The sequence below is a fragment of the Crassostrea angulata genome, chromosome 9, assembly GCF_025612915.1.
Source record: "Crassostrea angulata isolate pt1a10 chromosome 9, ASM2561291v2, whole genome shotgun sequence".
Classification (NCBI taxonomy): domain Eukaryota; kingdom Metazoa; phylum Mollusca; class Bivalvia; order Ostreida; family Ostreidae; genus Magallana; species Magallana angulata.
The window spans coordinates 12,661,036-12,766,548 of NC_069119.1; the positions used below are offsets into that span (position 1 = coordinate 12,661,036).

Genomic DNA, 105,513 nt, shown 5'->3' on the forward strand with positions numbered 1-105,513 from the left:
GTGCGACCGAAAATCTTGTGTCGCTTCTCAGAACATATGTAATTGAGTAACAGTTGGAAGGGTGCTTTTATAAACAATAAGACTATTGTTCGAAGTCAATCATCTTCACATTGAAGATGTGAAATCGTAACCTGAGAATGTGGCTAATAAATTAACCTGTTAAACACGCTAAACTTCTATAGTTATGAACAGAATAATTCATAATGTATTATAATTAAAAGTTTGAAGTCAAAGGAAATTTTGTTCTTAGGAAATACGACTACATTATGCAATGCAGTCGATCGCCATAGAATTCATCAAAGTACTGCAAGTGTCGACAGATTTCCTATTTCTTTGAAAGACCATGATAATTCACTTGACTTGCAGACTGTAGTATAGCGACATATCTGCCTCCCAAAAATATATGCGCTTCTCAAAGTTACACTTAAGTAAGGTAGATGTGCGTTATTGGGGATTTTATTTATTGCTAATTGTATGAAAATTGATAAAAAAAACTTTAAATTGAAGTTGTGTATCATGAGGTTGTAATGCAACTTAATTTACTTACAAGGTTAGCTACAGCCAGTGGAATACTAATTTTAGCTGAACAATGAATATCTGATGTACATACAATGTATGACTGCACATACGGATTACGGACCGTGGGCAGACGATACCCATGAAAGTCCTTTAATACATCAATGCGCAGTTTGATCTAAAAACCAACCAGTTTCATAACTTCTTCGAATTTCTCTAACACGGACTGTCTAATTCCTTCCCAGAATTCCAATTTACGCAAGCGCAATTGAAGTTTTTTTTCAATCTAATTAGTCAACCCACTGACATAAAAATAAGGATTTTTCATATGATTACATTGTCGAGAAAAGTAATATTCATTTCTGTAAATAAGGTTATTTAATTCACGTTACATAGCGGTGTCTCTATGAAACAGCACCATCTGGTGTAAAATTTAGATGCTCGCTTTTGCATAAATTCTCCCGCTTATCTTTTTTTCTTAGCTGATTATATAATATTTTGAATGTCCAAGTCTACTCGTATCATTAAATAATATCAGACGACACACATTTCCCTGTAGAAAAGTTCAGAAAAGCCATAAATTTTGACTTAATACTAAATTTTGTCAGCACGTAATAATTCTAAACTTGCACATAGTCTTCAGAAATTTAGAAAGATTTAAATAAAGAAGTTATCCCATAGAAAAGGTTACGTGTTTTGTAGGCGGGTTCGGTTTTTAAAAAAAATACAATTCCTGACATGAATCATGAGTACATACTGTTTATAACAATGCTTGCTACCCTTTGAAAATTTAACTCGCCATTAGACATCTCATTTTATGAAGAATTTTTGAAACGATTACACAAACTGTGTTCGACAAATAGTTTTTCTTAAACATTTTCTTCCTTTCTTTTTCAAAACACGTTTTATATAGAGGCTTTCAATCACAACACGTTTTTATAACAAAAGCAGAACTGAAAGTTTAGTCATTATAATCGTTTGACACCATATCACATATATTTTCAACCCGCAGCAACAACGGAAGACCTACTCGTGGCTTTGCCACGAGCTCTGCTCTAGTTACATTTTATTTCTGTGAGTAGTAGTGATTTCCATAAAATTTGGAATCAAAATGCAAAACTATAGCTTAATTTCGCATTTTCGGACTTACACAAAATGAGCACAAGACGTTGCCGATATATATGTTCATATGTAATATATACCTCACGTAGTTCTGCGTCTATTGGATGTTAAGCAAATACGATTCTATACATATAGGGCCCAAGACACCCCCTCCAAAAAATAATAAATAAATGAATTAATTGATAATTTAAAAAAAATGCCCAGATTGAATACGATACGGTACATCGGTGGCTCGAACCCCATTAACAATGTGTTGTAAAACTTCTTTGAACCACTAAGCCAAGCATTTTGTTGAATAAATGATATACACACTAAAAGACCTTTTTTTCTAATTAAAAAGGTCAATTTATGGTATGAATAAAATCGTAAAGGTGGCTCACTTCACCTTTATAAAAAGTTTCTCAAATCAGCAGAATATTACTTGATTGGGATAGAAAACATAACAATTTAGATAAAAACAAATCAGAAAGTCGTAAACAAATTGCAATTATATATTAGATTTAAAAAAAAAATTATCGTTTCAAAAATATAGTGAATGTGAAAAAGCGGATGCGAACACGCGATCTACTTTTCACAAGCACAAGTACATTATCCACTTAATTTACAGAATAAAAGAAATGAGCCTCGATGAAATGTTTTTAGATAAAACAACTCTTACATCAATTAATTTTGATATGTTATATTTCAAAATTATTTAAAATTAATTTCACTAAAAATACTTAAAATGTTCTGTTAGACTGAATATAACATACCACATTAATTAGTTTTACGTGAGAATATTCATCGCTTATTCACACGCATATGACCAAAATACATCGATATCTTTCGTTAATTAATGACTTTTTTACAAGTACAATGTTGTTTTAAATCATAGAGCAAATCATAGAGCAAATAGTGTTTGCACATTTGATTTTTTTTTATCAACTTTTGTTTCAGCTGATCATGAAGAGAATATCCTAATCATAGAATCTTGATTAGATTTATCAGTTCAACATCATTTTTATTGTAGTATGCTAATTTGAAAATCTCTATTTGATGAACCTAATCTGGTTTTAAAGTCACCTGAGATACACGATTGACCTATATTGTAATTGGTTTTTGTCCGTCGCCATGCGATGTGCGTGTGCTAACAATTTTACCTTTTTTTGTTAATCATCTTTATAAAAAGAGGAATCGTAATTGTTAAAATAATGTCTCTACCATCCCTTGGGCACCACAAGCGTGGTCATATATGCTAAAAGCGCTAAATTAAAAAAAATCGTCTTCTCTACTCTGAGGAAAAAAACTGAATGCATGGTTTAGATGTCCATGAAGTCCACTACCAGAATTGTGAAATTCATGGCCCCTGGGTCAGGGGTTCAAGCTTTAAGGTTGAGCCAATATGACCATATAAATGAAATGTATTGGATCTTAGAGAATCTTCTTCTTTACTACCATATAATTATATTTATTCAAACCTAAATGCATGGTTACGATGTCCATGAAGTCTTTTACCTAATTTATAAAATTCATGGCCACACAGACAGGTGTTTATGCCCTAGTGTGTGGCAAATATATCATTGCAGTGAGAATGTATGAATTCTTAGAATATCTTCTTCTTTTCCCTCACACATGTGGCAACCAAAACTGAATGCATGCTATGATGTTCACAAACTCTTCTACCTACATGTAAATTGTAATTCACGAGGCTCAAAATGAGGATATGTTAGAAGCATTTCTAATATGATCCGGTAATGGAGTCAGCGTTTGGCAATGAAAGGAAAAGAACGGTACATTTAAGATGTTTTCTAATTTGTGGAATTTTAAATTGTACTTGTACATCACCATCTTCCCAAGTCAAGAGGTTCTGATCCTTTCCGCTCTACATAGACTCTTGACCGAATAGGAAGAGTTTGGCGGGGTTGACATCTCGAACGGTGGTTGGTGTCATACAAGTTTGCATGATCCAACAAGAAACGTTTCAGTTATTAATTGTGAATTGATCAATGTTGAACCGTTGTCAAATGAATTTGAGACAGACTAGTAAGTATTTGCCTCTCTGTTATCGATTTTTAGTCCGAGTGAATCCATATTTTCTAAAAATTTGATTTTGTTCATGAGAGCAGCCATATTGTTCTCTTTATAACACAGTCTCTGATTAGTCAGAACAAGAGGTCACAAAAGTTTCAAAATGAGTACTCTCACTAGATGGCGTAATCGTGTTGTCTTTTCGGTCAAGGGTTTGTGTAGAGCGGAGCGGATCAAAAACCCTTAAGTTGGGAAGATGGTTCGTCACTGGTTCTTAGATTATAATGTGGACTTGTGGACGATATGGTTCTAATTATTCATACAGATACTGAGGTGAAAAAACCATTAATGATTAAAAAAATAAGATTAATTTGTGAATTTTCCATCTCGATAGTAAAAGATTCCCATCTAATTCATTATATAGCTTTTCGCGAGAGGAATAACATCTTTATCCTGTGATTATTATGGCTGTTTTATAGCCTTATTTTTGGCCTTTCGGGCTTTATGGGATTTGATCACGTGACTAACCCGTATTTATATCCCGTTAAACATCCAAATGTTATACCTTATTTCTTCCATATTGTCAACAGATAATGACATATGTTCTTTTCTTATTAACATATCAGGCTGTGTATTTGCGTTAGCTTTTTGCATACCAAGTTGACATCGGCGTGATTATGTAATATAACCGTTGATTAGATGCAAAGAGGGTCAAAGAACAAAGCGATATACTAGTATGTGTTACTTTTTTCATTTACAACATGCAACGTTTGATGACACGTGAATCGACTTTGCTGCCGCTGTCTTACATAAAATAACAATAAAAAATTTTTTTTAAATTTTTTATAAAAATCTTATTAATAGACTCTTGACTCTCGTAAACTCAATACAATATACACTTAGGTTTGTCTAGTATAAGGTTTCATATGATCGCTAATATCATCTAAATGTCAGCAGCATTACTAAAAAAAACACTTCTGTAGTTTCTTTTTTTCTGCCTTTTACTTAAAAAAATGTTCTAAAGTTTTGAGACTTAAACATAATGTACATTTCCTGCGATCAATTCTATACATCGAGCAACAACTTTGGGATGGAAAGCTTAACTAAGACCCAAATGAGTTACAATAATTTAAGCTTATGCTTAAGGGAGCATTAAGTAAGATGATAATAAGACAATTTAGTATTCATTATCATATGTCCTTCACACAGTTTAAAGACCACAAAATATCGTTGCAATGAATTTTAAAAATCACATTCACCGTCGTAAAATGATTACAAGGTAACAACATTATGACATATAACATAAAATAATCAGGTTGACATTTAAGAAATGAAAATCGGAGACTTCAATGAAGATAACTATTGAAAATTAAGTACAAAAATAGTTATTTGTCATTTGTGCGATTTTAAGTGTCTCATTTATTCATCCATTTAATATTCTTTTCCTATTTTCAGAAAGTACATGAAAAGTAATCTGTAACAATATCGTCACATAATTATTTCATACAACACACCTAGGTACAAACATTTGTATAATAAAGTGTGTATTTTTATAGCAACAAACGTAAATATATTTACACAGGATTACTATGTATGGATAATCTTTTGTTTATTGCAAAAACTTGAACAATAAATTTTCCACATAAAAGTACATGTAGAAGTTTTTTTTTATTTTGTTCAGATAATTGGATGTTTTAAAGTTTACCTTATAGATATTTGTGGGAAAAAAACCGCCTTGTCAGGGGTTTAAAGCTCGGCACAAATACAAAGATCCAAACTACTTATATCACTCCAGAACTGGTCCCTGTTTGTTGAAAAATACGGGCAAGTACAAGCAAAATGGTCAAATATGTCGGTGGTGTCAGTGTTGTGTAGTTGGCAGGTGCTGAGACGTTATGTTGGGGTAACAGTCCAGAGATTTCTTTGATCATTTCTGCTGACCACGAGTTTTCCAGATTCTTGGTAAACCCGTTTTTTTATGGAGTATAGGTAAGTCCGAATCATGAGGTGTGTTCGATTGGTCCATTAATGACTTTGAAATATTTCCAACTGAGTTATTAATGATGAGAATGAGTTATCCAAAGGAGTAATCTCGCTTCTCATTCCAATTTGTAGTCTGTAAAGCAAAATTTCTTTTGCTAAAATTTAATGGGAAAACTTAAAAGTTTTCAAAAAAATAATTATTTCCTCTGATCTATTTCTGATATGACGGGTCTAAGACCTACCAGACTTTCACACACATCTGATGGCGTTGATGTTTTCAAGCCTTAAATGTATATGACGAAAAAATGTTGAAATTTAATAAATAACTGATAATCCTGTGATTTAAAACCACACTCACATACATAAAGTGTAGAGGGTAATTGCACTTTTAAAATAAAAATAAAGATTCACAAGGGTTACTGGGTTACAGTTTTCACAAAATAATTTTTTTATTGCATAAGATAATTGACGGCTTCTTTCATCTAGTAATAGACTTTTATTTGCAGTCTTGGATTATACCAAAATTGTTATAATCATTATGTATGAGCATGATTTCGTCCCCAGTAACTAATAACTGATAGTGTTAAAAGTCAGGTTTGTGATTTTTTTCAAAAAACTATTATGCTTGATTTTTCAGCGTTGACAGCGAAACTCCTTTTGCAAGAAGAGTTGTATGCTGTATCAAGCATGTTTTGAAGTAAATTTGAGTTTCAAAATAAACAAGCGATATCCTCTGCAAGGTCTGGAGGTTGATGATATAATTCTATGAATCCCGATGGTCGCATTTACGCGTTTGAGCTTGTTAGGTAAGTTATCAATGAAAACTGTATAAAGAAATACAGATAACACGCACCCTGTTCCACGGTAAACCAGTTTGACTGTTGTTAGTTTACAATGACTGCACTCTTAGGATTGATATGAGAGTGGTCTATGAACACCCACAATTAACCATAAGTGTCCATATTCCTAGTGTGAATAATTTTGTCAAATACTTTAAATAAAGTCGATAGTTATGAAACAGATTGGCAGATATCCGGATTTGTTTTTTGGGTTTTATTTCCACATTTATAAATTGGGACAATAAAGCGCTGTTTCATACCAAAACGAAATTCGACCCAGGCCAGGTTTTAAAAAACTGTTGAACAAGACACGTATGTTTTCAAACACAACATCTTTTTCATGTATTAAAGGTTTTGTCTTGATTTTATCTGGTCTGAGAGCTTTTGTAAATGTTAATACTGAAATAGAATTGTGAACTTCTTTTTCCGTAATGCTCCCATTTGAACAAAAAATATAATAACGAGTCGCTCGTGACTTGTTGTCATTTTATTTAATAATGATACTAGAAGGCATTATTAGAGGTGTATCATTTTGTTCAGTTTGATATCTTGATGAAAAATATTCAGCAAAGACGGCCGCCACGCTTTCCGGTGTATTATCTATCGATCAGCAAACATGTTAAATAGAGAGAGCTATAAGAATAAGCGCTATTGCTCATATCAGATATCTTGTAGGTTGTTTTGTTATTTCACCTTCTTGCGAGAATATATGCAGACGGGCTAATTTACATGAAATTGTAGAATGGTACAATTGTTTGTAACAAGGCATTACAAAACTGAGAGAACACACACAGTTTCTCATCTGAACAAGATGAGAACAAGTAACAATACTTAAGGAATACTGTATGCAGGATTATTTTCGTCCAGTGTAAATTTCGCTCTTTGTACACTTAAAAACAGTTGGGTTTTTTTTTTCGTGAATTTGAGACATTCTCCCGCTGACAATGAGGACAAAAAGGCCAAAAATAAAACAGTGGCGAATATTTCTCTGTATACGGTAATTGATATATTCCAAAAAAAAAATTGGTATGCACACGAAGACAAATTCATTCTAAAACACCATCCTATAAGGCTAAAACACTGAAAACTACTGTTAAACCTAACTCAAAATAAGTGATGCATATACACAGAAGGAGACTACGTTGGTACAAATAGTGAATATCATCATACATCTGTCAAGTCTTTTTGCCTGACACATCTTTTTTTCTTGTTTTTTGTTCTGAATATCACTCTGAACTGAGCTTCTTTTCGCAAACATTTCATGCAAAGTACCACTTTGGCCAGAATTGTCTTCTACTAAATCTAATGTACGTGATGAAACGACATCCTTGTAATAAATGTGCAAGACAACCGTCACCATGATAACACTGAAACCATTAAGAATAATCTGAGTTGTAACGTACACGCTAAACCAGGAGATATGTACCGAGTTTTTTGGCATCGAGTCACTAATCATGCTTCCGAACACGGCGAAAGTTAAAAATATGGCCATAGACATTCCCATTTTTTCTCCAGATTCAATAGGCAATAGAGAGCAAAAAGTGTTCATGATTGACAAGGCAATGATCGGAAATATCAAAGACAAAGTTGGAAATAAAGGTATCCTTCTTAGGGTTATTGTCATTTCAAGAGTGTAATAACCGACCTCTTTCACGGTTGTTGAAACTAAATCCCATTCCTCATTTGGTATATAGTATCCTGATTGAAAGCTGGACTGGTTTTGGACCAAATGTATGTTTTGTAGAAAATAGTTGGGGGAGAAGAACTCAAAACTACAAGTCTGTGTATCAAAGGGAAAATTTTGAACGTTAAATGAACAAATAATAATACTTTCAATAGTTTCTGAGAGAAAAACACGACCAGTGTTTTCAACACCCACCTCACTACCAGAATTTGTAACTGAACCGTAGGTCACACATTTTTTGCCAGAGATTTCTTGCAGATTACAGACGACTGGAACCCAAACTTTGACCGCAGGTAATCGGAGATACTGGATGTTAGAGAATTCACTCGTATTCCATGTAAGATATTCGTCAGTCCACGTGACTTCTAACCAAGATGCAAGGTGTAATGTTTGCGATTTCACATCCACCTCGTTGAGGGACAGAATATATAAATTAATTCCAACTGGGATTGTTTTGGAATACAACTCAACAGGTTTCCTGTATCTGGTGTAGTTTGTAAACAGCGTGTCTAACAGGATAGTTTCTGTCTCCGCTTTATATTTCCCCTGGCACACGGCTATTTGAACAAGAACAAGACTAGAAAAGAAAATCACACCCGTCAAATTCAAATTTATTATTTGGTAACTCATTTTCGAATGTTGCATTTCCTCTTCGTGCTCTAGATATAAAAGTATTTATAAGCGCTTTTTTTATTCACGATATCCTGGTTGATAAATTTGGATGGATGCATAATTTTATTGAGAATTGGACCATTGATAGGAGATCAAAACTCATACATTCAAAACTTGTTTGCCACTCGGTTTAAAACGTACAATCCCATTATTTAACTATGAATTATTCAATGAGCGCCGAGATCATTCCAATTGTTTCATTATTGACCATTTCAATATGTCTAATGATTACACAAATATAGTGCCATTATCTGGTTCATCTTTTGCAACCCAAAACAAATAAAATTCAGGGATGCTTTTTACCATTAAATGTGCTTGAACTATTTTACATTAAGCTTTTAAATTAACGTATTGCAAAAAAAGTTATTTATGGAATGGGTTAGGAAATTATAAAATGCTGGTTAATTTTGATGACATAAATGCTTTTCCAATTCTCTATATTAAAATTAGCTTTATTTAAAAAACATTTCTTTATTTGATTTCTTAATAAAACGCTGGGTAGAATAATGAAGTTAAAGTGTAGCCTCCAACGACTGTCTTTAAAAAGATTTGACTCGACTTTGATTTGATTTGATTTGACTACAAGTCCTTACATTGTTGAATAAGACAGCAAAGTCCCTACATTGTTGATACACACAGCAAAGTAACTACATTGTTGATACATATAGTGAAAATATATTTCACAAAATCAAAAACATGTACACATGTTATATACAAGTATATATTAAGTAATATTTGCATATTGTGTTAAATTGCTCTAAGGTGCAACTCATTACGTCATTATCACAGCAAATTCTAAATATATTTTGGCTTAGTCACTGCATATGTAAACTTTTGTTTTACATTACGTTCATGTATTGCTGTTAAAGGGACCATTTGAGCTCAACATTTTCAAATTTTACTGTTTTCATTCTTAATGTGTAGAATGATTAATATGGGTTTTGTTAATGATTCCTTAAACTTTTAAAGTCAAATATCGAGTAACAAGCAAGATGCAGAGTTTGAAATTCTTTATTTTGTAAAACAAAGCCGACCAAAGTCTTGCTATTTTTACATTTGTGTTGCATTGGTATAAGTTTCAATTCAATTCAATTGGTTCTTTCTTTTGGTGATAATATTATCTATGAACACATTTAATCAGTTTATTTTGGTTGCCACGAGTCATTTTGTCGAAGAAATGGGAATTTCCTTACTTAACATTATTTGTAAACAAATATGAGACTCGAGCCCTGTTTACATAACAATGAATTCTTACCTTATCAAACTTGTAACTTGTCATCTAACATTTAAATTTTAGTCTATCATTCAAAATGCACAAATTTTGATATCAAATCGTGTTTGAGTCTCTTTAAAACATTTCTTAAAAAAATAGATCCAGATCCAAATTTCATTATATTTAATTAGTTTTTACGTCACTGATATTTTACACACAGACGAAATTTCAGTAATTACGGATAGAATCAAGGCCACACACAAAATGAAGACACATTTGCTAAGATAACTCGTCCATGTACACCACGTCATGATAGTTCAAGAAAACGGTATTTGTACCGGGAAATAAGTAAAAAATGTGTGATTTTAAAGTTTTATTTCACGAACATTAGCCGTGGTAGATTACTTTGTGGGATGTCCACAAAAACACAACTTTTGGGCAAACACACACAAAATCAACAAATTCATCAAAATTTATACAACACACAAATATGTTCAAATGGCCACCCCGGGTATAATCTTATGGTTTAACAACCCCCCCCCCTCCCACCCCTTCTTCACCTGTCAATGATGACAACTTCACAATAATACAAAGCTTACGTACGACTCAGTTGCTTTTGGTGTGCGCAAGTGCTTATGCCACATAATTTCAGGAAATGAATAGTCTATATAGATAGGTCTTCAACGTTATAATCTGCAAAAACAGAGAAAAAACCGGCAGCAAAAAAAACAAAAACAAACAACCCCCCCCCCCCCCCCAAAAAAAAAAAACAAAACAACAACAACAACACCAAAAAAAACCCAAAGTGTATATCTGTATTAGAAACTTAAATTTCTAAACAAATTGGGAATGAATGGGCGGGATATTCAAGACGAATGCAAAAACTTTTTTTTTACAGGAAATACTTATATTGCCCTTTCTAAACTATAATATCACTCTTGAGCTTATGTGCATATTGTGCATATGAATTACATCAGGTTTGAAAATCAAATAGCCGGTTACTAAGCAAACATAAACAGTTCTGCGAAAAACAAAATGTCAGGACAACATTTGCGAGTCGGTAAATACAGTGAGGGTAATCGACTCAAGTGTGAAACGCGCTAAAAACAACAAACGTCAAATTTGCATTTTACGGGGAAAAGAAAACAGGCTTTCGAAATGTCAGCCAACCAAAATTAATGATGAATAACAACAAGAGATTCGTTGATACACAGAAGTACGACTACAATATGATTTATCAATTTAAAACTATCAAACACCGTTCGCTTTTAAAAAAAATCTTATATTGAGTTTTAAAATATAAGCAATCTCTATACCAAATTACTTAAGTAATGAAGCTGAGCTCTTTTGATGTGATGAAGATGAACATTGTCATTGAAATTCATGCGCATTGTTTATGTGCACAATTTGTACATAGTCTTGTTTTTAAAACACATAAATAATAAGAAAAACCCTAAAACAAAAACTACATCTCATTAATTCGCAGAAAAAAAAGAAGAAGACAAAACATGGATCTTTGTTAATATGTGGCATAGCAAAAACCTTTATTTTGACGTTCTTCAGTTTTTTCCGTTTATTTATAAAATGGTTCTTTTATGGCAACATTGACAATTTGCCTGCTTTTAGAAAAGCCCGTCTAGAAATACAGTTGTTAATGAAAATATACGCCCCTACACCGCTTCCATATTTGTCAAATGTTAAATACAATGTAACACATATTCCATGTCCTCCCGGGCGACAATACCAATACAATTTTGTCGCTTGATGATAGGAAACATTGTATTTGGCATTGGGCGACATAACACTCCAGACTTTCCTTGTTCCATGGAAGCAAATATTCTGATATGTCGCCCTCAAAGCAATGTAATATTTGTATTATATATTGGAAAAAAGGATTTAAAATGTTTGCACAATATTTTAGATTTTTGCTTAAATTATATCATTACCTGCCATCAGCTTGTTTTGTACAATAATCGGAATGATTAAAAGCTCTAATGACAATAAAATTGGAAGGAATTATGCTTTGATAAAATCAAATAAAGGAAAATGAGAATGCCATATACTTGAATGGGCCATCATATATATACACCTATTATTATTTAACTTTGCGCAGAGCAATAAATGTCCTGGTTATAAATACCCTAAGATTCAGTATTAGATGAAACCCCTCTAAATACATTCTAGACATATACACATGTAGATGTGCTAAAAAGTAACAGAATTCCAATGCTGTTAAAAGCTATTTACCAACGGCAGTTTGGGATCGCATTATCAATGATTATGCTATGATAAGGAGTTTTAAAACGAATATTTGATTGTTATACCCGCACTTTCTAAAGAAAGTTCGGATATATTGTTGTTACCCTGTTCCGTCCGTCCGTCCGTCTGTCCGTCTGTCACGTTTTACTTTCTCAAACTGCTCTTACATCTTATAAACCAGCAAACTGAACTCTTGGAGTTTGATTTGGGTTATCATGTTGTTTTGTAAAAAGGTTTCAAAAATTCTCTGTTAGTCCTGGGGGTCGAATAATTCGTAAAAAATGACATTTTTTTCACAAATAAACCTTCTTTCTCGAACTCCTCCTACATTTTCAACAGTAGACAAATCATCTCTTGGAATATGTTTTAGGGTATCCTATAGATGCGCAATAAGGTTTCAGAATTTTCAGTTTTGTCCTGGGGGGTCATTTAATGCCTGAAAAATGACGTTTTTTTGAAAAAAAAAATGGTTTCAAAAAGGTCATTTTTTTGGCAGTAGCCAAATGATCTTCTAGAATATGATTGGGGGTGTCATATTGAAGTGTGATCAGGTTCCAGAATTTTTTTTTTATTTAGGGGATCAGTGGGCAATAAAAAAAAGGTTTTTTTGCAAAAAAAAGTATGGTTCCCAGAACTCCTCTTACAATTTTTTGAGTAGCTATGTCATCTCTTGGGATATAATTGGGGCTGTCATATAGATGTGCAATAAGGTTTTAAAAATTCAAATTTCATCGAGGAAGTCAAAAAGTAGCAGAAAATTGACGTTTATTACTAAAAAAAAAGCATAGATCCTAGAACTCCTCTTATGATTTAATGGATAGACACATCATATCTTGGGATATGATAGGATCTGTTCCATAGATGTGCATTACGGTTTTGAAAAATTAAATTTAACCCTGAGGCCTATTACCTACATACCTTTTGATGCCCTTTAAGGATCAAGAATATATATGGTTAAGGGGTGGGGATCTCAATCGTTTTCGAGATATTCGTGCACTTCCTGTTCGAGGGGGGTCACGACTACCCCCGGTGCCAATGACCTTTATACCGTTTGTTGCCCCTTGACACAAGGAACAAGAATATATATGGTTTAAGGGTGGGGATCTCAGCTGTTTTGATGATATTATGGGACTTGCTGTTCGAAGAGATCAGGACCACCCACAGGGCCCATGACCTACATAACATTTGATGCCCCTTGACATCAGAAACATGAATATATATGGTTTAGGGGTCATGATTATAACAGTTTCTGAGATATATGGTAATTTCAAATCCCTGGGGGATGGGGATGACCCCAGGGGTCAGATCTAATAAACCCTATATATTGCCAGTATTATTATCTTTGTCCGTTTCTAAGTTACCATTTACAATAGAGTCTACGATTCTTCCTACAAGGTTCAATGTTAGACCCCAAACCCTTTTGACCCCCTCCCCCCCCCCCACAAAAAAGTGGTTGTCTAACCTAAAATGAGAAAAATCAAACCAGGGTGCACAACTAGATATGCAGGCCTATCATATCCTAGAGGTTTGTAAAATTCTGTTCAGCCATCTCTGAGAAACAAGTTCAGAGCGGGAAAGAAGAAAAATAAGATGACGAAGAATAATAATACATGTATTAAGAACCGTACAAAAACAATAAGTCTCCAAATTTCATTCGGGAGACTTAATAATAAAGATTAAATAGAGATACCTCCTAGGATCATCAAACATCAATAATTTAAAGATAATTGACAATTTCTGATTCTAAGGGGGTCAGGATGACCCCTTAGGGTCATGACTTACATGCCTAATAATCGGATGTGCCATGACCTAAGGAGGAATAATATCTTTGGATGAAGGTGGGGATCTCAATGGTTTTTATGATATTTGATAATTTTAGGAAAAGCACTTGGGATCATAACCTACATACCATCTAAAATGCTTTGAACAAAGAAACAATCATATAATATTTACATGATAAATGATTCAATTTAATAACCCAGGTATAGATCAATCATTTATGTTTTGTAATACTTCCTATGTATATATAAAGTATTAGTTTGTGTTTTGTTCTATACTATTCATGTTTGTAGTATAGCTTAGTCTAATTTTAAATTACATTACAAAAATTGTCAAATATATGACTTGTAACCCCCACCCCCAAACAAACTCAAATATAAACTGTCCTCTCCCCTTAATTGTCGAATGATTTATTAAAATCAAAATATAATTTGGGTGTCTAAAAACTTTTATAAACTGGTAAAAAATGTTATTATTCTTAAAAAAAAAATTAAATTACACCTAGTATAATTGACAAATGATCTATTGAGGTATGACCAGAGGTCATATTTCTACACTGGGATCAATAACTAATATTCATTGACAAGTTAAAATTAATAACAATAAATGATTCAAATTATAAATGATTATTCTCCACATCCACCCCCCCCCCCCCAATCTAACCTGGTTCTAAAGATACAGTCTTCTTAATACATTCTTACATGTGTACAGTAGCATATTTTAAATCATTTCTTGATTGCTTTTTCTCTCCTGATGCACATTAACATTTTGGAAATTGCTTAATTCAATTTTTAGGATTTATAAACAAAATGTTATATGCATGTGTATACGCCTATTTGGAACAATTGTAAAGTCTCCTAAACAAAGCATTGCATCATGAGGCTAGGAATTACCCACATGGATCAACCACTGCATATGCATAAGATAAAATACTTTATTATTTCTAGTTCTAGAATGTCAGAGTGTCTCCAAGGGGGCATAACCTATATACAATTTGACGCGCAATGACACAAAGAGCAAGAATAAATTATATGGTTTAGGGACGAGGATCTCAGAAATAAACAAAATATACAGTGTATCATCATTTCCTATTTCATTAAGGGGGGGGGGGGGGTTAAAGACAACACCTGGGGGTCATTAATGTACTTAACACCATTTGATGCATCATAATGACATTAGAAGATATTCTGTATTTTCCTGTTTTGTAGGGTCAGAACAGTCCCATAAGGTCATGACCTACATTGTATTTGATGCATTATAATTCATTAAGAAAGAAATACTCCTTCTTTCCTATTATAACTCATATAAAAATGATAAGTGTCTACACTTACTTACATGTAATACACAAATTTAATACAAAATTGTTTTTACAGGGTCAATATGGGGTCAACTCAATAGTGTAAGTCTGACAAATGAAAAAAATAACTTTTGCAATTAAAATGACAGAAACTTTACAAATGCGATAGGATAGGTAACAATGATAAGCTTATTTAAATATTAAAAGATGATGATTTCGTATGCTGTCAATGGGAGATCACATTTAGAAAGTGAAAGTAAAACTTATGTATGCTGGAATCTCATTATATTGTGCTACTGCTACTACATGTATTATGCTTACCTATATTCGTCAACATCATAATGATACATCAATTAAAGCACAATAATGAATGAATTCATTTCGCTGATCTAAACTGACCGTTTTCTGCATATGGAAAACACATATATGTATGTATACACCTGAAACCATCTAATGGAAGAGCTGGGTAAAACTAGTACCCGCTAATGAGACCTGCAGACTTGTGTTGTGTACGTAACTTCAGACAAAGATCAGTTATTTGTAACATGCATGTATTTTTATGACCTATTCTTCAAAACCCCTTGCACTATTTTATTAGGTAAATAACAGCTTTAAGGTGGTGCAGGACACCTGCATATTGTGATGTATACTTCCTATTGAGATAAACAATTAAGTATAAATATTAATTAAATATTTACCCCAAAATAATGTTACCTAATATTGAAGCGCAATAGCTTAGAGCGTTTACATGTCTGTAAGAGCATTGTGGTCCAAGGTGTATTTTTGGTAATTTTACTATTGATATAAATGAATTTTCATGGGGGGGGGGGGGTCTGGACCCCTCACTCCCACCGCTTCTCTAAATCTGCATGTGCACACGATGATGTACATGTAGGAACACAGAAGCAAATCTAAAACCGGTAACCGCAACGGGGAGGGGACACGATTTAGTTTTTAATTTTGTTTGTAATAATTATATAAACCATTATACTTTCTATGACATGAAATGTTAAGATTATATATTAACTGAAAATTCACTGCAAACAGTTCAATCCCAAATTGCACATAAAGTGCTGCTCATGTGTATTATCATATGGGAAGGAATCACATCCTTCAGTTATGAAAACTATAATTTTTAAATGTATTACTTGCATGTGGCCTTCATTTTTAATTAAACTGGTACAAAACATGCAGTGTTACATGTATTTAGGGGCAAACACTTGGTGCGGGTATTACTGTCTAATGACGGCATCTAGTTATGACTGTATTATTCTTATCATCTTTAACATAAAATTTCGCAGGAAGTTCAAACAGTGATTTATTTCAAATACATTCAGTTTAGCGAAATTTTAGGCATTTCAAATACGTTTTCACACACTAAAATGCCCGAGGTTTTAAGATGTGTTAATCGTAAATCATCCCATTTCCTATTTATACTTAGTAAATAAGGCACAGAACGCAGTATGGTTTGGATATTGACCACAAAATGGTTAAAACAAAATGTGCAAAAGACTGAGATCATTTAAAAGATATTGATTACTCTCCATCAATCCATCGACAAGCTGACCAAATCATAATGCTTTTATCAATCAGCTTATAATAGGCAAATGATTATGTTACTAGTTTTAACCATCGTTCAAAATGGGTTGATGCATTGAATAAGCTTATGTTGACCTAAGCTTGTTAGACACCCATTTATCCATTAAAAAAGACACCGTAGCAAAGATCTCTACATTCGATCTGTACAGTGTGGATAACTGCATTCGATACTGCTGGATCTTACCGTCTTCCCTACATTGATTATTATTGAAAAATCAAAATGCGAAAGGTTTTGGTACCCCTAAAGTTAGTGGCTATATTCTTTTGTACTTATGAAGTTGTCGTCTGTGAAGAAAACGAAACTTTGAATACAGAAACGTCTTTGCGTCAAGTGGTGTTTAAAAGCTACGACAGATACAGAAAACCCACGAAGCTTTTTTCAAAACAGTTATCCGTGAGTATCAGTTTGTACATTTTCTCCCTACCAAAGCTGGATATTAAGTCTCAAACGTTACATGCTGCCAACTGGTTGACATATTCTTGGACGGACGAGTATCTTACATGGAATTCTAGTTATTTTTCTGATATCGATTTCTTAAGACTACCTGCTGATAGAATATGGATACCAAATGTTTGTAACATGCAAGAAATCTCTGGCAGAAGATGTCTGAGCTATGACTCGGTGAAAGACTCCAGAAGCGAGGCAATAGTTCATAGCTCGGGATTTGTATATCTGACTGAAACGTTTGATAGCATAATTCTTTGTAAATTCGATGTCACGAATTTCCCTTTTGACACTCAAACTTGTAGATTTTCTTTTTTTTCACCAAACGGAAAATTTCAAAATGTAGATCTAAAGTTAAAAGGATCTTGTTATAAATCAAATTATTTCATTGGTAGCGAAGAATGGGATTTGATTTCTACTAGTATTCAAGGAACTAACGGTATGCTCTATATGAACATTGTGTTAAAAAGGAGACCTTTATTTATTATTTTGACGGTACTTTTGCCTATCATCGCTCTGTCTATTATGAACGCATTTTGCTTTATACTGCCTATGGAGTCTGGAGAAAAAGTTGGAATGTCTGTAGCTTTATTTCTTACATTCGCCGTTTTCGGAAGTATTATCAGTGACACAATGCCCCAAAACGCAGCAAATATTTCGTGGTTCATGGTGTATGTGACAACTCAGATTCTTTTAAGTGGACTGACAGTTATCATGGAAACGGTTGTTTTACACATGTATCATATGGGAGTCGATATATCAGGTATATCGTACGTCAACAAAGCAGATGACGTTCACCATGGCACAACAAATAAAATGGACCACACATCCAAGAGAAACGTCAGTTTCAGTAATGTAAAATGGAAGATTCGTGCAAAGAAACTTGAGAGATCAATGCTTATTTTTAATGTTTGTGCAAACATCATCTCTTTTTGCGTTTGCATATCAAATATCTTAAGTTAAAATACAGTGCATAAACATAATTTATTTGAAATTGAAAAAAAAAACTATTTGGACAAGGATGAGTAAAATCGTTTCTCAACCAGATGGCAGACTGGGTGTACATATAGAAAACAAATCGTTTAAACTATAAAACATTTCTATTTTTTTTTATTTTATTTTTTTTCGGGGTTTTTTTGTATGTGTTTATATATATATATGTATATTTATATTCAGTGTACATTTCCCTTATGGTTGCATTGGAAATCTGCGACGTTCAATTTTCTATGAATAAACTTTGCTTATTCATGCGCAAAATTCTTTTTGTCAGAATAAATGAAACTTTCAATCTTGCATAACAATTTTGAAATGTACTTTTGAGAAACAATCATTAATATATGTATATCTATTCCTTAATAAAAAATATTTTTCTTCACAAAGTTTCTGGCACTATAATTTTTTATCGCGGAAGATAACTTAATAACATGTTAATATGGCTGTTCCATGTATGTTTCATATCCCTGACAGAGAGCGTCAATAATGGTTTTAGAGCGCTGGCAAAAACTAGTTCTTACAAATACACATCAGTATGAAAATATAAATATAAGCATTGAATGCTTATTTTTGAATGTCGTCGGTCCTATGACACACCAAGTGGTGCAGACAAATGTTTATACCGTGCTAACGCGCGGTATTTGATTTGTCTGCACCGCTTGGTGTGTCACAGGACCGACGGCATCCAAAAATGTCGGTTGAAAACTATTTTTTTTAAATGAAACTGCTAAAGTAAAACATGCGATGAAGATACTACATGTCGGAATGAATCTTTATTGTTTGCATTACTTTGGAAATCATGTCACCACAATTAAATGAATTTGATTTCAAGAATGCTTGATTATCTTGAATGTTGGATTTTCACAGATTAAGTTAAGGAAATGAACACTTTATATACTAACTTTAAGTTAAAAGGTTCTCTTTTTTTCTTCACGTGTACATAAAACAAAAATCAGTACGCTTGTTGACTAAAACAAAGAAGACGAATACATGTAGATACATTTGAGCAAAACCATCTTGAAATATAAGTGGACACATTTATATTTTCTCTTTATTACATGTATTCCTCTCAAGGTTTCACTTAATGATCATATGGAACACACGGTTTAATTTAGTTAACCCCCTCTAATGCAAATGATTTTCTAAATCACTACTAAATGATATTGACCAGCATACTCTCTTTTTTATCCCTTTATGTTATAACGTTTATATTCAGAACGCATTAAAAGCTAATGACAAAGATACTATGAACACATATTAACTCAGAGCCCGTAATAACATAGAAATGTATTTTAATTTGATACAAAGGGATTTAGACAGTATCGAAACAATGAAGAATTTATCAATGTTTACAGACCTAATTCAAAATGATTCGATTCTATTCTACAATGTACATTAGACGATGAGTGGCAAAGTAGTTTCCATTGTTTGTAATTGATGTTCTCTCAATGAAGCCATTACCAAATGAAATCAATCAACGTATACACAGTTCAATGGGTCATCCTAAATTAATGCTTTATAAATGGTTCTTATGAAATTATGAAAAGTTTCATGTTTTGAACACATATAAAGGAAACATTAAAAGATATTGAGGGTTACTAAATGAGTAAACAAATGATATCGTATACTTTGAGGCCCGTGTTTTTAAATTTACCACTAATAAAAAAACTGCGTGTCTAGAAAAAAAACTATACGGATTGATTAAACGTATTCTGGCCGCATCAGACACAGGAAATCTGTAAAGCTGTATTACGAAATGATCTGAGTTGTAGTAAATGTTCCATCACTTAATAAGCTGGATATTTAATCGCAATTTTTTTCATATTGAATCTTCGGTAGATGTTACGTAGACGGAGAAGTGTCTTACATGAAATTCGATTAAATTGAACGACATCCTGCATAATAATAACGTTCTAAATGGAATTAGCTACTGATAGATAAATTATACCATTCAGTCAACTGAAATGTGACTGATAATTAATTCTCAATATAGAACACAAATTCTAATTTCTTTTCCTTTTAGTAAGTTAGTGTGTTTGAAATGCAAAGTGCAATGGTGTTAAGTCTGAGTTGCATTTAAGTCTGTGAATAAACAAATCGTAACGATTAATTAAGTACTTATACGTGTATGTGTGAAAAACCAAAGAGACAGAACAAATGAATTAGATAAGAAAACAACATTTTTTCCCGATAAAATAATTTTTATTACGTAATTTTAGGCATTGATGACGCTATGGGGAAATTGGTGTTCGAAAAACAATGTTAACATATTCAAATTCAAACAATATAAGGATAAAATTGAGTACTTTTGATTGATTTGTTAAGAATACAACACAGGAATAAAGTATATAAATTTCCTGAAAATTATTAATAATACTTGTATTCGTTGGTTAGGTTTTTAAAAAAACTACATAAAACAACAACGTTAATTGAATTAAATGAAGTTTGAAGACAATCATATGAGCAATATTAGACAACATGCTTTTTTTTTTATCCCATTCCGTCATGATATTTTCAAAGGTAAGTTTTAAAGCTAACGACAAACACATTCCATCGAAATGATTGATTTTTAATTTAGAACACGTTAGCAGCTAATGCCAAAACTACTATGGATATAATTGATGTTAAAATGCTCTTATTGTTTTCTCCTGAAATATGTTCGTTTTCACTTTAAAAAACGTAATAACATAGAAAATGTGTAATCATTAGTTTAATGGAATACAGCAAGTTTTGAGACAACGAAGTCTCAATTTTTTACAGACTTATTCATAAAGGTACAATTTTCCTTTGTTTAACGTTGTGTGACAAAGTAGTTTAAACTATTGTAATACCGTTAATGAAACCACTTTGATGAAATAAATCAATACCCTCAGTCCAACAGCCTATCGTGAACAAGCGCTATTTAATTGGCTTCAGAATCGTTCATATTTAAAACACGCATTGCAGTCACTTCAAAATTAAATTAAGAAATATCAGATAAAACTCAAAATGACAGCTTTGATTTTAAAGACTGTGTTTTTCATTTCTACTACTTGTCTAGTGGCCATGTGTCGAGAGAACAATAATACAGACACCGAATTTCGCCTGTTAGATACATTGTTCACGAACTACACCAGATACAGGAAACCTGTGAAGGTGTTTTCGAAAACGGTGCCAGTCGGAGTTAATTTATTTATTTTATCTCTCAAAGATCTGGATATGAAATCGCAAATATTACACATCGCATCTTGGCTAGAAGTCAATTGGACTGACGAGCATCTTTCATGGAATTCTAGTGAATTCTCTAACATCAAGTATCTCCGGTTACCTGCGGACAAAGTCTGGGTCCCGGCCGTTTGTAACCTGCAAGAAATCTCTGGCAAAAAATGTTTGACCTACGGCTCAGTTAAAAACACTGGCAGTGAAGTTGGTGTTGAAAGCTCAGGTCTTGTGACCCTGGCAGAAACGATTGAAAGCATTGTTAGCTGTTCATTTAATGTTCAGAAGTTTCCCTTTGATACTCAGACATGTAAGTTAAACTTTTTCTCCCCAAATTCTTATTTACAGGATACAAATCTCCTTTATAACCAGTCCAGCTTTCAGTCAGGATTCTATCTTCCAAATGAGGAATGGGACTTGGTTTTAACAACTGTGGAACAGGAAGAAAACTATACACTTGAAATGACAATTACGTTTCGAAGGAGGCCTTTATTTCCAACTTTGTCTTTGCTTCTTCCAATGATTGCCTTGTCAATTATGAACAGCTTTTGTTTTCTGTTGCCAATTGAATCTGGAGAGAAAATGGGAATGTCTATGGCTATATTTTTAACATTCGCCGTGTTCGGAAGCTTGATTAGTGACTCAATGCCAAAGAACTCAGAACACATCTCCTGGTTTAGTGTGTACGTCACAACTCAGATTATTCTTAGTGGTTTCAGTGTTATTATGGAAACAGTTGTTTTACACATGCATTACAAGGATGTCATTTCATCACGTACAGAAGATTTAGTAGATGACGTTGCCTGTCAAATTGGCACTTTGCGTAAATTGTTTAAGAATCTTGAATTTGTAATTAAAGGAGACAGTCAGAACAAGAAACAAGAAAATAAGATGAGTCGAGCGGAAAGATTTGAAAAAAGTTTGTTGATCTTCAGTATTGGCACAAACATAGTTTCATTCTGTACATGTGCAATATTTATTCTAAGTTAGATTAAATTGTAGTTTTCATTGATTTCGGATAGGATTAAAAGAGTAAATTCGTATTGTTAAAAAAGCTCATGATTAGTATATATTTTGAAATATTATACTTTGTAAGTAATATGTTTTCCTGTTGCGTAAAACCTGTCTCATAGGACAAATGACTATATATGATATGAGCCTAAAATTGCCCCCTAAAATGAACATCACCATTTTATTGTAATTCTTTGTTTTCTTTGTACAGATATATATGTATTGTTTTTATATAATGTTAATTTTGATTCAACTGCCCACATTTTAGAAATATGACATCACAAAGACAACCTTTTCCGGCCATTTTTGCATTTTTAGCTTAAAACAGCTTTCAGAAAACGTTGAGTGCATTCTTGAACAAACAAAATATTTTAATCAGAGATGTATCTAGCCAAGGCTTATAAGTGACAAAAAAGTTTTCCTTGTTCAAGCATGCGCTCTATATTTCCCATTCATAAAAAGATAGAAAAAAGTAAATTTTTGACTGATTTTGATTGAATTTTAGAAATAGCGTCTCTTCTGAGTTCTGATGTCATAAATTGCCAGTGAGTGCAAATAAATCAAATAAATAAGTTGAACACTATATTTTACATCAACTCTTCTAAAACATAACATTTTATTGTACCAGAAACAATTTTTAAAAAAATGGCGAATTATGGGGGCCAAATTTAACTCTTATCATATGTACTTATTTATAGCGTTTTGTAACTAGGTGTTAATACGCGGCTATGTTAAGGCTGTCCGAAGCTAAATATATATCGAAAAATGATACTATTTTAATTATCGAAAAATGTTTTAACCGAGTGAGTTTCTTTAAACTTTTATTACATAAGATAACAGTGGCATCCAACACTATATTTGATGTATTTTTGTGACGTCATATATTTTTCTTAAGCACGTGACGGGTGTATTCTAACACGGTAAATAATCTATAAAAATCGCATCGGCACAAGTGAATAGTGACATTAAATCAAAAATATTTTTATGAAAAATCCTTCCATAAGTAATGTATTTTGCAGTTCTTGCTGGGGGTTCATATAAATATTTCGTTTATTTGAAATATTGTCAAAACATTTCGCACCGCCATCGAAATTAGGCACATATTTACCTTTTAGGCTCGATTTACACAAAATCGGGTCAATCGGTAGGTTTCCCCCAGCAAGATTCACAGTGGTACTTATTTTCTCTCCCGATTTCACGTAAAATATACTAAGATTGTTATTATCTTTCATTTGTGCAAAGCCGTTTTCTATATGCACATACATATCACCATTCATTAGATTACACGTAGCAGGGGAGTCTCAAAACCATTAGTTTATGAATAGTTATTAACCTATTAAGAAGCTTTAAAACTGTTGATTTTTTTATATTCCATATCGGTGATATTGAATTTAGTATCCCTAGTATTTACAACAGTGTCTATGTAAAGGAATGAAGCGGTTTTATTATGCACAATGAATATCACTTATTACGTTACGATACATTCCCTAAGAACGATAGAAAGGAATGCAGATCGTGACGTCAAAGTTAACTATGACGTCATATCTTATGAAGTACAGACAAGTGACTTTCTAAATATCGGTGTGAAATTAATCGGGCAGCCTTAACATAGCCGCGTATATCAAACTTTAACTGCATTTCAAAAATGAATATGAATTAAAATAAATGCTAAGTTAAAAATGATTTTTCCCTTGTTTGTGTCATGCAACTTTTCGAGTGTTTTCTATAAAATGCACTGACACTTTTTGGTTTTCATTTTGACTACAATATTTTAGTCAAAATATTTGCAAAAAAATTCTAAATGATCAAGATTCCAGATTTTTTTTTTCATTTAGCTGATAAAAATACCCTTAATATAAGCTTAGAATTTACGCGCATAAAATGACAGATAAAAGAGCTGAAAATAACAAGAGTCTCCCAACCCTGCTTTGTCACACATTTAAAAGGGTGAATATGCTTTTGATTTTTCAGCTACTCCATTTAAATAAATGTATCATCCGAGCTACGATTTACGAAATGTACTTTAAAAATAAATGTATCAAACAGGACACATCGTTAAATTGATATTACAATTGTTTAAGCATCCTAATTAGCATGCGCTCTAGATATGTCAATAAAAACAAGACTGTTTTCTAAAAGTCGTATGCATGATATTAAAGAAGTTTTATCAGTTTACCGATTCAGAGTAAGTTTAGACAGGAATATTTACAAAACAAAATATCGTTTTCTTTTTTTAACTCATTAATTTTTCATTATCTTATTTAAGGGGTAGAGATTGAGCTAGATGCAGACAAGAAAGCAGTTTCAGAAACATAATAGTGAAAAAGCCAAAAGAAATAAAATAATAAATAAAAAAACAATAACAACAACAAAAACCCACACATACACACACACACCACGAAATGATTGTGTCTTCACGTGTTTTATGATGTAATAAAAACCTAATAAAGATTTATCAACTTTCATCATACAAATATATTAAATATGCATGAAATCCACAAAGGTCGTAATATTTATTTGTATATAAGCATGGAAAATAAAGAAAAATAAATTTAAAAAGTTATGCAAAACTATGATTTCAACGCAACTATACGTTAAAAAAATCCTCAGCCAAAAAAACCCCGAAAGAATAAACTACGCTGATGTTGGATATTGTCGTCTAGATGTGGTGACGGGGCTTTTAGAAGTCACTTCCCGGCGGGTTCGTGGAAGTGAACGCCGAGACTGCCAGAAACATCTGTCGGTTCCACATTGAACTCGACAACCGGTACCCCGTTTGACGCCACTTCAGGGGCAAAAAGGCACGCCTGGACGATATCAGAGGATAACTTCCACAAAGCATAGATCACAGTCATCTAGTTTTTGTTGTGCTTTATAAAAAGCTATATCATCTAGGCTCTCTCCGAACCAAACTATATTGGGTCGAAGAAGTCCACCACAATTGTAAATGATGCACAGTGGAAGTTTTTTTTTCTGGAAAACGTGCATCCTCGGCTTATAGATCAGGGGCACATTTACCTGCCAGAGCTTCACTCATGGGACTTACGCAATTAACCAGTATGTCGAGATATCAAGTGCACCTCGTTTTGAAAAAAGTTCCATGGAGCTTCAGAACATTTGTAAAACCAGCAGGAAAATGAAACTCATCAATATTTCGTGTAATAACTTTGGGTTTGGATGTCTGGAAGTCATGACCTCGCCGAATTTCGAGGCGCTGGAGGACTTTTATTACTAATATAAAGTAATGTTATTAATGTACTTGGTATTATTTAATGACTAGTTATCGATGCAGTCACTACAAGTAATAGAAAAAATGTGAGACACAAGATTTGACAACTCTGGATGCATTTGAAAAAAACCATTGCTTAAAAGTGTTCAAAAGCAGCAGTGTCAAAACTAACTTTAATAAGGTTGCTTTTCTAATGGTCCACGGTATAGTGAAATTTGAAGAGAAAGAAAAAGAGTACATGAATCACTAAGAATCATGCTGGGAAAAACCTACCAGTTGACCCAATATTGTGTAAATCAAGCTTAAAAGATAAGAATGTGCCTAATTTTGATGACGATGCAAAATCGTTTGACAATATTTCAAATAAACTAAATAAGTGAATAAACTCCAAGCAAGAACTGCAAAATACACTACTTATCGAAAGATTTTTCATAAAAAATATTTTTGATTTGATGTCATTAATCACTTGCGCCGATATGATTTATAAAGATTATTTGCCATATAAGGATATGCATGTCTCGTGCTTAAAAAGAACATTTGACGCCACAAAAAATGTCTGGTTAAAGTTTTTTCGATAATTTAAATAGTATCGTTTTCCGATGTAAATTTAGCTTCGGACAGCCCCAACACAAATGCGTGTCGGCACACCACTCTTGGCGTTCATGCCAGCTTAAGTTAGTATACTTAGATGTATTTAGCCTACCAATCTTTTCCCGGAAAGCACTGAAGTTTGAACTGGTCATATGAAACTAGATTAATCGCAGAGTAAATAATCATATTATTTTTACTTTCTTTTCTAAATGTATAAATAAAAAACCTGTTGGCTAATTTTAAGTTCTTAAGTGAAAGTAAGAAACTCTGTTATTACCATTCTCTAAATAGGTGGCACATCACCAGTCATTGTTGTAATTACATTGCCGATAATACGAAATCTCACAAATGACAAGTTAGTTTTGAAACTTTCTGAATAGCGAATTTTAACTTTTATTTAGTTTATTGCTTTTAAATATTAATGTGTTTAAATTGCAAAGCGCAGTGTGCTAAGCATATTTAATCTGAGTTACATTTAATTCTGCTAATCAACATGTCGTAACTATCATGCACGTCTATGTATATATTTACACAACCAAACCTAGACACGGAACAAAATAATTAGATCAGAGACAGCAATTTAAGCTAGATTTCGTTAATCTACATATTGATGACGTCATGTTAAAAATGGTGTTCGAAAAGCATTGTAAAAAAATCAAAGCACAAGCATCTAAGAGTTGAAAAAAAAAGTGCGCTTCATTAAGAACAAAACCAGAGAATATTGAAAGAGATGTTACCCTAATTAAAAAGTTCGGTAAGAGTTATAAACAAAACCTATCATCCTTGGCCAGGTTTTCTTCTGTCGTTGTTCACGAAAAAAAAAACCTGACTAATACAACACTATCCATTAAAATACGAAATTTACATTAAACACACACGGATAGTTTGAAAGTCACTCAATTCTAAAAGAGCTGCTGGAATCCCTTGTTTTGTATAGTTTTGATTTCCATGCAAATGCAGAAGAGCTGGGAAGATTTTTAGAAATCTAGGTAAATTACTGTTTAGTTAGTAAAAATTTAGCAGTCTTCGAGATCTTTTTATAAAAAACTGATGTCCTGCCTCTATTTGATTTGTTTATTGTTTTGCTTAAGAAATATCGTTAGCTATTTATAGTTATCATGTGATGATCAATGTGACTAATGTGAAATTTACAAAATTGTTATTGCATTGATATCTTACAAAAAAGATATAAAAAAATACTTTCTATTTGTTTTGATTGTTCCCCGTTGTCATAAATGCACTGCAGATAAAATACCACTTATTAAAACTACAGCTTAAGGTTCCTCTGGAGTAGTATGTACTTATTGTTTATACTTTAAAATTTAATGTGTAAATCAAATCAATACTACGAACCCATATGTGCAAACTCTAATAAAATACTGCTGTGTTATGTTTGTTTTGATATTTTAAAGTTCAATAAAAAGGAAAATTAAATGTATTCTGTGGAATGGTAAAAATTATGATTATTTAGCGGGTGTTTGAGTATCATTTTTTTAATTTAAATTATCTATCTAATTCAGTTTGAATCTACAATAAAATAGCAATAAAAATTAATGTATTAGTACAATAACACATGGAAAACAATGGGCTATGTCAAAAAGAATAGGAAAAGAAATATTCAAGATAAATGGTTGAAAATATTAAGGCAAGACTTGTGCGTTCTATTTTCTCCTTAATTTTGTTGTTCTTCATGAAAACTCTACTTCAACTAGCGGTTTGAAATTTGGTAAAGAAAAAATGGTTTATTGCTAAGTGAAGTGATGTTAGAAATATGTTTTATACATCTGAAACTGGAAGTAACGATAACGTATTGCGTACTGTACATGGAGATAATATCTTACATAATGACATTTTTTTTTGCGATATCGTGATAACATTGAACGATTAGATTATAATCTCGCAAAGATCAAACTATATTAAAAACCAAAAACATGGATCTTGAAAAAATGTCTATTTTTAAATGTTTTATACCGATACATTACGAAACGTAGTTGACAAATACTACATGTATTTGATTCTTTTGAGTCAAACCATTTTAAAATGATCATGATTAGTGTAACTTCTCTTTCATTAAGTTGATTAATTTATCACCAAGCATTTAAATAAATAAATCATCTAAAAATGCAACGTCATTTGAATTTTTATAGCATTTAAATGAACAATATTGACTGGCGTTCTATAATATTTTTTTTCAAATCTCATTCCATTGTAATGTTTCCGTAAAGAACTGAAAAGCTAATGACAAAACTTATTTCATCATTTTGATTTTCAACACGTTAAGAGCTAATGACAAAAATTCTATAGATACAATTGATGTCAAAATGCGTTTTTGTGTTCTACTGAAATATGTTTGATTTGACTTAAAAGAACTTTATAATTCAGCAAATGTGTAATTGTTAGATTAATGGAATTCATCGAGTTTCGAAATAATAAAGAATTGTATACAGACTTATTCATAAATACACATTTTCCTACGTTTAACGTTGAGTGGCAAAGTACTTTAAATCGTTAATGAAACCATTTTAATGAAGAAAAAACCAATAACCAGTGCTTTTAAAATGCCTTAAAAATGTTTCATATTTGAAAAAGGTTTTGAGGACATTTTCAAATACATGAAAAGTTAAAAAGAAAGTTACAAAATGATATCGTTAAGTTTAAAGGCTGCGTTTTTCTTCTCCACCACTAATCTTATGGTCATGTGTCAAGAGAACAATAATGCGGACACAGAAGCTTTCCTGTTAGACACGCTGTTTACAAACTACACCAGATAGAGGAAACCTGTGAAGGTGTTTTCAAAAACGGTACCAGTTGAAATTAATTTATATATTTTATCTCTTAAAGAGCTGGATATGAAATCGCAAATATTACACATCGCATCTTGGTTAGAAGTCAAATGGACTGACGAGCATCTTTCATGGAATTCTAGTGAATTCTCTAACATCAAGTATCTCCGACTACCTGCGGACAAAGTTTGGGTTCCAGCCGTCTGTAATCTGCAAGAAATCTCAGGCAAAAAATGTTTGACCTACGGGTCAGTTAAAAACACTGGCAGTGAAGTTGGTGTTGAAAGCTCAGGTCTTGTGACCTTGGCAGAAACGATTGAAAGCATTGTTAGCTGTTCATTTAATGTTCAGAAGTTTCCCTTTGATACTCAGACATGTAAGTTAAACTTTTTCTCCCCAAATTCTTATTTACAGAATACAAATCTCCTTTATAACCAGACCAGTTTTCAATCAGGATACTATATACCAAACGAGGAATGGGATTTAGTGTCAACAATTGTGGAAGGAGACACTGAATACAATCTTTATTTAGTCATTACGTTTCGAAGAAGGCCTTTATTTCCAACTTTTTGCTTTCTGTTGCCAACTGAATCTGGAGAGAAAATGGGAATGTCTATGGCTATATTTTTAACTTTTGCCGTGTTCGGAAGCATGATTAGTAGCTCAATGCCAAAGAACTCGGAACACATCACCTGGTTTAGCGTGTACGTCACAACTCAGATTATTCTTAGTGGTTTCAGTGTTATCATGGAAACAGCTGTTTTACACATGCATTACAAGGATGTTGTTTTATCATAAGCAGTAGATTAAGTAGATGACGTTGCTCTTAACAATGGCGCTTTGCATGAATTGTTTAAAATTCTTGATTGTGTAATTAAGAGAGACAATCAATACAAGAAACAAGAAAACAGGATGGGTAGAGCGGAAAGATTGATAAAGGAATGATGATCTTCAGTATTTGCACAAACATAGTTTCATTCTGTACATGTGCAATATTTGTTCTGCGTTAAATTAAAATTTTAGTTTTCGTTTTCGGTGATTTAGGATAGGAATTTGAAAAATCAATTCATATTGTTAAAAATGTTCGTGGAATTGAGCTTTCCCAAAATATTATTAATATACATGTACATTTGGAAAACATTATACTTTTTAAGTAATAAGTTTTTCTGTTTCGCTAAACCTGTCTTATAGAACAATATTTTATTGATATTTCATAGCGTGATGTAAGTAGGTGTTAATATATGAAACTTGAAATGCATGTTTCAAAAATGTATACGATATAAAATAAATGCTAGGCTAAAATAATGATTTATACTTTCTTTGTAATGCGACTGTAGAGTGTAGAGTGAAAGATAATTCATCTGGATGTGGTGCCAGAGCTTTGGAAGCCACTTCCCGGCGGGTCCCCGGAAGTGAAAGCCGAGACTGTCAGTAACATCTGTCGGTTCCACATTGAACTCGGCAACTGGTACCCGGGCGTGAGGCCACTTCAGGCGCAAAAAAAAAACAAAAAAAAAAAAAAACAAAAAAAAAAAAACAAAAAAAAAAAAAAAACACGCCGGGTAGACAACAGAGGATGTCCCTACCACCAAGCAAAGATCACAGGCAGCTAGATTTTGCTGTGCCTCATTCAGGCATTGAAGTTTGATCTGGCCAAATGCACCTAGATTAATCGCAGTGTAGATAATCAAATTATAGTTACTTTTTTCTGTTAATGTATAAATATAAAACGTGATGGCTAATTTTCAGTTCTAAAATGAAAGTAAGAAACTCCGTAATTACCATTCTATAAATAGGTGGCGCATTATTAAGCATTGTTGTAATTACATGTGCCAATTATACGGCCGCGGAATCTCGCAATCTGCAAGTTAGTTTTTAAAAACGCTTTGGCACTGGTCTTGCAAACAGACTATACAGGGCAAAATATAGCCGAAAAACATTCCACTGATTGAAAAAGTTGTTGTAATGATCGTTCTTGAAAATTTTTTCTCCCTTTATCATTAATCGAATCCTCTTACAAAATTATTTAACTATTCTTTTCGTGCAAAGATAACTTTTTTGGAGTACTGGAAATCATTTAACAAGTAAATTTAAGGCACTTCACCACATTTATAATTACCTAACTACCCTAATATTATTTCTTATTCTTAATATATTAAATGCCAAAAACCTCTTCAAGGTTGTCATGTAAGAACATGTAAGTAGTTTAATATTTCTGAATAACTCTTATGTCTTCTTTGATATTAATCCAACAATCCATTGGACAGTTTCTCTATATGGAAATCCCCTGTTTCACCCCATACATCAGAACAAATATTTTTTTTATGAACTGCGCAGTATATATTTATATTGGAAAAAGTTGGGATCTTTCGCTTTAAATGCTATACATATTTCAACCATGCACTTTAACAAAAGGACACTGAATAAAAGATTGCAATAAACCAATATAAGTGACTTTCTAGGGGTCCTTCACATGCATGACTGCATTATTATTAAATTATGATTGATTATGGCATTGGACTTATTACTGTGCCTCCACAATTGCATAATTGAAGAATTCCAAAACATATTTTATAAAACTTGAATCGTAATCAATATAATTGTCTTTTATTTAATCCCAAATCTTTGGCAAGAACACGTGGCGGATTTTTTATATGTATACATCTCTTGTTTCTAAAACTGCTCAATCTTTTTATTTTTCATTTTTAGTTTTCAATTCGTCTTTGGTGATTAAACGCGCATACTAGGTTTAAATAAATCATTCACGGTTTCTACATAAATTGCACAAATCTTAATCAAAATGAGGTTACCCATAAAAGATTAGTTCGTTTGCACAAAATCAATGTACATATGAGTATATTTATTCATGTTTTGTATTGTATTCTTACATTTGTAAACTTCAGATTGATTCCTACTCCTCTATATCTTTAGTGGCAATTCCAGTGTATAATGACGGTGCCTGAATTGTCATAACCGAAATTGCATTATTCACAATTCAGATGGGACAAAGGTCTGAAATAATCAGGCCAAAACAAGCGCTAATTTTTGTGTGCTGTAAATTGCTGTTTTTTACTATGGGAGGCGCTGTAGCTCCCAGGTCGTGAATCACATCCACTGATTATATTACCTAGAGATAGTTAGTAAAACTATTCTTCAGCGTTTCAGTGACCAAATTCAAATTTTCAAACCCGGAACTCTTGTTTCCATACAATGTTTATTGGCTCCAATGTGCATAAATTGAATTCAATCTACCAATTCTTTGCAAGGACAGTATCTCTTTGAAAAGCCCCTTTAATACCCCCGCACACAGGAAATAATTTATAAACTGCGCAAAATATTGATTATTAGTTAAGACCTTTCGTACCAACTGCAGACTTTTAAATTAATGCAAGATAAAAATATCTCAATGGAAACAATACCAATGAACCTAATGAAAATGGCATTATGGATCCTTTACATGACTGCATTAACCAGGGGTAGCATTTAATGTTAAAATCAAAGGGGCTTGGACCTAATTTTTTGTCTCATCTATTTAATTTAATACTGGGTTTCAAGAACAAGTATTTTAGAATTCGGTTGTTCTCTATATTGATCAAACTTTAGGGAACTATAGATGCATACAATTAAGCGTCCTTTTTGTTATCTGCCGTGTTTCTCTTCACCTTTCTCAATCTGCATTAAACTAAATTAAATTCAATTAAATTCTGTCTGAAATTAAATATTATAATAATATACATACTATCGGTGTGTGTTCCATACTTCTAACTTTTCTAATCTAATTCAATACCCACTGATGCGGATCAAAATTTTATATTAAACATGTATTCATTCTGGTTGGTTTTTGTGTCATTACATTAATGTAATATTTTAATAATGTATATGCAGTGACTGAATTCACTTAAGAAAGAACATAAGGATTTTTTTTTTAGATTTGTGTATACAGACTATGTACCTCATTCTGATTTTCAACAAAAAAAATTAAGTTTTGTTAGTTTATTTACTAGGAAATAAGGAATCATTCTTGAGTATTATGAGGTGATAATTTTGGTCGGGGCGTGGTGAAATCCAAAAAACCTTGAAGGGATTTATGACAGATTTAACCACGCTCCGACCGAAATTATCACCTAATGAAATTCAAAGAATGATTCCTTATTACTTATATTTATATTATTTCCAATTTCTACACTTTAAAACAATATAAATTAAAGCCACTATTTTTTATGTAGCACATGCTATGTATAACTATGCGTCGAAGCCAATACCTTTGTACGGGTATGCTTTAAGACACGCCCATTTTGTGTCGCTCATCTTTTATGAAATTAGGTTTTATGCTTCAAAATTGATAAAATTACAGACAAAGACAAAAACAGTAGTAAATATAACCGTTTATTTTCAACACATGAAAACCAAAATAAAAACATTGTATATGTGCATGAATATAATGTGCACGTTATATGAAACTGTTCACAATCGTTTGTAAATTTGAAGTCTTTTTTTATGATTAAATTCACAACAATGATGACATTTGTCCTTGCCTTCAGAGCTAAATGTCTATTGCAAAGTCAAGCCATGTGGAATTACTTTAAGAATCGTGTTTTAATAACTTCACTAATTCTGTTATGAGATCACTTGCTGGCATTCAAGTTCATTGGTTCAGTGATACTTCATTCTTTTAGATTAGTTTGCTATACATTTCATTTTGAATCTAATGAAAATGAATATTTTTTGGATTAAGGATAAAATTCCTGTTACTGTTAAATATTTTCATCTGTTTGAGTTCAAGGGCTTAACTGTTCATCACACAAATATGAATTCAATGTCTAAAGAGTACGCTAATAGTACATGTATGTAATATATACTTAGGATTAAAAACCTGTAAACGTACTGCATAAAATATTTCGGCTGTGTATTCTATTTACCGTTTTTGGCTGAAAGCGAATTCCGCTAAATCAAGTACATCGCTATATGCCATGCATATATGTATAAGATAAGTCACTCTCAGGAATACGCTAATTATAAAAATCCGCGCCAACTTGTTCAAAACCTTTTTCCGCCAAATATTGTACACGCCAAATATAAAAGGCTTACAGTATGAGATCAGAAAACAGAGGAAAAATATAAAATACAATGTGAAATTCTAAATCCGATACTTCAAAGCAAAATTTACGTTAACGAAATCTGAGCCAAAATTAAAAAAAAAAAAACGCTCTCTATGACAATGTTCCGATCTTAAATATTTTCGTCTGGGTGTGGTCCCAGGACTTTTGGAAGCCACTCCCCGGCAGGTCCCCGGAAGTGAAAGCCAAGACTGTCAGTGACATCTGTCGGTTCCACATTAAACTCGGCAACTGGTACCCCGCGTGAGGCCACTTCAGGGGCAAATAAGCACGCCGGGTAGACAACAGACGATGTTCCTACCACCAAGCAAAGATCACATGCATCTAGCTTTCGCTGTGCTGCATTGAGCACTGAACGATCCAAATTCTCCCCAAACCAGACAACATGCGGTCGAAGCAACCCGCCACAATTGTCTTTGGTGCACCGTGGTAGATTCTCTTCCGGAATACGGGCATCCTCGGCTGAAAGGTCCGGGGCACCTTTACCCGCCAAAGCATCACATATGGGGCTGTCCCGATTTACTGTAACATCATGACATCGAACGCACCTCGTCTTAAAAAGACTGCCATGAAGTTCCAAAACATTCTTTGAGCCGGCGCGATAATGAAGTTCGTCGATGTTCTGTGTAATAACCGTAACATCACGGTTTTGAGGTTTTAGTCTCTTTTCACATTCTGCTATTGCTATATGAGCAGGGTTTGGGTGTTTTAAAGCCATGACCTCGCGGCGGTAATGGTAAAACTCCCACACAAGGGAAGGGTTCCTGGCAAACGCCTCCGGAGTTGCCAAATCTTGCGCCGCAAATTTTCTCCATAGTCCTCCGGCGCCTCGAAATGTCGGCACACCACTTTCGGCGCTCACGCCAGCACCAGTCAGTACTACGATGTTTTTAGCCTTACCAAACTTTTCCCGGAAGGCACTGAAGTCTGAACTAGCCATAGTCTGAGAACAAAATAAACTTTGCGGAGATTTACAACTAAATGGATGTAGCCTCGTCCGTCTGCACGCGATATTTAAAACCTTGGGGAAGTTATTTGTAGATAAAGTCATTATCAAAGTTCGCCAATCCGAGTTCTCCTTTCAGTTTTCATTATTTGTTCTATGGTAGCCCACTGACGTCAAAATAGTAATTAAAAATGTGAAAAATGGTCACAATAGACATTTCATGATGATGGATGTTTTTGGTTGAAATGTACAAAGTATATCAGGTCATGTAAAAATTACAATTTAAAATCACCTAAACGAACGACCCGTTCAGCAGAGGTAACAGACAAATCTTTATACGGTTTTAAATCGGAAGCAGTCAATAACTTCCAGGAATCCCGTATTACAATATTGTCACCACTTCTTCGTTTTTATTCTAGTAGACGTCTGGCATGTATTAGACCTGACGTGTTATTAAAAAAACCGAAAATCTGTGTTGAAAATCACTCTTAAGTTAAAAATCAGATAGTTCCTTCTGTTAAAATGAACGGTTTATTACACGACTACAAAGAGTTGACAAAGTGTTTGTTGTTTTGATTGGGTTTCTTTTAATGGTTTCTTTTTTTCAATTGATTATTTTTTTTAAAAAATATGATTGACATGCACTGACAAAGTGAGTGGGAGTATATCGTCTCAAGACAGGGTCCGGAGTCCGCATAGCTATCTCCAAATGGAAGAGGGCGTGGTTTCCGACGATGCATGATGAGAGTACATCATTAGATATAATTAAAAATCATTAAATTTTACCAATTTAGAGAGAATTTGCAAATTATACACGTTTCAAATTTGTAAATAATTGTCTGTCATTTCAAATTGCACTTTATCTTTGACAATGCACTTTCACAGGGTAAAACTCGGTTTTCAGCTCATAACTAAAATACATAATAAAGCTTTATACGTTCCGTGCTACTTTGTCACGAAGACAACGAAATTGTGAGAGCAGCAAGGCTAATTTTATCATCAATTTCAAAAGACGTACGTTCTTTACAAAAAGGGTATCCGTAATCTCCTAAATTCAACAAGTCTTATATTATAAGGCCATCACCAACATGAAAAGTGAACTTCTCCGGTAGCTCATCAGGTTCCAATACAATGCTAAAAATTATGTGATGTCTACGGGGATTTGTATTGCAATAAGCCCCGATGATAACTTTGAAAAATTGCGCGAGATATTCCGAGTGACTTCCGAACGGAGAAAAGAGGTAAATATTTCCCATTATAAATCTCCGTAAGAAATCTATTTTCGATCTAAATTCTTTTTTTCGAGTGAAAAATGATAATGTGTTAATGAAGATATCTTGGAAATTTTCCTTTTCACCTATTTTAATTGCACTTCTTTCACTTGTATGTATATTCTTATTAAAAATCGACCAGATGTGCTGCATAAATATCTTTGGATAGAATTTAAATGGCTGTAATCAAAATAAGGCAGTTTGGTGATTCCATAATTGATCATGATTTATCCTTGTTGGTGCGTTAAAAAATATTACGTATATAATGAAAATCATACTAGTAAAACAAAACAAAAAAAAACAATCAGACAGAAAGGGGCATAAGTTGTTATAATAATCAAAATGCCAGCTATGCCCTTATTTATGTATTAACATTTATTTTTATCTCTATTTGGGTCATGTCAGGTTATTAGTGATACTATATTTTTCAGGCGGTGTAAAGTGAATCTGCTACACAATGTTTCGACCCATTCACTTTCAAAAGCAAATAATAATATATTTCGATTAAATCGCATCTTTATTTTAATGAGACAATGTATATATACACATTTTTAATTTTATTTATAAAACAGTGCCTAAACGTTGATTGTTTTGGGTGCATTTCCACCTACAAAAACTTGAAATTTCAACATTTCAGCATAGGGCGCGAAAAGTATGGACACCGGTTTCTACGGGATAACACTAATATCAATTCATTAAATTGGTACACAGTGGTGCAATATTTTACTATATTAAAGAAATATTACACGTGTCATGTAATCAAACTGAATTTCAAATATTTACTGGAACGGTTTGTAGCATGATTGTTTTTATCATATTCTTATTACATCATTTAAAGTAAAATATTATGATAATTTATATGTTATCGTGACTGGATTATGTTGCACTACGTGAAAACACAGAAAAAAAAATGACTTTGATCGACTGACCATCCAAATTGAAATTAAATTTTCATGGAATATTTTGAGAAAGACATTATGATGTTGTGACTATATCAATTTTTTTGTTTACAAGAAAACAGATAATTTTAAAATATTTGGCCGAATCATATACATGTAACATGTATGAATTTTATTTCATTTTTACAGATTTATATAGAACAAATGAAAACGAGTTATGATAAACAATGTCTGATCTTAAAGAACCCAATCCATCCTCAACACCAGAACCATCTAAAGAAACAGCAGGGGTACCACCAGAATGTACACAGAATGCAAGAGACCCACCTCCTGGGAATATAATGGAAACATCAGCAGTGTGTGTAACCGATAAAGCGATTGATGGTATGAAGCTACATGATGACGTCAATGCCAGGAGTCCAAAATCTTCCCCAAAGAGACTGAATAAGCGGGCCAGTAAGCGGTACTGGACAGTCCATTTCTACAACTCCGAGGAGGCCACCTCTAAGCTGACCGGTCTGTCGGTGGCGAACTGTAATCCTACTTCAGAGCATGCAGCGGTCCCAGAGACCAAGGATGTGGGGAAATCAGTGCCAGGAGGTACGCATTGTTATAACTTACATGTATATTGCTAGCTGGTTTTAGTTAGGATATGTAAGGTCAATCGGCAAGGTTATGGTTGATACCGTATTCTAGGGTGTTGTATGGATGTGTTCATTTTATTTTGAAAAGTTAAAGATCTGGTTGGCTTAAGCCGCACCCACCGCATATGAAATATTCTTTATTAATCTTTTAATCATGTGTCTAAGCACAGAGAAAATTGTTATACCATAATTGTATATCAATCATATTACAGACTGAGAAACATGAAACATGTAAACATGATGAAGCTGTCAATAAGTGACACATATTTCTCTAATTTATCAGGGGAAATGCAGCTTGAAACACCACTTTTAGAGCCCACCCCAGAACTGGCCACAATCATACAGATCCCAGAGAGAATGGCCTGTAACTCATGTGTCGTGGAATTCCAAACTCGGGAGGATCAGGTACTTGTGCTGTGAAGAATGAACAATACGCACTGTAAATTCAGGATGATACTGGCATAATACATGATACGCTGCATTGTATTATTTGTAGTTTAGGTTGAAATATTTTTAAAGCTTGATATTGTTAAAAGGAAAAAGTGTGACTGTTTATGTGTGTAAAAAAAGTGTGTTGTAAATGTATAATTTTATTGGCCAAATTGGCATTAGACATGTTAGACAAGTAAAGAATTTAGCTTCCTTGTGTCATGCATTTTGGATACGGATTTTTACTTCATGCATATCAAATATTGAAAAAAAATTGTTGGCTGTATAGTAAGAGATTGTACATGTATTAATTTGGTAGCAAAATTTTATTTTCAATTTTAGAAAGACCATTTTAAATCAGATTGGCATCGCTACAATCTGCAGAGAAAACTCAAAGGAAAGACAACTCTGACTGAAGAAGAATTTGATGATGCATGTGGTGAGTTGACCAAGTATTGAAATTAAATCCTTATAAAAAGATTAAAAAGAATATTCATATTAATAGCACCGCCATCTATTCTATTTTATATAATATCTGAATAATGAAAAAAAGTAAAAACTTATGATGATAATGCTCTGTGTACAAATCCCTCGCAAAATGAATGTAGATTATTTATCTCCCTTCAGTATATGCATTTGAAGAAAGATTTGCAGCATTTCTACATGCCTCTCCTATCAGTTCATGTAAACCCATGACAATAGTGAACTGATCTCCCATGTACTTTGTTCCTTGCTTGTGAAATAAAAGTTGGGTCTAGGGGTCTATATTCCTCCTCAGAAAATTCAAATTTCTTTTATTTACATAGAAAAACTATGGTATATATGCCTCTTACTTGCCTGGCAAACTCAAATAGCCATCAGACTCCCCTGTAAAAAAATTCTAGATCAATGCATGATTATGATAGTGTTTATTATGTCACAATTTACGATCGTATTGTATATCCCTTCACACAGTCTTTTGATTTTTCACCATAACAGGAGGATCGGTGTCCAGTATATCAGGTTCGGACTCAGACTCGGAGACAGAGAATACCCCACCCCCACGACTGCCCCGCCCCTTGCAGCTTCAACAGCAGGACGACGCCCTCAGTAGCTGTGACAGTGAGGGAGAAATAGGTGGAGTATCTGAAGGAGACACCAATGCAGCACTGGACGACTCCGCAAGGAAATATCCTAAAATTTTCTTCCGAAATTCGGAGGGACTGCTGGTTTCTGTCTATAGATGTGTTGTCTATCATAAAAAGGTACTAGCGCAGGTCTGCGTGCCATAAATTGCATTATTTTTAACTCACCTGAGCTGAAAACTTAAGTTAGTTATTCTGATCACCTGTTGTCCATCTATCCATCAGTCTGTCCGTCTGTAAACTTTTTACATTTTGGAAATTAGGTACAAATCATCCTTATGGGAAGGGGATTCTAAATTGTTAAAATAAATGGCAAATCCCTTTTTAAAAGGAATATAATTGCAAAACAGTGAAAATAGGGTGCATGTCTTAAAAAATCTTCTTCTTAAGAACCACCGGACAAGAAATGCCGATATTTACACTAAGCTTGAATATATAGTGAAGATTCTAAGTTGTAAAAATTGTGACTGTCGGACCTATACTGGGGCCCCAAGAGGGGTTCAAAGTTTAACAAAGAAAAATATAGAAAAAATGTTTTAAAGTCTTCCTCTTAAGAACAACATTGCTCTAATTTGTGATATTACTTAGAAAGCATCCTAAAATAAGATAGATTCTACATTGGTAAAATTGTGACCCCTGGATTAATACTGGGTCCTAAGAGGGGTTCAAACTTAAACATAAAAATATATAGGAAAAATGTTTAAAATCTTTTTTTCAAGACCTACAATGCTACAATTTGTGGGATTGCTATGCAAGCATTCTCAAATAATGTAGAGTCTAAATTTTTATTTCTAGGTTAAGGCCCAGAATCAGACTGAATTAATCTCCTTGATCAGAAATATTCCCGAGGAAATGAAGTGGGCGGTGTTAATGTGTGGAGGTGGCCATTTTGCGGGAGCTGTGTTTGATAAGTAAGCATCATTAACCAGTGCTATTTGTGGTGTATAAATATCATAATATGTAGTACATAATGTACCATAGAAAAATGTTGTATTTTATTTCTCAACATATATCTAACTCAGACTTTTAAGAAATTTCTATATCTCAAGATATTCTTATCAAATACATCCAAAGATATCTTGTTCTATATTGCAATATTACAAATTTAAGTTCTAGTGGGTAAAGTAAGAAACATTAATGTTTGTAAATAAACGTTAAGTCTCTTAATTGCCCTTAAAAGCATTTTCATTAGATATTGAATTTCTAAGAATTAAGTTTAAACCATGTCAATGTTATTTGCAATTCATTGATAACAGTGTTGCCCTGCAATATACAGTTTTTACTTCTATTAGGGAAAAACTCGTCCTCCACAAGACATTTCATCGCTATGTGGTCAGAGCCAAAAGAGGGACAGCACAGGGAACCAGGGACAGTCAGGGAAATGCTCCCAAATCTGCAGGGGCCAGCATAAGGAGACACAATGAAGCAGCTCTGAAAGAGGTACCCAAAGGGGCTCAAATATTACATCCTTTATTTACCATATAGTGTCAACTTTAATTGATAAGTAGTTTATATTTTGTAAATCAAATTAGGCTGATATTTGTATACTATACGAAATTGAGCTAAAAAAATTTACAGAGCCTTAGAACTATGACCTAGTAGCTACAATGAATCTATACCGGTTTTTTTTTTTTAGGACATTAAAGCATTGCTAGAATCTTGGAAGTCTGACCTAGCCAGCTGTGATAAGATATTCATCAGAGCTCCTGGAGGCAACAAGAGATTATTTCTGCACGGGAAATCCCCTCCCTTTAACAAGGATGATGAGAGAGTTCGGATGGTTCCTTTCCCGACCCGCAGACCCACGTTAAATGAGGTCAGGAGGGTGTTTGAAATGCTGTCCTCCATCGAGTGTTATGGTAATGGTACAACTTTTCCCTCTCCTTTTGAATGTAATTTGTGTATTAGCTGTTCACTTTCCTTTCATTACCTCAAATTTATTAGCAATGACTTAAACTACATGTATTTGTTTAATTTTAAGCTGATTCATAGCAGAACATGATCTTTTGATCTTTTGATTGATATTGAGGGTCATTTACAATGTATATAATTATGTAACTAACAAAATTATGTAATTCTGAAGGAAATTTTATTACTAACTTGTGACAAAAAGGACCATAGATAGAAATAGATTTGAAAATTGTTTAGGGGATGAATCAGACATACAGGATTTCATACCTATTTCACCACCTGTGACCTTTAACCCCACTCTGGGTCACCTGGAGGTCATAGTTAAAGATCCTCTGAAGGGCAGACAAAGAAGGTTCTCAGGAGAGAGGTCAGGCAGAGAGGCGTCACCATTGGCAAGAGAGAAAGCCAAGGAACGAGTGTTAATACAGGCACAGCAGATCAAGTTAATAGGTTCGTGACTGACGCTAATGGAGAAGCTGATTGTACTGCTCATTCCTATTGATGTATAGGGGCCAGTCTTATTTTGTGGATTGGTCATAATAACATTATATTGAACAAAGATCATGACAGTTATGTTTAATACTTCATCTGAGTTTTGACTTCTTGAGTAAGAAATGCCAATCAAATATATAAAAACTGAAACAAACGTGAACTCTAGTTATACCACAGTAGTTATAATTAACATGCAATTATTTATGTAAGCAGAATGTAAAAACACGAAAGAAAGGATGATTTTTTCTCCAAAAATTATTTGAGTTTTTACCTGCAAATGGCATTAATGTGAATGAATTGGTAACCTTCAAAAAATCTACATGTATATTCTTGTGGTATTCTCAAGTTTGATTTACTGCTTAGGAATGTCAAAAAATTATGTCATGAAATGGATGATACAAGCTAAATATGAGATGTACTTCAGTTATCATGATTATAAAAATTCTGTTTGGTAGAGGATGAAATTCAGGGAGAACACCACCTTTCCTCTTCTGGTGGATCCACCACCAGCAATGCGGATCTTGTGGAATCTATGGAAGCTCTCTCCACTTTGGAGCTACGGGAGTATGAGGCTACAAGAAAACCTAACAGAAAGAAACACAGGAAACGGAGATTGTCAAAACACCAGCAGGAGCCGGACTCAAATCCACTTGGTTTGTTGATTGAATTCTGAAATCAAAATTTGTTTCTTTTGAAAAAGGCCCACCCCTGTACATATAGTGTAATTATGAAGTCATTGACCAGGGGATAGAACATCTATTGAAAAAAATTGAGAAATAAATAGCAATATGATAGAAGACTTGGTTAGATTGGCAGTTTTGTTAATGAATAGACAATATTTATTTGAACCTGTGACAGCTTTTTATTTCATCATAGAGGCATTGCCTGTACCTGAATTAATTGCTTTAATTCTTTGTTGCATGCTTTCAGAAGAAGAAAAATACCATTTAAAGAATTCCCTGTTCACCGCATGCAAGACTGGAGATGTTGATACACTGAGGAACTTACTAGCTGTGTTGTCACAAAATGTTCCAACCCTGGAATCTCCAGAAAAGAAAGCAGACTCCATAGTTTTGGAGAACCAGGACATTTATCTTCAAAATCAGAATGACATAGACAACACATGTATTAAACAGAGTGAAGAAAGTGACAAAATTCCACAAGATGTCAATTTTAAGAGCAAAGAGGAAATATTATCTGATGAACTTTCTTCAATATCCTCAACAGTGCCAGAGACTGAGGTGCTGCTCAGTGATAATCTAGATCAGAAAGATGCTTTGCAGAAGTCTCAAGGAAAAACATCTAGTCGACCCGGATCATTTAAGTCAGACGAACTCTTGTCTCCAGTTGATACCAACGACATGCTCAATGAGCCCATAGGTGACAACAAGTACAGTCTGTTACACATTGCAGCTAAAGAGGGACACAGGAAAGTCATTCGGTTACTTATGGAATGTGGTGCAAATCCAGCAACAAGGTACTTGATGGTTATTATTAAAAGGGAATTTACTTTTACATACATGTATTTATGTCCCATGCAATGATGTTGTGAGGGGTTTAATGTGTTGACACGTCCCTGAATCAGTCAGTCCTGTCTTTCTTGCAATGGGCAACTCCCCTTAAACTGCTGCATGGAAGTCTGTGAAACTTTGTATTGTGAAATTCCTAATTAAACCCAAGGAATTCCTAATAGTATAAAATCATGAAAACACATATCGCGAATTTTAAAAATCTCGCTTTTTTTTTTTTTTGGACAGATGCAAATTATTTGGAATCATGGAAAAACATTTTACGATCGCGATTATATATTCTCATGATTTGATGCAAAATCATTGAATTACAGAATTAACTACTCGCATAAAATAAAGAATCTACAGTACATGTATGAAGGACTTTTTACCAGGACATTCCAATTCCATTATTTTTCTGGACATTTAGGCCATTTTGAAGGTAGAATTTTTAAGTGCAATTTTTACTAAACTGCTGCTCAAAATTTTTTAAAACTGTGTAGGCATTAAGGTTACAATGTGTAGATGTTGATTACCATGGAATTCAGATTCCTTAATTTTTCTTGGAGTTTTGGCCCTTTAGAGTCTCATATTTTTTTTTTTTAAAGTTTAATTTACTAGTTGTGTAGTGATGAATGTTGCTTAAAATATAAAATCCAGGCTTAATGAAAAATTCATACATGGTATAGAAAATGTAGATTAAAATGTTTTGCAAAGCTTTGTATATTTTCTTATACATGTTCTACATGAAAAATAATGATAACAAACTGTCAGCCATGTAAAAAATCCATATGGTGAAAAATAAATTCAAAGCATAGCAACACAGACCTCTAAAAAAATAGCAGTTTGATTAAGTGCCTTTATAGGACAGGAGTAAGCATCCCCTGTCTACCGGTCGTAACCGCCGTGTGCTCATTGTCAAGATCCTGAAAAATGGGAGAAATCGTAGTCCCTCTGACTCAGGTGCATAAATAACGGTTTTACAAGTATGAAAAACATCAGTCAGCATGTGGCTTAAATGAAATATTGTACTTGCTAAAAGGTCATTGTATCGACCATAGAACTTGCGTAAAGATGATTTTGATAAACTTAAGGTTCTTGATATTTATACTTATTTAAGTACATAATCAATCATTTAACTCTAAACAATCAATGTTTATTTTGAAAAACAAAAATCTGTCGGTATTTATTACACTGAGCATTTTTTGCTTTCATCATGTTCATGACTCTGTATGACTTTGTGATTGGCAGAGATAAGTTTGGCCAGACTCCATACAACTTTGCTAAGGATAAAGAATCCAGAAATGAGTTCAGAAAATTCATGGGACAATATCCTGACCGCTATGATTACAAAACAGCTCAGGTTAGTGGGAGAATTTCACACATTTATAAGACCTCCTTTTGTTCATGTGACAGAAGACAAAAGTCTGCAAATGTTAAAAACCAAAAAGTTCAAGCAAAAGTCAAATATTTTGTGTTCATCCTGTTGACATACATATATATATATTGATGATAAAGTGTACATGCAGTACAAAAATTCATGCAAACGTTAATTATTGATTAAAAATAATTTAGACCGTTTCTCTTATATGACTAAAACTTCTGTGTGCATACAATGTACTTGTATATTTGAAACAATTTGATTGAAGCATTCGAGGATTTATAATTTTGATAAATCATGTTTTAATTCAAATACATTGTATACTTTTGTCAGATCCCTAGCGCACTGACAAATGATATGGAACTAGAAAGAAAACAGAAGGCAGCAGAAAAGAAAAAACAACAGAAAAAAGCCAAACAGGAAAGGTTAAAAGTAAGTTAAAGAAGGGAAAGGAAGAATTATAGAAAATGAGTGCATTTCACTTTGAATATAGAGATTTAATGTAACTAGTTGTCATATTTTAATTTTTAGCTCAACTAAGCCAAAGGCTCAAGTGAGCTTTTCTGATCACAATTTGTCTGTTGTCTGTCGTTGTCGTCGTTGGTGTTGATGTTGTAAACTTTTCACATTTTCATCTTATTCTCAAGAACCACTGGGCAGATTTCAACCAAATTTGGCACAAAGCACCACTAGGTGAAGGGGATGCAAGTGTCTTCAAATGAAGGGCCACGCCCTCTTTAAAGGGGAGATAATTGAGAATTATTGAAAATTTGTTGGTAGTTTTCAAAAATCTTCTTCTCAAAAACTATTCGGCCTGAAAAGCTTAAACTTGTGTGGAGGCATCCTCAGGTAGTGCAGATTCAAGTTTGTTCAAATCATGGTCCCCGGGGGTAGGGAGGAGCCACAAGAGGGGGATCAAATTTTACATAGGAATATATAGAGCAAATCTTTAAAAATCTTCTTTTCAAAAACTATCAGGCCAGAAAAGCTCAAATTAAAATAGGAGCATCCTCAGATAGTGTAGATTTAAGTTTGTTCAAATCATAGTCCCTGGTGGTATGGTGGGGCAACAATGGGGGGAATGGATTTTTACATAGGAATATATAGAGAAAATCTTTAAAAATCTTCTTCTCAAAACTATTAGGCCAGGAAAGCTCATATTAAAATGGAAGCATCCTCAGGTAGTGTAGATTCAAGTTTGTCCAAATCATGGTCCCTGTGGGTAGGGTGGGGCCACAATGGGGGGATCAAGTTTTACATAGGAATATATAGAGAAAATCTTTAAAAATCTTCTTCTCAAAAACTATTAGGCCAGAAAAGTTCAAATTAAAATGGAAACATCCCCAGATAGTGTAGATTCAAGTTTTTATCAAATCATAGTCCCTGGGGGTAGGGTGGGGCAACAATTGGGGGATCATGTTTTACAAAGGAATATATCTTTAAAAATCTTCTTCTCAAAAACTATTAGGCCAGGAAAGCTCAAATTTGAGTGGAAGCATTTTCAGATAGTGTAGATTCAAGTTTGTTCAAATCATAGTCCCTGGTGGTATGGTGGGGCAACAATGGGGGGATCAAGTTTTACATAGAAATATATAGAGAAAATATTTAAAAATCTTGTCCTCAAAAACTATTAGGCCAGGAAAGCTCAAATTTGAGTGGAATCATCCTCAGATAGTGTAGGTTCAAGTTTGTTCAAATCATAGTCCCTGGGGGTAGGGTGGGGCCACAATTGGGGGATAAATTTTTATACAGGAATATATAGAGAAAATCTTTTTTTAAAAATCTTTTAAAAACTATTAAGCCAAGAAAGCTCAAATTGGCGTGTTACCATCCTCAGATAATGTAAATTCAAGTTTGTTCAAATCATGGTCCCTGGGGGTAGGGCGGGGCCACAATTGGGGATTAATTTTTATATATAGAGAAAATCTTTAAAAATCTTCTTCTCAAAACTATTAGGCCAGGGAAGCCCAAATTAGAGTGGAAGCATCCTCAGATAGTGTAGATTCAAGTTTATTCAAATTATTGTCCCTGGGGGTAGGGTGGGGCCACAATGGAGGATCAAGTTTTTATAGGAATTTATAGAGAAAATCGTTAAAAATCTTGTTCTCAAAAACTATTAGGCCAGGAGAGCTCACATTTGAGTGGAATCATCCTCAGATAGTGTAGATTCAAGTTTGTTCAAATCATAGTCCCTGGGGGTAGGGTGGGGCCACAATGGGGGGATCAAGTTTTACATAGGAATATATAGAGAAAATCTTTAAAAATCTTGTCCTCAAAAACTATTAGGCCAGGAAAGCTCAAATTTGAGTGGAAGCATCCTCAGATAGTGTAGGTTCAAGTTTGTTCAAATCATGGTCCCGGGGGTAGGGTGGGGCCACAATGGGGGATGAATTTTTACATTGGAATATGTAGAGAAAATCTTTAAAATTCTTGTTCTCAAAAACTATTAGGCCAGAAAAGCTTAAACTTGTGTAGAGGCATCCTTGGGTAGTGTAAATTCAAGTTTGCAAAATCACAGTCCCTAGTGGTAGGGCGGGGCCGTGATGGCGGTTTGAATTTTTACAGAGGAATATACAGAGAAAATCTTTAAAAATAATCTGGGAAAGTTTTCGGTCCAAAACTCAGTACTTAATGTGAAGGACAGGTTATGCAGATTTAAGTTTGATGAAACCATGATTCCCTAAAGAAAAGTAGGGCCACAAACTGGGGGGGGGTATATAGGAATAGAGAAAAATCTTCTTACAGGTACAACAACAAAAGGGGCTTGGTATTTACCCCCCCAAAAAAGAGGTTGATAAAAATTGGCAGATTTTCAATTTTTTTTAGCAAGATTTACTGTATTTAGTTGTCAAGACATTTTGATACTGTAATGCTAATTTGATCAGAATTAAGGCAATTGTTGCTCAAGTGAGTGATGTGGCCCCTGGGCCTATTGTTTTTGTTTTAACCTGATTTTGACAAAGCACAACCATGTTGGGCTTTTAATCATACATTTTATTCCCAAAGAAAATTCACAAAGAATTTTTTTTTTCTTTCTAAAATAATTTTTTCAGATTATTAAGCCTTTTTTTTTTTTTATAGTTTTCATTGATTAACAAAATTTTGATTGCATATAAATACTAGTATGTTAAAACCACTTCATAATTATTCAAGAAAACATGTTTATGAATTTTAAAGGAGAGAAGAGAAGAAGATGCTGTGAAAGAAGCTGAAGAAAAAGAGAAGAAAAGATTTCTTGCTCTGTCTGACAGGGAAAAGGTCAGAAGATGTTTTGATGAATAGCTCTGTGGAGAGAGAGAGAGAGAGAGAGAGAGAGAGAGAGAGAGAGAGAGAGAGAGAGAGAGAGAGAGAAATTTTTAATGTAAGTTGTTATCATCAAAAGTGAAGAGAATAAAGTTTTGGCTGCCATTCAATTCATTAGACATTGATGTACATGGGGGAAACATTAAAAGATAGATTTGTTCTAAAAACCACATTTATTCTAGCGATAAAATCTTGTGTATTCGTGTCCCTTTTATCCCTATTCTGAACAGATCAAAGCTAATGTTGGAAGTTACAACTCAATTCAAAAGCATTCAACTTTGAAAATGATATTTAAAGGTATTGATTATAGAAGTTAAATAGGTACCCAAAAGTGTATGTCACAACATGTTTTGGCTATTGCCTAAAAATCTCATGATGGCCTTGATAGTTAAAGCGTATGTAACTTAGAATGTTTAATATTATAATTGCAAAAATTGTCTTGGATGACTTACTGATAAAACAAAATCACCAGTTTCTTTATTGGCTTTGAAATAACCATGTCATGTTAAAATATAGAACCATGCATTCCCCCAGTAGGACAAAAGAGAGAGATTAACGTTAACATCTTTCTGTTGCAAAATTTTTTTCTATTCTTTTATTGAACATTACTGCCAGTGCCTTTAATCAGTAAAGCAACTATGACAAAATTCTATTATTGATCTTTTCAGAGGGCATTAGCGGCAGAGAAAAGATTGTTAAAAAACTTAGAAGAGACTGGACAGAATACACCAGTAATGAGGTAACATTGATTTCAATAAAAAAGCAAAACAGTAAAACATAGTTACAGTAAACTCGCTTATAAAAACTCACCAATGGAAATCTGAAGACAGTTTCATTTCTCATTCCTTTGAGCAAAACATGTATGTTATAATCTTTTTTGCAAAAGGGGGCTAATTCTAAATCGAAAATTTTTTGCCTTTAAATGGATTTAATTTAAAAGAAACGATGCCTCATTTGAAAGGGAGGTTCTGGCCCCGGGGCCATCAAACTTAGACGAGCTCACTCTTGACTTTTGATCTCAGTCTCACTTTTCCACTATATGTTCCTTTTTGTAAAAGTGAGACTTAGATCAAAAGTAAGCTGGTGTAAGTTTTATGGCCCCAGGGCCTGTTCTTGATAGGCCCTGGCATGGTAAAGAGCCCCCACTGCTACATGGCCCTTAAGGGCCGAAGTGTAGGTCTAGATTTCAAAATGTTTGCTGGGTATTTATGATGTTTTATCATGAGAATCTGAAGTGTTTTTAAAGAAATAGATCATTAAAGATGAAGATTACACCTCTTGGCTATTTTTGGCAGTTACATGTTGAGTAACCATAGCGTATCCAGACAAAATATGTCATTTGAATTTTTCAAATCATGTCCTGGTTTTAAACAAACGGTTTATTTAATTGGTTTTAATTATAGAACACATCTGAACGCCAAGTAAAATTTATTTGCAGTGTACTACTTGGTAGATTTTTGTTGACAAATTAAGGAAATAGATATTATGAAGATATAATGAAGCCACTGTAATGGAAAAAGAAATGCACTAATGCCATATCTCAATTTAATGAAATAAAGCGACAAAAGAACCTCAAAAATATCTCATAAAAATGCACTCAATGTTTTTTTTAAATTTTATTTTAGTACTACATTAAAGTGATCTATTTTAAAAAAAACAGTCATAAAAATGCACTTTTTATCATTTCATTCTTTTTTATAAAGAGTAACGAATCATGCCAAGTACAGATGTATGAATTCACGAAAATCAAAAACAAAATTATACATTTTACAATTTTAAATTCACTCAGTTCAACACATTTCTGTGGTCAGCACTCGTCATCCTCCTTTACAAGAACAGTAACTATGTATGTAGAATGAATCGAATTCCAATGGAGGGTATGATCTAAATGTTTCGTCCACAACTAGAATATTGAGCAATGCAAATTCTTGTCGACAGGTTTGGCAGTTTCCCCCGGATCTAAAAATAGAAATATTCAATCAGTATTGAAGAAAAAAATCTAAAAAATTTTAAAACAACTATTGTGAAATCTCAAAACCAACAAAAGTCATCTCACTGTATAAATGTTTGAAACCCAAAATGTTTTTTAATTGAACGACAGGTTTTAAAAGATTCTGATTAATAAACATAGAACAAATAATAACGTAGTGTTTATAATGTATTGAAGAACTAGATGATATTCCGCGCAAGCGGGGGATTTGAGACTTTATACATTACAATGGTACAATGCTTGATATGCAGAACCATCTTTTTTGTTCCGTTTAGTATATACTGTGACCAAATTTTTCCTTAGTTGCTTTCTTAACGTATTCTTTAAAGTTGAAATTAAAAACAGCAGGGCTGGATATTTAGGGGTGCGGGCAGGGATGAAAATTCTAAACTGATCAACATGTTTATACGTGTACCTGGCCTTAATACCTCAGACTATTATTTTTGTCACTACATAAATAAGAATTTCAGATAAAAGATTGTTTTGAAGAAAGAAAAAAACCAAAACATTTTGCCCCCCCTTTCAAATTCCCTGTTTTATGCATATATAGACGTAGAACACGATATGATCAATGTTTACAAATTAATGAATGATGTTTACTACCAATCTGTTGTATTAAAAACAGTACGTTTAAGAAGAAAAAAAACCCGCTAGTGTTACTATGCATATTTATTTGCATATTTTAGATCAGAGTTGTCAGATATAAGGTATTTGCTCAATGGTTAACTCGCCCTTCACTTTCTGCCGTGGCGTTAATTAGTCTTACTGCGTTCCTCGGCACCCGTACTGGAAAGTTCTTTCCATGAAAACTTAAATCGTATCAAATTAATCCATTTTGTTTATTAAGGTTTTATTTTATGAACAATAGATTGCCGATCAAAGTTATCAGCCTGACGTCATGCATGACGATGTCCTATCAACCCGCGTCCTCGATAACCTCGTTCTGGAAATTTCTATGTGATTTTCTCACCAGATGTCGTGCTTCGCAAGCGTCTATCCATCAAAACTAAAATTGCGCATTCAAGATCTTAATTTTAATGTATACCCTAAGTAAGTCTCCAGTACAAATATTCACTCTTTTAGTGATCATTCAATAATATTTCACTGCAAGCATAATTATATTTTGATGCAAACTCCAACTGACTTGGATCCTCAATATTGATAGATGTTATATGCTCAACCAAAAATCATCGGTATACTAGTATTATAAAATTTACTAATGATGTTCAAGATATATTTCCTGTGGATTTTGTGGTGAGATTTAATATTTCATAACTTGCTCCTATCTTCTATCCCGAAGACATGGGAATGTGGTAAAAGAGCTCATGCAAACAAATACATAATATGATGAAAAATAAAGAGAAAACAAAACTATCTGACTTTGCATAAATATTTGTTTTAAAATTACAAATAAACCATCCCCGTTTTGTTTATTAAAACCTTCCTCATTGGTATATCCAACGAAACATTATGAACAATTTTATATTAAAATTCCATATCATAAGACTGTTAAGACTGTTGAACATCTCCAAGTTTTTTTAGCATGCTATAGAACAAGTCATATAAATGTATCACGTATGACCAAGAATGCTTAAAAACAAGAACTATAAAATAGACATTTTGTTTTATTACATGTGCTAGAACATGCTTTTAGTTGATGTCTTACATGAATCATTGCCTGCGAATCTCTCCACATTACATTTTAATTTAAAAAGTTTTATGTAAATCGGTGTAAGAAAAAAAATATTGAATGGTGACTGAAAATATATACTATGAATTAAATTTTTTATTTCAAATTGCTTGCAATTTTTTTTCAAACTGCAACTGAATTTTTCAGAATATAATGAATAGTGCAATGCGTTATTGTACGAACAAAAATATAGCTAATGTGAATTGCAGTATGATTAGTCTTCATTTATTTTTTTGATGATGTTTTTTTTTTCAAGTCTTTTAAGATGTATTGAAAGAAATCGACGATGACGAACATGTTTTTACTGCAAAATAATTGCCTTAAATCGATTATTTGACAAAAAGAAATGGGCTACATTTGAAGTTTATATTTTAAAAAAAATAGGTCGATGCCATTTTTATTTAAAAAAAATTAAAATAGCCTATTACATAAAAAGAAATGTATTTTTGTAGGTAATAACTGTTGACATGCTCTTCCTCCATGAAAACTTTTAAGTTTTAATGGGATTGAAAAGAACATAAAAAAGTGTATTTTTGTGAAAGCTTAAACACAGCATTTTAAGGTGCTGATATTTATGTTACCGTCGCAAATATTTTCCCTAATTGAAATTCTGAAGGGCATACACATTCATTTTTTTTTCCAAGTTATGATAATGTCGCCAAAATGTTTATTGCATAAGCTTTTTGTTTGGCTTGCAACATCATAAATGTATATGTTAGAAATACAAAATTAAAGGAATATGATTTTCTTTAACATAAACAATAGAAATTGCGATGTTAAAAAAGTTAAATAGATTTTGATTAGAATTTGATTAATTCAGTTATTAATGAGTATATCTTCTGACAAGTTCTTTGAACTTTATAACATTCCTCTTTTCTACTCACTGGCATAATCCTCTAGGTATGAACTGGTACATGGGGTCTGGCTTCATATCGGGAAAGTGAACAATGATTCGTCTTGTCCCGTTGGTGTTTGTCAGATATTCGGGACACATTGCAGAAATTGACCTGTATATGAAAATACATTTGACGATAAGTTTCTGCAGCTTGATCGAGTTATTCAGTCTTTAATATACATGTATAGATATATAAATTATGAAAAAAAACACGTTTTGAGGAATATTAATTTATTTTTTTTTGGGGGGGATTTCAATGTTGACTATAAGAATGATATTTTAAAGACTTTTCAAAAGAACTTCAATAAAGGTACAATACCGGTACAATGTAAAACTACATGTAAGTACTATGTGTGCTTTGAGAAATACATGTATAAGTGCACTTACGTCGGACAACAAACATCCCCGTCGGTTAAACTCGAATGACCGTAGCCACATGTTTGTCTCTTCCGTTTCCAAGACTTCGGCTTCCTTAATGACGCTTTATATCCCTCATATATTTGACATCTTCTCTCTGTGTACTTTTTCGTTTTTATCAGATTTATCTTTATTTCTTCTTTTGTGAAGAATAAACCTATGTGAAATACATGTTTAAAGAGTATTATTTATTTACTCTTATCCACAAGGATAACTTTTTAGAATTATAGTTTTTTATTTTATTTTTTTTTTCTTAAGAAAGAAGTCTTTTCACACGCGTTATCAGACATATCAGACATACTTCTGAGAAAAAGAAATTTATGTTTTTACATTGTCAAACATATCATATATCCAAATGATGGTAACAGTTTAATCAAATTTGATTATCTAGTTTTTACATCAAGGTTAGGTCAAGGTCTCTACCTTCTTCTGTACGTAAAGTGTGATAAAAAGTAACAGTATTTATCTGCAAATATGTAATCATCTGTTTAAAACATAAGATTTTTATTCTTCAATGAAATAATGGAATAACAGAATGTCTAGCATCTTATACTACTAAATTGAATTAGCCCTCATTTTTTATAATTTTAAAGATATTTTGATTTTTTTCTCCTAAGCCTACAATTGTAATTTTTTCTACTTTTTTTTTTTTTTACATATTATGAAGATTCCACATAAAGATATAAATTGACAAAAAAACCTTTAGTAAGAGAAAAAAATCTGATTTTAGTCATTTTTTTCTACACAAATCTATTAATAGTATATACCCTTAAAAAGCTCATGAAGATGAATTTTTTTTAGACAAAGTATGTTTTAAAAACTTGTCTTGGAGCCCTAGTATCTTATCATAAGTTCACATAAGTTTACAAAAAAATCCAAAATTAATAGTTTTGTTTTTTTTCTTTAAATAAAATAATGAATCCACAGCAATTTTGAATTGAAAAAAGTGATATTTTCCTGACCCAAATTTTTGCTAAAACAAATCCTTGTAAGATTCTAAACTTTGAGTATAAGACTCTTCCCTTAAGTTTAATGTTGTCTTTTAAATGCATCCGAACATAGGAAAACGTCAAATTGATATAAAGTAGAATTCATTCATATCTACCTTACATTCATCGTCGCTTTACTTAGATAATAAAATACCCTTGCAAACTGACCTCTATACAAACTTTGAATCCTCTCGTACGGAACTCCAGCGCATTTTCCCGCCATGCAGAAAGGACTTATCTCATTTTTCGAGCCAGAGTTTTCTAATTGCTCCCCAATATGTTCAAGAGTGTTTTGCGAGCAAACTGTAGCAAAACAAAACAAAAACCCAATGCATGTTTCAGCCTTCATTTTGTCGTTGTAGAAATATTATTCTTCACCAAATGGTTGTTTCATGCAAACGATGTCGTTAAATCCAGCGCTCTTTTCTTTCCACGACTGTGACTGTGGCGTATTTATATGGGGGTCGTCATGCTCGGAAATACAAACTTAAATCTGACCTCACTCTATCATTTTTTGCGCAGGGCTAATGAAATTCGTACTTTGGTTTACTTATTTTTTGTTTTATTGAGCTACCAAGGTTTTTAAACTTGTACCAAGACGGTAGTTCCGGGTTCGAAAGGTGATATATCCTGTAACAAAACCGCTCAGATGTTATCACTATCCTTAAAAGCACCCAGGTGTAAATGTGGGTTTTTTTTAATGCCACCCCCGACTTTAAACTTGCCCAAAAAGCCGGGTATTGTCTACATTGTTAATTTTTACGTCAAAGCCTTGAAATAGATGTTAATGATAACTTGATGGAAATTCTGATTTTTCTAACCAATCAGAATTTGAAAACACTTGTAGGAGTCGTATGACCGGTATGAAATTATTGCAGCATAAAATAAAAGGGATGAATGCTTACAAAAATATTGACAATAATCACTAAGTTATGCCCTTGGTCTCTTTTCAACTTCAATTATGCAGGATTGACACCGGGTTTTTTTTTTTTTTTTTGGTTTTTTTTTTGAAGAATTAAGTTTGTCATTAACAGAAACAGAACTTTGCTGAAAGTTTGATTTAATCATGTTTAATTTTACTGCAAAGGTTTAATTTATCCAAATTTTTGGGAAAGCAGCATTTACACACTCACTTGTTTGGAATTATTGTTGTTCATATATATCTTGGATTAACCAAGCTCTGATTTAGCAATTTGGACGTTACTCAACATGGATTTATGTCTAATACGACAAATATGTTTCTAATTTTCATCAATTATATCTAATGCTCAAGCATATCATTTTGGTTGCTGTTGTTATACGGCATACAAGACAAAAAGTAATGTGAGTCATTGATTTTATATTTGACTTAAGACAAGTGTTTTAGGAATTTAAACTCCATGATTTAGAAATACTTTTACATATAAACCTATAGATTACTAATATATTTAATATTTAGCCTTCCTTTAGAGAATCAGTATCCACACAAGAATACTTCTCTTACTGTTCTATCAATTACTTTTGTCATTTTTTTAAAACGTGATTTCAAATAAATATCAAAGTACTGAAGAACTGACGGAAGTTGATTTTGTCGATGTTTATTTATTTTAAAATCAATGATATGTTATTTTGCATGACAAGTACATGTATACGTATTTTCTAATTTGAATTATGCATATTTTTATAATATGAATTTTTGAACTTTTTCGACTAGAATGTCGAGAAACCTCCGTATGAATCATATTAAATAATATTTAAAGATAAAATTAATTCAATCAAACTATGTATCAGTGGTAGAAATATTTCTCGAAAATTGTATGGATCCAAGCAATTATTTTATATTGAACTCTAGTCTCGTTAAACCAAACGCTCGGCTGACACCGTAAATCTCCGACAAGGGTTTACGGAGACAGCCGAGCGTCGAGTTAAACGAGACTATATTGAACTCTGGCGTAGGATTACATATGACTACAAAAAATATTTAAATTGTTCGTACCATTTAAAATCTGACTATTTTTAAGGTATTTGTAAATACGTTTCCTTGGAAAACAATGCTTTAGCATACATTACATCGATTATTATTCAATTATTTTCAAGAACTAAGTCTTGTCAGGAGCAATGATTTGTGCTGGGGTCCAAACACTGTTTCACTTTCGGTTTGTCCGAGTGACTGCATAGGAGAGTTGATTAAAAATCAACTCCCAATAATGTGTCGACATGACCTATTTGTGTATTGTGTAACACAATGGTCTATAAATTACACTTTTACTGCCTTAGAAAGCATCTACTTTACGACTTAAACTAGAACTTTAATTTTAATACAGTGTGCCTAATCGTTATTCTTCGCATTATACTAATAAATTATTTGATTATTTTCAGTCGGTGTTTCCAGTGTGGTTCAGACATGACGGGAAAGGTTCCTTTTGAATATTCGGATTTCAAATTCTGTTCCCCAAAGTGTTTAAAACAGCATCGAATGGTCAAAACATAAATTACAATTCAATATATAAGATCCTTATAGAATATTTTATGGAACATATTTATTTAAAAATTTATGATTTATAAATAAGTCGCAATATAAACCAATAAAATGTGACATATTTCCGGTTTCCTGAGTTTGTTTTGAAAGCAGGATGTCATGAGGATTGTATTAGTGCTAACAACTATATTCTCATCCTTTGAGTTCTATCTGAATTATTTTGATTAATGAGAAGGGAACTTGACATTCGAATCAACTGAACTTTATTCTGATCTTTGTCCACGCCAATCCAAATATCTGATCAAAGATCAATTAGTTGTTCCATAATTGGCCCATATAAAACCAAACAAAACGTAGCTGTTTGCTTATAAACCAAAATACAGTGAATACGGTTTTATGTTCAACATGTTTGGTTTGATTCTTGTTTTGTGCTTGTCGCATAATAAGATGATGGCAGCATCTGATTCTTTGAATACGAGTATTCCTGAAAGGGCGACTCCACAAGGTGCAGATGCGACAGTCTTGCGACAATTGCTTAATCAAGAAACTTTGATAAGAATGTCCGTAGAAAAAAATGTTCACGTGCTGATGAAGGATATGGTGTCACTTAAGGATTCCCTGTTATCTTTACAAAGCGAAATGGCGGGAATTAGGCAGATAGCGAAAGATGGAATAGCTGACTCCAAAGAAAAAATAGAAGGTTTGAAAAGTGAGTTACAAAGTTTGAAAGAAACCGGAGAAAACTTAGAAGAAAGGCTGGTGGAGCAAAACAAAACTGGTTTGAATTTGTTTGATAAGTTTATGAAATTCAAGAATGAAATGAATGGTTTCCAAACTGATATTCAGACTAGTTTTGCTCAAAACAACAAGAACACGAGCGAAGTACTGTCAGACATAAAGGTGCAAGTTCGATTGTTGTCTACAAGTCTGATGGGACTTGACCAGCGTGTGAAACAATTAGACCAGACAGTCCCAACACGCTTAGAAGAAAAATACAAGGTGGTTTCAAGTCAGATGTCCAACATCTCAGCAAATATACTAGGTAAATCATCTTTCATTTATAAGTGCAATGAAAAATAGGCTTTCATTTGTAGTGTCCCCAAATATTCATGGTTTATCGACTGTTGCGCGATCTTTTTTTTTTTTACAAACACTATATTGTAATTCTGTTTACATTGAATACACTTTAAATATATACATGTACATTTAACAAAATATGTTTCATTTTTCAGAGAAAACCAATGAATCCTTGCACAGTTTAAAATCTGAAATTGCAGAAACCAAGTATGATCAGCTCAAGTTATCGGCCGCCATCTTGTCCCTTGAATGGTTTCGGAACAACATCTCCAGTGGACTGATTGGTGGGTTTTTGCTTAAATAACAGAGTATGCTTGTTTTCAAAACATGATTTTTAAGGTTTGTAAGTGAATCGCAATACAACTGTTTTTTCTCAAAAATTCATACCAATATAATACATGTCTTTCTTGGTACATGAGGTTCTTGAAGAGAGGAATCATATGAAAAGTATCTTTGCATTAATGTCCATATCTTAAAATGTCAAATATTCAACAGAGCACGTATAGAATGACACGTTTGTTTAATTTTTGCATGGAAATATGAATATGAAAATGTATTGTGCAAAATAGTTCATCGAGTTGGCTATGTCTTATTTATTTTGGGGGATTGGAGAGCAGAGGAAAAAACCCCAAACTTGCTTAATTAACGATAAGAATGAGTTTCCTTTTGTAAAATTGTCTTGGTAGTTTGTTTTTAAAGTCAGGGATGAAAAAGTATATTATAATGCACTAAGGTTAATAATATGTCTACTTAAATGCTTCCCCCAACAAATTACGGTTTTTTTTTCAGGTTTCGTAAGCAGTTCATTTGTAATGAAGTTTTAGTTTAACTGCCATTTTGTCTTTGTATTAGAAATATTATTAATTTTTCTATAACTTTTATACAAAAGATACGGAAATTATTAATAATCATGACTTTTACAGATTCTAAGGCTCCCATGGTCGTTGCTTTCACCGCTGGAGTGACAGAAAGTAAAAGGTATTGGAGCTCCGGAAACTTGATTTTTTCCACCATTATCTACAATGAAGGTGGGGCATATGATGCCTCGACCGGCGTCTTTACGTCACCGACCGACGGGATATTTGTTTTTTACGTCACAATCACCGCATACAACTCAAATACTATATACGTTGACATAGTTAAAAACAGGTCTTCTTCTGTTAGAGCGCTTGCATATGGAGGAACTTCCCACCAAACTGGAACAAACATGGCGGTTTTCAGTTTGGGACGTGGTGACAAAGTCTGGGTAGAACAGCATTCGGGACAAGGATTCTACACTGCTTCGACACCAATCACGTCGTTCACGGGTTTCATGATCTCTTGAGATCATAATCTTATTATTTAAATTAAAGGAGAGGAGCCTTCATGTTTATGAAATCTGAGAGATTAGTTCTTTAAAAAAAGCTCTATACAAAAGCTTGGTTTCTATTTGTCAGACTTTCATTTTCAATGAAATAAAATAAATGTAAAATTTTAACCCGTGTCTACGATTTAAGAGTATGTTCTTAACATCCACTTTAATATGGCACTAAATTAAGCGTTCGTACGGAAGCCCATGGGCTTCCGTATACAGCTTACTCCACTTATATTGAAATCGCTTATTTTGAAATTCCGTTTATTTTGAAATAGAAATAAATCCCCAGTTTTTGCCTCTAATTTTCTTTGCATTGATATAACGGATATAATGAAATCGGTTATTTTGAAATATCGCTTATTTTGAAGCCACTGATCGGTCCCCATAGGTGATAATTAGTTGTTTTTATAACGGTATATTGAAGTACTCCCTGGCGGCTGTCGTCACGGTTGGTGACAGTAATCATGCCTGACTGACCGGTTGAAATACAAACGTGTGAATTGATAAGTTCTCATCATGTGTGTTTTTATACTTCTATTAAAAATTAAACTTTATTCACCGTTGATTTTTTTTTTTACATATACAGATGTATTGAGGCTAGACGCAATATGGAAACCCCACGGAGAAGAAAAACATTATCTTCGGACACTAAATACGAACTAGTTATGCCTATTGATAAAAGGACAAAGCCTAAATTCGAAATAGCTATGGGTGTTGAGATTATCGGGAGTACACTTACGATGATATACAAGCAGCGTTTAGCAGTACTGATTTGAATCGTTTGAGTCTGGTGATTTTTATCTAAAACGTAAAAGAATGCGATCGGAGATTATGATGACTTTTAAGATGTATAGTAAACAAAATGAAACTTACAAAACTTAGGGATATAATTTTAATCAAACTTTCAAGGACTAATATTCCATGTAATCTGTCCACTGTATAATAGATACATGATGACCGAATAATGTGTTCGGGTTGGGTTTTCTATGCTTACATCAAGATTGAACTTTCAAACTTTTTTTGAACTTGCTAGTACTATCAACATAACTATTATAATATCTACTACAAAAATAAATATAAAATTGATTTTGTCAAAGATTTAAATTACAAATATGAAGGAAAACACATAACTGCGCAGCACAGGCGTCGGAACTGGGGGGCTCTTGTGAGTGGGGGGGGGGGGGGTAGCCCGCCCCCCCCCCCCCCCCCCCACTTTTTTTTTCAAAGTTATTCATAACCGTAACCACAAGACCATTTTTTTGTCAAGATTTTTGATAAGTTTAGCCCACTTCCAACTTTCAATTTGCTTTGTGAAGTTTATAAACCTGCAAATTACGTTAACTATCAAGGAGTTCATTCTGACGACGCGATGAAAACAGAGCGCTCTGTTTGTGTTTATATACATGAACTCACCGAAATAATGTTTCATAAGACTTTTATTTCACCACCAGTAAGCATCATTATTCACTACTTTCAATTTCGAATCATAAGGCTAGCCTAGTGTTTGTTTTATTAAACATCAACAACTGTTCCTCGTTCGAGTCAATTCAAACTAACAAGCATTCGCAACTTTGTGTATGTCAACAAACTTGATTATTCAAGTCTTCTAATCGGAATTTTCATTTAATCAAGTGAATAAGCCCTGAGAAAAATTATTTAAAGCTAAACAATTATTTTAAGGTTTATTTCAGTAAAACTTTACATTAAAACAGTTAGATTTATTTCAGGAATGACGTACTAAATTGTATTGCGCAAGGTCACAATAGCCGCATAACACAATGTTGCATCATCGTTTTTAATCTTTTTTAATCGTTTTTAATCTTTGGAAAAAAAAACAATTCGGGTCACATAAGAGACTGTCTCAAAGGTTTCATAATATAAATCAAATTGTATGAGATAAATAGAACATCTATAATTGTGTGATTTTATATTTGCTTTATCCAACGAGTTTAAATGGTTATATTCGCTCGGCAAGCCTCGCGAATATATACACAATTTCAACTCGTTGGATAAAGCAAATAGAAAATCACACAATATAGATATCATCTATATATATATATATATATATATATATATATATATATATATATATATATATATATATATATATATATATATATATATATAATTCATTGCAAAGACGTAATATACGCGAAAAAGGTATATATGTACCCACTCAACTATTTTGCTGCAGTAGTTGTAGCACAATGAATACACTCAGAATATTTTTACTAAGTCTTGATCATTACCTACAAGCTGCTTAGTCGGTTGTACATGTATATTAAATGTTATGTACGCTGCAAAAGTTGAATTTGTTTCGTGTTAGGTTTTGTTTCCATTTTACATAAGTAATCATTTAGAAATTATATTTTCGGCTAATCATATTTCAATCGATTATGTAAAATTTTGGCTGATCAACCAAGTCATTTAGGGATATAACCATTTTCTTGATTGTTTTTCTTCTTTCCACTGATGCCTACATGACGCAAGGAATTTTTTGTGACAAAAAACATTTTTTAACTAGAATAAATTTTCTCCAAGAGTAAAATTTATTTTGCAGTTGTCTTTGCAAAGATACTGTTGTGTAATATGCTCGCACATTTAATAAACACATACGTCTATTTTAACAAATACGTGGTGCCCTAAGACATATTTTGATGATAATTTGACATTGTACATGTGTATGACCTGATTCCTCTTCTAAAGAAAATCCGTTTGTAACTTAAAAGGGATGAATAGTCATGATCATTTTTGAATATAAATATTTCCTTCTTAAGAAGAGCTTAGTGTAAAGATATAGGAAAACATCATTTAAAATACTACGTATGGATTTTAATTTAACATTTAAATTACTGTATCTGAATTTATTTTCTTTACTAAATTATTCTTTGTAGCTAATCAAAACATGATTTTTTTTATAGATCTAATAGACTTTGTTTATACCACCCAGGTTTCTTGAACCCAGTAAATTACTATAAAAGGATAATTTGGTTTTATTTTAATGATTAGTGTTTTAAAACACAAAGTACATGGAGTTTGACATGCATGCTCAACTTAGTGTAATGTCCGTCTCATGCTTCTATATATAGCAAAGGCGAAGTAAAGTTTACAACAAAACACCCTTTGATGTTGCGTTATTAAACCGCAGGGCTGTATCTATTATCATACATATAACAACAAGTCTTCAGTACTAATGTCATTAACTCCTCTTTTTTCAAATCATGTGACACAAACAAATTTTATTATTTTTGACTTGTTGTAAGTAATGCCTAAATGGCATATAAAATTTAAAACAACAAAGTTTTAAGCGAGATAGTTCAAGTTTTTATTAAAATATACATAGTATAATAATGGCGAAAAGGGGAAACTCGTAAATATATCTACCAGGTCATTTTAATTGTTCATCTTCAAAAAAACATTCTTGTCACTAGGTGCAAATGTCCGAAAAGCCCGAGTCTTTATGAAGGGAATGTGTAGCACAAAATGAATGGATAAAAAGTCTCATATTTCGTTGATATGACTCGTCTTCAGTTTCATTGATTTATTCTCTCTAGATCTGTTGGATGGCGATTCGAGCATTACTTCACCCCCATTGTCGTGTACATGGTATGCATCCGACATTTCGGGGTTTGTTGCAACAGTTCGTAAATGTATACATTTGTCTCGATTCAATTTATTGCAGCATTTGTTTGCAAAATAATAGAAGCCGAATTCGATAATCAAAACTAATAATCCTGCAACAATACCAACTCCCGTTAGATAAAAAGCCGCTTGAATGTCGATTAAGGAAATGGATTTCGATTGAAGACCAGAAGGTGCAAAACAAAAAATCGACTTCGGCCAGTGTTTTTCTTGAAAGGTGTGTAGAATGCCTCCTTCCTGAAGTGATATTATTCTGCAATTGACAACGTAATTATTTAATTCTGATTTGCATATACACAAACGTTCTCTATCCAACATAATGAAGACTGCATATCTCTTTTGAGTAGAAGCAGTATAATCAAGAATGTCCGTGCTTGCTATATGAAAAAATCTGAAAAAGTATTTTTTAAGGTTCAATATAACAATGTAAAAAAACATTTAGAGGTCAGTATTTCTTTTATTGTAAAATACTGTTGTTTAATTCTTTTAAACCAAATTGAGTCCAGCTTTGCTTGCTAAATTATCTTTCATTTTAATGATTTTATTTCAATAATGAAAACATATTAATGAATGTGATACTAGTAAACTTCTAACGATGTGATTTACCGGTTACATAATTATACAAACGAGTTTTCGAGGAGCATGTTGTAAAGTTGGTCCATAAAAGCAACTGACGTAATCATAGATTTTTTATCTTGATATTTTTTTTAAAACTATGGTGGGTCGCGGGTTTGCTTTCGTCATCAAATTCTGTACTCAATTTTGACAACTCGATTGGCTGTTTTGTGCACATTTGTTTATGACGTCATAAAGAAGACATCTCAAGGTTTCCCGCTTGACATTTTCTAACGTCAAATGCTCTTGGTTATAATAAAGTAATTCGATTTAGGTCTATAGTGTAAATATTAAAGTAGTAATTCATACAAAGTTCTTAGTTTTCATATAAGAATCGTAAGTTGGAAATGCAGATTGGAAGCAATATATCATAACTACGTAGATTATTAGCAAGAATTGGAGCGTTACTTTTTTACTCTATGTGAAATTGTACTCAAAAGCTAAGTTATGACAGTCATGTAGTCTCAAACGAGAGAGAGAGAGAGAGGGGGGGATCTGTAAAATAGTTTTAAGTCCGTAATAATCCTTCAAAAGAAAAAAAATTACAAACATTAATAGAAAGTATATCGTAACTATTTTGAGCAAAATCAAAGTACTGATAGTACGCGGGGGTGTTAAGGAAGCATATGGAATCTGAGTTACATGTAATTCCGTGAAATCACAAATCTTAGTTATCATGTACATATTCAAATATGTAAGCAACGAAATGTAGACCAAAAACAAATAAAAAAATACTGAAGACAACTTTTTTTCAGAAACTAGTTTGTATTACGTAGATTTACACATTGATGACGTCACGACTAAAAGTTAAATGTCGTGTGAATTTGATCGGAAAGCATTGTAAACATATTCAAAATATAACTAATCTAAGAACTCTAATAAAGTATTGTGGTGTGATTTATTGAGAATTGGACATAAGAATACTGGGAGAGATGTTAGTTTTATCAATCATTCGATAAAAGGTATGATCATTTGCTTTCATTTCTCGGCCAGGCTTTCCTCTGTCGTTGTTTACCATATAAAAATCCGACAAGCACAACACTACCCCGTATATATTGAACGTGAAATTTTATACGTATCGTTAGTCTGATAAATGCTTAAATTGAAAAGTGCTGCTAGAATCCCATGTTTTGTGTTGTTTTGATGCAACATACCATTTTCCGTGCAAACTTTATAAAAGTTGGTAAGGTTTTACGAGAACCGGATGAATAACTATTTAATTAAGTAGAACATATAACTCTAGCAGCGGTTTTGATTAAACTGAGACGTTTTGCCTTCACTTGGTATGTTTATCTTATTTTGGAAACCGCGGGGCAGTGTTGTTCTATCTCATTTTAAGTTAAGGAATATACGTAGGCTATTTATAGTTGTCACGTGATAATGCACCGATGTGGCAGTAATGTACTACCCGATTTCATTGCACTGTCATCTATTTTAAAGGATAATACTAAGGTTTTGAACTTATTCAAAATAGTTATTCAATTTCACGATTTTGAATATAACAGTCAAAATAAGACGCTAAATTGCCCATATGCTTCCTTAACACCCCCGCGTACTGTTAGACGGTGGCGCCGTTTGAAAGTGGCATATTACATGTATGATATTTAGTTATTATTGTTGTGGAAAATCCAAAGCCAGTATCCCATACATGTACTAATACTTAACGCTTACTCGCACAACTGGTCGTGAGTTTTCTACATGAATAATTCTGTGGAAATTATAGTTGTGATCACAATCCACACTTTACAAATGTTGTCGTCTCTCTTTATCGTCATCTTTTGGGGAAAACCCATAGATTTATCACAGTAGCTTTTGTAGTATAGAAGTTTGTATCTTTATGTTTGTATCTATATCAGTTGACATTAAAACTCCGTTTTAGGTAATACATGTACTACATGTTTGTATTTTGATTGCCCCAGAATGACTCATTAAATATGTGGGTTGCCACCACATATTGAATGAATAATTAAAATCAAATCCAAAGCGATTTCATCACAGTACGCCCAAATATTTGATTGTATAAAAAAGGGGATTTTTGGGTTGTTTTCCCTTTTGACATTTGGGTTGACCCCGTAAAGGGGAACAACTTTTGAAAAGTGTGGATTGGATATAATAAATGGATAAAATACTTATCAGGTTTTTACTGATTATTTTGTAGACATGTAGTATGTTTATTGTCCCTCTCGACAGCATTTTCCGTTAATTTCTTCACGGGGAAAAAGTTGCAGTTTTGTGAACCATTAACTTGCTTTTGTCTTCATAGTCAGTTGATACATTTAAGTGTAAAGGAAACAGAATAGTTTACAAGAACCTGTTTGATAAAACTGGTATTGCTTGTCATCATGAAACAGAAGAGTCAATCAATATTTTATCTTCGACTTTAGTGGATCCATTTGCTCACAGCGAAAGCGAATAAAAATTTGAAAAAAAAATATCATACAATAAACAGTCGCGGCAGTTTTATTAATCATTAATTGTATTTAGCTATAGATTCATTCAAACCATTTGAATGGATTTGGGAAAGTCACATGTATATTTTATCTCTTCTCATTTGTTCACAGCGAAAGTGAATAAAAATTTGTAAAAATAATATCATACAATAAACAGTCGCGGCAGTTTCATTAATCATTAAATGTATTTAGCTATAGATTCATTCAAATCATTTGAATGGATTTTGGAAAGTCACATGTATATTTTATCGCTTCTCAGTACACTTTAACACGCATAATTTACTTGCTACATTAAACTCTTCTGGTAACTTACAACAAATATTGATTAATTATTCAAAATTAGTTTTCAAAAAAACCAAACAAACAAAATCCAAGTTGAACGCATGTTTTTCTGACCGTACAGCTGTGTATATAAATATCATTTTATTCTTTGCATGTACTATATACACTATATCTAGGGTTCGCAAATCCCAGCAATATTTCCGGAAAGCTATAGTTCTGTAGCTCAGCAGAAAACAACAGTCATCTATGAAGCACATTTTTTGCCTTCATGTTTCATTATTTATCGCAAATATATAGCATGGATGTATACGCTATGGCTGATGTAGCATTTCGTTGAGTGATGACACTTTCTAACCGTTGTGTATTTCGATTGCGACTCGCAACAAACTGGCGCATTTATATATAAGGCCTGCCTATTATGGAAACAAATGTCGAAGATAGCTCATAATAGAGTTGTACTCGCGAGATTAAAATTATTTGAGAACAAAAGGGGCGATATTTACGTACATGTGTAATAATGTTATCTGTTAGTGAAAAAATCCCCCCAGAATCAAAGAAAAGGTTCTCTAATAGCAGAGACGTCGACGGGCGCATATGGATTTAAGTCACAGAATGAGATTGTACTTCGCTCATCAAATTGCGTTATTCAGTTTATTGCGAAAAAATTCGTCAGAAACTGGTTAGTGAACAAAACTATTATCTCTTACATTACCGTTCACAATGTACAATAAAAGTATATGGAATATTGCATAAGTTGAATCGATTGTTTTTTCTCACAAAAAAAGAAAGCGTTTGCTGCAAATTATTTAGAGATACACGAACTGACACGCCGTGAAATCCATAAGACGTTTTACAGCATATGTCTTCAATCCCTTATTTGCTTACAAAAATCTGAACTGAAAATCTTTGAAACACATATCGTAAAATGTGGTTTGTTTATATATGTAAAATTGTAAAATGGCGACTCGATTTGCACGTGAATTTTACAATCCGAGGTCGATCGATTAGCGTGTTTGAGAAAAAGTCAGTAGCAAGTAAAGTGTCAAATTCAGTAGTAAATATTGTCTGATGAATATTGAGGCTCCTGTAATAAAATTGATGTTCCTACAGACTGAGTGGGTTACAAAATAAGGTTCATGTAATTCACAGGTCAGTCCAAAATTAAACACATTTGTATCGTAAATTTCAAGTTTTTTGTATGTTTGTTTTTTGTATGTTTGAAAACACATGCACACTTGTAGAAGAAAGTGTGCCATTGATCGGTTGAAGTTCAATAAAATGTAATTTATGTAATATTTATCGTCAGTATCTGTTGTGAATTCTTTGGAATAAGCTACAACAAAATAAATATTCTGCCTCATCTAAAATTAAAGCGATTATTGTGAGATCTCCTATAGCAAATAGCAATAGACCGTGGCTATTTATAGCCACCGTCTAAAATGGGAGGAGCAAAGCCGGAAAATTAATTTGTTTAAATTAGTTGTGTAGATTTTGCAAAAAAAACCCTCCATATCTTACAAATATCATCTGCTTTCTAGATTTGAGACTATTCGCATATATTTACATTAACATTTAACAACATTTGACAAAGAAAATGTGAAGATTGGGAACCTATTCAAAAATTTGGTACCACCCTTTCCTCTAAATTTTATATATAAAAAAAATACTTTGCTCTACATTCTTTGCTCTACATTCTCTGATTTAGAATAAGAGGGCAAAGGCGGGCTTTTTGATTTAAAATTCTTAATAGCAACTAAACAAATCTTTTTAATTGTTTAAAAAGAAAGTCTTTATAATACAAAAGCAAAATTAACGATGCTATTTTTATTGAATTACTGCAACTGATTCCTAAGAACAGTGATGGATTCAAAATTAAATCCATATATAATGTATTCAAGATAATGGTATGATACTTACTGATCGGAGAAGGTTTTTGTGTATAAAGAGTTATTTGGTAGACCCACTGCATAATAGTTATTCGGAATTTCCTCCTCAGCTGTCATCAAGTCGCATTGATTTGATTTTCGAATGTCCATAAAAACTTTATCTCCAAAGAAAACATAGTTCTCCCGATACATTTTGTCGATGTGGACATTAGGATCCGGACTTAACACCTCTGGATCCGTCTCGTTAAATTTTTTGATCCCTGCCCACACAGCTTGTAGAGTATCCACTGTAGATGACTGCAATTATTTTTTAAAGTACTGTCTTTTTACAAATGATCAATTTATATTATTTTCTATACATTTGCATTAAGAATTTCTGTCTCGAGAGCAATATTTTTCCTATAGTATTATTTTTTTTTATTTAAAGAAACACATTTAACTCCAGTTAGGTAAGGACCTATACATTCTCTGGTTTTTCTCTGATATATCATATGAAAAAGGTATACATGTTCAAGGCGTGTTTGTAAACTAGTCTTAGTGCAAAATACACCATACTTTGACTGGCAAAAAAATCTGGTACAGTGTTAAAAAACATATATCTAAAATATCTTACATTAAACCAAGTCACATAGAAGGATGCACCAATTGTACCCCATTTATACTCTGACTGAGCAATCATCTCATCCAGAGAATTAAATGGCGGTTTATCTAATGGTACAGTTAGGAAAGCGATCAGGTTTCCACTGTACGTTCCAACCAGAACGATAGAAAACAACCAGAAAGCGCTGACAAGGGTACGGCCACTGGGGGATTTAGGAACACTTTCGCCTCCTTCAACAGAACAATGATGGTCATACACAATTTACTTGTGACTTCTCATAGTTTTAGTAGAGTAAGTATTTAAAGGGATCTAGGAATTCATACACATACATTAATCGCAGGAATAAAGTTTTGTTTAAGATTAAGACTCAAAATGAAGCAATATCATGGATTAATGATGTCCTCGAATTAATCATAGTTACTCGTACATTTCATTGAACGATAGATATATTGTTTGAAATTTTATAAGAAACATCTACATTTTATCTATCGGATGATACAGTGAAACCGGTTATAGCGAACACGCTTATAATGAACTGACGCTTACAGCGCAGTGATTTTTATTTACCAAGGCTAAATTACATGTATTAAACGTGACGGATATAACTAATTACGTTTATAACAAAGTAAATTAAAACGTCACTGCCGTTTCATTTTAAGCGTGTTTTACTGCATATTGTCTCCACTGAACTTCTTAAGTTTATTTTTGTTCATAGTTTTTGGTTGCAGAGTACCTTGAGTCAGCAGAGCACCAAACATGTACCAAAAGGAGTGCTGGAAATCCTGTTGACCCTGTGTACCATGGACTTTGTAATATGGAGACAGTTGTTCTGTTATACACAAAAAGAAGGCAGAAACTACCAGAACTACCGCCGTGCATACCATTACCTGTAATACATAAACATTTATACATATAAAGTTTAGGGTAAGTTCGAGTTTTATTAATTTTGCAAATCAAAGAAATCTTTCTTGAACTAGGCTTACGGCAATCATATTTGTGTGAGGCATTATACATGTAACACCCATGCTAACAATTCTAGACATCAAAAGAAGAAGAAAATGGAAATAGTTCTGAGCTGAAAGAGTGTCTATGTCATTGATATTTACCTCCCATCGTAGTGGTTTCGCAAGAATGAAGAGTTTCTTTTCATTAGGGTCAGGTTTTTTCATCAGAAGGGTAGAAGTATCGTAATAGAACGGAATATTGAAGTCCATCACCATTTCTCTGTCAGGGCGTACAGAGGTAGTAGCTACCATTAAATCAACTTCCTGTTTTGGATTCATTTCATATGTAGAGTACATATTGTAACTGCAAGGTTTCATAATAAGTCAATGTGGCTTTTTAGATTGAAACACCAATCGAGAATTTTGAGAACTGAACTTTCGGATCGAGAAAACAACCTCATTTATTTTTTTTAGTATGCGCTTATGTTAGTAATTCGCTTTTCTTATCTGTGAAATTGTATATAATAAATTTGTATATTTTTACGCATGTCCTACAATTCTTTTGCTTTTTTTATTGTAATTTAATGATCACGTATCATATTTATATAAAATTTCCTATTCTGAAACAATTTCTATCAAAAATATTTAATAAATGCGGTTTGGTGGACCACTTTGTAGATTCTTTTAAACATCCGAACAAAAATGTGTTTCATAAGATTCTTCAATGCGCGAGTTATCAAACCAATACTTTACCAAAATGGAAGAAAACTAATTTCTTAATTCAAGTGTCATTTTGTTTGAAGAGACAGTGCAGTTGAAAACACATGTGTGTATAACTTCAGATTTACCTATTGTATCGTTAGGAAATAAAAAATAACAATAATTGATTGTAATAGTTGAAATACATGAAAATCCCTTTCACATACCTAATTAACGTAATTACGAGCTTCCGGAAATTCAAGGGCGGTACAAACCGGAAAAATCTTATATCGTTTATTTGTTCCACGTGGACTTTGATTGACAGTAATTGACACGTGCTGAAAACTACAAGATCTTCGTCCCACGGTCATCATGGTAAACGAGGTTAAAGCGATTCTCTAAATTAAACACATCCTTACTTACTCGATAATTTATAAATGGTTTACCAATTTAGGTTCATTTTAAAATGAATAGACATGAATATGTCAAATAACCTCTCAAGGGGCCTCATTTATAAAAATAAATTTAGGTTGTAGCAATTCCTATGATAAACACGAAAAATACGCGATTACAAAATAATGATTGTGGTTATTTTAAAAACTTTGAACAGTTATTACATATGAGAAGTAGAAAAGACATATTGTTATCAACAAACCTGTCCAGGAGATTCTTTGCGAGCCCTGCATGTGTTTTGTTTACAGTAAATACGCATGCGTAATAGTATAGAAGGCTGAACCCCGAACACGTTGCGATGTAAATATGTGATAGGTTATACGTAATTATAAATTTTAATAAAATAATAATATTTATTGCGTAGAGAACTTTGAAATTTTCTGAAAGTTTATACATTCATGAGTAGTACAAAAATACCGAACCCGATTGGAAAAAAATTTCAAGTCGGTTTTTTGATAAGATGCGCCGTACTGTCTCTTTATATTATTATAAAGTAGTAAATTTTATGGAAGATTATATAAGTATGTAATGTTTGGCTTGCGTTGGCTACACTACCCGTCTTTCTAACTGCCCCACCATTCCACTCCATGACCCATTTTGCAGCAGTGCCCCGAATTCCCCATCTGGCACTTCTATCACAGTGTATCTACGTTGAAAGAAACGAAATGAACAGTTAAGTTCATAACATTCATTTAAAGATCGAAAACAATACCTTTAGATTAATATATCGGTTTTCTAAAAGTTACGACTGACTACGAAATCTATGTGCACGCTTCTGAAAACTTGGCTGAAATTATTTGTTTTCTCTCTACGATATGCTATTTGGATAATTTACCATAAATCTAGTACCTGTACATGTAACTATAATATGTTTTATATTTGTATATGTGCAAATACTCACAACAGCCCCGATGGAACTTTGTTTTCTCTACAATATACTGTAGAAGCACATATTATCGTTGGGTTAATATTTCGTTGTTTTTCAATTAAATTGTAATGCGCAGTATATTCAGTTTGTAATGTGATATTTACAATACATATGTAGAAACCAGACACAACCTAATACTATTAAACAAAACCCCAAAAGACTTTGGGTCTACTTAGGGTCTGGTTGGGGTTCACTTTTAAAGAATTGAATCTGCTCTGGGCCTGCTTTGGATTTATAAGAGGTCAGCACTTGAGGTGTGCTTTTTGCGCTAAAGTGTGAAGCAGACCCGTCCTTTTTTCTACCGGCTTTAGGCCCGACACTTGTGTATTTTAGTTACACATTTAGGGACAAATTCCAGTAGCAAAATAAGAGTTGCCTTCTGAAATTGGGGTCTGCATTTTAATTCTGTTCTGGGTCTGCTCTGTGTCAGCCTGACGTCTGCTTGGGGTCTGCTCTGAATCCTCCATAACAGACCCGATGCAGACCCTGAGCCGACACAGAAATTACACCCGGGGTATCATTGGTGTCTCTCTTCTGTTAGGTTAGGTCTGGTTTTGAATGCACTTACGTAAAGTTGAGTGCTTTTGCTAACTCTCGAAGAAGATCCATACAGTATCCGACATATTTCACAGTCGTTCCATTCTTAATAAATCTTTCCGTGAACGGTGGCCACTTGGAAAACCAAAAACTTTTAACAGTTAAGTTAATTTTTGATATTAGTACAAGATAACAGAATATAAATACTGTAAAACGAGAAAATATGGCGCACTACAAATTTTAGCGCCTTTGGCGCAACTGCCTCTGAGCGCTAAAATTAATAGTACGCCAACGATTTTCCAAATGTATTAAATTTCTTCAAGTTGCAAAACAATAACGTCAGTCCATTTTTAAGGCTATATAGAAGTGTTCATTTAAATATCAGATGCTGTCGGTTCTGTTTGTTTAAATCATTACACAGGTAAACGGTATGGGTTATCGGGTATAAGTGCCTAAACATGGATTAATTAATTCAGTTTTAATTACTTTTTAATATCTCTCATTAGCACCTTGAAAATTGAGCTTCTCCCCATGCCACTTCCATTTAGCGCCTTGAGGTGAAAATGTGATTAAGCGTGGCGATCGTTAACGCTGACAATACATGATTGATCATAGTTTCTTTGATCTCTGATTAGTGGATATAAAGATAACAAGACGATACCTATTTTTTGTGTTTTTTAGTGTAAAATAACTGTGAAAAAGATTTTCTTATGGTGATCGAAACTCATGGTAAATGTAGCATTCAATTTCACTTTTAGTTTCGGGACTCTTCTAGTGTTATCCAAGACGACACGTTAAATTCAAAGTCCGATAACTCAAATTTGTTTACCAAAAAAAATTACACATCATCACCAATAAATGAGGTTTTCATATCTATTTACTGACAATTTACACAAAAGTAAGTGTATTGTTCTCAACGACAGTTTACCGTGCATGCGAAATAGAAATCAAAGTCGTTGTGTTCACGTGCTCGAGTGAACACGGAACTTAATTTTGGGCGTGATCGTTTATCAAACAACAACATTTTTTGTATTCTTTTTTAAAGAAAAGATGTATGCGCTAAAATATAATTGCGCTAATGTACTGGCACTTGCGTTTGCGCTAAAATACGTATGCGCCAAATTTTCTCGTTTTACAGTATACACATTTATGGCCAAATGCCGAAAATTTTAAGTTTTATTTTATTTATTATGATATTTCAATGAACATATCATACCCTGTCTTAAACTCATAACAAACAAACATGATAGCGAGAGAAATACAATCTTCTGTATACTTTTTGAATGTGAATTACAATTTTTGTTTATCTGATTGCGTTTCACAGACCAAGTTTCCTTTTTTGTTAAAGAAATATCTATAGAAATTTATTGAAAAGAAGGTTTGTCTGGTTTTAAGTTAAAGCAATGGTACTATGTCATGTATTAATTCAGATATTTTCAATAAGTGAGCTTCCCTTTAGGAAAAAGATAGAATAAGAACACCTGTACTGCATGCTAGTATATTTTTCGTCTGGCTGCAGGTGATTCACCGTAAAAGTTACTTTCAAAATCCTTAATTACGGTTACTTTAATTTAATTGATCTATATTACTTACCCATATTGTTGTGACAAACAAGTGTCGGCGATTGAATCCAAAATTGGAATTTGGAAAAAACGAGGAATACGTTAGTAGTCCATTTGAATCAATACAGCCAATTGGTTCGAATTTTCGATAAAGATTGCACTGAGGCGAACAGTCTAATTTTGTTTTCCACATCAATGTGTATAAAACGTAAATGTTGGCATTGCTTGTCGTACAGTTCTACAATCAATTTAGAAGTTTCCATAAATTGATATCGTTCTAGAGGATGTATGACACAGGTGACAAAAGGCACTGCATATCGACTAATTACAAGATAAAAGAAAATGAACAATATCCGAATTGTATTACTGCAATTCGAAATATCATCTGTTGTGTTTTACAAATATTTAAGCCCACTGGCGTCAATTTCTATATTTGTTATTACTTCGAAAAAACAGTTCTTTTAATCCTTTTGTAGGATTGTACAATACTATTATCAAACTAGACACGAACTAGTTGCGAGAAACGAGTAGGCCTTCCTTACGATTGTAGACGGTAAAAAAGACTTTGACTAAAAAATTGTCGTTTTTAAACAAAATCTGAAAAACAATTTGTTGAGTCATCATTTGAGGATACAAACTCTTTTTTAATCAAAGAATTGAGGTATAAAAAAGGATTTATGAGTATTGCAGTCCCTAATTTTAAGTGTCAGTCCATTTTCTTAAAGTTGAATGAAAATGCTTGCCATTTCTCAACATATATTGAATGTTTCAAAGTTATGTATCGTTCTCGAGATATCTGGAAAAGAGCGATATAGAAACCGACCCTATAACTCCTTTTAGGGACATTTTAGGAAAAATTTTGGTTGCACATTGTGAAGCACAGGATCTTGAGTATCTTTTCTTTAATACTGCTTTTCAATTTTTTTTCTCCGTTTTGAGATATTGAAAATCATAATTTTGGATTTCATGCCCCTTAAAACCCCTTAATTACGTATAAAAGGAACAAACAATTGTACTATACACTTAAAAAACATCTAAATACTTCATTGTAAAACGTTATTATTAGTATACATAAAAGACATCTCGGTCCATTTTTAAGAGGTAAACCGCTTTTTCTTTTGTCAAATGGAAGCTCTTATTTGTTACACATGTTTTAACAAAGTACTTTCGCGAAAAAAGATATTAAAAGACAATCAGGAAAAATCTCGACCTTTTTCGAGCCTTGATTTATTTACCTCAGGTGGTCTTCGGCTCTATTGGTCAAAGAATGATGTAAATACACATATCAAAATTAAATCATTTGTCTTCAATTCTGGATCTAATTACTTCAAATCAATATCTTTAATTATAAAGTAGAAAAAAAATCAGATAAGCTGATTCTCTGAAAATTAGTAAAGCATCGATATATCAAAAACTGAAATGACGTCATCAATACAAACACTATTCTAATAAGGTTAAAAGACATTTAACATTTTACATTTTAGTTCTGACAGGTTATTTAAATCGCTTGAGCTATTTTTTTAAAGGGTACCTGCAGTGCCGGTCAATTTTTTATATAATGGAGATCTATGTGTAAAAACATCATCCTGAAAATTTTACAGCGATCGCATAAGTAGTTTTCGAGATATTTGGGGAAAACCCGATTTCACACCTGAACGAGTTTTGAATCAAGCCGATTTGGCGCGAGATGAACTGTGACGTCACGGGGTCAACGCCGCTGTATGAGAAACAGGAATATCGTATGAAAACCGTTCGTTTTCTTGCATTGTTTTATCGATATATGAACAATTTTTTCTGTTATTTTATTTCCTTATCAACCCTGGATGACTAATTATACTGTCGTTTGAGTTTAACCCGTATTTTATCGAACAAAAATGCCGAATTCGGACAATTGTTTGCTTCATGAATTTCGTCAAATGTGTAACACATTTTACATATAAATGCACACCATATGTAGCAAAATGACAATTAATCAAAGCATTATTGTTATAAGAAACATATTTTGTTAATATTGTCATTCTTTCGAATGATTTCTCAGTGACATTATTAACTGATTAATAATACTGATAATACAGAATGATATTTCGTAAAAGGTAACTCGGGGTCTATTCCTCGTATAAGGCATAACATTACAAATGATGTCGCCCGATTATTCAATAATATTGATATCGGACCAATAACAATCAAAATTGTATGCATTCTTTAACAAACAAACACGGGATTATAAACGGATCAAGGCGAAAGTCCAAGATGGCTGCATGCATGATTATGTCTGTCTCGTATTCTTTTAAAAATACGATAATGGAATTTAATTTTACATTTATTTACATCCTTTGTCAAAATGTTCCAGTTTATTTAGATTTCATAATGATTCGTTGTCAGTATTACAATTTAAGCTATACGGAGTTATAAAGCGTTTAATTGCTGACCATAGCGCTCGAAAGAAAGTTGAACTTTATTAAATAAGAAATTATAAATCCAAAATAATTACTTGATCACATAAAAAAGGCTTCACTTGCAGAATTGTAAATTTTTGTCATTATTTAAGTGATAAGATAAGTAACAATAAGGCATTTTCTTCGAACATTAGTTTTACTATTTAATAGTATCATGCATGATTCTTTATTCACTGATTGACCTGTTGACGGACTATACACATGTTTTAGCTGACGAATGCTTGATTTTACACAGTCTAATTTATTTTTCTGTTTTTATCTTTAACAATTGAGAAGCTAATTATACACAAATCAATTTACCAGTCTAGAGGTGTGAAACACTCTCTTTGTTCACCAGACTCGTGTACCTTGTGTATACATACCCCAGATACACGTGTGTCTGGAGCAGTGGCTTCGTTAGTTTACCTGTTTACCTGTGTCATTATCTCGGATCACTCGTGTGTGAAAGGATATTATGTAATCAATAAAATGAATAATGAACATAAATTTGCCCATATAAGCGTTTTAAGATATCGTTTTCATCGGTTAAAAGGCGACAATAACAAATTTTAACATCCTTTAAAAAGAAATCTGATTGTAATAAAATAATAACGGATACAAATTTCTAGATCTACAATACTTAAATTAACAAGATACGTCAAAACATCAGACCTATATCAATCATTTTGGCTGAAAAATCGAATTTAATTTGTATAGCTTTGTAAGGAAATTTCCCTCGTGTTGACCCCGTGACGTCACTTCCGCTGAAGCCTCGTTATCGCCTAATTCTGTTTTCCCTTGATTAGATTTCCCAAAGCAGGTAAAAATAGCCACTTTGAAGAGGCGTAACTCCGTTATTTTTGCACCGATTTCGATGCGGTTTTTTGCATTAAATTTTGGTAAATAAACTCTTTAACATATGTTTCACATCGGCTGGGCTGCAGGTACCCTTTAACCTTTTAAGAGGACTAGATTGTTATGGCCAGTTGTATGTTAATGTCCTTAAATACCAGCGCTATTTACATTTAAAAAGGTACATGTACTAGTATATGAAAAAGGAAATTTTCAAAGCTAAAATATATGAAACATTTACTTACTAAGTAGAATATAATGGCTGACAAATTTATATTCAAAATTTCAAGTAAGATATAATGGTTAATTTGTTGACGACCCTGAGCCTCTATATTTAAGGAATTAGAATAAGCAAACCTTAGGCTATCTGATAAGATGAACATAAATTCAATGACATAATTAACATATTGGTGTCATCGACATTCACAAGTTTAGAACTCTATGAAAAAGGTTGCTAGCAACTCCGACTGAATCAGGCTTCGTTATTCTGATAAGATTTGTTTATTGGCGTTAGTTTGATAACCCTAATGCATAAAAAATTATATACCTTAACAATGACCACTTCAAACTGTAATACATATATACCTTAACATTGACCACAGGTTCAAATTCCTTTTCAATAAGATTCAGCAAAAGGACGTTGTCAAGGATGGAATTGTTGGTCCCTATGTCATCATCAAAGTCTGGAGATGTGGTAACAACGAACCACGAAGAATGGTCTCTTAGCGCAGTAAAACGAAAGTTTCCTTTGGATTGGTCGAAAGCACTCGCCTAAAATTATTTCAACGTTATGCAAAAGAAATCTACAAGGTCACCAGATTTAAAGATAAAATAATAAATCATATCAAAATTTTCTGCATGATATAAAAATTGATGAGAGAGAGAAAGAGAGAGAGATGAAGAGAGATAATTCATTACATTGTTTATCATTTTTAAGCAGTTGCGTTTTTAATTACAAACCAGAGAAAAAAAAGATCATTAATGATTTAAGGTAATGACAACTTGACAAAAAACTATAAGTGTGAATATTCCTACTCTCAGGTCGGTACATCTTTACAATCACCCTTATCCTTAGAGCATTTACCTTGCGGATATAATGTTCAATTTTACATAAAGTAATTATGATACTGTTGCAATGATTGAGCAGCAATGATCAGTAAATTATTTATATTCCCCTGCCAATAATCTATAACTGTTTAGGTTTTGAACAAAAGAAAATCATTAGTTTACATAGAAGATGCGTTTATTTCATTCTATATTTTATGTCTCTTTGATGCAAGTTTATTATAAAGGAGCTTACGTTTAATTCAAACATATACACTAAACACGCACATGAGATTTATTTCATAACGGAAAATACATCTTGTTGTTTCTTCTCCAAACATACAAAAGCAAACTACTGATTAATCACTGCTATTTCGTTTCACCATTTGAACCCACGGGGCGTTTATCACCAAAATTCCTTCTTTAAAAACAATAAACTTTTGAATAGAACCAAAAACTTCTAATTTCTTTGTACTACACTGTTCAGTGAAATTATCCAGCGTATAAACAGAAGATAGACCAGTATTAAAAAAGAATAGTTTGAACTTGTCTATAGTCTGAACATGAGCCATCAGCCAATAATCAACAGTTAAAACAAATAACCCCATACGTATTTCTATACAATTAAGCCTACTTTTAATGTTGTATAGGTCGAATATTTGTTTTTATAAAACAATGTGATGTCTCAGTTTACCTGTTTCAGAATCCTTCTTGTATTATTTGGGCTACAGAAAATGGTAAAGTTGATGTGATGTTCAGCCAATTCAAGATATAGCCCTTTCAGAAGCATCAACAAATTGTACTCATCAGAAATGTCGTCAACATTGTAAAGTTTTTGTACAAAATAATCTTGGTTGATTCGCTCAGTGAATACATCAACAAGAAGAGCTTTAAAAGAAATTTGGACGAGTAAGTAAAACATGACTGTTACTGTCATAAGGCGAGTAAAATACAAAACCATCGATAAAATAAATTTAAAAAAGAATAGACTGATTAAGATAAAAACACAATGGCTTTGAAAACATGAAGATTATTTTTCCAATAAAGCTTAAAGACGAATATAAATATTTTTTTTTACCAATGGTTCAATAAAATTCATCAGCTGCATTGCGAATTTTCTTACCATACAGATTGTCGAAGAAAATGACGGACAAACGCCACCTTAGTTCCTTGAAGATAGCAATTGACATGGAAGCGACCTTTTGAAGTTGAAATTGACTTCTGTTTTCTTTTACGATCCGGCGACCATCGCTGATTACATCTAATGCTGTGGCTTCGGGATTGTTTACAGAGGGTAAACAGTGACTTGCCTGTTCGGTAATTATTGTTTTGCTGGTGAAATATCTGGCGAAGTCTTGGATAAATGTCGGGATGTTTGAGGGAAAAAAGATAAAATCGTAGTCTTTTTTGCTCATTTCATGAACTATGAAAGAGATATAAAACAGTAAATTCAGATTTATTGTCAAATAAATGGAGGATAAAGAAGATCAAATCTAATATGTTCATAGATAAATTTAAAAAAAAAACAGACATTTATACATAAATGTTTACACAAATACACACTAAAAAAGATAGAGCATTTATATGTTAAAATTTAATATTACTTTAAATTTTCACAAATATATTATCCTAAGATCAAATACAATATATACCTTTCTGTATAACAAGATATGGTTCAGAAAAGTCCACAAAATAGATTATGCATCTGTTGTTTTGTATTTCATCAAGGTTTACATCTTGTAATTTACTGTAAACTATACCTGTGCAAAAATGTTTTCATAGTGGTTAAGTTTACTGCATTATTTTCTTCATATACAACTGAAACAGTGGCAATAATTTTATCTCATCGTATACGTTATTTTTGTCTTACACTGTTCTTCCTGAAACGAGCAGCTCACCGCAGCTCGCTTTTTGTCTTTAAGGTGGAATAACACATCGTCACAAAATGGCTGACCTCTGATCGAAACGATATTTTGTTTTATTAAAAAAAATTTTATGGCAACATGTAACTTACTCCATAGCCGAGTGGATAAGAACTCGGTCTTGTGATACGTACATCCCGAGTTTGAATCCTGCAGAGGCTTTTTTTTGTTACTTACTGAATTAATTTTTTTTACATAATCATTGTTTATCCCAAACTGCAATTTATTGTAAATATGAGTGCTTTTCCAGGTGTGTTATTCCACCTTAATTGAAGTATACATGTATAAGTTGTTTATGTAAATGAAAAATGTCATTAATTAAAAACAGTAAATGACGAAAAAGAGGTTTTACAAGGCAAGGGGAAATCAGCAAAATATCAAACAATTTGCGCAAGACAATACATGTACATGTAGATTACAAATAGAAAGGTATAACGAGGAACCATTTTTGATTTACCAAAAGAACACTAGATCAAAACAAAATCATGAATAACGAACCTATATATATATATATATATATATATATATATATATATATATATATATATATATATATTTATATATATATATATATATATATATATATATATATATATATATATATATATATATATATATATATATATATATATATAACTAGGAATTACGTTTACCGATCTTTTCTAAATAGAACAAATTTTGATTTTTTCTTTCAAAATGATGAAATCTTACCTACCAATATGTTTACTCTCGCATTCACTAACATTGTTTTCCTTAGCGTGATGAAATAAAATAGAGCACATTATTACGATCACATATTTGCTATATTTCTGTGTGTCCCACATTGTTTGTAGCTGATTTCGCTGCTTCATCTAAAACTTTACATTTTATGCAGATAGAATGCAACATAGTTTTATTCTTTAATGCCATAAATAACGATTATTGAAAGCAAGTCTAAAATCTATAGCATAGGTCATTATAAACCTCCCATTCAGAAAACGTGCTGATGGCTGCTGCTCTGTCATGATTCTTTAACTGCACTCTTCTGCGTTATAATCAGTATGAAAGATCCAAAAGAGAAAGCTAATGTTTGCCACAAACTTTACCTTAGAGACAAACTCCAGAAATACTCTGACAGGTTATGAGATGAAATTAAGTGTATTTTTTTTCTCCTTGTTTTGAATTTTGAAAAAAATCGATGCGTTTTTGCTAAAATGCCATGCTGATCATCCACCAAATCGACCAGACTCTTCATGATGTAAAGTAATTACCAATTACACAATTAAGTGCATACTTTACTAGGGTAGAACTTTTCCAGGTATAATTAAAGTCCATTGTGATAAAGTTCCTTTAAGAGTTTGATTTTGTTTTTCGTATTCGCCAAGAGTGTATAAACTATTTATTCCAAGTAGTTCCACATTATTAAACACAGTTTTATTTTGAAAAGCAATTGCAGGAAAACATCACATTATTAATATTGATTACATGCTTTGGTAATTTATGACATGTGGAGTTTTTTTTAACTGGAAGAAATAGAAAAGAGACAATATATCAATTACATAATATTGTGGTTTCATCAATATCCGATGAATACCAATTTTCGTCCATTTCGTTATTAAGTTGATCCACGAAATTAAGTGTTCATTTAAGTGCAATTTCTATCAACATTTTGTACTGATAGGGTTATTGGCCATGAATTTACGTATCCTTGAAACTGCGATTTTCACTTTATCCACGAAAATTATTACCCTTGAATATTAATGAAACCTCAGTAGCTAATTGTATTTTTGATGAATATTTTATAAAGTTAATCGAAAGTTTTTCTTTATTTGTGACGTATGTTTATATTTTTAATGATCAAAGAATAGCAATGACATCTTCAAAGGATATCATATTTTTATGATGACAATTATTGATGCATTGTTTGTAGGTAACGAAAGGAAATAGTGTAAACATATATCATGTACAGGTCATGTACAATAAAATTGGTAAATGAATAATTTGAAATTTAAATGCTTGTGTGTTTCAGCCAAAAGGACTTGGAATTTGAAAAAAAAATTGGGCACGAATTGTCCACACATTAATAAAACCAAAAACTTTAATAACTTGAAAATTACAGTGTAATACATTTGCAAAAAGAAAAACTTTAGAGTTATGTAATTCATTCATTTTTTTTATAGTTGTTTAATAGTGGAATATTCAAAATATCCCTTTTGTCGACCATGTTTCTATGTAATGGATAGATAACGAGATAGCGTTGAATAGTTTAAAGAAAACATTCTCTCCGAGGGCCGAAGGCCGGAGGAGGGAATGTTTTCTCTAAACTATTCAACACTATCGATTGATTTATCTTACTTAAAAAAATTCCCCTCACTGGACCTCAGAGAAGCAATGACCCATTCATATATCCAACTGTGCTGTAATACAAAAGCACCTAGCTCATTTATAATTCAAACAGTACCATACACAATAGTCTTACCAAACATGGACGAGTGTACAGGTGCTCATATTAAAGAAAACCATTCCGCTGTACTGAGCAGACATAGATTTAGATGATGAATTTTTGTAACGCAAAGTATAGAAGTCCACAGTTCCGGGAAAGGCACGGATACCGTTTGAATGATATTTTAGAATTGCAATGACGAAGGAAAAATCAGAATTTTGACGTAAATTAACAGACGATGATTTGTGAAAAAATTTGATAGGAGTCTTACGAAGTCATAGTGCGACAATATCCCTTTTATTCTTAAAACTAATGAAAAGGAGTGTTATGGTTCAAGGCTCAAAGAGGAAGTCTAAAAGTGTTTATGGAAGTGATGTAATATGTGATCCCAAGTCTATTAAAATTAAGAAAAAGGAAATACATGTATTTCTGCTGAAATTGCATTCGTGGCTTATCGGATGTACATGTATGGATGACAAGATTCTGTGTTATGAATTTGGATTTATGTTGGAAAAACACGTTTTCAACATTTTGTCATTTTTATTTGTTTGATGCACTGTTGGATATTTGAATATCCAATTGATCGGCGGTTGGATATTAAAAATATCCAACTGCCCATCAGTAGGATATTAATATATCCAACAACTGCTGATTGAATAGTGAAAATAAACGTTGACTAAATACAATGGGTGACGTCATAGAAGTTTAAAAATACCCCATACATGTGATATCTAAATCATTTAAACTATTCTAAAGTAAAATATAAAAAAAAAATAAACAGATCATACAACACATAATTGGGCTTAAAATATACTTAACGAGAGTAGTTACACATTTTTCTTTAAAAATCATATCGGTACTCACCAATGGTTTTCCTATCAATCAATAATATAAATTGAAGAAAAGATCAGCTGGGCAGTGGTATTATGATTAAACAGTTACATGTACTGTTTTTATTAATAACACCTTTTTACACCCCTCCCCCATTCTGCATTCTTCCAAATGTCTTCTGCAATAAACCTTTAAGTCACAGTGATCTTTTTTGTATGTCAACGTTTCGAGGATTACAAAATATTTGAAATATACAGATATTTTTTAAACAATAAATTAACTGTGGTTATTGATTTAGTAACCGATTCATCGTTCCAACAGAGTTTGCTAGTTAACTGATCAGCTATCTCCATCCTTAAAATATAATAGTATGAACCACGTGCAGGAAACATAACACACATTCTCTTTAATTCTGTATTGACATCTGGTCATTGATTTGAATTTCATATTGAATAATTGAATAACAAAAATGTTATTTTTAGGTCACCTGAGTTTACTATTTCACTGAAATATGCATGATAATCTATGATCAATTAAGTATTTCTATGAATATTTCATTGTGTATAACATCAGACATGCAATTCTAGTTAAAATGTCTCGTGTCATGTTCAGTTATTTACAGTTTACCTGTCAAAAACCTGTTATAGGCGTGATTTACCAAAATATTAATGTTTACATATTCTGAATTATCGATTGTGTTTTGACACTACCCCCGTACTTTGGTTACATTTTTTCGAGATCAAATGATCTGCTTTGACCCGTAATAAGATCAAGTTAATACATGATAACTGTTTTAAACATTTTTATATTTAACGTATTAATCAACCTGTTCAGTTTTATGCCATTTTAATGCTTTTTCCGCGAGATAATCGTCATTTTACCTCCCACAAACTTCTCTGTACGGAACATGCTGTTTGACGGACCGCTTCACTCATCGACATGCAAACGTATTCTGACACTTATTTTTCACAGGTGCTTGAGGACAGGATCAACCCCCTCCCCCCTTCCACCCCCCCCCCCCCCCCAGTACATAGACCCCCGGAACTTTAAATTTTTTTTCAATTAAATTATCCTTTTATGACATATTTCTAAAACAATATATTCATCCATTGCCCAAAATTAGATAAAACAAACATTTTTTTTTTTAATCAGACCCTCTGAATACAAGAATAATACAAGAAGGTTGCTAACTTCGTCTGCCAGCCGAGAGGCACTGCAGATGAATATTTGTTGAAATGTACTATCAAACTACATCTACCAGTAAAAAGGGTGACATCATGCTTCTCCAGCTAGCTAAACTTCTCCAACCAATGAGTACTCATTGGTTGGAGAAGTTTAGCTAGATGTAGAAGCTAGTTCCAGCAGCAGTATCACTTGATCACTCGATCACATCCCGATCGGTTGAGCACTCTTCAGAGAACTCCATATAAGGTAGTTAAGCAAAATGAACCTGGTCGTACACGATGCTAATTTTTATAAGGACTTTGTCGTCCGGACAGAATCTGTATAGTATAGCAACCATGTAGACCAGTCTTTCCAGTGTTATAGTTCTAGTTATTAGTTGTGGTCTATAAAGGGATCTGTTATATTTGAACTGTTTCAAGTTTAGAATTACGAGTTGTCAGGACTGACCGGAATCCGTATTATTGCTGTTCGAATTTTCCTAATTCATTCCTGAACTTTAATTATTTTACAACGATTGATAAGCAAGTTCTACAACTTATATTAATATCTCTCGTTGGCACGGATGTTAGCGCGAGGGGGTCATTTGTGTGGGAAGAAGTCGGAGTACCCGGAGACAACCCCCGTGTCCAAGCGGGCGACCGCCATACCCTATCACATACAACGGGGATCGAACTCGGGTCGCAGCTCTTAATTTATTAGTTCAAATAGGTTATTCATTTTTATACCGAGTTGTCCGGGTGTCTGGATAAGACTGACAAGATTTTTCACAATTTACTGGAATTTATGAGGACTTAATTAGCATACCTAGTACAAATGGGGAAGGGTGTGAATTTACCAGATAGAATTAGACTGCGTGTATCGAGTTTAGCTGTCCGGATCGGCGCAAGCTTATGCAATTCAGTACAATTCTTATACGCTGTTTATTGTTGATATTGAACTTGAGAACGACAAATCCTGCGGATACGAGAACTAGTAGCATTTTCTTCATTTATTTATGACGAGTTTTTTTTTAAAACGGTGATAGCCCCGGGTTTCAGGTTGTATTGTTTGAAATGGTCAGCATCTTAGTCTGTCTTGTGATATTGATATATTTTGCCATCCTGAATAAATTGATGTTTCTTAGAAGAAAAACAGTGTTTTTCTTTTGTGGCAAGGGCCGCTCGACTTGTTACATTACTATTGCTATCCGTTTTCTTCGTCGTCGTGCGTCGTGTGACGTGCGTCGTGCCTTAACAATTTTACATTATTATCTTCTTATTTAAAACTACAAGGCTGATTGTTACCATTTTTGGTGGAGGCATCTCTATGGTGAGAGGAATCTAAATTGTTAAATCCATGGCTCTACCACCCGCGGGGCGCCACAGATGGGGCCAAATATGCAAAAAAAAGCCAAATTTTCAGAAATCTTCTTTTCTACACTAGTGAGGAAAAAACTGGTTGCATAGTTATGATGTCCATGAAGCCCTCTACCAAAACTGTGAAATTCATGGCCCCTGGGACAGGGGTTCAGGCTCTAGGGTGGGGCCAATATGGCCATAGAGTTACAATGTATTAAATCTTAGAAAATGTTCTTCTCCACTCCCATATATATTTGTTAAAAACTAAATGCATAATTGTGATCTTCATGAAACCCTCTACCAAAATTGTGAAATTCATGGCCCCTGGGTCAGGGGTTCCGGCTCTAGGGTGTGGCCAATATGGCCATATATAAAAAAATGTTTTAAATCTTAGAAAATCTTCTTCTCTACTCCCATATATATATTTGTTAAACACTCAATGCACGATTATGATGCCCATAAGTCCCGCCATCAAAATTGTGAAATTCATGACCCCTGGGTCAGGGGTTCCGGCTCTAGGGTGTGGCCAATATGGCCATATATAAAAAAAATGTTTTCAATCTTAGAAAATCTTCTTCTCTACTCCCATATATATATTTGTTAAACACTCAATGCACGATTATGATGCCCATAAGTCCCGCCATCAAAATTGTGAAATTCATGACCCCTGGGTCAGGGGTTCAGGCTCTAAGGTGGGGCCAATATGGCCATATAGTAAAAAAGTATTAAATCTTAGAAAATGTTCTTCTCTACTCCCATATATATTTGTTAAAAACTAAATGCCTGTTTATAATGTCCATGAAACCCTCTACCAAAATTGTGAAATTCATGACCCCTTTGTTAGGGGTTCGGGCTCTAGGTTGGGGCCAATTTGGCCATATAGTTAAAATGTTTTAAATCTTAAAAAATCTCCTTCTCTACTCCCACACATGTGGGCAAAAAACTGAATATATGGTTATGATGTCCACTAACTCCTCTACCTAAATTGTGAAATTCATGGCCCCTGGGTCAGGGGTTCAGGACATGGGGGAGGGGGGCAATATGGCAATACAGTGTAAATACATATAATGTTTAAAAATTGTCTTCTCTATTCTCACACATCTGTACAAAAAACCCACTTATAATTATGTTTACCAGGAAGTCTACTGAAATTTTAATTTTCATTAACTCTAAGGCAGGGCCAAAATGGATGAATATGTGTTATGCACATAATGTTAAAAAAGTATCTTCTTTACTCCCACACACCTGAAAGGAAAACTGAATTCATGATTTTGTAGACCAGATATTTAAGTTTTTATATATTTTATTATAGGTTTCACAGTTCTTTTTGAAGATTCCAAGCAGGGAGGTAGCCGTCATTACAAATTTATAATTTTTTAACTCCGGAATGAAACCTAGTTAAATGCATATATGAGACTTCTCGACAAGTTTGTGTATGGGTTATTTGCTACTCACTTGACCGTTAATGCCAATTGGCCTCTTGTTAAAAAATACGCTTATGGTCGAGTATATGTAATTACTTACTCGAATACAATTTTTAGCCGGGCTCTGCTGAAAGTAGAGTCCTGGCTGTAGGGAGGCAAATCGCCAATGTTACTATAAATAGCACAACTTCAAACGTAAACAAAAACCAAACAGCGTCAAAGTAAAAGCTTCCGCTATACCAAATAGTTACACAAAGAGGTACGTTTAACCAAAAGTGTTGGAATTTTGTTTCTTTTTTTTTTTAATTTCGAGAGAAATTAGTTTTGATATTGATAACGTGTTTTAAAAACAAAACTTTGCATTTTGGACACATACAATGCGCATGAATTTCCATGAACTACTTTGCTGCGCGTTGAAGAAATGGGGATTGAATATATAGCGCTTGTTGCAAAATTCAAGGCAGCAACTGTTGAACTCGTTTCTACTAGTCAGACACATATTTGTTTATAGCCGCTTACAAAATGCGGTCTCTCTCTCTGACGCTTTGCCTACATTAAAGAGAGAGAGAGAGAGAGCCACACCAAAAGAGCCCTGCTTTCAGTACTTCAGTACTTTGATTTTTACATGAACATTTAAGCATTATAAACAGCAAACGATATTAGCAACAACTGAGGAATTAATGTTACATGTTTTTTTTAAATGTTAGAATATTAAAAGTTAGAAATTTTGACTAGCAAACATATAATATAGATTTGTAGAAAGCTTTATTGTTGTTTTGTTCAAAATTTGAACTAATGCAAAGCGACATTATGATATAAAACGAAGTAATCAGGGTCCCTTTATTGACACTATCTAAATCGACAATTTATTGATTGCATCGGATACAGTTGTGGTGTCTCCAGTCCTGAAACAATACACACCAACACCTAGACTAGTACATACCGGTGTGTACGGGGACAAAGAGGCTGGATGGTCAACATATTAACTCATGTTTGCCTAAAATTCAATATGATTTGTTTTATAAGCTATAAATTATTAATAAGTAAGGAAATATTTTTACCTTTTAAATTTAGGTATTTTCCTTCATTTTTATATAGAACTCTTCTTTTTAAGGAGATTTTTACAGTGTAAAAATTGTCAAGACCATATAATACGAAAATATAAGGAAGTTATTACAACAAGTTTCCATGTATACGTACCAGTATGTAATAGATAAATAGAGTCCACGGAATTTTGGATACAACTACATTGCTTTAAATAATTACGCGTTCAAATTTTACGGACTTATAAAACTTGAAAATTAATATGAATTAGCAACAAATATACCCGTTATACGGTAATCCATTACAATAAAAAAAACATTTGTTTTTATTGTTTCTTATTCCACAGTAAATGGAACATTTTAACCCTTTAAGATAAGCATACAACTATGTGACATAATTAATACATTTATAGATTTACATTGATAGCAAATAAATAAATGACTAGACATTCAAAAAATCTGATGATATTAAATAGTTCACGATTAATCATTACATTGTCCTAAACCAACAGCAAAACCTTAAGCTTCCAATTTGATCATATAACATCTACATGCAACTATGACACCAGTTTAAAATTCAAACATTCTGACAGGTTTCAAAAACAACACATTTACAGTTGATAGCTTTTGACAACAAAACAATTTAATTGTTTGCAATTATGTACAATGTGCGCGAAACAATTCAACTTTTAATTTTATATTAAACCTACCACCTTTGAAATTTACTCGTAGAATCATATACATGTATTTAAGAAAAAAACATAATATCAAGTGCATAACTTGTACAAGAAATCCAAACTAAATCTGCAAAAATGTTTTAAAATATTAAATTGGTTAAAACATTATTTGAGAATTAGAGAAAACGACAATCAGTTGCGGGTTCTGTTGTCTGCGCTGACAACCTTAATGACGAAAAAGACCGCAAACCTCCGTTTTGAATCTAGTGTCCGTGAAAAAATAAACAGCGGGATTAAGAACCCCATTGAAAGAAACAACATCAGGCTAGTACTCTAGCACCCTATCCCACTCTTCCGTTATCTTCATCTCGTGGACGAAGTACCTTCTGAAACACAAATACGTTTGTAAAGCAGCAAACGTCAGGTAACAAGCAAGAAGCAACGATATGACGATGGAGAATGTACGAATGATTTTTCTGTTTTTTGCATTTTCGCCGTTGCTTTTCATACCATCCCGTCCGCTCTTTTGATTTTGGATTTCAGTGAAGTTGTCGCCCATTTCATTGGAACGTTCTGATTGGGTATAGATAGTTCGAATTTTCTCCGACCTTTTAAAATTGGCATCTTTGGTCTTGAACCTGGTCTGTCGTAGCAAACGTTTCTGAATTTTACTCATAAGAATTATTATCCCGATGATGGCGAGTGTTATCTGAATTGCTTGGAAAGTAAAGAAATAGATAGACAAGGGGTTTCGGTCGTAGCTATTTTTGACAGAGCATCTTGTAGCATTTCTTGAATCTATAACAACATCTCTTCTGCCAATGATGAAAATCATGGGAATATTCATCACTGCACTGGCGACTAATGTAACAAGACACATCATCTTCGACTGAAATATAGTGATTTGCCTCTTAAATGGTGTATTTCGATGCCTCTCAATGGTAATGAATAGGGCCATTATCATCGACCCTTGCCCAACCGAGTTCCCCAAGTAATGGGATAATGTACAGGTAATCTCAAGACGATATGCTTGGCGGTCTCCAGAAAACATTCTATTCATTTCCTTAGGAATATGTGCAATACATGTTCCAGTATCTTGGACCGCCATGTAAACCACAAACACCTTATAATTTGTAGGTTGGTTGTACCGCTTGAGGAATACAAAAAGCACTAAGGAGTTTCCAATTATTCCTGCCACATTACTTAGATAGGAAAGAATCCCTAGCGGTAGTCTGTCCATAATGATTGACATTTTGTGATCGTTTGTTGATCTTCTTTTGTGATATATTTGTATCTGAAACAAAATCAGTTTGCAACAGATGCAAATAAATGTTTTTTCTGTAACAAATAGCTGATTCAAATGTTAGTCAATGTCGATATAACACAATGTTGTTTTTTTTATTACAACACTGGAATATGATCTCAATTTGACACGTTTAATTTAGAAAAACAAAATGTTTTTTTTCATTTTGTACTCTTTGAAGGTACATTAGTTAAATTATAATTTTTAAATATTTCATTTTCAAAAACACAAAAGATTATGTTATATCATTTACATTTAAACAGTTATTTTCCCATAGCCCAACATTAAAATTAAAATTCGTAACTGTCTGATGGCTAACACAAATACACATCACCAAAAAGTCAATGTACGAGTGTATGTCAGATGCAGATATATTAGTAAGTATACTTTTGACTGGCAATTAACGTAGCCTTGACAATGTTTTAAGGATTCAGCGATGTTCGTAAAAAATCTCGTTACTTCAAAAATTAAAATAAAATTAAGGAAAAAAGCAAACAGCATAAAAACATTAACAACTACCTGGCCTACCTTTGAACAACCAAATCTGCTATGCAACAAACACGCGTTTAAGAGTTCGTTTATATATAATCTTCAAAAAAAAATCAAAGATGTGTTTGAACGTGATTTGAATATAATATATTATGTAAATATATTAAAAAATAATTGATTAAGAAGCGTGTGTTTGAACGTGCTGAATGGTATTGGATTTCTCATCAATCTGTTCACGAAAGTCAATTTCATGAGAATTATATGTAGTACTAGTAGAGGTAATACGAGACAGTCATGACATTGGTTATCGCTCGGCATCCATGCAGGACCTTAACTAAACAAAGATTGTTCAGACACTCAACATATCATAATGACTGGCTACTCATCTTTAATACACCAACAATTTTTTTTTTTTTTTTGTTTTTTTGTTTTTTTTTTTTGTTTTTGCTACAAAAACCTACTAGTATGATAAGTCTACATGTAACTTAAACTTTTATGATAAATAAGTTTTGAAAAAATCATTAATTTTTGTCAAAGGAAATATTTCTCTTCTAAGGAATATATAACATATCATTTTTGTACAGGACGACAATAATTCAATTTTGCTCCAAATAAGGCTTCTTAACGGCCTTTTCCACAAAAATATCATGGCTAGCAGAAATTCAAAAACCATGATATTTTTGTCATTTTAGTAGATAAGAAGATTTTAGTAAAAGAAAAAAAAATTCAACATGAAAAATAACCATAGGAATCCCCATTATAGCCTTCAATAATAGTTCTTGGTTGTTTTCTCTTCCTTGTATAAAAATTATATACAGGGTCTATATCAAGAATACGGCATGAATGATAAAAGGTATGATTTATTTATTTTCTTTTGTGAATATATAAACGACATATGAAGAATTCAGATCGTTTAATACTGATGGCACAACAATAAATCATGGATTATTTTTTTGATCGATTAAAACTAGACAATGATCAAACATTAATTGTTATAATCATATTAAATTTAAATTGAAACACAAATTAAATGCCATGTACATGTAATTGGTCTCTATATATACACATGCATACTAACGTAAAAGATCTTGGAAATGTTTTGACTCTGTTAAAGAAGAAGCACAAAGTAGTAAAAAAAAATTGCCAACAGCAACAAAAATGAAATTCTAAAAACTACCACAGCCCAAAAGAGCCTCGAAGACAAAGTGAATAAGGAACTGAAAGAAATAAGAGAAGCCAGTGAGAGTATTAAAGAATCCCTGGCGGATTTAAAAGCACGCTCCATGCGGGATAATCTTAAATTATCTTCACTAGAATCCCAGAAGAGAGATGGGAAAATACAGAGGTGGTACTCCAAAATGTCCTACAAAAGAGATACAAACTAGAGCAGAGCTCGTGGCAAAGCCACGAGTAGGTCTTCCGTTGTTGCTGCGAGTTGAAAATGTATGTGATACAGTGCTGCTATCGTGAAAGTTGACAAAACTATCCTATCCTATCCTATATCCTGCATCCTATCCTGCAAATAAGCTTTATCCTATCCTATCCTATCCCATACTTTCAAAAGATAGGATTGAAAGTTAAATGAAACGAAATTTAAAAATAAAATGATTTTATTAATTAATGTAGTACTCAAAATGAATAATTAAATCTTAAAACCGAATATTCATCGAGCGGGATAACTTACTTACCTGTGCTACGGTAAAATTAAATCGTACGCGGGATGGACACAATTACTTAAACAAACAGGTAAGCGATTAGATTTTTGATTTAAAGATATTTATGCATAAAAAAACAGATAAATAACTTCGATGCACTTATTGAGGAACTGTTTAGTCACATATTTTTATCAAATTATTTTCTTATCACATATAACTGAGCGTAATTCTCATTATTCGAGCGATTCGTTCGGCGATAAATGTAAACACAATCTGAAAATAAATAATTCCTTTAGAAAGTTTATTTCGTTTATAGTTAAACCACTCAGAGTTATTTTTAAAGTATAAATTCTTAAGCATTTACAGCTAGCTAACATTTATTCATTCGATATGTTCAGGTTAATATCGGACAGAAATATGCGTCCCTGTTATTGGGCATCGAAGAAATTATATTAAACGTGAATCAATGTCTGATTCTTGTATACATGTTTATCGTTTAAAATGCCAAATTAGTCGTTTATAAATTCAAGTTTTTATTAATTTGCAGACTTTAAATGAAGTAAATACAGAAATGTCAAATGTTGCAACGAATTCTCGCAGTAACTCCGTACTTGCGTACGAATTGACAAAGATGTAGCGCCGACATTTTAGCGCGCATTAATGTTATGCACCGCTTTCTTGATATAATAATTATTCTCAAATGGTTTAACTTGTAAAACGTATTAAATTGATATTGAAAATACATTGTTTAGCCAATTTTCGTTTCGCAAAATAACTCTGAAATTTATACTCGAATCTGATTGGCTACAGGATGCAGGATAGGATAGGATAGGATAGAACTTAACTTTTATATTTCTATCATGTATCGTGCATCCTGCATCCTATCCTATCCTATCCTTGTCAACTTTCAGGATAGCAGCACTGTATGGTGTCAGTAATTTATAATGACTAAACTTTCAGTTCTGCTTTTGTTATAAAAATGTGTTGTGATTGAAAGCCTGTATATAAAACGTGTTTTGAAAAAGAAAGAAAGAAAATGTTTCAGGAAAACTATCTGTCGTACACAGTTTATGTAATCGTTTCAAACATTCTTTAAAAAATGAGATGTTTAATGGCGAGTTAAATTTTCAGAGGGTAGCAAGCATTGTTACATGTACTCATTATTCATGTGAGGAATTGTGTTTTTTGGGAGTTGATTTTAATCAACTCTCCTATGCTGTTACTCTAGCATACCGAAACTGAAACTGTGTTTAAACCTAAGCACAAATCATCGCCGCTGACAAGACTTAGTTCTTGAAAATAATGAAGCATATTTTTAAAGGACACTTTTTTTTAGTTTTTTTAGTCGTGTGTATTCCTACGCCAGAGTTCAATATATAGTCTCGTTCAACCATCGGCTGTCTCCTTACATCTCCGGCAAGTAGAGAGTCAGTCTATATTTAGAGGTCGCATCATCAAGCTATCACGTGACCTGGTATCTCTTACTTGTCGGAGATTAACGGAGACAGCCAAGCATTTGGTTGAACGAGACTAGAGTTCATTATTGGTTGGATCCATACAATTTTTGAAATATTTGGAATACCAAAACATAGTTTGATGAAATCAATTCTATTTTAAAAAAATACACAACATGATTCATTAGAGGTTTTCTCGAAATTCTAGTCGGAAAAGTCAGAGAATTCATATTATAAAAATGTGCATAATTCAAATGCAGATTATAAACTACTTGCCAAGCAAACTAGCATATCGTTGATTTTAAAATAAATAATATTCGATAAAATCAACTCTCGTCAGTACATCAGTACTTTGATTTAAAAACCGAACCCGCCTACAAAACACGTAACCTTTTCTCTAAGATAACTTCTTTATTTAAAAATATTTCTAAATTTTTGAAAACTATGTGCAAGTTTAGAATTGTTGCGTGATGACAAAATTTACAGACCCTGCAACGTACTACTACACCAAAAAACGTGCGACTTACGTGCGAGAAACGTTTCGTGTAAACCGTTTAGCGTTTCGTGTGATTGTGAAGCGTTTCGTGCAAAGCGTTTAGCGTTTCGGGCAAAGCGTGTTAATCGTTTCGGGCAAAGCGTGCGAAAACCGCGTGAAACATTCATCAGATTTCATTCGGAACTCACTGACACTTCAATTCACTTTCAATTGATGAAAGGGAATATATCCAAGATATCTTCATTGAACAATTTTCACTCATAAAATTTCACAGGAACGAAAACAATTTTCTTACGAAGATTTATAATGGGAAATGTTTACATCTTTTCTCCATTCGGAAGTACTCGGGATACCTCGCGCAATTTTTAAACGTTATCATCCGGGCTTATTAATGGCTGATGCAATGCAAAATCCCCGTAGACTTTCAATATTGGGATGTGTATTGAAACCTGAAGCGGTAGAGGGGGCGTTTCAACACATATAATCTGGACATTTTTCATATAAGTGGATGAACGTAGTTTGAGCACAAAGGTATTTACTATTATTCAAATATCAAGCAAAAAGTGGTGGAAGAAAAAACTCGGACATAGTATATCTTATAAATTTATGAAACTTTGAAGTGTTTTGAAATTCTTTAACCAGGGAACAACGATGTCTATATATAGATCAGTAATAGGATAAGGTAATGTCAAACATCGCAGACTGTACGAATATTTAAGAAACTGTTTTTATTACAAGTGTTACCGTTAATAATTAAATAAAGTTTGCCGAATCTTCCTGGAATTAAACATAGGTTGTAAATTTACTTTGTATAAAAACTTTCTTCATGGTTACTCAGGGTGAAACATTCTTTACCTTAGACGTTTTACTTTTCCACTAAGCATCCGCCTTCGTTGCCTTTCCTTTACACTACATCTAAATTCATCATGTTCATAAGTGATTATTCGTTCGCATTTTAAAATATTTAATGTCCGTATTCTCGGACTCCATGCTAGGAAATTTAGTTGAATATAAGCTACGTCATTCTCATCCATGTGCATGTTGTCGACGGCGCGCGGCTAAAGAAATTTTCACAATCGTTCTTTAAAAAGCTTTAAAGTTATACAATATAGAATATACAAGTAATTTTTATATACATACCTTAATTAATTTGTTTGCAAGTTTATAACTAATGATTATTCCTTTATCGGCACCACTTATAATTTACTCAAAACTCTCTCTCTCTCTCTCTCTCTCTCTCTCTCTCTCTCATTCTCTCTCTCTCTTCTTTCTCTCATTCAAGTCACGAGCGGCAATGTCTTAACTCCGCCCAGCTACGATCTGATTGGACAAAGGTCAGTGATAACATTAGGTAGAAACTTTTCTGGAGTAAACCCCTATTAAACGCTTCAATGTACTTCGCTGTAACTAAAACGATCATGTTTTGATAAGCATATAATTTTTTTTATTTATTTACATCGATAACTCTTACTGAGACCATTCGACTTTGTACAAGCAGCACACATAACCTCGGACATCGGGTGTCTCCTGCACCTGGCTGAACCTGTCAATCAACCTCTGTGTATTTGTTTTCATTGGATGGTCAAGGGTCTCTTTATTTGTCAATAGCCAATGGAAAATTAATGACTTCAAGGTTATCGGAATCAGCATTTCAAAACTTTTATTAATTATCTTAAAATTATTTAAACCACTGTTAATGGAAAACAAAGAGTCTAAGAAGTAATTAACACACAGGGATTTGCCTACAATGTACACAGTCATGCAATTTCTAGTAATTATTATGGGAATCTTTACGCATGGTACTTAATTCGAACAGATTATAATATAATCTATACACTGTATGCCGTTACACATGTACGAAGCGCCGGTAATATATACGAATATTGAGTCAAAAAATTTAACTCATTTTTATTTCTTGTTCTTTTCAATACAATGTGAAATTCCTTTTAGAAAAAAATGCCGAAATACTAATTACAACTTTCTTTTTTGTGTAATCATTTGAATTTTTTCTGGGTTCATGTATATATATGTACAGAACATACTTATTTACGCGCGAATGATACGATATAGGAAAAAAATAATCGGTTGTTCGTAGAACATTTTTATCTTACGAATGTGACTAATTTAATTTTAAATATTTTTCAACATTATCAATGTAAATAATATCAGGTGTATTTTCTGTTTGTGTTTTTACATCGTAATCTCTGAAACCAAAAAAAAAATACTAATGTTAGCAGAAAAATCAAATCCCGCCGAATACTGAAAAACCGATTTCAGTTAGCAATCATACGGATTTTATTTTTGGTATTGACTATTGAGTTACGGTAACTTTTTTTCTGGGTGATTTTATTATTTATTTTTTTATGTAAAAGCACCATTCCAACAGTTACTCAATTATATAACAATTGATGACCTGGGGCTATATATATATGGTCCGAGCTGTGTGCGCTGAAGCGACACAAGATTCTCGGTCGCATGTGGCGATTGAATTTACACAGACTGACCGAATAAACAAACGGGTGGGAAAGTGAAACAAAATGTTACACATGAGAAGAAGCCACTAAAAATGATTTTCGATAGATCTTGATATCGTTTTGACAATTAAAAATGTCCAGCGCGAGCTCCTGTCAGCGGGGCGGGAGGGGGCAGCAATGAGTTCGCTTCTACAAAGAAACGAACGACCATGTAGAAAAACTACAGAAGTGATTAATATGTGACCGATATAATCTAATCTAAAGTTGTTTAAAATTCATGTGAATTTTTTTTTTTTAAATCATCGAATGCCTCAATTCAGGACATTTTTTATCGTGCTAGCACCTACTGCAAACATGTTACATGGAACTTTGATTATAATTTGATTTTTAAACTACCTTGTATGCTATCTATAAATCAATGCTTAATCAACTGTACAAGTTTAATGAAATTATATTTTCATCTTAAACGAAAATAATAGTTGAAAACATAATCAAATATAGTTGTGTCCGTGCAAAATATGAAACATGAACGCGCGATAAGGTACATGTAGAAGAACACGAACCGACCCCGGATTACTTGTCCACTCGCGCCAGTTCTCCCCAGCCATGTGCGAGGGATGATTATCATTTAAAGGTTTACTATTTGTGTGTGTGTGTGGGGGGGGGGGGGGAGGGGGTGATTTAAAACATTATTTGTGCAGTTTCTAAAATATTTTACATAAACAAGCTAACCATTAATTCATGTCTTACATGTACGATGTTTACGATTTGGAGTAATATCGCTCATTAATATTCATTTACACTCAAATGTTCAATTGAATAAATACAAGATGTACAAACTTTTATAGGACAAGTAATAGCTTTCCAAAAAGCTTGCCTGACTAAACAAAATTATTAAATGGAAGCATGCATGTATATTCAATTAGGCTATATTATCAGAAATGAATTTTAATTTTCGCTGCTGACCATAAATTTATAAACGGAACATGCAAATTTAAGACGAAATGTCAGTTTTTCTTCGATCTAGAACATGTACATAATTATATATCACTTGAAATTCATTTATTTTATTAATTCATTTTTTTAGGAATGTACACATATCATATAAGTGCATGTAAGCTTGAAAGCTGGAGAGTAAATAGTAGTTTTATTTTTAAAAATTGTATTTGTTATATTAAGATGCAAAATCAACTGAAAGGCATTTTTTAAAATTTCCAAGCATATGAAATATGAAAGGGTATACAAACACGTATTGTTTTTTAATGTGCGTGGGCAGCTTCATTAAAATCATCTTGACAAGCAATTAAAAAAGGGTGAATTCTCAAATTCATGAAGAAAAAAAACCCCTAACTGTAACGTCAATTCGCATGATCCCTACGAACTCGTCAGCTAATCGTCGCGCTAAAAACTATGAATGAGACATTATTGCGCGAAAAACTATGAATGAGACATTATGGCGCGAAATCCTGCTATTACCGTTCACGAAACGGTAAGCGGTAGAGAGGATCCGCTAGACCGCCTTACGTCATTCTAATAAATATTCATGAACAATAAGTAACAACAACAAAAACCCACTGCAGACACGTATTTTCCGGAATAGGACTGCATTCGTTTTCAGTCAATGAAAGACTTTATTTTTATCAAAATACGACAAATATCCCCATCCCTACTCACACCTATTTGTTTAATTATATATATTTTGGCTGATGCAAATAAATAATTTCAATATCCCCCTCTCTCTCTATCCTATATTTTTTTTTCAGAGGGGAGGGGGGGGGGGGTATTGATTGCTTGTAGGAAATGGCCTGAATTAATCAATGATACCCCTTTTATATGTAATATTATGCATATTACTGAGAAATTTTGGTTACCAAAATTAAAAAAAAGATCTCTCTATTTGTTTCGTTACTTTATACAAAGATGACTTTTCTATAAATTACACAATTGGATCAATCGTGTTTCAAAAAAACAATATTTCAAAATATATATTTACCAACTCAACCAAAAAAGAGGGAGTAGATTAAAATCACTTTAACTACAGAAACGTGAGGGTATCTGAGTTTAAAATCCTTGGAATTTTAATTTGAGCGTACATAAGGCATATATACCATGTGTATTAATTCACACACAATATCCTATATAATTTTTTCCAGTTCAGATACGCCAATTTATTAAGTTTAATGAATATTACGCTTCTTTTCAATGTAATGAATTAAAATGACATTAAATAACGTGACCATCGTGTTATTAGAATGTTTATTACAATTATATATCTAATTCATTTATATTAACTGGCAGCATCACTAAACATTGGAAATAAACAATGTTCACTAATTGATAATGCATAAACAATAAAAAAAATGAAGTATATCAATAATCATACATCATATTGATAAATATATCAATAGCTGTAGTCATCTTTGTGCAAAATTAATTCTTAATATTTTCTGACAACATAGAACATAGTCTTTAAAAAACATAGTTGCAATTTTTACCATTTAGAGAAGGTTGATAAAAATAGTAGAGGTCTCCTTCCTGTAAGAAAGTATTACATCACTAATAATGTTGAAATTTCCATTCATCCTATTAACAACAATGTGAATAAAGTACTTTCTTTGTAATAAATATTTTGCAAGATTGAAATACATATATATTTCCGGTGTCAATAAGCATTCCCATTATTAATGTGTTGATATAACTATTTTTAAAGAGATAATTTTAAGTTTCTTTAATGGCAATGGCCAAGGAAGTGAAGTTGCTTGTAAGTACTAGACAGGTCTAATTAGTGATTACAACAAATATACTCTATATAGTCAACAATGGTAAAACGTACACTATTATATATGTTAGGTAAATAGATCCTAGGTCACTCTACTGGATCCTCCCACATAAGGACTACTACTTCTTGGTTCCTGACTTAGTGTAAGTATAATACATAGTCTCCAATATAAGTACTAACACAGGGGCGGTCTACTGGATCCTAGGTCACTCTACTGGATCCTCCCACATAAGGACTACTACTCCTTGGTTGCTGACTTAGTGTAAGAATAATACATAGTCTCTAATATAAGTACTAACACAGGGGCGGTCTACTGGATCCTAGGTCACTCTACTGGATCCTCCCACGTAAAGAATACTACTCCTTGGTTCCTGACTTAGTGTAAGTATAATACATAGTCTCTAATATAAGTACTAACACAGGGGCAGTCTACTGGATCCTAGGTCACTCTACTGGATCCTCTCAGATTAGGAGTATTATTCCTAAGTTCCTAACTTGGTGTAAGTATAAAACATAGTCTGCAATATAAGTACTAACACAGGGGCGGTCTACTGGATCCTAGGTCACTCTACTGGATCCTCCCACGTAAAGAATACTACTCCTTGGTTCCTGACTTAGTGTAAGTATAATACATAGTCTCTAATATAAGTACTAACACAGGGGCAGTCTACTGGATCCTAGGTCACTCTACTGGATCCTCTCAGATTAGGAGTATTATTCCTAAGTTCCTAACTTGGTGTAAGTATAAAACATAGTCTGCATTTAAAGTACTAACACAGGGGCGGTCTACTGGATCCTAGGTCACTCTACTGGATCCTCTCAGATTAGGAGTACTACTCCTTGGTTCCTGACTTAGTGTGAGTATAATACATAGTCTCCAATATAAGTACTGACACAGGGGCGGTCTACTGGATCCTAGGTCACTCTACTGGATCCTCCCACATAAGGACTACTACTCCTTGGTTCCTGACTTAGTGTAAGTATAATACATAGTCTCCAATATAAGTACTAACACAGGGGCGGTCTACTGGATCCTAGGTCACTCTACTGGATCCTCCCACATAAGGACTACTACTCCTTGGTTCCTGACTTAGTGTAAGTATAATACATAGTCTCCAATATAAGTACTAACACAGGGGCGGTCTACTGGATCCTAGGTCACTCTACTGGATCCTCCAACATAAGGACTACTACTCCTTGGTTGCTGACTTAGTGTAAGTATAATACATAGTCTCTAATATAAGTACTAACACAGGGGCGGTCTACTGGATCCTAGGTCACTCTACTGGATCCTCCCACATAAGGACTACTACTCCTTGGTTCCTGACTTGTTGGAAGTATAAAACATAGCCTGCAATATAAGTACTAACACAGGGGCGGTCTACTGGATCCTAGGTCACTCTACTGGATCCTCTCAGATTAGGAGTATTATTCCTAAGTTCCTAACTTGGTGTAAGTATAAAACATAGTCTGCAATATAAGTACTAACACAGGGGCGGTCTACTGGATCCTTGGTCACTCTACTGGATCCTCCCACGTAAAGAATACTACTCCTTGGTTCCTGACTTAGTGTAAGTATAATACATAGTCTCTAATATAAGTACTAACACAGGGGCAGTCTACTGGATTCTAGGTCACTCTACTGGATCCTCTCAGATTAGGAGTATTATTCCTAAGTTCCTAACTTGGTGTAATTATAAAACATAGTCTGCAATATAAGTACTAACACAGGGGCGGTCTACTGGATCCTAGGTCACTCTACTGGATCCTCCCACGTAAAGAATACTACTCCTTGGTTCCTGACTTAGTGTAAGTATAATACATAGTCTCTAATATAAGTACTAACACAGGGGCAGTCTACTGGATCCTAGGTCACTCTACTGGATCCTCTCAGATTAGGAGTATTATTCCTAAGTTCCTAACTTGGTGTAAGTATAAAACATAGTCTGCAATATAAGTACTAACACAGGGGCGGTCTACTGGATCCTAGGTCACTCTACTGGATCCTCCCACGTAAAGAATACTACTCCTTGGTTCCTGACTTAGTGTAAGTATAATACATAGTCTCTAATATAAGTACTAACACAGGGGCAGTCTACTGGATCCTAGGTCACTCTACTGGATCCTCTCAGATTAGGAGTATTATTCCTAAGTTCCTAACTTGGTGTAAGTATAAAACATAGTCTGCATTTAAAGTACTAACACAGGGGCGGTCTACTGGATCCTAGGTCACTCTACTGGATCCTCTCAGATTAGGAGTACTACTCCTTGGTTCCTGACTTAGTGTGAGTATAATACATAGTCTCCAATATAAGTACTGACACAGGGGCGGTCTACTGGATCCTAGGTCACTCTACTGGATCCTCCCACATAAGGACTACTACTCCTTGGTTCCTGACTTAGTGTAAGTATAATACATAGTCTCCAATATAAGTACTAACACAGGGGCGGTCTACTGGATCCTAGGTCACTCTACTGGATCCTCCCACATAAGGACTACTACTCCTTGGTTCCTGACTTAGTGTAAGTATAATACATAGTCTCCAATATAAGTACTAACACAGGGGCGGTCTACTGGATCCTAGGTCACTCTACTGGATCCTCCAACATAAGGACTACTACTCCTTGGTTGCTGACTTAGTGTAAGTATAATACATAGTCTCTAATATAAGTACTAACACAGGGGCGGTCTACTGGATCCTAGGTCACTCTACTGGATCCTCCCACATAAGGACTACTACTCCTTGGTTCCTGACTTGTTGGAAGTATAAAACATAGCCTGCAATATAAGTACTAACACAGGGGCGGTCTACTGGATCCTAGGTCACTCTACTGGATCCTCTCAGATTAGGAGTATTATTCCTAAGTTCCTAACTTGGTGTAAGTATAAAACATAGTCTGCAATATAAGTACTAACACAGGGGCGGTCTACTGGATCCTTGGTCACTCTACTGGATCCTCCCACGTAAAGAATACTACTCCTTGGTTCCTGACTTAGTGTAAGTATAATACATAGTCTCTAATATAAGTACTAACACAGGGGCAGTCTACTGGATTCTAGGTCACTCTACTGGATCCTCTCAGATTAGGAGTATTATTCCTAAGTTCCTAACTTGGTGTAATTATAAAACATAGTCTGCAATATAAGTACTAACACAGGGGCGGTCTACTGGATCCTAGGTCACTCTACTGGATCCTCCCACGTAAAGAATACTACTCCTTGGTTCCTGACTTAGTGTAAGTATAATACATAGTCTCTAATATAAGTACTAACACAGGGGCAGTCTACTGGATCCTAGGTCACTCTACTGGATCCTCTCAGATTAGGAGTATTATTCCTAAGTTCCTAACTTGGTGTAAGTATAAAACATAGTCTGCAATATAAGTACTAACACAGGGGCGGTCTACTGGATCCTAGGTCACTCTACTGGATCCTCCCACGTAAAGAATACTACTCCTTGGTTCCTGACTTAGTGTAAGTATAATACATAGTCTCTAATATAAGTACTAACACAGGGGCAGTCTACTGGATCCTAGGTCACTCTACTGGATCCTCTCAGATTAGGAGTATTATTCCTAAGTTCCTAACTTGGTGTAAGTATAAAACATAGTCTGCAATATAAGTACTAACACTGGGGCAGTCTACTGGATCCTAGGTCACTCTACTGGATCCTCTCAGATTAGGAGTACTACTCCTTGGTTCCTGACTTAGTGTGAGTATAATACATAGTCTCCAATATAAGTACTAACACAGGGGCGGTCTACTGGATCCTAGGTCACTCTACTGGATCCTCCCACATAAGGACTACTACTCCTTGGTTCCTGACTTAGTGTAAGTATAAAACATAGTCTGCAATATAAGTACTAACACAGGGGCGGTCTACTGGATCCTAGGTCACTCTACTGGATCCTCCCACATAAGGACTACTACTCCTTGGTTCCTGACTTAGTGTAAGTATAATACATAGTCTCCAATATAAGTACTAACACAGGGGCGGTCTACTGGATCCTAGGTCACTCTACTGGATCCTCCCACATAAGGACTACTACTCCTTGGTTCCTGACTTAGTGTAAGAATAATACATAGTCTCTAATATAAGTACTAACACAGGGGCGGTCTACTGGATCCTAGGTCACTCTACTGGATCCTCCCACATAAGGACTACTACTCCTTGGTTCCTGACTTGTTGGAAGTATAAAACATAGCCTGCAATATAAGTACTGACACAGGGGCGGTCTACTGGATCCTAGGTCACTCTACTGGATCCTCCCACATAAGGACTACTACTTCTTGGTTCCTGACTTAGTGTAAGTATAATACATAGTCTCTAATATAAGTACTAACACAGGGGCAGTCTACTGGATCCTAGGTCACTCTACTGGATCCTCTCAGATTAGGAGTATTATTCCTAAGTTCCTAACTTGGTGTAAGTATAAAACATAGTCTGCAATATAAGTACTAACACAGGGGCGGTCTACTGGATCCTAGGTCACTCTACTAGATCCTCCCATGTAAAGAATACTACTCCTTGGTTCCTGACTTAGTGTAAGTATAATACATAGTCTCTAATATAAGTACTAACACAGGGGCAGTCTACTGGATCCTAGGTCACTCTACTGGATCCTCTCAGATTAGGAGTATTATTCCTAAGTTCCTAACTTGGTGTAAGTATAAAACATAGTCTGCAATATAAGTACTAACACAGGGGCGGTCTACTGGATCCTAGGTCACTCTACTGGATCCTCCCACGTAAAGAATACTACTCCTTGGTTCCTGACTTAGTGTAAGTATAATACATAGTCTCTAATATAAGTACTAACACAGGGGCAGTCTACTGGATCCTAGGTCACTCTACTGGATCTTCTCAGATTAGGAGTATTATTCCTAAGTTCCTAACTTGGTGTAAGTATAAAACATAGTCTGCAATATAAGTACTAACACTGGGGCGGTCTACTGGATCCTAGGTCACTCTACTGGATCCTCTCAGATTAGGAGTACTACTCCTTGGTTCCTGACTTAGTGTGAGTATAATACATAGTCTCCAATATAAGTACTAACACAGGGGCGGTCTACTGGATCCTAGGTCACTCTACTGGATCCTCCCACATAAGGACTACTACTCCTTGGTTCCTGACTTAGTGTAAGTATAAAACATAGTCTGCAATATAAGTACTAACACAGGGGCGGTCTACTGGATCCTAGGTCACTCTACTGGATCCTCCCACATAAGGACTACTACTCCTTGGTTCCTGACTTAGTGTAAGTATAATACATAGTCTCCAATATAAGTACTAACACAGGGGCGGTCTACTGGATCCTAGGTCACTCTACTGGATCCTCCCACATAAGGACTACTACTCCTTGGTTCCTGACTTAGTGTAAGAATAATACATAGTCTCTAATATAAGTACTAACACAGGGGCGGTCTACTGGATCCTAGGTCACTCTACTGGATCCTCCCACATAAGGACAACTACTCCTTGGTTCCTGACTTGTTGGAAGTATAAAACATAGCCTGCAATATAAGTACTGACACAGGGGCGGTCTACTGGATCCTAGGTCACTCTACTGGATCCTCCCACATAAGGACTACTACTTCTTGGTTCCTGACTTAGTGTAAGTATAATACATAGTCTCTAATATAAGTACTAACACAGGGGCAGTCTACTGGATCCTAGGTCACTCTACTGGATCCTCTCAGATTAGGAGTATTATTCCTAAGTTCCTAACTTGGTGTAAGTATAAAACATAGTCTGCAATATAAGTACTAACACAGGGGCGGTCTACTGGATCCTAGGTCACTCTACTAGATCCTCCCATGTAAAGAATACTACTCCTTGGTTCCTGACTTAGTGTAAGTATAATACATAGTCTCTAATATAAGTACTAACACAGGGGCAGTCTACTGGATCCTAGGTCACTCTACTGGATCCTCTCAGATTAGGAGTATTATTCCTAAGTTCCTAACTTGGTGTA

The 105,513-nt window shown here is 33.4% G+C and overlaps 8 protein-coding genes and 1 pseudogene across 12 annotated transcripts; 4 read left to right on the forward strand and 5 right to left on the reverse strand.

Annotated features, from left to right (window-relative positions):
* Positions 1-7,295: 7,295 nt before the first annotated feature.
* LOC128162069 (neuronal acetylcholine receptor subunit alpha-7-like) lies at positions 7,296-8,794 on the reverse strand. The gene has a single exon (XM_052825258.1). The coding sequence runs from the start codon at positions 8,779-8,781 to the stop codon at positions 7,567-7,569; it is 1,215 nt and encodes a 404-aa protein (XP_052681218.1). The 5' UTR covers positions 8,782-8,794; the 3' UTR covers positions 7,296-7,566.
* An 8,218-nt stretch (positions 8,795-17,012) lies between these two features.
* Positions 17,013-18,883, forward strand: LOC128163807 (5-hydroxytryptamine receptor 3A-like). Its single transcript, XM_052827476.1, has one exon. It carries the CDS (start codon positions 17,191-17,193, stop codon positions 18,376-18,378), a length of 1,188 nt encoding a protein of 395 aa, XP_052683436.1. The 5' UTR covers positions 17,013-17,190; the 3' UTR covers positions 18,379-18,883.
* Positions 18,884-25,223: 6,340 nt separating this feature from the next.
* LOC128163366 (NAD-dependent protein deacylase sirtuin-5, mitochondrial-like) lies at positions 25,224-26,589 on the reverse strand (annotated as a pseudogene).
* A 1,894-nt stretch (positions 26,590-28,483) lies between these two features.
* LOC128163367 (neuronal acetylcholine receptor subunit alpha-7-like) lies at positions 28,484-30,446 on the forward strand. The gene is made up of 2 exons (XM_052826944.1): positions 28,484-28,492; positions 29,209-30,446. The coding sequence occupies exons 1-2, from the start codon at positions 28,484-28,486 to the stop codon at positions 30,016-30,018; spliced, it is 819 nt and encodes a 272-aa protein (XP_052682904.1). The 3' UTR covers positions 30,019-30,446.
* Positions 30,447-33,592: 3,146 nt separating this feature from the next.
* Positions 33,593-35,435, reverse strand: LOC128163063 (NAD-dependent protein deacylase-like). Its single transcript, XM_052826526.1, has one exon. It carries the CDS (start codon positions 35,386-35,388, stop codon positions 34,450-34,452), a length of 939 nt encoding a protein of 312 aa, XP_052682486.1. The 5' UTR covers positions 35,389-35,435; the 3' UTR covers positions 33,593-34,449.
* A 1,790-nt stretch (positions 35,436-37,225) lies between these two features.
* Positions 37,226-56,849, forward strand: LOC128163173 (ankyrin repeat and zinc finger domain-containing protein 1-like). Of its 2 annotated transcripts, XM_052826701.1 has the most exons (16): positions 37,226-37,344; positions 37,643-38,053; positions 38,381-38,502; positions 38,869-38,965; positions 39,505-39,770; positions 40,446-40,561; positions 40,943-41,090; positions 41,287-41,509; positions 41,799-42,011; positions 42,509-42,706; positions 42,984-43,530; positions 44,813-44,924; positions 45,276-45,374; positions 48,120-48,200; positions 48,914-48,984; positions 56,585-56,849. In XM_052826701.1, the coding sequence occupies exons 2-16, from the start codon at positions 37,681-37,683 to the stop codon at positions 56,694-56,696; spliced, it is 2,778 nt and encodes a 925-aa protein (XP_052682661.1). In that variant the 5' UTR covers positions 37,226-37,344; positions 37,643-37,680; the 3' UTR covers positions 56,697-56,849. The 2 variants fall into 2 exon arrangements, 1 of the variants encoding a protein (XP_052682661.1); XR_008240771.1 differs by lacking the exons at positions 48,914-48,984; positions 56,585-56,849 and adding an exon at positions 43,897-44,003.
* Positions 49,898-54,839, reverse strand: LOC128163175 (uncharacterized). The gene is made up of 4 exons (XM_052826704.1): positions 54,395-54,839; positions 53,208-53,394; positions 52,810-52,932; positions 49,898-50,204 (listed from the first exon to the last, which is right to left on the reverse strand). The coding sequence occupies exons 1-4, from the start codon at positions 54,573-54,575 to the stop codon at positions 50,063-50,065; spliced, it is 633 nt and encodes a 210-aa protein (XP_052682664.1). The 5' UTR covers positions 54,576-54,839; the 3' UTR covers positions 49,898-50,062.
* A 52-nt stretch (positions 56,850-56,901) lies between the features above and the next one.
* Positions 56,902-59,238, forward strand: LOC128163174 (uncharacterized). The gene is made up of 3 exons (XM_052826703.1): positions 56,902-57,726; positions 57,917-58,045; positions 58,685-59,238. Exons 1-3 carry the CDS (start codon positions 57,081-57,083, stop codon positions 59,083-59,085), a joined length of 1,176 nt encoding a protein of 391 aa, XP_052682663.1. The 5' UTR covers positions 56,902-57,080; the 3' UTR covers positions 59,086-59,238.
* Positions 59,239-62,428: 3,190 nt separating this feature from the next.
* Positions 62,429-81,328, reverse strand: LOC128163100 (glutamate receptor U1-like). 4 transcript variants are annotated; one of them, XM_052826593.1, is made up of 13 exons: positions 80,683-81,326; positions 79,698-79,805; positions 79,169-79,399; positions 78,740-78,933; positions 77,587-77,772; positions 73,746-73,952; positions 72,184-72,287; positions 71,243-71,333; positions 69,698-69,859; positions 69,325-69,478; positions 68,604-68,821; positions 68,022-68,287; positions 62,429-63,010 (listed from the first exon to the last, which is right to left on the reverse strand). In XM_052826593.1, exons 1-13 carry the CDS (start codon positions 80,816-80,818, stop codon positions 62,617-62,619), a joined length of 2,451 nt encoding a protein of 816 aa, XP_052682553.1. In that variant the 5' UTR covers positions 80,819-81,326; the 3' UTR covers positions 62,429-62,616. The 4 variants fall into 4 exon arrangements, with proteins under 4 accessions (XP_052682553.1, XP_052682552.1, XP_052682554.1 ...); XM_052826592.1 differs by having other exon boundaries at positions 79,169-79,468; XM_052826594.1 differs by having other exon boundaries at positions 79,169-79,468; positions 81,053-81,323.
* Between the last annotated feature and the right edge of the window lie 24,185 nt (positions 81,329-105,513).

Excerpts from the sequence above, each read along its gene's own strand:
- LOC128162069 (XM_052825258.1), bottom strand. The coding sequence starts at position 8,781 with ATGAGTTACCAAATAATAAATTTGAATTTGACGGGTGTGATTTTCTTT.
- LOC128163807 (XM_052827476.1), top strand. The coding sequence starts at position 17,191 with ATGCGAAAGGTTTTGGTACCCCTAAAGTTAGTGGCTATATTCTTTTGT.
- LOC128163063 (XM_052826526.1), bottom strand. The coding sequence starts at position 35,388 with ATGACTTTATCTACAAATAACTTCCCCAAGGTTTTAAATATCGCGTGC.
- LOC128163173 (XM_052826701.1), top strand. The coding sequence starts at position 37,681 with ATGTCTGATCTTAAAGAACCCAATCCATCCTCAACACCAGAACCATCT. Across the intron at positions 38,503-38,868 it reads TCCAAACTCGGGAGGATCAG|AAAGACCATTTTAAATCAGA; the intron begins GTACTTGTGCTG and ends TTTCAATTTTAG. Across the intron at positions 38,966-39,504 it reads AGAATTTGATGATGCATGTG|GAGGATCGGTGTCCAGTATA; the intron begins GTGAGTTGACCA and ends TCACCATAACAG.
- LOC128163175 (XM_052826704.1), bottom strand. The coding sequence starts at position 54,575 with ATGAAGGCTGAAACATGCATTGGGTTTTTGTTTTGTTTTGCTACAGTT. Across the intron at positions 52,933-53,207 it reads GGGGATGTTTGTTGTCCGAC|GTCAATTTCTGCAATGTGTC; the intron begins GTAAGTGCACTT and ends TTTCATATACAG. Across the intron at positions 50,205-52,809 it reads ATACCTAGAGGATTATGCCA|ATCCGGGGGAAACTGCCAAA; the intron begins GTGAGTAGAAAA and ends TTCTATTTTTAG.
- LOC128163174 (XM_052826703.1), top strand. The coding sequence starts at position 57,081 with ATGTTCAACATGTTTGGTTTGATTCTTGTTTTGTGCTTGTCGCATAAT. Across the intron at positions 57,727-57,916 it reads CATCTCAGCAAATATACTAG|AGAAAACCAATGAATCCTTG; the intron begins GTAAATCATCTT and ends TTCATTTTTCAG. Across the intron at positions 58,046-58,684 it reads CATCTCCAGTGGACTGATTG|ATTCTAAGGCTCCCATGGTC; the intron begins GTGGGTTTTTGC and ends TGACTTTTACAG.
- LOC128163100 (XM_052826592.1), bottom strand. The coding sequence starts at position 80,818 with ATGAAGCAGCGAAATCAGCTACAAACAATGTGGGACACACAGAAATAT. Across the intron at positions 79,469-79,697 it reads ATATCTTGTTATACAGAAAG|TTCATGAAATGAGCAAAAAA; the intron begins GTATATATTGTA and ends TCTCTTTCATAG. Across the intron at positions 73,953-77,586 it reads AACCTGTGGTCAATGTTAAG|AACTGTACGACAAGCAATGC; the intron begins GTATATATGTAT and ends AATTGATTGTAG.